Raw genomic sequence first — 144,179 nt, forward strand, 5'->3', positions numbered from 1 at the left:
GAAATCACTTGGACATTCAAATGAATGGACTGAAAGCAGAAATACTGAGGACATATTTTCAGCAAAAACGTCACATACTGAGATAACTGGGTCAAGAGTTAAATTTGTAGTATCACACAAAGACCGAGTGAAAAGAGGTTCTACTCAAAATGTCATACTATCACAAGATGCCGCTGGAAAAGAAGAAGAGACTGTTGATGAGACAGAGTCAATGACAGATGACACATTTACTGAATTTAAAGACAAAGACTTATCATCAGTTGGGTCAGGTGATGTGGCAATACCTGAAGAAAATGACTTTGTTAGGGTGTCAACAGAGGCTATAACATATCTTGGTGGAGAGCATGCCCAGAACAGACCACAAGTTCAGACAGCTCATAGTATGCTGGCTAGTTTGGCCACAGTACATACAAATCCAACAATCAACCCTTCACTCCAGACAAGCCCTTCTGCAACTGCACTACCTAATGAAAAGCCTGTATCCACTTCCAATGGGATGAGTCAATTGGACGGCAACAGGACTCGACTGGAAATAGGTATAGTACAGATGAAGTAATGCTACGTTCACCTGAATAACCGTAATTACAATGTTCTTTTACTTAGTTACTTGTTTCTATAGTAACATTCATAGTGAAATAGTTAATCATAGTTAGAGTATATTTCAAAAGTATGTTAAATGTTAAAATGTTAAACACACACACACACACACACACACACACACACACACACACACACACACACACACACACACACACACATATATATATATATATATATATATATACAGGGCTTGACATTAGCACCCGGGTGGGTGGATTTGGCGGGTGGATTTCAGCAGTGGCATGTAACGCAGTCACTCCTACTAGCCACTTTGGCTGCTAGAATTTTATAAGTTAAATATATATTTTTCATTTGTAGTCTTCAAATAATTGTTCTAATAAATAATGTAAAATTTCCAGTCTTGGTGAGCATTCACATAAACACTGTCAGCTATGTCTGAAGTGAACGTAAAGTTAAGAAAGAAAACGCATGTGTAACAGTATAATGAATCCGTGTGTCCAGTCTTGAAGTGACAGCAACCTAATATATGAGATAATATAAAACATATCGGTAACACTTTATAATAACGTTCAGTTGTAAGTCATCTATAAGTGGTTAGTTAATGATGAGTTAATCATTTACAGAACATTCATAAATGATTAGCAAGTGATATACTAACATTTTATGTATGTTTTGTAAATTCTGTTACAAGTCATTTACAAGTGATTAGTAAATGATTAACTATTTATTTACGAAACATGACTATGCGTTCATAAATGATTAATAAGTGATATGTTAATGATTGTATGTATGTTTTGTAGATTCAGTTATAAGTAATTTACAATTGATTAGTAAATGATTAACTAATCATTTACAAAACATGAATATGCGTTTCATAAATGTTTAATAAATAATGTTTTTTTTTTGTATGTATATAGCAATTAGAGAGTGCTGAAAGTGTTGTAAATGCCTTGAATAGATCATTTATAACAGGTAAGTGTCACACATTTACAAGTGATGAATAGTTTACACTTTAGATTAGGGGATGCAGAAAGTGTTATAAATCATTTACCTATTCATCACTTGTAAATGTGTTACATATACATTCGTAGATAACATTCGTTGATCTTATGCCTTTTTGATTCTTGAAGTGGTAATCTACGAATGAAGTGTAAGACATTTACAAGTGATGAATAGGTTACACTTTAGATTAGGGGATGCAGAAAGTGTTGTAAATGATTTATAACACTTTCTGCATCCCCTAATCTAAAGTGTAAACTATTCATCACTTGTAAATGTGTTACATATACATTCGTAGATAACATTCGTTGATCTTATGCCTTTTTGATTCTTGAAGTGGTTATCTACGAATGATGTAAAAGACATTTACAAGTGATGAATAGTTTACACTTTAGATTAGGGGATGCAGAAAGTGTTGTAAATGATTTATTCATGCATTTACACATCTATAACACGTCTTTAACCACTGTGCACCTGATGTGAGCAAAACATACAAAAAAATTTAACATCATTTATTAAACATTTATGAAACGGATAGTCATGATTTGTAAATGATTAGTTAATCATTAACTAATCAATTGTAAATGACTTATAACTGAATCTACAAAACATACATAAAATAATTAACATATCACTTATTAATCATTTATGAATGCATAGTCATGTTTCATAAATGATTATTTAATCATTTACTAATCACTTGTAAATGACTTGTAACTAAATTTACAAAACATACATAAAATGGTAGTATATCACTTACTAATCATTTATGAATGTTTTGTAAATGATTAGTTCATCATTAACTAAAGACTTATAAATGACTTACAACTGAACGTTATTATAAAGTGTTACCAAAATATCTATATGGCAGTTTTTTCCCATGGTATCGATGTCAAAATTGTGGCCAGTGAAAATGCTGAGTGGCTAGTAACTTTGGAGAACCACTAGCCACAGTGGCTGGTGAGCAAAAAAGTTAATGTCAAGCCCTGTATCTCTCTCTCTCTCTCTCTCTCTCTCTCTCTCTCTCTGTAGTATATATACTACATTTAAATTCATTGTATTTATATTAATGCTTTAACAAAAACTAGAGGAAAAACTGTTTGATGTTTTCTTTTGTTTATCAGGTAGTTTGGGGATAACCACTCCAGCTAAAATTCAGCCAAAAATACAGTTTACCACTTTACGATCATATATTGAAACCACCCCTCTTAGCACAAGCAAAACCAGTCTACAACTAGAGGCACCATCACCAGGAGTGGACATCGTTAGTTCCAACGATTCACAACCAAAAAGCACTTCACCGTCAACAAGGTCTTCAAAAATACCCTATGACCAGTTAAAGGAACCAGGAACTAAAAGAACAGTGACCGATATAAAGAACACTAAAGGTATGAATTATTTGTCTCAAGGATGGAACATTGGTGTTTTTAGTGTGGGTGTGGCCGCTTGTGAGACTGAGACAAGTGTTAAAGGCCCACTGAAAGTGGACAACAGGAAGCTAAGGCGGGACATATTGAATGGCTACTCCCCCTTTTCTGAATAATCATATATACAGTCACTAATAATATGATTTAACGGTTTATCACTTTCGACCAATAGGTGGCGCAGTTACGAAATTGATGTGATGTGGTCAGAGTGAGGTGACAATGACACATACAAAGTTTTAAGTAGGGCAGATCAATAATATTGTTGAATATTAAATGTCCAAGCATTAAAGCAAGCAAGCAAGCCAAAAGCCAAGGAAACAGTGGCAAGGAACCAAAACTCCATCAGGTGACAGAATAGAGAAAAAAAAAAACCTTGGGAGAACCCAGGCTCAGTCGGGGGCCAGTTCTCCTCTAGCCAATAACAGTGTATTATTATGATCCAGGTGGTGACTGAAGGCGGTGGTGGAAGGTGGAACAGTGTATGATTATGATCCATGGTGGTGACTGAAGGGGGTGACATTATGCAGGCTGTGTGCATTTTTCTGTGGATTGACTGTTTTGAAACATATAGTAGTTACATAGCCCCTAGACCTCTGCTATCATTTAATTTTTGACAATATGGGACCTTTAAATATCAATATACTGTATATCAATATATTATTCTTTTACATTTACATTTATTCATTTAGCAGATGTTTTTATCCAAAGCGATTTACAAATGAGAACAACAGAAGCAGTTTGTAATGATGCTGGAGAAAGCAGGCGGAAGCGAGGATCTATTTGCAGGATTTAATAGAGAAACACATAGTACATATAATAAAGAACACGAAGGACAAAAGAAACAAAACCACGAGCAGGACCGAACTAGAAGCACCCATACATGTACAACAACTGACCAAGTAACAAGTGAAACACAAGGGCTATAAATACACAGGGACCAACAAGCTAAACAAGATAACAAGGGGGTGTGGCTAATGAGAAACACCTGGGGATACTAATAAACTAGAAAAACTACAAAGGACTACAAAACTCAGCACAAGACAGGAAATGACAAAAGAACACACACAACAAGTGGAACACAAGACAAGAATCATGACAGAGCCCCCCCTTTAAGGAGTGGATTCCAGACACTCCACAAAAAATAAATAAATAAATGTCAAGGAGGGTGGTGGAGCAGAGGTGGAACGGGGGAGGGATGGAGGGCCAGGTCCGTGGAATGGCAGAGGACCTGGAGACTGCGGCAAGATGGGAGGCCAGGGCAGAGCAGGCAGTGCAGGCGCCCAGGGCAGAGCAGGCGACCAGGGCGGAGCAGGCAGTGCAGGCGACCAGGGCGGAGACGAACCTTCAGGCGGCCAGGGCTGAGACGAACCTTCGGGCGGCCAGGGCGGAGACGAACCTTCGGGCGGCCAGGGCGGAGACGAACCTTCGGGCGGCCACGGCGGAGACGAACCTTCGGGCGGCCAGGGCGGTGAGGACCCTTCGGGCGGCCACGGCGGTGAGGACCCTTCGGGCGGCCACGGCGGTGAGGACCCTTCAGGTGGCCATGGCGGTGAAGACCCTTCGGGTGGCCATGGCGGAGCCCTTTGGCCCCCCCCCAAAAAATACTTGGGGAAAGTCCCGGGCTCTGAGCTGGATGGGACCAGCGGTGAAGAGGGCTTTGAGCGGTGCGAGACAATCGGCGAAGAGGGCTCTGAACTGGGCGGAACCAGCGGCGAACAGGGTTCTGAACTGGGCGGAACCAGCGGCGAAGAGGGCTCTGAACTGGGCGGAACCAGCGGCGAAGAGGGCTCTGAGCTGGGCAGGACCAGCGGCGAAGAAGGCTCTGAGCTGGGCAGGACCAGCGGCGAAGAAGGCTCTGAGCTGGGCAGGACCAGCGGCGAAGAAGGCTCTGAGCTGGGCAGGACCAGCGGCGAAGAAGGCTCTGAGCTGGGCAGGACCAGCGGCGAAGAAGGCTCTGAGCTGGGCAGGACCAGCGGCGAGGAAGGCTCTGAGCTGGGCAGGACCAGCGGCGAAGAAGGCTCTGAGCTGGGCAGGACCAGCGGCGAAGAAGGCTCTGAGCTGGGCAGGACCAGCGGCGAAGAAGGCTCTGAGCTGGGCAGGACCAGCGGCGAAGAAGGCTCTGAGCTGGGCAGGACCAGCGGCGAAGAAGGCTCTGAGCTGGGCAGGACCAGCGGCGAAGAAGGCTCTGAGCTGGGCAGGACCAGCGGCGAAGAAGGCTCTGAGCTGGGCAGGACCAGCGGCGAAGAAGGCTCTGAGCTGGGCAGGACCAGCGGCGAAGAGGGCTCTGAACTGGACGGGACCAGCGGTGAAGAGGGCTCTGAACTGGACGGGACCAGCGGTGAAGACTCTGTATTGGCAGAAGTGACGTGAACCGTCTCTGGATCGGCAGAAGCAACGTGAACAGTCTCTGGATCAGCAGAAGCGACGTGAACAGTCTCTGGATCAGCAGAAGCGACGTGAACAGTCTCTTGATCAGCAGAAGCGACGTGAACAGTCTCTTGATCAGCAGAAGCGACGTGAACAGTCTCTGGATCAGCAGAAGCGACGTGAACAGTCTCTGGATCAGCAGAAGCGACGTGAACAGTCTCTGGATCAGCAGAAGCGACGTGAACAGTCTCTGGATCAGCAGAAGCGACGTGAGCAGTCTCTGGATCAGCAGAAGCGACGTGAACAGTCTCTGGATCAGCAGAAGCGACGTCCTCAGTCCCAGCTGACCTGACGGGTGCAGGTTCGGCTGGACTGGTGTGAAGTGCAGGCTCGGCGTGAAGTGTCTCCACCTCCCCTACAGTGAAGGAGGAACCACAAAACTGCAGGACAAAGTCAATGTACTGTACCAGGGTCCAGCTGGGGTCTTCCTCTGGCAAACTTAAGCTAATTTCCTGTTGTAGTCCACTCCAGAAACAGTCCTTTAGCATAGCATCGTCAGCAGGAACAAGGTGACTATAAAAAATGAACTCCTCCACATAATTCTCAATTCTGCGATCATACTGATAAATAGAACAAAGTTTGCTCAGTGGGTTCCCGATAAAACCTGCTAGATCCATAGTGGTCAGTTGTTCTGTAATGATGCTGGAGAAAGCAGGCGGAAGCGAGGATCTATTTGCAGGATTTAATAGAGAAACACATAGTACATATAATAAAGAACACGAAGGACAAAAGAAACAAAACCACGAGCAGGACCGAACTAGAAGCACCCATACATGTACAACAACTGACCAAGTAACAAGTGAAACACAAGGGCTATAAATACACAGGGACCAACAAGCTAAACAAGATAACAAGGGGGTGTGGCTAATGAGAAACACCTGGGGATACTAATAAACTAGAAAAACTACAAAGGACTACAAAACTCAGCACAAGACAGGAAATGACAAAAGAACACACACAACAAGTGGAACACAAGACAAGAATCATGACACAGTTAAACTAACAATAGGACAACAATATGCAAGTGCTATGACCCTTTCCAGTTGAATCTAACACAGTACCAGTTTAAAAAAAAAAAGTTTTTTAAAGATGATAGAAGATAAAGTTAAAGATAAAGAATAGAAGAGAAAGTGTTACAGCACAGTAGGGCTATTGCAAACAGAAGTCTACTACAGAGAAATTTCATGTCGGCACATTATTTGAGTGGACTTTGCTTTTCCAGTAAGTGTGATCGGTACATGAGTGGAGCGTTTGGGCTGTGAGGGACAGAGCAGAGCAAGCGTGCAGCGCAAACACGGAGCGGAACATTGAGCAGAGAGCAATGGTGTTGTCTGTACGTGGAAAACTCGTCAAAAAAACATATTGTTATGTACAATTAAGCATATCGTTGTCGTGTAAACGTACCCTCAGTTTTGGTTTCCCTGGTTACTGATTATCTCCTCGTTTGTTTCTATGCTTACGTATAATTTTGCATTTTTTGCTGTTTTGTTCAGTCCCTTGATTGGTTCTCATTCCAGTATATATATATATATATATATATATATATATATATATATATATATATATATATATATATATATATATATATATATATATATATATTATTTTTTATATATATATTTTTTTAATTATTATTATTATTTTATTTATTTTTTATACATTTTATGTAAACGTATATCCCTGTTACAGTTAATTTTCCTGGTTGAAAAAACATTTCATAAAAAGGAGAGGCCAAATACAATTTGATGTAAGTAATGTTCTATTTATTAAAACCAAGTATAAATTTAACCCTCATCCTTCCCTTTTGGGGACTTGAACCACGAATACACACACAAAAAAAGTAACAAATCCTTCCCTTGCGGGTCACTTTGACCCCCATAGGAATGAATGGAATGCGAGGAATGCTTCAGTACACATAGAAAAACCTAAAAATGCTCAAAATTCTAACTAAAAATGCTAAAACTTTACAATTTTTATTTATTTATTTATTTATCTGAATGCATACTGAAGAAACTAGGACCCAGCGGAACTATGGGGGTATTATTGTTGCATTATTCCAAATAAATAGATTCATATTCACAAAAAAATGTAAAGAGATTCACAAAAATGTATCGAATTCACAAATAAATAGATTAAGATCCATAAATAAATGTAAAGAGTTTAACAAAAAAATATAAAATGCACAAATAAAAAAATGAGATTTGCAAATAAATAAAATATTTACAAATGTTTTATAATTTTACAAACACAACTCTGTCTGGCATTTATTTGTGAATCGGTTCCTGTGCATTTGTAAATCACTGCACACATTTGTAAATCGCTGCACACATTTGTGAATCGGTTCCTGTGCATTTGTAAATCACTGCACACATTTGTGAATCGGTTCCTGTGCATTTGTAAATCCCCTCACGCATTTGTGGATTTTGAAACACTTCTAGCGTCGACGTGCAGACAAATCCACAAATACGTGGACTCCACCCACCGTGTACTCAAGCCAATCAGATAACGGCCACATCGAGCTGGCCAATCGTAGCACGTTCTCGCTTCAACCAATGACGTTTGGCTTTACACTGGGAGATCTTGCTCTGAAATAACTGCTCATTCATCTGCATTTGCTCAAATAGGAAGTGTACGTGTAAAGGCCCATAAAATATGTTTAAAATTTGGATTTTGTTAGAATTACACCATTAAACTGCTTGTCAAGCCAATAAGCCACAATTTTTATGAGCCTTGAAAAAAGCCAGAGAAACAGCACTTTGCATCTCTGTTATGAGAACAACGCGTTATGGACGCGTCACGTTATTCAAGATAGAACAGAAAAGCATCAAGTAGCAGACTAATGAATAACTGGGTTTAACCCATAAATAGCTACACGAGTTTTTAATTTGCATTGCAAGATTTTTGCAGCATCGACCCCAGTAGCCTACTACACGCTGATGCTGAGGCTCGTTCTGTTATTGGGTGGTCATTTGGGCTTATATATGGTATTCTACATGACATTTATTTATGTCCCATTGCTGGTATTTGTCACCGCGACTGTGCTTTAAAAGGCAAAATCGTATATGTTTTGTAATTTCTTGCATCGTGTCTATCCCGTGCGAGGCTGCCTATCTACACTGGGCAAACCGAATGTGCAAGTAGCCGCTACATCAGAAGAAGTGCGGGCATCCGTTTACTATCAATGAATGCCCCGCGTCCAGGACACTATCACGAAATATGATTTTTCAAGTTACCAGCACTAGTCAATAAGTAGGCTACGATCAGAGCCATTAAGAGTACGATTATGCAGACATGTCTGCAGCTAAGCAGACGTCTCATAGGGAACATGTGTTAACATTTCAAACATGCTAGTTTTACATTATTTTAAACTGCTACGGCAGCAGTGAATAGATAAGTGCCTATTTGCTTTTGACGCGCTGTGTCGCGCCTCTTGCCGGTGTAGAGACTGTTCATGATGCTCGGAATCTCTGATTATCATAAGTCCCTGAATGTATCCTGATGGAAATATAAAGAGGCCTTAAACTCCAACAATCTTTTGAAAATAGTGTTTTTAACACACAGACAGTTCAGCGCTACTACTGCTCCTTTCAAGGATGCAAGAATCAGCTCCCGCCCCCAGGTGAAAAGCCAAACGTGATTGGTTGAAGCGAGAACGTACTACGATTGGCCAGCTCGATGTGGCCGTTATCTGATTGGCTTGAGTACACGGTGGGTGGAGTCCACGTATTTGTGGATTTGTCTGCACGTCGACGCTAGAAGTGTTTCAAAATCCACAAATGCGTGAGGGGATTTACAAATGCACAGGAACCGATTCACAAATGTGTGCAGTGATTTACAAATGCACAGGAACCGATTCACAAATGTGTGCAGCGATTTACAAATGTGTGCAGTGATTTACAAATGCACAGGAACCGATTCACAAATAAATGCCAGACAGAGTTGTGTTTGTAAAATTATAAAACATTTGTAAATATTTTATTTATTTGCAAATCTCATTTTATTTATTTGTGTATTTTATATTTTTTTGTGAAACTCTTTACATTTATTTGTGGATCTTAATCTATTTATTTGTGAATTCGATACATTTTTGTGAATCTCTTTACATTTATTTGTGAATATGAATCTATTTATTTGGAATAATGCAACAATAATACCCCCATACGGAACAGCTCATTTGCTCCAAATAGAGCTATAAGGCATCTAGTGGCTAGAGTCATGAAATATCATGTATATATATATATATATATATATATATATATATATATATATATATATATATATATATATATATATATATATATATATATTATATATTTTTTTTTTTTTTTTTTTACAAGAGATCGGCAAAGACACCCAATGTAAAATATTTTGAGCTGAATTAAAAGGTTTATGCACAGGGGCGTGGGAAGTGGCGGTGCTGCAGCACCTTCTGTTTTCACAGGATTGTAAATGCAACGCAAATGTTTGTTCATTAACATTTATTCATTTTTAGCATTTAGTCATTTATTTGTAATAAACACTTTAAGTGGGCTATTTAAAAAGTGTTATTTATATGTTAAATTATGTTTTTAAAACATAATTTAAAAGTGTTACGTAATTAACAATATATTTTTCTCGCCACAAGTTATGTTGAGGGTACCACACCGGTCAGTACTGTCAGCCCGATCTCATCCCAAGGCGTCATATACTGACGCTTTTGACATTTCGTTTACATCCAACGCACATGGCACTCTTTAGCGTCAATATGAGACGCAGATAGATATGGGCCAGAAGGCGGCTCCTAACGGTCTAACCCTAACCCTACCCCAGACCTAAATGATGTTTTATTAACAAGGTTCGGGAGGAGCACGTTCAGATAATTAACACAAGTGGAAAGCACTCAGCAATCAATGGTGAGAGGTATAAATACTCAGCAGTCTCACCTCATTCCATTGACAGTTTTTGCAGCATCCCTCCACCACCCCTTCTCCACACTTCTAGTACTAAACACTTACATACGGGGGGAGTACTCTGGGTTCGGGCTAAACTCCAAGCTCGGAGCCCTCCCTCCGGACAGCACGCCATATACGCATTAAACTTACCCATTCAAATTATATGTAAGTGTGAACTCGTGAAACCTACCCATAACCGAACAAAGCTCTGTGCGTGTCATATTGACACTAAAGGGTGCCATGTGCGTTGGATGTAGACGAAATGTCAAAAGTGTCAGTATATGACGCCCTAGGATGAGAATGCGTTGGTACTGTACATATACAGCAGTGGAGATGAATGATGAAATAACATTTTACTTTGAATTAGGAATGTCATATAAAGGTATAGTGCGGTCTCTGGGATTAAGACATGGGTACATAAGTGAAAGACACCTGAAGCGCATTCTTAAGTTGAATGGGCTTTTTCGTCGGAAATTTGCTGGCTTGAGTGAAATACTCGGGTCATGAATAAAGTCCCGTTTAAGGCAATAAACAAAAACAAATTATGAGAAACGTAAATTAACAAATAACAAAGTAAATTATGACCGGGGTAAAAGGAGGAGCCCATATCGCGTATGAAGATTTGGTTCCCACATGTTATAAAACTGGTAGCCACTAGAAACGGATGTCGTTCCCTCAACATATTAAAGGTGCTCTAAGTGATGTTGGATGACGTCACTTCTTGTTGACGTTCGAAGTATTGTCAAATAAAACGGAGGCTAGCTAGACCCTCCCTCCTCCTCATCCGCGCACTAACCCACCAAACCCCACCCCCAAATCCTTCTTGTCGGTTATTGGCTGGAACAGTTTGTTATGTTTCGTTAGCCCAGTTTGTTTTTGTTGCCGTTTGTGGAGCCTGGGCTGTCTACAGAGACTGTTTTTTTTACAGTGTGTTCAGGGGACAGGTAGTTAGCGGATAGTGAGGAGATGTTTGCTGTATGTGACAAAAAATGTTTTGGCCTAAAAAACGCATGACATCGCTTAGAGCACCTTTAAGTTGTGGCCACGAGAAACGGATGCCGTTCCCTCAACATATTAAGCCGTGGCCACGAGAAACAGATGTTGTTCGCTCAACATACGATCTCGTACCCACGAGATATTATGACGTTCCCATGACTTAATATCACGTTCCCACCAGTTTATATGTTGTGGCCACGACAAAACCCAGTGAACCGAACATGTCCCCTCCTGGTCACCGTATGTTATATTGTGTGTGCGTAGAAAGAATTTGTCCGCAGCCGCTCAAAAAAAAAAACAAAAAAAAAAAATAAAAGCAGTATCAATAAAGTCAAAAATGTGATGTGCAGTCAGGTTCGAGCATGTGCGCTGTTTGAACGAGTGTTCTCACTGATACGTTTGTTGTGATTCAGTCTTGATATTGTTTCTTATTCAAAAGTGGTGACCTTTTTCAACCTAAAACCTCTTCCCGCACCCCTGTTTATGCATGGAATTGTGAGTTTGAAGAGAATGTGAGGAATGTGCTTAAATTACTAAATTACTATTTATTTATTATTTATTGATCAAATCTAGTAATTTAAAGGTAAATAAAATAATAACAAAAAAATATTATAAAATAAAAATAACAAAAAATATACCAATTTTTTAAATAAAAAAATAGAAAAAAATATTATCAAAATGAAATAAACTCTTTATGAAAAAAAAGAAGAAGATGCTTTCTTGGCTTCGGGTCGGATTTATTACAAAACGCGAGGGACATTATTCCAAAATAATCACTAAAGGCAGTAACAATTTTAACAACTTACTTTTTAACTAGTCTACTTTTTAACTATTGCCTCCTCTCACGTGACTTTCCTCCCATTCATTCTCAATTATCCCCCCATCAAACTCTCTGCGCTTTGGGGGGTCTGTTAAAAGTCAATGGGCTGAGAGGAGGCAAGCCTCCCGCTGTAACTTTACTTGCGGGTGTCGCTGTTGGACAGTGTTACTTTACAAAAACTAGTGACTTACACTTTTTAATGTCACATTGTGTAATATTTGCATTGTTGAGACGAAGATGGAGAGACTCAAGAAGTGACAACACGTAGAATGCAACAGGACGTCTCTGAATGGTTAGTTGACGATTTTATGTTGCTGATGTGGAGTTAACTATCTTTAATTAGCATATTCTGTCATGATTATCTATAAATCACTCGTATAGGAACTGTTGTGAGATGCACAGAGTGACTTTCTATTGCATGTGAAAAGACAGATGCTAGTTTGAGCTGACTCACAAATGTGCTTGATTACAACAACTCTTCCTCTTCTCAACATGGACTGTGTTCCTGGGGGTGGGGTTTATGTAAATTTTAGGGTTGGTGATGTCACTGACCTGTGAGGAATGTTGTGTTGTCCATACCAGCTGTTTCTTGTAGTCCTTAAAAAACGATGTCTTTAAAAGCAAATATCTCCCTTCATGCGCGTAATTTGCACGGGGGTTACGGGGGTTATGACCCCCCCAAAAATCTGATCCAGCTAATATAACCCCCCCCCCCCCCCCCATATTAAAATAAATATGAAATATTCCGAATGAATACTTTTGTTCGTTTTCTTTATTTCATTTGCCAGCAAGAAAGATAGTATCATATTTTAAATAATCTGTAATGTACTTCCCGCCCACCGCACCGCCGACTACTTGGTATTACCCAACCCGCTTTCTCTACCAAGTTTGTTCACTATATTGCGCAGTCGCTGGGATGAATGGTTGGAGAAAGCTGACGGTGCATGCTAACGGATGGAAAGATGAAAAAGGACACTGAAAGGCAGCCAGACAACGATTTTTCATTGTTGGTCGACACCATTTTTTACAGTCTATGGTCGACACCAGCCAAAAAGAGGAAAAATCCTGACCAAACGGAGGTGCGTTTCTCAAAGTGTGAGGCGCGGGCGCGTGCGCGGCCCACTGCTGGGGGGGAATAGAGACATGACAAATGGGGCGCGACAAACAGGTTTTGTGCCCATCTTTTTAATTCCTTTATTTATTGACCATACACTCAAAACAAAACAAAGACACATTTAAATGTAAGCCTTGCTGAACCTTTTTACACGTAAGTTTAAAAGTAGTAGCTAGGCTATCACTTTATGGTTCCCATGGAGACGCGTCATTCATTGCTTGTCACACCGCAGCCACAATAGCGCTGAATGAATGACTGATGATCTGCTTTTATTTCTTTTTATTCAAAATTTCACAAATTTGTTAGCTATAGCAGGATATATCTGATATTCCGATTGTCAAATATGTGCAAGTGGATGTGTTTTGTTGTTTAAACACCTTTATAACGATCGCGTTAGTTGTATGCGCAACGTATTTTAGGTAAGTTATCTTAAAATACCTAAAAACAAAAATACGTAAATTATTAGGAATTTACCACCTCCGGCTCAATTTGAGATTATTATCATTATTTTTATTTTTTTATAATTTTTTTGTTCTTTTTGCAGTTTGCAAAGTGACAAAATGAATCAAAGCACAACTAGTCCACACTTTCCCAGTTTCTGAATTTGATGTTATCAGAGGCTAAATGCAAACACAATTTTTTTTTATCTACTTTTGAGTCTTATTTCATGCAAAGTGATAATATAATTGCACTTTCATTTTCTCTCTTTGAAAGTTTTTAATGCTGTTATTTGATGTTAAGTTTTTAAAATGTGATGTTAATAAAATACATTTTAACAGATAAACTTAAAGATTTTGTTAGTGGATGGTGAGTTTTGGTGATGCCCACCAATATGTGAAATCTGTTCAGAATAAAGGTGCAAGCTGCACTCCAGTGTGCCACCCTATATTGTAATATTGAGAGTTGAATTGTGCATAATACATTTGCTGCATGTAGGTGCCAATACAGTGATGCAATTGATTAATCTTTAAGTTTTTTTTTTTTTTTTAGTTTTTTTTTTTATAAGATATTGAACACACAAAAAATCAATTAATTGGAAGCTGCCACTGCTGGCTAGTGCTTAAACACTGTGTCATTATGGCATAAATAGTCAAGTGAACAACTGCATTTACGTTAAGTAGCCTAAATCAGTAAAAGTATCACAATGTATTTCTAAAACAGGAACGGCAAATTACCTTTTACACAAGAAAATTATTCAATAAATAAATTAATAAATATGCAGCGAGTTTAACCCCCCCAATGGTAGACCCAAAGTTACGCCCTTGTCTCCCTTTGCTTTGAACTTTGAGCGTTGTAACTTTGCAGATGTTGTTTATGCTCAAACAGCAACATTACACACTAACTAAAGTAAGAAAAGTGAAATCATACTCAACCACCCCTTTAAAAGAATATTACCAGCTCAAGAATGCAGTGAATGTAAATTTTTCTTGATAACTTTTGAACTTGAATATGAAAACATAATCATATTTTAAAAGTTATGTAGTGTATTCCAGCTTTATTTTTATGAGCATTCATGTTAATTAGAGATCAGTTTGTTAAATGTACAAATTGCAAAAGGATTGTATATTGTTGAATGTGTTTTATGTAGTTACATGCTTTTCTATTGTTTGTTATTGTGTTTTGCCAGTTACCTCAATAATATTTCCTGTACCTCTTTTGATTTCCACAGGTATATCACCTTTTCTAAGTACAAGTACAACCTCCCCTCGCCCGACTGGACATGGCCATTTTGTATTCTCTGAAAATGATAGAAGAGTTACAGAGACGGACCAGTCAGTCTCACAGGGAATAGTTCCTTCATTGAAGCCAAACCCTGCCTCTCCAACCCATGCCCAACCCAAGGACCCTTGTGGCACTGTTGTGGGCCCCTGTGTTTTTTCCAAAGATCAAAACAATGCTGATATATATGGTGCAACAAATGGCAGCTTTTTAGTGTGGGCAGACTTAAAACGCACACTGTCATTTGCATGGGAGCTGCATGTATTTGGTTCTGCTGCCCTCTTCCTTCTGCTTACTGTTGGCTCTGTTCTTGGCTTAGCGTTAGCTCCCAGCTTGAATTGCCCCCACTGTGGTGAACTGATACTTGCCAATAGCCTCTTGCTAGTTGTGGGTGCGGTTAGAGCTGGCCACTTTTTGCTTGACCCATATGGGACACGGTTCCTCCTGCCGCCTCCTGTAATAATAGCTTTATATACGCTGCCATTACCACTGTTAATTTTGGCACAGGCTGCATTAGTGATGTTGGTACTAAAAAAGGCAGGAGTAACTTGGCTACCACCGACACTTCAGCGCCCCCCTCTTTTAGGAGTATTAGCTGTTTTACAATGCACTCTCCTACTTGCTGCAGACTTACTTTCCCCTGCACTTTCGCCTGCTGTTCCCATCGTCCTACAGAGCCTCACGCTGACTGCAGGCCTGACACTGTGTTTAGGCTACCTTTTCTTTGCACTGCCACGCCTCTCCCACACACATGCAGCTCGGGGAAGAAATAAGGGAATAGGTGAAGAAAAAGTGAGGGTTTTAGCATGGGTACTGGCAGTATGCGCTCTTCTTGGGGCACTGTGCTGTCTTTTGCATATTTATTCCTGCATGTGGCTATATGGACTACTAGGAGACTGGAGGCGCTTCCGTTGGGCATGGTGGCTCTGTCAGTTCTGGGTACGACTGTTGGAGCTTGTCTGGGCTTTCTGCCTGCTTTTGGTGTCTTCCTGGGTCTTCTGGAGACCCAATGGAGGCCACATATGTGGAGCACCAAGGCAGGAAGGGGCTGCCACAGAAAGCTTGCCCTCACCCTCTCAATCATCAGATTCTACCAGCAGACATACATGCTGGGCAAAGATTGTGCAGAGCCTCAAGGTAAGGCAACAAAGGAAATCTGAAAGCAATGGAATTGGAGGGTCCAGTAGTAGTGCAGCGGCTGGAGAGTTGCCCAATAACTGGGCAGGACAAGAGCGATCAGGGGCGGATATTAGCAAGAGCCTCATACGAAATCAGGATCCACTCAAAGACAGCAATCTGAAAAGCTTTGCAAGGGGCTCTGCTGGTTCATTGCTAAGGGTGCAGCCACGTGCTCATCCACCTCAGTGCTCTTCAAGTAGCAGTCTGGACAGGGACAAGGAGTCAGCCTTCTCACTCTGCGATTTTGACCTGCGCCCTCCAACCCCAATTGATCTTGGCCGCAGTATTGATGAGGCACTTCATCATGAGCATCTGTTAGGGGGCAAAAGTTTATTCTATCCACTGCGACCACTATCACCTCCTCCATTTCCAAACCTGTGGATGCGACGGAATAGTGACCCCCAAATAACACTGTCATCGAGCAGTGATGAACACACTTTGCTCACAGAGTCTTCCACAGGTCTGGATCGCTCCATTCCTAGTGCTGTGCCCAGCCGACAGGTCACAGCTCCCCCTACACCGACTCATCAGGGCTTCCGTTGGGTCTCTGAGGCACCAGTGCCTTCCTCTTTGTCCTGCCCGGTCTCACTGCACCCTTCCCCAAGCACAAGCCATACTCTTGTGCCCAGTCCAGAAAACACAAGGCTTTTTCTAACCCCTGACCTTGAAAGTTCACAATCAAATAGTAGAGGGGGGCATAGATATTTGAAAGTCACGCGAAATGATGACTCAGCCAGTGTTGGCAGTGACATTATTGACCTTTGAACATGGTGTGGCACACAACAACTCCAGGTTAAAATGCATTCGCATTCTCCAAAAATCAGAGATTACATATTTAATCATGACTTAAGTCAAATGTGAATAAGTGCAATCAACACTGAAAATATTTACTTCAAATTACTTGTTTACAGTTATGTACATACAATAGAAGTCTATGAGGCAAGGCATTCCAAAAGTGTGTATTTTGTTTTCACTATTATATATGTTTTTGTATAAAATGTTTTTTCTTATTTGGTCTGGAAAGTTATCATCATTGTCTTTTTAGTGGTAGGACCACTATTATAGGCTAATTAACTTCTAATAATGTGTTATTTGTGTAATTTCTGTTGGTGGGGTGTCTCCATGTAAAGGACTTCACAAAGAGTTACTAGTCTCCTGTCATTACTTGTAATATTTAGGTATTGTGGCTATACTTGTGCAGTAGTGTGTATGTTAATGTTTATGCGGTTGCAGTGCCTTGTCCCATAGACCAACCTAAGTGCTTCTAAGCATTGTGAAGACCTGAGTCTGGATAGTAATTTTTTTTCTTCCTTCTTTGCACTGCATTTAAACAGAATGTATACTGTATGTGTCAGAACATGTTGACTTTCTTGCCCATGCTTTGTACTTCCAGTTTATTCCTGCAATACAGCATACCGAAAACATACCAAACTATTCCCACAACTGGAGTTATGTGTAGTAAAATCATTGTTATATAAATGACTTGGCAACTGACAGAATAGCAGACCAAAACTTTGTTGGTGTATTCAACAGTGTAGCCAAATTTCAACACAGTTGGATGCTCAACTCATCATTACTTTATACAATACAGTAGAACTCATGTCTGAGCAATAAATGATAGAAAGCTGTGAGTATATCTAAAACAGAGTTTATTTTTGTTTGTAAATAATGGTGTATTGTGGTTACATGCAATGCATTTACTGTGAATGACAATCTTTCCCATTGCAAGAATATTAACTGATCATAAAAAAATACACTATTGTCAGTCAATGACAAATGCATAGACAAATGCATATTAACATTTGTATAGTTTTCCTTCTTTAAAAAGAGAAATCAGTGCCATAGTAGAAAATAAACTGCATCACATATTAGCCAGGCACTATATGTGCTTGTATTGTGCTGTGACATATTTTTTAATGAAATGATTATCTTTCATTTCAGCTTTAAAAAAGTCTGAATTAACTGTTTGCATGGTACTGACACCTGCTGTAATTTTATTGATCAAATGATGCTCAAATAAGAGCATTTTAACCAGGCCAAACCCCACACATGGTATACTGTCAAGCACACTTTCAGCATTTAAAGAGATGATTTATGAGGGTGGAGTAATGCTGTGCAGTCCCAGCTAATTATGCCAGAATGTGGTAGTCCCACGTATCTATATGTCTCTATGTATTTTTGTGGTCAAGTTTGCTTTTAAATAAAACAGAAAGTGTTATCACCAACATACTGTACTATTTAAAAGCCTTTTAATTGAAGGGTTTTCATGGTTAATCTGAGTTTAACTGAACTCAGTTTACCCACTGAGTTATCTTACTTCCCACATGACTTTCACAAACTTTAATAATTTAAACAAGCACTGCATTTGTGCTTGACATTCATTTAAGCTAAATTAATTAATATTAACATATTGGTAAAAGTATTATTTAAACAGAAAAAAAAAACAGAACTAAAAAAGATGTTATCATAAATGTGTTCTTTCATGAGGTATAAAAACATTACCAGTTTTTGAAGAAATCAGCCAATGAATGGTGTATTTACAGTATAGTTATCTTTGTTGCACATTTCATTTGGGAAAACATACTGTATCTTATAATTAGAAAAATTATCATTATAAAAAATATTCTGACAATTTATTTAGTGATAATTCTGGTGCAAGGTCCAGAACTCAAGTATTAAATCTCAGTGCGGAACTTGACAGTGGTATTCTTCATCTTCTGTTTGTAGACTTCATCAAACTGTTCATTTTTTGCCACAGTGAAGTGACCTTTCCAGTCTCCAACTTTACCTTTTGTAACACAAAGACAAGATTAAAGCAAATAATAGGACATAATTTAGAAGTCTAAATTAGATAAGTGGTTTATTAACCTTTCCGCATGAAGGGTGAGATCTTGAAGTCCATGACTGGGAGAGTGGAATAGTTAGTCATTTTGTTCTGTTTCATGGCATCAAACTGAACCCCTTTTGTTATTTTCTCCCTGTCTTCAACTGAAGTGGACGAACCCAAGAAGGAACACAAACGTTCCACCTCACGTCCAGTGTCCTGAGTAAGACATGTAAAAACACATTTAACTTTCATGTTGATTTTATGCTTCATAAAAAAATGTCACATTATGAACTGAACTTACTTCCACCAAATCTTCATAGAACAAGTAGAGTAAGTTAGAATATGTCTGTTTTTTCTCCCACCATCCACTGACATGGTCGAACCAAGGACCAAACACATCTAGGGAATATTAAAACAGTTCCTCAGTTGTAATCTTGATTTATGTAGGTCATGTAGATACATTTTACCTTTTAACTCTCCAAATGTTTTTGTAGTTATAAAAACATATTTTAATATAATAATATATAATAATTTAATATAATTTCCTGACACTAAAGTGGTTCTTTAGTTATTACCATTGTAATTGACTAATATGATTTAATTTCATTACTGTACAAATGAAATGACATTTTACTTACTCTTTCCTTCCATAAATTTCTGTAAGAAGGTGTTCCAGTCTCCTGGTTCAGGTTCTGCCATATTCATTCGATCAAAATGAAAATAGGAAACTGCATTGTCTTTTGCATTCCGAGCTACATACACAATCTGTAATGAGTGGACAAAAATTATGTCAAGAAACAAGATTTGCATTACATTCACTAAATTACACAGCTAAAGCTATCTTAAATAGAGGGAATGTAGCTTTCAATCCACAGGGTCCCTATGCTGAGTTCACTGCTCCCTACTAACTGAGTACACATCTGTTCAAGTTCACTTCACTTGACAAAACACGCTGCAGTGTTATCAAACACAGATGAAACTTAAGTCACTCATTTTAGAGAAGATTGAGATTTAATGGCCCTCATTTATCATTCTTGCGTAGAAACGGGCGTATATGTTAGCGTAAGATTATGCTTACACTCCTCTCACCACCTGATTTATGAAGCTGTGCGTACCTTTGAAATCCAGGTGTACGCAATACCTGCGCTTGATAAATGGCGCGGCTGAAAACGAGCGTCATTAGAATAACACGCCCCTATATATTCAAGTATCCGCTCCCTCCACGCCCTCATTTTACGCCATGGACACACGGAAGACGGCAAAGAAGAGAAACTTCTTTGAGAAAGAGAAAGAGAAACCAGGGAAGTGGAAAGAAACAAAATTGATTTCTAGATTTTTATTATTAATGACGCTTATTGTTATTTAGAAGAAGAATGTCGTTATTATTTGTATTATTATTATTATTATTATTATTATTATTATTTAAAAGAAGAAGAATGTCATTTTTATTATTTTGTCAGTCTGAATAATTTTTTGGTCATTGAAAAGCCTTTCATTATTAAACCCAGTCCGTGCACACCTGCCGGGCCTAACCCTGGCCTAACCATCGTTTTAAAGAATAGTACAACGGCGAGCGCGTCGAGTATAAACGCCACGGTCGTTTACTGCGGTGGTGCGCGCGCAGTCTGCGGAGACTCGCGCTGCGGTGCCAGGCGAAAGTATTTAAAGCAGCACTCAGTAGCTTCGGGATTTCTACGCTGTATTCTCGCTTTTTGCTCGCAGGTTTCTCTCTAGAGCTCCCCCCACAGCTTCGGAATAGATATTTGACAACACTGTTGTAAAAACTCGTTGGTGATTCTCAGACACCAGAGGCTAGTAGATCAACGACACCAAAGCAGATGGGACATTCTTTAAAACGTCTTCTTCATTCAGGTTCGGACAGCGTGAGGGAGTGCAATAATGACAGCATTTTAGCAGATTTCTTTTGGCCGTAAAGCAGTTGTTTACATCGCGAGACCTGATATCACGCGATACTTCCTGATGCGGCGGCCGGCGGCCCGCCGCCCCAAAGTTGCAAGTGCGTATTTTCCGCTCACGGGCACCAGGGGGGTGCGAAACGACCACCATTCAACCCGAAATAAGTATTATAACCATTCCAATGACTCCGAAGCTGTTCAGTTAAGGTAAAAAAGTTACTTAGTTCACCTTTAACAAGGCTTGAAACGTCAGGTAAAGCGCACAGGCTCGCAACTGAAGGAATACATATGCATCAAATGCTTTGGTAAAGTCACACAAAATTAAACATTGAAGTCCATGTTGCACAAAAATAAACACTGAAGTTTATAATTACTATGTTGTTGTTTTTTTTTACAGTGGGTAATAATATATCATATCTTTTAATTTGCCAGTGCGTTTTGTGGTGTTAGGAATTGTTTTTCTGCGCATTTCCGCACTAACTAACACTAACGTGCGTACACCACCTCCTGAGCTGGCGTAGGATTTGAGCGTGCCGTACGCCAACGTCCATATTGATAAATCTCAAAGTCACCGTGGTTTTGGGTGTACGCCAGGTGTACGCTGGAAATTTGGTGTACGCACTTTTGATAAATGAGGGCCAATGTGTTTTGCCCACCAGGTGAACAGCTTCACCTTGGCACTAATTCTGCAAGTCCCTGGAACTCTATTGGAGGGATAGAATATAATTTTTCCAAAAGATGTTTCCTAATTTCGATGGTGGTGATGGTGCTGTCCTAACATCAGTCTAAAATCTCCCATAGGTGTTCAGCTGGATTGAGATCTGGGGACTGGTTGAGATCATATGCCATTCACATTTTTTTCATTCTCATAAAAAGATTCAGTGAGCCCTCGTGTTATCTCGCGTTACCTCATTGTCATCCCGGAAAAGATCTTACACCAGGATAAAAAAAGTTTCATCATAGGATAAAGGTGATTACTCAACAATACTTTATTGATTTGAAGGGGACAAGTGGGTCAAAACCATGCCAGCAAAATGTATAAATCCACCAGATCTCCTGTATTTTATTTTTATTTTTCACCCATCTATGAATATTCCTTCATTTAAATCATGTTTCTAAGTTGTGCACTTAAGTTTGGTAGTATGAGATTCACATTATACTATGATAGATTGATTACATGTTGTCACCTACATCACATCACAGAGTGAAAGGAGCCCATATACTTTACCCTTGAGTTCTGCTCCCAGAAGGACTTGGGCACAAGCTGAACAGGCAAATGAGTTTTGATGAGGCGAGGAGAAGTAGGCAGATTATCAGCCAGCTCTGTCCCTGAAAGTAAATAAAACAAACAAACAAACAAACAAACACAATGTGGTTCCAATTTTAGTATCCTTCAGTATCCTAGTTGTCATTGTGGTTAAACCAAGATATACAGTAAATAAACAATACCATTCTAATTTGTTTATATAGGTAATGAACCTCACAGAACAAAACTATGCTGGGTATAAGAAATCACAATCCAGTTTACATCATGCACAAACGCTTATGGACAACTTGCACTGAGCTTTGTTACTTCTGTTTTCAAATATTGCAGTTCACTAGGTCCCTTTCAATATGGTTCACTCGCATTGCATCAGTTTCTGACTCTTATGGGGAAACTCAGTTTTCTCCGAATACCTCGGAAAATCAGGTCTGTGCTTTACACAGACAAATGGCTTTTCAGCCCGCTAGAAAGGGCAGGGCTGACTGCCTATTTAAGTTGCGCAAAAAGGCCATTTAGTCAGATTTCCCTCCTTCAGCGTGAAGACGCTGACTCTGAAGACGAAGAAGCCTTTCTACTCGCCGTCGATAACAGCCTCCTGCAGCGTACCAACGGCTTCTCTTCTGCAGCGACAACTTTCACAGTGCAAGCTGCGAAAAGAACAAATTTCACGGCGCAAGCCAATTAAAAAGAGCATATTTAATTTCTTAAAGAGCAAGTGCGTTTGTTGCAAAATGTCGTACCACGAATGTGGCTACATCCTTCGGACGAGCACTCTGAGAGTGTCAGCTGTCTGGGCCGCACCCATGCAGAGGCTGCACTCACAAAGACCAGCTGCTCGCACTGTGAGAGCATGAGTCTCACACAGCTGCGCTGGCAGATCGTTTCCTAGAAAAAAATAAGTGATCCTGCCTTGCACACTCTCCTGTTCTCTTCCCCTCTAGAGCCGAGACGGAAGAAACGGCGGAGCCGTGGTGTGGAGCAACAGGGCTGCAGCGAGATCATGCTGGCTCAGCGCCCACGTGCCTTGATAACTCCACCCACCCGCAGCTTAAAGAGTTGCGAAGCCTAGGCTCCGGAAGAGCCCACCCGCAGTCGCTTATATGAATGGTTCCTGCAGCCGGGGCGCCGCCAACAGGCCCCCGCCAGCGACCAGCCCCGTTCATCCCACAAGTTCATGAACGCACAATGTCTTGGTGCACCCCCTACTCAGCGTGCATTCATCTCTCCTCTTCAAGTCGCTATAGTTGGCAGTGCAGAGGAAAAGGGCTACACAAAGCTTCCCCCGCTAGAGGATGCCATCACCGCACATCTGTGTCCGCCCATGGCCCTCGGCTAGAAGAACAAAGCCTTCCAACCATCCAACCTCCACACGATGGCGGTCCTCCAAGTGTGTCAGGCTAAGCTCCCCCATGACATGGATGAGAACAGCCCAGACCCGGCGGCCTTCAAAGAGCTGCACAGCGCAACCGACCTTGCCCTGCACACCACTAAATCCACAGCCCATGCAATCAGGCTTGCTGTGGCCAATCTGGTGGTCCTTCAGAGATCAAGGACACTGACAAGACAGTCTTCCTCGACTCCCTGGTCTCTCCCTGGAGCTCATTTGGTCCTGCAGTGGATGGTTTCACAAGTGCTTCACAGCAGCTCAAAAAACATCACAGGCAATGCGTAATTTTCTGCCAAAGACAGCAGGCTCCTCAGCTGCTATTTGTCATCCCAGATCGACGCCAACTCAGCAAGCTGGTGACCAAGCCCACTCAGCCCCCGCAGAAGGAGGGTGTGAAGCAGCGCTTCCGCCCAGCAAAGCACTACCCATTTCCTAAGCACCAGGGCACCCTAGGCTAGAGCTGAACCTGAGCCGCCCAAGCAGTCCTGATGCTTCAGACTCAAGGAAGAGAAGGCTAAGTCCCACCGAGGCCAGACCACCACCAAAGTGTCCATCTGTGACAGAGGGGAGTTCGCGTCCTGAATTACCTCAACGATTGGCTGCTCTTAGCCATATCGAAGGACAAACTGTGTGCGCAAAGATCTCTGCTTCTCAGCCATCTAGAGAGCCTGAGGTTCAAAATCAACTCGAGTAAGAGCTCGCTGTCCCCCAGCCAACAAATCGCATTCTTGGTGGCAGTCCTCGACTCGTCCACAATGCGGGCATGGATTTCGCCGGATCATTCCCTGAAAATTCAGCAGTAAGCAACACCGTTCAGATCGAGGAGCAACCTCCCCTTGAAGAAATTCAGAAACTACTGGGCCTCATGTCAGCAGGCTCACCAGTAGTTCCCTGGGGCCTCTGCAACACTGTTTGAAGGCCTGCATCCCACCTCGAGCGTGGCGCGAGGGCCGTATTATTCTCAGGGTGAACCACGGCTGTACCAGAGCCCTGGCCCCCTGGAAATCGCCCCAGAAGGAAGGTAGTTGTATAAGACTCCTTGTAGCGATGCTACAATGTAAAACAAAAGAAACCCATATTTAATTAATAATGATATTAAATAACACCAAATGGAAACCTACACAACTTCATAACATTTATTAGAATTTGTACAAACGAAAAACTAAATATAGTAACGAAAAGAGATGGGGTTTGTGTGATTGAGAGGAAAAGAAAAGAGGAAGTAGAGAAGCGGAAGCGAGGGCCTGGTCGGGAAGTTTGGAATCAGCGTCTGGAAAAGCCAGGGGAAAACGAGGACGTTGTTTCAGCGTGTCGTGAAGGTACTCTGTGGGATTACTGTTCATGTGGAAAGTCCGAATTTCTGCGTTGAAATGATGGAGAAGGGACGCGCATGCACGGAGTAAGAGCGGAGTAGCTGAACGAGCTGAAATCTGCCTAAGAGAACTTTGACCCAGTGAAGTTGGAGAAGTTGCAGACCTGTGAGTGTTGGTTCCTTCTGAGACTCTTTTCCGACGTACAAGGTAACCCAACCCAAAAGGTAAAAAGAGCATTCAGTCTTCCCGAGCCCTCCTGGTTACCGATCTCTAAAACTCTGAACGATAACTTCAAATGTCCCATTGCATCCCTCATCGCAAAACAATTATTATTCTTTCTGTCCAGTACCTATTATTTTGTTTGAATTAATTTCGTTTTCATTATATACTTTTTCGTGTTTTGGGATGATTTTTGGATCTATTTGTGTTATTTATTTAAAAAGGCCTATTGTTGAACCATGATGGCCTGTGTGCAAACGCGCTGTATTTCATTTGTAAATAATCTTTTTGTTTGCTCATTTCTGAGGGCGTGTTTCTGGACACTAAGATACTGAATTATTTATTTATAATCTTTTGTTGTTGTTGCTATAAAACGTGAATGGACATTTCTGTTTCTTTCTTCTTCCCGTAAGGGTGGTTAACAGAAAATTATACATTTGTATGTCAGTTTTTTAAACTGTCTGGCACCCAAACTAAACAATTAAAAACTTGAAAAACCACTGTTAGAACCTTCAAGACTGGTTGCCAACGCACAACGTCCCAGCAGGCGCTCAAGGGGCACCATGTTCTAGTCCAATCAGACAACATGACAGTGGTAGCCTGTATAAATTACCATGGCGGTCTCAAGTGCAGTCTACTGAATAGACTGGCACACTGCCTCCTCCTGTGGGCACAGGACAATCTCCGCTCAGCATAAGCTTTACATGTGCCGCCCTCAGGGGAACGGAGTCTCCACCCCCAAACAGTCTGCATGATTTGGAGCTTTTTTGGCCAGGCAGTAGTGGATCTCTTCGCATCGAGAGAGAACACCCAATATTCTTTTCGAAGGAAAGGAACTCAGTGGCTCACAAGTGGCCCTCTCTGTGGCCGCCTTTATGCCTTCCCTCCGGTAGCACTGCTCCCTCAGGTCATCAGATGAATCAGGGAGGACAGATGCTCAGTCCTGCTTGTAGCACCACTCTGGCAGAACCAGCCGTGGTTTCCAGGAATGGTCCAGCTGCTATCTGCAGCACCCTGGCCAATCCCGCTGAGAAGTGACCTCCCCTCCCAAGTGGAGACTTCCTGCCTCGAGTTTGGCAGAGATCCTGCCAGACGACAGCAAAGGTGTTCTTAAACCCAGGCGTGGCTATGTGCTTAAATGTGCTCTCCACGCCCTTTAGGGCACAAGTTATCTCACTTTCTGCTCTCCCCTCTGCTGAGAAAGAGCAGACAGCACACCCACTCTGCCCAGTGAGGGCCTTTAGGGTGTACATTGAGCGCTCTAGCCAATTCAGGCAGATGGAGCAGCTGTTTGTTTGCTTCGGAGGCCACTCGAAGGTTCTGTCAGTTATGAAGCAGAGACTGTCCCACTGGATAGTGGATGTGATAGCGCTAGCCTACAAATATCTGGAATTGCAGTGCAGCATTGGGGTGAGGGCCCACTCCTACAGAGGAATGGCTTCCTCCTGGGCATGGTCTTGTGGGATATCCATGGCTGACATCTGTGCGGCGGCCGGCTGGTCCTCGCCGTCCACCTTTATCAGGTTCTACAACCTGGACATCCCAGGCACGGGTTCTGTCTGCCTAGATCGGCCCCTGCCCTCAGGTGGTCTTCTAGGGTGATCATACCTTCAATCTCCGGTCTCTGAACCGGAGTCTGCATTTCTGGAAATTCTAAGTCCTTAATCTCTTGTAGCCTCTCTTAGGCGTTCCCCAGGTCTACGGCCCCGGGCTACGGCCTCACAGGACGGCTTCTGTTCTGCGCTGGTAGCACAGCGTTTTGCAGTCCGTTCCCCATTAGTGTCAGAAATTTACACAATGCGAGTGAACTGTATTGAAAGGGAATGCTCCGGTTTACTAATGTAACCTTGGTTTTCCTGAGATAACGGGAACAAGCATTGCGTAGCTTGCCATGCTACTGCGTGTATACATGAGGCGACGTTTCCGCTGTTCATTAGAGAAAATCTGATTAAATGGCCTTTTTGAGCAACTTAAATAGGCAGTCGGCCCCGCCCTTTTTGGCGGGCTGAAAAGCCATTTGTCTGTGAAAAGCTTAGACGTGAACAAATCAGGCTTAAGTAATCTGAGAAAATGGAGTTCCCCATAAGCATCTGAAACTGACGCAATGCTTTTTTTATTTTTTATTTTTTTATTTTTTTATTTAGAGAAATAGGGACAGCGTACAATAAACATTAACCTCAAGGGGAGGGATGCATAGTACCAGGTTTTAGCTCAAGAGCTAATTTCCACCCGTAGTCCCTGGGCAGGCTGATGTTATAATAAAATACATAATACATCATACATACATGAATATTGGAATTTACATTGACCAAATAAATAATAATAAAAAATCAAGTCTTCACATGCACAACATCGGTCACATGTGGGTGCAAATTTGATTTGACAAAAGCCATTTCTTTGCCAGACGTGAGAACGTGTAAGAGTTTGTGCTTCTTATCAGCTCTATAGGCAACATATTCCACTGACGAGCGGCCACACAAGAAAAAGCAGTTTCCAAATGCTGTCCTGCGTTTAGGGATCCTGCATTCGCCTCGCACTGTAGATCTAGTGGCTCGAGCTGTTGTTTCAGAGCCCAAAGATATGAACTCTTTTAGTGGAGGAGCAGCGGTGTCATGGAGGATCTTATACATCAAACACAGATTAGTGTGGATTATCAGATTTTCAAAGCTGAGAAATTTGTATTTTACGAGGATATGACAGTGATGAAATTGTCTGCCTTTCTTATCGTGAATCTTTAGAGAACTTTTATATAATGACTCAAGTGGCCTGAGGGCAGATTTACAAGCCTGTGACCAACTTGTCATACAATAAAGAAAGTGTGGAACGATCATTGCATTTAGATAGGCTCCTGAGGCCTCGATATTAAGGGAATTTCGAATGTGTCTGAACTGTGCCATATTAAATTTGATTGTATTTGATAACTTTTTTATGTGCTTTTTAAAGCCTAAATTTGGTTCCAATTTTGCTTGTTCCCGTTATATCAGGAAACCAAGATTACGTTAGTGTTATGTGTGTTTTCAAGGTGCTGTAGTCACCAAGTTCCCTAAACGGCACTTAAAATGAGTGTACGTAAGAAACAAGGGAGAAGAGATATTCTGAACATTATTGTGTACACAGCATTTGTTATATTACAAATTCAGTGGAACATGATGTTTAAAAAAAAAAAAAAAATCAGGTCAGAAGGGGTTAAGAACGAAATAAATTGTACAGTTTTGTGAACTATCTTTAACACAAGTAGCACATTCTTTCAAATGTTTTATTGTGTTGTGTGATTTTAAAAGGCTGGAATAAGAGCAGCAAAACACACGTGCACACTCACACACACATGTTGTGTTTTCATGTTTTATGGGGACTTTCCATGGACAAAATGATTTTTATACTGTACAAACTGTATATTCTATCCCACTACACAAACCCTTCCCCTAAACCTACCCAAAACTTTCTGCATTTTTACATTTTCAAAAAACATCACTTAGAATGTTTTATAAGCTGTTTTCCTCATGGGGACCAAACATTTCCCCACAAGGACAAGGATTTCGGATAGTGCCATCTTTGTGGGGACATTTTGTCCCCCATAATGTAGGGTTCACACACACACACACACACACACACGCCATTTCTTTATTGCAGCTTTTCAAAGTCATTCATAAATAGAAAGTCAACAGGTATAGATTATGTGGGAAAAAAAAACCCTTAATAAGAAGACCAGCACTGGATGTCCCACAGAATGCGTTTCCCGGAACTGCCTGATTCGTACTATGTAGAACACGGAAGAAGTTGTGCAAACAGTCCACTGGATTTTAAATACAGTTTTGAAAAAATAAATTAAAATGGGAATATTTTTGTCTTGATGCTTAATTATCACAATTAATATAGTAAGATATGATCGGTGCTACAGATTCATATATTTACAGTAACAGCAGCAGTAGCATGTGTACAGCAAAGTAAGCAGAGGACCTCAGCATGTGTTCAGGGAACCTCTGTCTTATTTCTGGAGGAATACAGAGAACTGGCTCTGATTTTCGAAACACAGAGATAATAATACGCATTTTACCTTTGCTGAGTAAAAAGCAGATGATTTAAATCAATCTGTCACAGTATATAAATTACAGAATATGTGGCACACAGAATCCATGATGCATGACTTTAAAATTTGGAATATGGAATAGCAAGAAGTAAATGAGCATTAAAATGAGACAGTGATAAAAATTGACAAACAACATCAACAACAACATAAAAAAAAAAAAAAAAAAAACATTATTAATTAAGTGAACACTCATTATTCTGTGGTCTCTGACCTGATTGTATCACTTGAAAACATGACTCCAGAAATGGCACTCTCATATAGATAGGCTGGGAAGTCTGGCGCTCTGGAGCATCCTTACCAAAATAAAGAAGGTCAAGAATATATGAAACCCAGGTGGTACCTAGAGGAACATGAGTATAAAAACCTTTTCTTAGAAACATAACAATGGTAACAAGATAAGAACTGGCATACATAAAATTATATCAGTAGTACTGAATTGTTTTAAATGTCAGTTTGAAGAGAAAAAACATTTTATATTACCATATCAAAGCCCTATTTTCAAACAGGTGAAACTCGAAAAATTTGAATATCATGCAAAAGTTTATTTCAGTAATTCAACTTAAAAGGTGAAACTAATATATTATATAGACTCATTACATGCAAAGTGAGATATTTCAAGCCTTTATTTGTTATAATTTTAATGATTATGGCTTACAGCTTATGAAAACCCCAAATTCAAAATCTCAAAAAAATTGAATATTACATGAAATCAATAAAAAAGGATTTTACATACAGAAATGTCAGCCCTCTGAAAAGTATAATCATGCATATGTACTCAGTACTTGGTTTGGACCCCTTTTGCATGAATTACTGCCTCAGTGCGGAGTGGCATGGATGTTATTAGCCTGTGGCACTGCTGAGGTGTTATGGAAGACCAGGATGCTTCAATAGCGGCCTTCAGCTCTTCTGCATTGTTCTGACTCATGTCTCTCATCTTTCTCTTAGCAATGCCCCATAGATTCTCTCTGGGGTTAAGGTCAGGCGAGTTTGCTGGCCAAATCAAGCACAGTAATCCTATGGTCATTGAACCAGGTTTTGGTTCTTTTGGCAGTGTGGGCAGGTGCCAAGTCCTGCTGGAAAATAAAGTCAGCATCTCCATAAAGCTTGTCTGCTGAAGGAAGCATGAAGTGCTCTAAAATGTCCTGGTAGACGGTTGCGTTGACTCTGGACATGTTCATGTTCATGTTCATGTTCTTGATTTTTGGAGTTTTCATGCCATGCCATGTTTTTGTTTCATGTTTGGTTTTGTTTATAATAAATGGCACTTGGGTTCTCATTTACACTTGCCTCCAGTGGATCCTTTACAGAATACTTGACCTCCAACAATGAACCCAGCGGTTGCCCTCCTGAACTTACACAAAGGGAATCATCCCCTGGAAAAATATGTGGAGAAATTTTGTGGACTGTGCTGCCAGGTATAATTGAATGATGTGGCTCTTAAAGACATTTTTCGTTTTGGCCTGAACGATCCGGTGCGGTCCCACTTGCCAGGGGGAAAAATTCATTTTTCCCTGGCCCAGTATATTGACTATGCCCTTTTATTAAGTGGCTCAACTTTTACTGTGGGTTTGGTGGATGAGGAGCCCCGCAACCCTACAGTACCCGCCAAGTCTGAGTTTCTTCACATCAGGCCTGCCAAGCCTGAACTTCACGTCATGCCTGCCGAGCCCGAGCCATAGTACCATAGTCCCTTGATAGTGCCATGGAGGCCGCGCCACTGTTTCCATGTCTGTCATGTGATTCCCTGTTTGTCATGTGATCCTGCCATGTGTCTTGTCATTGGTTAATTGTCTGATCATTGTTCACAGGTGTCCCTTGTCTTGTCATTAGTCTGTGTATTTAAGCCCTCATATTTGCCATGTGTCTTTGTCAAGTATTGTTTCCTGTAGACCACTGTTTGTCCATGTCCATGTCCATGTCCATGTCCATGATTTTTTAGTTTTCATGCCACACCATGTTTTTGTTTTATGTTTAGTTTTGTTTATAATAAACTGCACTTGGGTTCTCATTTACACTTGCCTCCAGTGGATCCTTTACAGGGTCATATGATGAGGAATCAATTTTGGGACTTGTAGCCAAATTAGCTGAATGGGCATTTGGGCATCCGGTGCAATTGTGTAGTCTACATTTAATTTAATTTGTTTTTAAAATGTAAAATGAGTGGTGTAAGACTGGGGGAAGTTTTTACACTGGTTTATTTAATTTGTGGGCCAAATTACTGCAGCAGAAGTAGGGGAAGCTCATGTTTGAACTATTTTCTTTTATTCGGCAGGCAAAACTGGCTATATGGTTGTCACGGAAAAAATATTTTGAGTGGTGATGGGTCAACTGATGTGTTGTCTATTTTAAAGGGATGACTAAAATCTTGTATTAAAATTGAGTTTACTTACTACAAACTGGTCAATGACATGTGGAAATGTTAAAATACAAATGGGGAGGAAATCAATGTATTTGTGATGTTGATTATGATGGCTGTTTGCAAATCTATATTTAAGTGTAATTTTGTTTGAAAAGGGTTTTTCCCCTCCTTTTCTTTTTAATGTTACCGTTTTTTTTTTTTTTTTTTTTACTTTTTGTAAATAAACAGACTTTTAAAAGTCAAGTCTCTCTCTCTCTCTCTCTCTCTCTCTCTCTCTACCATTAGTTAACGTTAGTAATATGTGCCTTGTTTTACTTTCTTTGCAATTAACAAATCTGAACAAACTGCTCTTGCACAGTTTGCAGCTAGAAAGTCTTGGATGTGGCTTTATAAAGTGCATAAAGTGGTCATTTATGTAGGCTACCACTGTCATGCTGTCCGATCAGACAAGGACATGGTGCCCCCTGAGCTCTGACCGAAATCTCTGAAGGCCAGAAGCTGATCTCTATGCAGTTGATGTACCAGTTTGTTTGTCATTGGCTCCATCCAGAAGCCGAACGCCAGCCTACCGTCGCATAGGGCCCCCCATCCTGTCTTGGAGGCGTCTGTCACGACTACTTTCTGATACAGCTGATAAAAATAATACGATTTCCAGGGGACCAGGGACCACCTCTTTCGATTGTGTAAGAGCAGCCAATCGTCTAAGTAATTCAGGATGCGTACTCTAATCTGTTTCAGGGGAGAGAGGGCCACATCCATGCATTTCGTAACCATGCGCGCTCTGCGACAGTCAAAATGGTAGGACTGTAGTGGTAAGCCACCCACTCGAACGTGAATCTCAAGAATGGTCTGTGATGCCTGGCTCTGGGCAGAGATGGGTTGAAGGGGTTGAAGGGGTTGAGGGGTTGCCCACTGTGGCGGGGCTGATGCCTGAGATAGGATAATGATGTGGAGGAATGCTCTATCCGTGAGTGTGTATGCTTTTCATTTGGATCACAATGAAAGTGGAAGGAAGTCTCAGAGCACATACCACTGAGGGGCCAGACCCAGTACCAACAACAAACACATTTGTCTTGTCACATTGTCTTGTCTCCAATGGCTGAAACTTAACAGGGGGTTGGGTGAATACATGGTCGCTTTGGGAGTGGTCCAGCCTCGACGGGACTCAACCTCCTCTGCTTTATGCCAGAAACATCAGGGCTGCTTAGGCTGCTCAGGATCCAGCTCTGGCCTAGGGCTGGGTCCCTGACGTCTGGGAAACGAGTAGCATTTCTGGTTCGCCTCTGGTTCTGCCTTGGATTGGGGCTGAGTGGGCGCGGGAGCCGGCTTGGGGTGACTCAAGGCAGTGGAATAACTGGTCCGCTTTGTCAGGAAGTGGCACATCGCTTGCGACGACTTCTGGGCTGCTGTAACATGCTCAGCGAATCCGTCCACTGCCGAACCAAATAGGCCAGAGGGAGAGACTGGTTTGTTAAGGAGGGCCATCTTGTTGGCGTCCTTGATCTCAGTCAAATTCAACCAAAGGTGGACATTGAGGACCACCAGGTTAGCCATGGCACAACTGATCGATTGGTTGCACTGTGCAGCTCCTTAAAAGGCCACTGGGTCAGGGCCAGTCTCATTCATGGCACGGAGAAGATTGGACTGGTATACCTGGAGGACCGCCATAGTATGAAGGGCAGATCTAGATTGGCCAATGTGGTTGCGCCGTTAATCCGCTGCTTGAGGCTTGTTCTACGGTGAGCAGAAGGCTTCTTTCTTCTATTTGGAGTCAGTGAGATTTTCTTTGCGCTTGAAGGAGAAATATTCGGACTAAAATGGTCTTTCAGCATGACTTAAATAGGCAATCGGCCCGCCTGTTTTGGCATGCTGAAATTTTGTCTGCGCAGGTGCACATACGTGAACCAGTCAGGCTTCAGTATTCAGTTTTCCCCATAAGCGTTAGAAAATGTTGACGCAATGCGAGTGAACCGTATTGAAAGGGAACTCAGGAAACAGAATAATACAACCACGCAAAACACTGACGAGAGAGGACAAAAGACTAAACAAAACAGGAAGAATATATATCAGACTAAACGAGGGAACTAAAGAGATAATTAAGTGAATGACAGGTGAACTGAATGATTAATCAAGGGAACAAAGTGGAAACTAGGTCAAATGACAGGGAAAACAGGCAAACAGGAACCTATGAATTTAATTAAATTAAGCCAAAAGAGAACTCGGCCAAATATTGTCCTAACATACCATAATCATACACCAATGGAAAGCGTATTTATTCAGCTTTCATGTGATGTATAAATCACAATTTCAAAAAATTGACCCATGTTTTGTGGTCCAGGGTCACATATTACATGTAGCTACTATAGCAATTACTTTAAATTATGCATACTTACATGCAACTAACCTTAAACACAACCTAATCCTAACCCTCTTGTAAGTACATGTAATTAATTATTATTACTCACTACTAAAATGTATAATTACACAATAACACAGACACCTTAAAAAAGAGTAACCTAACTCTTTATATATAAGCTAATTAAACAATAAGTTATTCATTACAGTGACAATGAATGAACTCGTTTGTATATAGTCTATTAATGTATTAACCACAGTTTATAAACATTTAATTAACTATAAACTAATAGTTTGAAAATGATTTGTAAATACTTTATTACTGTATACTAATTATAAAAGTGTAACCCATTTCTTATTATTATCACAGTAGACAGTTTGAAACAGAAATATTTTGTAACATTGTCTTTGCCATCACTTATGATCAGTTTAATGCATCTTTGCTGAATAAAATTAAAATCTATAGCACAGTGGCTATTTTTCTTTAAACCTGTAAAAGTTCATGCAGCACCCTCACCTGCTTTGGGGTAAGTGGCGATAAGAATGTCATCAGGTCTTGCTTGAAAGTTTTTCACCTTTTCCCAGTTGTCAGTGAAGTAGTGGATCATAGAAACACCCTCAAAATCAAACAACTCAGGTCGACTAGGTAGTTTCATCTGTAGTATTAAAAAGTGTCAGTTTAATGCTGAAGCTTTATGCATGGTCATTATTAGATAATCATCACTGGCCATCAATGTCAAAACCTGTTAACAAGCAAGATTTCAGTAACAAAATCAATTAATAGAGTAATAATAATAATGGAGAAAACAATCATGCTTTTAATTGTCCTAACTTGGTACCTTAAGGATACATGAATAACTATGTATTAATACCTGAATCAATACTTTCTTCAACATGAACTAATGAGTAGAGAACGCACAAACTAATCAAGAATAAATGAAGAGCTAACCTTACCTATGATTGGATTTATGCATGAATAACGACAACCTTAACTTCATTGTTAGTACATGTTTGATAGTTAATGCATTAATTAACATTTAGGGGAAAACTAAACCAAACATACTTTATAAGAATATATGAGAAGTACTCTAACTTTGAATTAAACTTCTATAATTGGTTACACTTTATTTTAAGGTAGCGTAGCAACATTGTACTTAACTCAAATAAGTACTGAGTAATATTAATTAACAACATGTACTTACTGTAGAGTTACGGTTAGGCTTAGGGTTTGGTTCAGGGTCAGTTACTTGTAATTATGCATAATTTACTGTTATTACTATAGTAAGTAGATGTAGTAACGTGTAAGTGTTACAGAGTAATTTAGTATTGTCATAATGTAAAATTGTGCCATCTGCAGCTTCGTCATGAACTTCACTGGATAGTAAATTAGTTCACCATTATTTACATAGATCCTTATCAAATGTATAACAGGCTAAATACACTAATAACATCAATAATTTGACAGTCTTTTTTGCATGATTATTTCCATTCAAACTCACCCTACTGTGGCTTATACACAGCTATACAAAAGCCCAAAATTTAAAATAAAATAAAATAAAATAAAATAAAATAAAATAAAATAAAATAAAATAAAATAAAATAAAATAAAATAAAATAAAATAAAATAAAATAAAATAAAATAAAGGGGTTGCAGGTTCCCAAAAGAACTAACCAAACATTAATCATATACACTACAGTTAGGGGAATGTTTGCTTGGTACCACTTTCAGTTCACAGACCATGAACCATACTGTATCTCTGCTCTGTGACTTTTTGAAAAGCCACCAAATGACACTGCTTAACATCACTGACCTGGGCTGAGTACTATGTGTACTATTGCATGTGTATTTGATGGTAAGTTCATATTTAGTCATGACCTGATTTTAGTAAGTTATTAACAGTGAGTCAACTATGATGTGTCCCCTCAATTACAGTCATCATGACACAATAATGCATTGACAAGGCATGGGCTGATATTAGTGTATGGGTAATTAATGAGTTAGTAATGACGTGCCCCCTCAAGTAAAGTCATGACACATTCATGGATTTACAACACACAAGCTGATATAAGTGCATGAATAGTGTAGCAAAGGTCGTTGTTATAGGAAGAAGGAGGTGGGAATCGGCGAACATTTATAGACTTTAATAACAAAATAAAACAAACACAAAACCAAAGTAAAGACAGCAGCCCCTCACGGACGACTGCTGTCACATATAATAAAACAGAACATAAAACCCAGTCCTGGCCTCTCTCGTCCTTCACTGTCGTCGCTCCTTCTTTTATGCTTCCGCTCCTCCATGAGAGATATGATGGATCCACAGGCGCAGACGAAGAGCTGAGGAAATCGAGCGACATTGCTGGCACTGGAGGCCAAGGCGATGCCGTGCCGAAGAACGTCAAAAGCGAAGCCAGAGAACCCGAGGGCTGAGGTGGAGCCGGTGTGATGGAGGACAGAGGCAACACAGAGGGGAAGGAGGAACCCGCTGCAGCCGTAGGGGTGGAGGAATGGAGTGCAGCAGATGGCCCGCAAGTCCGTGGCGGAAGTGGTATGACGACTGAACAAGGGGGAGCCGGCAGGATGAGGAAATACGGTGGAGCCGCAACGACAGGTCGATGGGCTGAGATGGAGTGAAGAGATCCGAGGCCGGAGACGAAGTGGCAGGATCCTCTCGCACTGTCGATGCTGGTGGTAACAGGACCTGCGGCTCGACGTCATAGCAGAGCTTCCACGGAGATGGCGCAGTGCTGTAAACATCCGGCAGCGGCAGGGCTGGAGGACTGGCTAAATTTCGCGGTGATGGTGACAAAAAAATCTTGACAGAATCACAGTCCATGCAGGTTGATGAAAATTAGTCATAGTTCATGGTGCTGTCTAGAAACAGTGATGATGAAGGTACCGGGTGGGAGTCGCTAGCTCCTCACTGGAGTTTATCAGCCTGTCCATAGTCACTTCTCCCTCGTCCACTAATGTTGTGGGCTCACACCCCTGGTCAGACTCATAGTGGAGCTCCACTTCCGGGGCGAGGGTCGGCTCTGTCCTCTTTCCAGTCCATTCCGGTGGTGTCTGGGAGGTCAGCGGGGTGATGGTAATTAGCCCCTATCCAGAACAGTGACTTCAGGGTCTCATCATCGAAAGGGCAGGTGACAGCGATACGGTACAGCTCCTCAGAAAAGGATAAAAAATCGTGGCTCTTCTGAGCAACGGCTGCAAACTTTGCTGCGTAATCCGTTGGTCCGATATTCTGTAATGCTGATATCCACAGAAGATGAAGATGATAATAATCCAAGGTTTATTAAATAATAACTAATAAGAGAGCCAATATGCGAGACAGTGTCGAACACAAACAATACCGGACAATGATCAAAACGAAGGGTACTGTAACTATCTGAGGCTGTAAATCGATAGTCTATGCATTTGTTAAAGTCATCTATTTCCATTATTTCAACATATTTTAAAGAATACTTCTATTTTTATTATACTTACATTTATTCTAATTATATTTTACTTACATTTTATTTATAATAGTCTACTGATTGGTCTATTGATTATTTTATAATTATTTTTAACACTTTATCATTTAACAATTATTTTATAAAAAATAAACCACTTCTGGCATTTACATTTACATTTAAACTGACACCTGCCATGGTGTTTCTTATTTGTCATCTCTAAATTTAGATGTGTGTCCTCAGCCAATGCTGAGGTGCTTTAAAGGTGAAGCATGTAGTGCCCACCTAGCGAATTTACAAAAATACAGCATATTTTGTTCCTTTCGCGCTTCACGCCTGACTCGACTCAAACACATCTCAACAGGTTTTACGGGTGCTTGTGAAGGTATCAACAGGTAAATGTAGGCTACTTTCAATAAAATGTCAAACATATTAGGAAAACTTTAGCTGTGTTTCTATGTGTCATGAGAATAAGCAAATAAGCAGCTAACATTCTGTATAGAGTGAACGCGAAACCCATCCAAAGTATTTGCACCAGGTGCATTTTTATCATAACGCGCACCCAGCATACCTGGTTAAAAAAGTCACTGCTCACCACTGCTGTATAGCCTACAGTAATAACAACTTTTTAAAAACATTTTCACGTGTTTTATGTTTTTTTTTATTTATGTTTTTATAAAACATGTTTTATTTTATGTTTGTGCTTTTAAGGTGCATTTTGCATTATAGGCTAATTAGTATGTTCTTTCTGCGAATGTAATTGTTGCAAGAGTAATAGGTTACTTGATTTTTTCTTTCTTTTTCATATCGTTGTGTACGTTCACCCACAATGGTATATTTAAGAATTAACTGGGAATTATCACGTTGTGACGGCAGAACTTTTTGCGAACGTGTGCAAAACAGTCCCACACCCTCTTTAGGCCCTGTTATATAGTACATACAAACATTATTACTTTAATTTAACATGAGTAGTTAATACGTGACGATAACTTTGTCTCTTTCATAATTATGACCACCGCTAGCATAGCTAGCGAAAGCGGTCATATAGGGATTGTCAAAGTTTTTTTTTTTTTTTTTTTTTTTTGTCAATCTACTGAATTTTCCGTCAACGATACCAGGGACACCGAAACACCGGGGAACATGAAATTTGGTGAGCATGTAGCCCCACTAGACTTTTACGGAAAAATTTCGTTTGGTCCCCGGGGGCCACTCCCCCCCCGCGCTGGGCCCCCCCAAACCCAAAAAATGCAGTTTTTCCTAAATAACTACCTGAACCGTGGCACCGAGGATGAAGAAATTTGCAAAGTATGTTGGTCTTAAGGGCCCACATCAACCTAGCCCATAATCGATTGTCAAAAGTTTTTTAGTTTTTTTTTCCCGTCAATCTACTGAATTTTCCGTCAACGATACCAGGGACTCCGAAACACCGGGGAACATGAAATTTGGTGGGCATGTAGCCCCACTAGACTTTTACGGAAAAATTTCGTTTGGTCCCCGGGGGCCACTCCCCCCCCGCGCTGGGCCCCCCCAAACCCAAAAAATGCAGTTTTTCCTAAATAACTACTTGAACCGTGGAACCGAGGATGAAGAAATTTTTATGGTATGTTGGTCTTAAGGGCCCACATCAACCTAGCCCATAATCACTCATTTGTGATTTGCGCCCCTCCCATAAAAAATGAAAATGCAATATTATTCTGCTTTAATCGCCCCTATCTTCAGTGGAGATGTTCAGAACTGCACCATATTTCATGTGTATGATTAACTTGACATCCTCTGGGGGTATGCTAAGTTTCGTAGAATTTCATCCATGGGGGGGTATAAAATAAATTCATTTATGTGCACATTTAGTGACTGTACACTCATCGGCCTGTAGATGGTGCTGTTGAGCGAAGGGTTGCTGGTTTAGGATGATACTGTCACACACACACATGCAGGAATACAAACAAACGCAAGCATGCACACACACTGACATCCACACGCACAGACACACACCCATACACACACATACAAATCCACATGCACAGACACACACACACACACAAACACACATGCGCACACACAAACACACACACATACACACACACACAGACAGACATGCACATACTACTACTTTTTTTAGGTATATACATAAACACGCAATACAGCCAAATTGCTCCACGTCATTTATTTTTGTGGAAAGCCAGTGCAGGCCTGAGCGGCGGTCATATTTTGTACCACCATGCGGTACATCTAGTTAATAACAGTGCTTGCTCATATCTTGTCAAAAGTTCTTCATACCATGATCTGAGGCCATATTCACAAAACATCTTAAGGCTAAACGTAGCTCCTAACTTGCTGATTTAGGAGAAACTCTTAGAAATAATGGGCGTGTTAGTCCTAATTTTAGACTCCTAAATTGTTGTCTTAAAAGTTTTTCACAAAGCATTTTAGCACTAAACCCAGCTCCTAAATCTGTGAACAGTTAGGGGTAGTCAAGAGGACTCCTAAAGGCAAAAACACCCCAAAAAATCTTTGAAATAAAATATATATATATATATATATGTAGCGTAAAATAAGTGTATTTGGCGTGCTGTCCGAGGGGAGGGCTCCGAGCTCGGAATTTAGCCCAAACCCAGAGTACTTCCCCCGTAGAGTGAGGAGTCGGGGTGGCGGAGGGATGCAGAAGTCGAGGTAACTTGGTGAGTCGGCTGTATATGCCTCCTCTCGAGCTGATTAGATAGACCATTTGAATGTGCTCCCCATGAACTTTGTTTATAAAACATAATTTTTCACTTGAATTCTGCAATCTCTCGAGATGCAGACATAAGAGGCTGACAATTAGCTGAACATATACTTGTTTAATTAGTGACACTTAGCCTACATTTATTTTAAAACCTTTATTTGAATATGGCAACATGATACCTTGTTCTACAATATTTCTATGATTAAATCACTGACAGATATCCCTCCCCTATCAGCCAAATACTGTGTGCATAGTTAGTAAGTGTTATATATTACTATGTATTTATAGTTATAATAACATAGTGGCTAAAAGAGAATTGTTTGAGAAACATGGTAATCTGGTTAACAAATGGAAAATAATTTATAAATCAGAAATTGTGGGCTTTAATACTTTAATAAGACTTTAATAGCCCCTGATTCATGGTTAGACCTGAAACACCAAAGAAGTTCACATTCTGTGTATAATGATGCTATATAATTTGTGTACAACAACATATGTGATTGACTACTGGAGGGTATCTAACCCAAACAGTATTTAACACACATGGTTTAACCCCTAAGGAAACCGACAATGTTCGAGACTAGATTATTGGATTATTTCTAGTGAATTATGTAATGATGTCTCAGATTGTATAATTTCAGTTTCCCCACTTACCCATTGGTTACTCTGTCCTTATCAATTTATATGAAACCTCAGATCTCTCCTAATTTTGGGAAATTCAATAATGACTTAAAGAATGATAGATTTTATCAACATGTGATATCTCTCATTGAGGAGATTTAAAAGGTAGATATGTCTAACAATCTAACTGATTGGGAAAATAAATTCATTGGCTGTTAATACACAAGAATCAACAGGAAACACAGCAAAACGTGTCAGGTTACGTCTGTAACCATGGTTCCCTGAAAAGGGAACGAGATGCTGCATTGGAAGTTTAGGACACTATGGGAATGCGTCTGCGTGATTGACTTTTGAAGCACGTGTGAAATCAGTCCAGTCCAGATGGAATGACATAGGCGGGTGACGTCATGACCAAACAATGTCAGCTTCTGATAGGTTTCCGTCGGTCACAGGCACGCAGGAAGTACGGTAGGGCAATGCAGCGTCTCGTTCCCTATTCAGGTCCAAAAGTGTTTGAACTTTGAGGGAGTTCCATCTGCTTTTCGGATGCTAGTGAGAAAGGTTATGGCATTATATCCTATTTACTTCTGCATAATGATTAACAACTTGCACATTCCTTTCTTCTGATGAGTAAAGTGACACATTAAGATCTATTACTATCCTTATCCAGAGCTCACAGCTGCCACACTTGCTAGTCATATGGACAGGTTGTGGAAGAAGGAACTAAAGACGCAATTTCAAGATTCTGTTTTATTGGACTGACAGCACCTCAGTGCTTAAATACATTCAGAATGAGACTTCAAGATTCAAATGCTTTGTGGCAAAAGGAGTTGCTGAAATTTTATAGGTGTCTGAAGTCACACAATGGAGGAATGCAAATTCATCTATTAAATCAGCTGATTTAGTATCCAGAGGTTTAAAGATGGATTCATTTTTGAAAAGCCTAAAATGGATTTCTAGTTCTTCATTTCTTGTTCGACCACAAGAGGAATGGCCAATGGATACTTATATTGGAGTATCCTTGTGACCCAGAGATAAAAGGGAGTTTGAGTTCATCAAGAGTTTGATGGTTTGTTAATCACTACTCTTCTTTGATGCAATTGAGGAAAGCTGTAGCTTGGATCATTCGACTGAGAAAGATTCTAACTGACCTCTGAGAAAAAACTGATCTGACTGTTCTGATATGAATAAGTCACAAAAAGAGATGACGTTAACAAGAAAATGCATAAGTTCAGATCCAGTGTGCCTTCAAATGAGTTGTCTTTGGAGGAAATGACAAAGGCTAAATTGGAAATCATTCTTTTTTGCCTCCCAAAAATATGGCTAGTTTATGAAAAGAATAAGTACAGAGTAGTCCCCTCTATAGACTCAACCCAGCACTCCACTCAGGTGTCATCAGAGTTGGTGGACATTTTGACAAAGAGTGTAGTATGCAGGTGTCTCCATAGAACTACAGGTCATTAGCAGATGGCAGATTTGCCACAAGACAGAGTTACTTCTGACCACCGTTCACACATGTGGGAGTGGATTGCTTTGGTCCCTTTGAGATAAAGTTGGGAATAAGCATTATTAAACATTATGGAGTAATCTTCACATGTTTGACGATTAGGGGTGTTCACCTTGAAATATCAGCATCTCTCATTAATTCGTGCATTAAGCCGCTTTATCACACGTCGAAGAAAAAAATATGAGATTCGTTCGGGTAATGGAACTGACTTTGTTGAGGCTCAGAGTGAACAACAGGATGCAATGAGAAATTGGAACCACGATCAGATCAACACATTTCTGCTTAAGAAAGGGATCCTGCATGGTTCGCACTTTGGAGGAATATGGGACAGATTTATAAGATCAGTAAGTAAGATTTTGAGTTGTATTCTTGGCAGAGAAAGTTTGGATGCAGATGGTCTCTATACACTCTTTTGTGAAGTTGAGTTAATTTCTAGTAATCGTCCTATATCCGGAGCATCTATGGATATAAATGATTAGGAAGCGCTTACTAAACGATTTGTATTCTTGTATTCATGGATTATGGGAAGGATTATTCACACCATACAAGATAAAAGAGGGTTAACATGACAAGTGAGACTCAAGACCAAGAATACATACTTGAACAGGCCCATCTCTAAAATTTGCCTTCTTGAAGCGGAGGACTCTAAAAACAGATTCATGACTGACTTATGAGAGCTCTCAAATGACTTACTGACATTTTGACAGATTTGCTTGACTAAAGATTTTGACTAGAGACAGTTTATTTGACATATTGACTTTCTTCTGTTGATTATGGACATTGCTCACACATTGAAGAATTGGACATTTGCACACATACACATTTGTGTATACATACAGTATGTATTTGTGAAAATAAGATGCAATATATGCATCTATGAATGTAAACGTGATTTATTTGGATTGTTTTGGTGTGATTGTGTTGTGATGGTGATTATTACAGTTTTGAATGTAATAATTAGGGGCTGGAATGTAAGTGCATGAAAGGTTTAATGTCTCTTATTTTGAAAATGTGTCACTTCTGGTTAGTTGACATGATACATGGGCATAGGTGAGTATTTTCTTGACAGTTTCCTGTGTAGAGGCACATAGGTAGGGAGTGAGTAGTTATTTTTTTCAAATTGTGTTTTTTTTTTTTTTCTTCTAATTTTGATTAGATAAAATAATCATTAATCATCCAATCCAGTGTAGGTCATAAAGCTGCAGGTGGCAAACATTTAACTTAGGACAATATTATTCACGTGATATTCAATAATTATTATAATTATATAATTACAATTTTTTACATTTTATTCAAAGTCAGAGTACTTGTTGTTGATTATTATAGAGCCTATTTGATTTACTTTACCCCTAAATGTTAATTAATGCATTAACTATCATTTAATGAAGGTTGCATTTATACACGCATGAATCCATATGACTCCAGACGTAGTTGAGGTTAGCTTATTCATTCTTTTTTTAATACTTTATTTATTGGCATTCATAACAAATATACAGAAAATCCACTATGTAACAAGAAAAAGGGAAAAGGAAGGAACATTCTTAACCCACTCCCACAATATTTCCCCCTTCCCCTTATAGCCCTTTACTCATTCTTGATTAGCTCATGCATTCACTACTTATTAGTTCATGTTGAAGTATTAGTTCAAGTAATTAGCACATAATTATGATTATGTACACTTATTGTACCCATAACTTTTATAAATAAAAATATATTTCACAATTATTTCATAATTATATTTCTAATGTTGATTAATGGCAGAAATATCCATATGATAAAGTTGATAAATGAGACTACACCATTTAAAGTATACGCTACTGAAAGTACACTACTTTCTATAGTGCCTTTAAACTGCAATCATGTTATTTCCTTTATTTCCAAATCATATGTTGTCAATGATTTCTCATTTCTCAACTCACCCATCCTCATTCCCAAATTTTCAAACCCAACAGTGAATGAAACAGCTTTTGATTTATACATCAGGTAAGGTATTTCTCCAGTTATTTCCTAAAATAAATTCAAGAAATGTATTTACTCACTGAGGACAAGTCTGGGATTTCCATTATGTTGAAAAAGTGTTGTTCCTGTAAATCTCTTGATCCTTTTTGTTTGCTCCTCTCTTCTGCGCTCCTCAAATGTTTCATGCAGCTCTTCCGTGTTAAATTATATGACGTGGTGTAATAATGCAGTGCTTATCCTCTCTCTGCACTTTACACTCAACCTCAAACAACAAGTTATGTAAGTTCAGACAGCCTTTCCTCTATTAACTTTTCCACAATGATTATCACAGAAATCTGAGTCTCTCTCTCTCTCTCTCTCTCTCTCTCTCTCTCTCTCTCTCTCTCTCTCTCTCTCTCTCTCTCTCTCTCTCTCTCTCTCTCTCTCTCTCTCTCTCTCTCTCTCTCTCTCACCCCACCCCCATCCCACACACACACTTACACATAGGGGGTGTGGCCTGAAGTCTGGATATCCACCACAATATAAGAACTTTGGTCTTCATAGGATACCCAATTTAGTTGTGGTCAAACACAAACACACACACACACACACACACACACACACACACACACACACACACACACACACACACACACACACACACACACACACACACACTTTTTTTGAACTTTCCATGCACTTGTATTGTTCTTATTTCCTCATGGAGATTGTTGGCTGGCCCCCAGAATGTAGGTGAATATTCTTTTGTTACATAATATCCTACTTTATCCACAAATTCTTTCTCCTTAAAAGCTTTTTAAGTAGAGCACTGCTATACCTTTTAGAAAACAAACAAACACACAAACAAACAAACAAACAAACACTTTGTTAAAAGAAATTTGATTTAATTTATTTATGATGTTATGACAATAAGACTCTTCCCAGGGCCAGTGGAGCCCCTCAAATACTAGTTTTTGGTTGGTACAGGAGATTAGTGTTTTTCTTGGAGACTTGAAGCACCCCCCCACACCCCCCTTCCCCCTTCCCCCAGTGGTTCCAGATTAGTTCCTGTTAGGCTGTGTTTTCTTTCTGAAATCCTGGAACTCTGTGCAGAAAAATCTTAGGAATGTATTTCAACCTCTCTTTCAGCTCCTGTAATTATCATTGGCTGCCTGTCAAGTGTCAAGTGACTGACAGTTTCAGAAGACTGACTGATAGCATAGCAGCTAAAAAGCTGGAGCGAAACTGCAGGGGCAAGCTCATCAATGACATTACAATTCAATCAGCTTGATCTAAAGAAAAGGAAAAGGAAGAATGATTTAAAGGGTCACAACATGTATTTTTTTTTCTATTTGAAAATTCCTTTAGGTTAATTTATAATGTTAATTAAGGGTTTTCCACAGAAAGAAAGTACCCATATATTTACTAAAATTGTTATTTTCAACCATCAGTCTGACCATCTGTTTGAAATGATCAGTTTTAAGGGGGATTCTCCTATAAGGATTGCCAGTAAATGGCCATATATGGTTGGCTAACATCATTAGATATAAAGAAAATATCAACATCCCCTTGTTATTGCACTTGACTAGTGTCTGAAAACATTATCCATATAAAACCACCATTAAGACAAAGCATTGTGAAATTGTTTACTTACGGTTTGTGAAGTGAACATGCCAGGGCCTTTCACATGGAACACAAGTGTTTAGTTCATTTTCAATGGGAGACATGCGGAAATCGGCAAAACACAGCTGGTTTCACTGGCAAGTGTGGGGGCGGTGCGAAAGCGATGCGAAAGCGATGCTTGTGCATCCAAAATCTTGCCACTTCCACAAGCACGTTGTCACAGAGTCAGCCACACCGTCACAGCCCCAATCATCACTCAATCACCAGGACCCGCCCACTCGTTCACAATCACCAAAGTACTGACTCGATGCACCTGCACTCCCTCATCAACACACCCTTTATATGCCCCGTTCACCTTTCACTCCTTGTCTGGTCTCGTTGCAGTATACACTGCTTTATGTCAGACTCCTTACCTACTCAACTGAGATCGTCTCGTCCTGCAGTCTCCTGTCCGTCTTCCGTCCGTCATTCTGATCCAGATTTCCTGTCTTCGTGTTCACTGCACAGAGAATCCACTTCAGTCATCGCCAGCTAAGTCACCATCATCATTCAACAAGTCACCATCCTCTCACCATCATCTGGTTCCCGTTGTTCCACCACCACTCTGCTTTTAATAAACACTGTGTGCACCAAAACCTGTCTGTCTCCTCCTGTGTTTGTGACACACGGCTTTAACCAATTATTGAACAGATTATTATTGTTTACTTACGGTTTGTGAAAAGAACATGCCAGGGCCTTTCACCCGGAACAGGGCAGTCACGAGTGTTTAGTTCATTTTCAATGGTAGACATGCGTAAATCAGCAAAACACAGCTGGTTTCACTGGCGGAATGGTGGCGGTGTGAAAGCCGTGCTTGTGCATCGAAAATCTTGCCGCTTCCACAAGCACGGCTTTAACCAATTATTGAACAGATTATTAAAAAACAATAAAACATTTCACTGAGCTCATATCAGAGTGTTGAAAACATGGAGAAGATTGTTTTAAATGTAATGGACCCTTTCTGGGGTTCTCAAAAGTGGAAGTCATCATAGTTGGGTTAACGTCTATAGTGATGAAAGGAAGACGACGGCAATATTTTTGTATTCCACATTGCTCCAATAGCAAAAGATAAAAATCATGATAGCGTTTCCCAAAAAAGGAAAAAATATACAGAGATTAATTACGTTGGTCAAAAGAGAGAAAGATGTCAAATATGCCATCACTCCTTCAGCCGTTGTTTTAGAAACACACCCAGTAACACACACAGTGTTATAAATGTGTATTAAAATTGTTAAAAAACTTTGGTAAAAGTTTAGGGTCCAATTCTCACTATTAGCTAGGTGCTTATTAGCATGCATATTACTAGGATATTGGCTGTGTATTGGTACTTATAAAGCACATATTAATGCCTTATTCTGCATGACCTTATTCTACATCATTAATCCCAATTCCTACCCAGTACCTAAACTTAACTATCTTACTAACTATTAATAAGCAGCAAAAAATCATAGTTAATAGTTAGTTAATAGTGGTTATTTGACCCTAATCTTGTCACGGGAAGTCAAAAGGTGAGACGAGGATTCAAGTGCAAAAAGGAATTTTAATGAATAAACAACAAAACAGACCAAAAACCAAAACTCCCTCGTGGGGGAAAAACAAGACAGGCAAATACTCAACAAGACAGGCAAATACTCAAAACATAACACGGGGGGAAACAGAGACAACGATCCACACAGACTGCAAACAAGAGGGAACTAATAAAGGGAAACTAATCAGGGGGAACAGGTGGGAGAACTCAAACAATAATCAGATAACAAGTAGGGCGGGGCTAACAATGACACAAGCACAAGGCACAACATAACAAACACCCAAGTGCAGAACAAGACAAGACAGACATGTGACATAACCCCCTCCTAAAGGAGTGGCTTCCAGACACTCCACTAGAACGGGGGGGACAGACCAGGGCGGGACGGAGGGACAGGCCAGGGCGGGACGGGAGGGACAGAACAGGGCAGGACTGGAGGAACCGACCAGGGCGGGACGGGAGGAACAGACCAGGGCGGGACGGGAGGGACAGAACAGGGCGGGACGGAAGACACAAACAGTCCATCAGGCGGCCAGGGCGGAGATTTCCCCTCGGGTGGCCAGTGCGGAGACTTTCCCTCGGGCGGCCAGGGTGGAGAAGACCCCTCGGGCGGCCACGGTGGTGAAGAGCCCTCGGGCGGCCACGGCGGTGAAGACCCCTCGGGCGGCCAGGACGGTGAAGACCCCTCGGGCGGCCACGGTGGTGAAGACCCCTCGGGCGGCCAGGGCGGTGAAGACCCCTCGGGCGGCCACGGCGGTGAAGACCCCTCGGGCGGCCACGGCGGTGAAGACCCCTCGGGCGGCCACGGCGGTGAAGACCCCTCGGGCGGCCACGGCGGTGAAGACCCCTCGGGCGGCCACGGCGGTGAAGACCCCTCGGGCGGCCACGGCGGTGAAGACCCCTCGGGCGGCCAGGGCGGTGAAGACCCCTCGGGCGGCCAGGGCGGAGAAGACCCCTCGGGCGACCAGGGCGCAGGAACTGGAACAAACACCACCGGCTCAGGCACTGGGACTGGCACCACCGGCTCAGGCCCTGGAACTGGCACCACCGGCTCAGGCACTGGAATAGGCACCACCGGCTCAGACACTGGAATAGGCCCCACCGACTCAGGAACAGACACTGGAACAGACACTGGAACAGACACTGGAACAGACACTGGAACAGACACTGGAACAGACACTGAAACAGACACTGGAACAGACACTGGAACAGACACTGGAACAAACACTGGAACAAACACTGAAACAAACACTGGAACAAACACTGGAACAGACACTGGAACAGACACTGGAACAGACACTGGAACAGACACTGGAACAGACACTGGAACAGACACTGGCTCCTGTTCAGGAACAGACACTGGCTCCGGCTCGGGGACCGACACGGGCTCCGGCTCAGGGACAGACACGGGCTCCGGCTCAGGGACAGACACGGGCTCCGGCTCAGGGACAGACACGGGCTCCGGCTCAGGGACAGACACGGGCTCCGGCTCAGGGACAGACACGGGCTCCGGCTCAGGGACAGACACGGGCTCCGGCTCAGGGACAGACACGGGCTCCGGCTCAGGGACAGACACTGGCTCTGGCTCAGGAACAGACACGGGCTCCGACTCAGGGACTGACACGGGCTCCGGGACATACACTGGCTCTGGCTCAGGAACAGACACTGGCTCCGACTCAGGAACAGGAACAGACATCACCGGCTCAGGAACAGACACCACCGGCTCAGGAACAGACACCACCGGCTCAAGTGTGTGTGTAGCCCACACACACCACATGGCTGTGGCCATAATGGCCAGTGTCGCGGTCACTGAGGGCTCAGGCTCAGGAACAGACACGGGCTCCGACTCAGGGACAGACACGGGCTCCGGGACATACACTGGCTCTGGCTCAGGAACAGACACTGGCTCCGACTCAGGAACAGGAACAGACATCACCGGCTCAGGAACAGACACCACCGGCTCAGACACAGGCTCGACGGCGGCCATCTTGTCCGAAGACCCAGTCTTGGTAGTGACCTTCTTGTCCGAAGACACAGGCTCGACAGGCGTAACGTGAACAGGTTCAGTGGTGGCCATCTTGTCCGAAGACATAGGCTTGGCAGACGTGACGGGAACACTCTCGGCGGCGGCCATCTTGTCCGAAGACACAGGCTCGACAGGCGCAACGTGAACAGGTTCAGCGGTGGCCATCTTGTCCGAAGACACAGGCTCAGCAGATGTGACGGGAACACCCTCGGTGGCGGCCATCCTGTCCGAAGACACCGGCTCGGCAGACTTGACATGAATAGTCTCTGACTGGGCAGACGTGACTGGAACAGTCTCTGACTGGGCAGACGTGACGTGAACAGTCTCTGACTGGGCAGACGTGACTTGAACAGTCTCTGGCTGGGCAGACGTGACGTGAACAGTCTCTGGCTCCTCCGCAACGGAATCCTCCGGGACATTGAGGAGGCCGGAGGTCTTCCTCCTCCTCCGCCGTCTTCGATGGTGAGGTGCAGGTTCAGGTCTGGACGGAGTTAATGGTGGATGGAACTCTGGGCTGGGCAGCAGCGATGCGTTCTCTGGGCTGAGCAGCGGCGATGCATTCTCTGGGCTGGGCAGCGGCGATGCATTCTCTGGGCTGGGCAGCGACGATGCATTCTCTGGGCTGGGCAGCGGCGATGCATTCTCTGGGCTGGGCAGCGGCGATGCATTCTCTGGGCTGGGCAGCGGCGATGCATTCTCTGGGCTGGGCAGCGGCGATGCATTCTCTGGGCTGGGCAGCGGCGATGCATTCTCTGAGCTGGGCAGCGGCGATGCATTCTCTGGGCTGTGCAGCGGCGATGCATTCTCTGGGCTGGGCAGCGGCGATGCATTCTCTGGGCTGGGCAGCGGCGATGCATTCTCTGGGCTGGGCAGCGGCGATGCATTCTCTGGGCTGGGCAGCGGCGATGCATTCTCTGGGCTGGGCAGCGGGGATGCAGGCGGGTCCGATGTATCCCACCGAGCACGATGGTGGAGATACATAGCGAAACCCGGGAAGTCTAAAATTTCCAACCCCTTCATCTCCCACTGAGGCAAGGGAACATCCAAACAAAGATTAAATACCTCTTTGAGGACTATATCCCCAAGCCCGAGTCCCTCTGCAGCCGAGCTGAATTTCCGGGCGAAATCCTTCACCCTGGTCCCCTGCTGTCGGAGGGAGACCAACCCGTTAAGTTTCAGGATTCGCTCCAGGTGAGGGCAGGAATCCTTTTGCTGAATCCTCATTGTTGGTGGATCGTTCTGTCACGGGAAGTCAAAAGGTGAGACGAGGATTCAAGTGCAAAAAGGAATTTTAATGAATAAACAACAAAACAGACCAAAAACCAAAACTCCCTCGTGGGGGAAAAACAAGACAGGCAAATACTCAACAAGACAGGCAAATACTCAAAACATAACACGGGGGGAAACAGAGACAACGATCCACACAGACTGCAAACAAGAGGGAACTAATAAAGGGAAACTAATCAGGGGGAACAGGTGGGAGAACTCAAACAATAATCAGATAACAAGTAGGGCGGGGCTAACAATGACACAAGCACAAGGCACAACATAACAAACACCCAAGTGCAGAACAAGACAAGACAGACATGTGACAAATCTAAAGTGTGACCAAAATGCTACTAGATTTGTGATGTTGATATCTGTGGAAAAAGTGTCATCATGTTCTGTGAAAAGGGTCCATGGAATTCCCAGAGTTGTATGACCCATCATAATCTCATACAGTGATGTAAATAAATAAAAATCCAGAGTGTGAGCACACAAGTTGCTTTGCCAGGTAAAAATACAAATACATGCAAAATGTCATAGTTAATTGTGTCTGAAATGAAAACTACGCTAGTCATATTATCATGAAATTATAAACAACGAATAACAAAAACACACATTTTCAATTATGTTTTATTTATTTAGTTGTTTGTAAATACAACTGTGGCCTTGTTGATTGTAACAAAGGTTGCATTGTGTAATTTTTGGGCCACTACTGGCACCATAATGACATGTTTCTGACATTTCCCCCCAAACAGACTGGCAATAAGACTAAAAAGAAACATCACTGGTTTTTCACAGAAATCAACTTATGAATGGCTTACTTAGATAATGTATTTAATAACTGGACACATTTCTATAATTGGAATATAATTCTGTCAGACACTTGATCATTTATTGATCATTTGATCACTTGATCATTTACCCTGGGACCAGTTGCATAAACCACTAAGACTAGTCTTAAAAGTTAGACATCTTATTTTGTCTTTAAGACTGTTCATAACTTTTTTTTACAGTTTGTGACATAAACAGACAACAGTTACATAAAAAACATAGATTGGCCTAATTTGACACTGAAAAGTTAATTTGATTAAAAAAAAGTTACCTTGATTAACTGCTAGTGGGTCATACTAGATTTTAAGACACTGTCTTAACATAATGGTAAAGTTTATGCTACTGGCCCCTGGAGAAAGACTGAGAACTCAAGTCTAAAGTTTAATCTCAGTGCGGAACTTGACAGTGGTATTCTTCATCTTCTGTTTGTAGACTTCATCAAACTGTTCATTTTGTGCCACAGTGAAGTGATTTTTCCAGTCTCCAACTTTGCCTTTTGGAAAGAAAAGATTAAAGCAAGTTAAAGGACGGAATTCAGAGGGACTAAATTAGATGATTGAGTAGTTTATTAACCTTTCCGCATGAAGGGTGAGATCTTGAAGTCCATGACTGGGATTGTGGAATAGTTGGTCATCTTGTTCTGTTTCATGGTATCAAATTGAACCCCCTTTGTTATGTTCTCTCTCTCTTCTACTGAGGTGGACAAACCCAAGAAGGAACACAAACGTTCCACCTCACGTCCTGTGTCCTGAAAAATACCGAAAAATATACACCTTAGACACATTTAAGATACTGATTTTACGCTTGATAAAAAAGAAAAGAAAAAAGAACTTACTTCAACCAAATCCTCATAGAACAAGTATAGTAGGTTAGAATAAGTCTGTTTCTTCTCCCACCATCCACTGACATGGTCGTACCAAGGACCAAACACATCTAAGAGGACATGGCTGGTGTTAAATCATGTTTCTCAGTGACAGATTTATTAATGTTTTTGTAGTTTATAATATTATATTTATATTTATATTTGTTTTATTTATTTATTTCCCCCAGATATTAAAATGGTTCTTTAAAAAGTTTCAAATCGTAACTGACAAAAAATAAATAAATATATTATTAGACTTAAACAAGAATTGTCCTTACTCTTTCCTTCCATAAATTTCTGTAAGAAGGTGTTCCAGTCTCCTGGTTCAGGCTGTACCATGTTCATTCGATCAAAATGAAAATATGAAACTGCATTGTCTTTTGCATTCCGAGCTACATACACAATCTAGAATGAGTGAACAAAAATTATAACATGAAATTAAGTAACTTTATTTAAAGATTATTTATATAGAGTGCTGTAACAGGTATATTTTTGCATGAGAAAAAAATAATAATAATGATGAAGAAATGGTTGTGTCACAGCTAAAAAGTAAAACCACACCTAAAAGTAAAAAATAATTTTGCTGTTTAAATTTTTGAATTACTTGAAATAATCAGTACCTAATTATTCTAAGTAAAAGCAACATTTTAGACACGACAATGTCCTAATATTACCACCATTTTTTGTAGGTTAAATAGTTCCAGTTGTATTTTTTTTTTTTTTTTTTTTTTTTTTTACAAACAGTTTTAATAGCAATTAGCACAAATGCTAAACATTTCATTTCAATAAAACTGCAATTCAATGATGCAGTTTCTAGGTCATTCAAATGAGTCTTTAAATTAGTCTTTAAAATGAGTCTTTAAAACACAAATACACAGTACAGACCCTTTCCAAAAAATTTGAATATCATGGAAAAGTTTATTTATTTCCATAATTCCAGGTGCAGGTGCAAATCCTGCTGGAAAATGAAGGAAGCATGAAGTGCTCTGAAAATGTCCTGCTAGACGGCTGCGTTGACTCTGGATTTAATAAAGCACAGTGGACCAAAGTCCTCTTTTCTGATGAGAGCAGATTTTGCATCTCATTTGGAAACCAAGGTCCCAGAGTCACACAATCCAAGATGCTTGAAGTCCAGTGTGAAGTTTCCACAGTCTGTGTTGGTTTGGGGAGCCATGTCATCGGCTGGTGTTGGTCCACTGTGCTGTCCACTCAACGCAGCCGTCTACCAGGACATTTTCAGAGCACTTCATGCTTCCTTCAGCAGACAAGCTTTATGGAGATGCTGACTTCATTTTCCAGCAGGATTTGCACCTGCCCACACTGCCAAAAGAACCAAAACCTGGTTCAATGACCATGGTATCACTGTGTAATTACTGTGTGATTTCATGTAATATTCAAAAAAATTTAAATCCTGTTTTCGTGGGTTTTATGAGCTGGAAGCCCAAATTATGTACAAATAAACAACTAAATACTTGAAATCGTTTAAGTTGTGGGCCCTGAATCTATAATCTATGGAAGTTTAACGTTTTGAATGGAATTATGGAAATAAATAAACTTTTCCATGATATTCTAATTTTTTGGAAAGGGTCTGTATATAAATATCATAAAATTATAAATATCATAAAATTAAATAAAATCAAGATAGAACATAATTTTACTCAAATCACTTTATAAGATTATCATAAAATGAGTTTCACATCATCATCATCATCATGACTTATGGCAGATTAATGACATGTTGTCACATTCAGGTATGTTTATTATATTTTTATTGTTTGTCATGTCATAGAGTGAAAAAAACAAAACAAAAAAACAAATCCCCTACCTTTGAGTTCTGCTCCCAGAAGGACTTGGGCACAAGCTGAACAGGTAAGTGAGTTTTGATGAGACGAGGCGACGTGATCAGATTATCAGCCAGTTCCGTTCCTGAAAAAGTTAGTGAACAATGTGGTTCTAAATTTAATCCCAGTCTCACTCAGCCAAGACATGATCTACTTAAGATAGACTGTGACACTATTTTCTTCTGGAAACAAACTTTGCTGCATTATTTTCCTGTTATCTCTGTAAAGCTGCTTTGAAACAATCTGTATTGTAAAAAGCTCTATATAAATAAATGTGACTTGACTACAAAATAAGAGCTATACTGTATGTGAATACATACATTGAACAGGGAAAGATTAGAAATGTGTGTAAAAAATAAAATAAAAAACACATTCCCTTGGTTCTTAATGTAGGCTCTTGAAGAGATGGGCAACTCTTATAATGATGAGGGCCAGGGTAATTGATATGCCAATGGAGATGATGACCTCCCCAGATCCCTTGGGCTGGACAGCCATCTAAGACCGCTTCCAAGCCCATTTCTAAGCCCGTACGGAAAGCGTCTGTCGTTAGCATCTTGCGATGAAAACACACGCCTAGCGTGGGAACCAAGGTGAGGAACCGGGGCGTGTAAGCCTGTGGCACGTAACCCTTATTTGTCTTTAGGGTTTGGCCCTTGGATGAAAACCCCTGGCTTTGAGACACAACTGAAATGGTCTCATGTGCAGAAGGCCCATAGGTATCACCATGGACTCAGCTGCCATAAGACCTAGACTTATTTGAAAGTGGTGAAAAGTAATTTCCTGACCAAACATGATATTGCTCAGGGTGTGATGGTCTCGATATGTGCGGGAGACAGTTGTGCCCGCATGATGACTGAGTGCCATACAACCCCTAAGTAAGTTATCCTCTGGGCAGGCAAGGGAACGCTTTTCTTGGCGCTGAGTCTTAACCCCAGAGATACAAGATGAGCGAGGACAACATCCTGATGCTGGAGCGCAAGCTCTTGAGACTGGGCCAGGATCAGCCAGTTGTCTATGTAATTCAAAATGCAGATGCTCTAGAGTCACAGCGGAGACAGAGCTACATCCATGCATTGTGTGCGGGGTGACAAGGCTAGGAAGAATGGAAGAACCCGATATTTTTAAGCTTTGCCCCAGAAAGCGAACCTCAGGAACTTCCCGTGTTGTGGCAAAATTTCTATATGAAAATATGCATCCTTGAGGTCGACTGTGACAAACCAATTTTTGTGTTGAATTTGAGACACAATCATCTTGTATGTTCTGAGAGAACGGTTCAGACCGAGAAGATCTAAAATTGGACGCAACCCCCCATATTTTTTGGGAACCAGAAAGTACCGACTGTAGTAGCCCGACTCTCTCTCTGGGAGGGGAACATGTTCTATGGCCCCTTTGCCCAGAAGAGAATGCAGCTCTTGTGACAGCAAATGTTTTATGGTAGTGGAGACCACGCTGTTGAAACATGGAGGGCAGTGCGCAAATTGTATTCTGTAACCTTTTTCTACTGTCTTTAGGACCCAAGGAGAGATACTTGGCAGTAGTTTGCATGCTGCCAACTTCTCTGAAAGGGGTTATTGTCCTGGGAGACAGCAGGAAGCAACAGAACATTCAACATTTCGCGGTAAACACATTTTAAACACATAAAAACATTTTGCGGTTGCCCCCGAAACACAGAAGGTGGCGAGGATGGAACAGTGGTGTCATAAGGGAGTAGAGAAGGAGCTGCTTGATGTATTTTTACGCACCCCGTCCTGGGGGCCACAGGATGTTTCTGAGAATTTCCAGAAATTCAGGATTGTTCAGTCTTTCCATGGCTTTTCAACCCCTGGTTTCACAGAGAAGGCTTCAGCCTAGTCCTAGACTAAAATGCATGTTTGAGCTGTTTTAACTGAAAGCAACTTGCACTGACACTTTAAGGCTTGTTTATAAAAGCTACTTAAATGCCCTAATTGAACTAAGGCCTAATTCTGGCTCAGTCTAAGCCCTGTCTGTGAAACCAGGCCCAAATGTTTTAAAATGTATAATCATAGTATAAAAAAATAATATACAGCGGGGGAAATAAGTATTGAACACGTCATCATTTTTCTCAGTAGATATATTTCCAAAGGTGCTATTGACATGAAATTTTCACCAGATGTTGGTAACAACCCAAGTAAGCCATACATACAAAGAAACAAACAAAAATAAGTTCAGAAATTAAGTTATGTGTAATAATGTGAAATGACACAGGGAAAAATTTGAACACATGAAGAAAGGGAGGCGCAAAAAGGCATGGAAAGCCAAGACAACTGCTGAAACCTTACAGTAATTAAAAAGCAATCCAGCCCCCTGTCAGTGGAAATTAATAACAGCTGGTTCAGTCCCAAATCATGGCCTACAAAAAGGTCTCATTGCCAAGGTGTCACACAAGACACATCTCATGATGGGTAAAAGCAAAGAGCTGTCTCAAGACCTTCGCAACCTAATTGTTGCAAAACATAATGATGGCATTGGATAGGCGCCATTCTAAGCTTCTGAATGGTCCAGTGAGCACTTTTGGGGCCATAATACGGAAGTGGAAAGACAATAATTTCACCATAAATTTGCCTCGACCAGTGCTCCTCGCAAGACTTCTGATAGAGGAGTGAAAAGAATAATCAGAAGAGTTGTCCAAGAGCCAACACCAAGTTGTATGGTGTTTTTAGGGTAATGTGCACTGCCATTTCTCCTCCAAATAGACCCCTTCACGGTTGACGTCACAGGAAAATTCGAAGTTCGCAGTGCGCATGTCGGGGTCAGAAAGTTCATTCCATCCCATTGAATTGTGTGTTAACCAGAGAATTTCTCGTCAAGAAAAAAAATGCCTACTTGTTGCGTCGTGGACTGAAAATCACACCAGTTGTGGAGTCGGATCTCATCCGTTAAAAAAAAAAAAAGACGACATCTGTTCAGATCTATTTTTTTACAGTCTATGGTTCAGATAGATACTGCTATCTGCTAAGTAGGCTAGCATGACACAGGTCACAAAAATGCCAGATATCGAACTTCACCTATTAAACCAGTCTACAGTTTACAGAAAACATTTGTTTACTTACCAGGGCTTAACTCTACCGTTGTTGTCACAATAATTGTCATATAACACAATAACACTACAAACACGAGCATTGATCATAGCATTGTCCCAGTCTGCCCGTTTATAAAAAAAAAAATAAAAAAAACACATACTTAACACTGTTAAATTTGAAAAAAATACTGTTCGATAGAACTGTTTGGTTTGTTACCACAGTTATCTGTGCTTCCTCAGCGATGAAGATCCACATTTGCGGCTATCCATTCACGAAAATGCATGCAGCAAATAAGCCGTTCACATTATTTTCTTCAGATAACTCCAAATTTCTCCCACACACTGGACTTGATTTTTGATGACTGTCGACAACTTTACAATCTCCACTAGCTTTTCTTTTCTTCAACTCCTTAGCATCCATCTCGACGACTGCAAGCAGATAGGCTAGTAAGCCTATAGGTAACGTTATAGATCCTGGGAGGGCGTGGCGCGTGGGCAAAAATAAACTGATGTGGATTTTAAATTATTTTATCAACTTGAAATACAGGCATATTATGTGTTCCTAAAAATATGCATATATTTTTACGTTTGCATGTGATTGTTTTAAACCCGTTTAGACCCGTGTTTCTGACCCGACCCGCACCGCACCCGACACAGTTGGATATTTTTCACCCGTTTGAGCAAAATTTGCAGGTCACCCGTCCGACCCCGTGCAGGACTCTAATCAGACAATACCATTAGCTAAAACAAGTTTATTATGGTTCTGTTCCCGTTCCTGTGATGACAAAAACAGTGCATACCCTTGACACAATATGCCGGTCTATTAGCCGCACCATTTTTCTGACCCCATGCTGCGCACCCAACCTAGGCGTTCGATGTTTACAAACATTGAAGGGGTCTATATGGTGTGTATTATGGCATCCAAACAGTTCAATTTTGCTCTCATGTGACCACACTATATTCTCCCAGTATTTCACTGGCTTTTCCAAATGTTGTGCAGCAAACTTTAAATGAGCTTCAACATGCTTTTTTTTTAGTAATGGAGTCTTGCGTGGTGAGCGTGCATACAGGCCATGGCGGTGGAGTGTGGTCCACAAGTGATCCTTGGCTCTTGGACAACTCTTCTGATTATTCTTTTCACTCCTCTATCAGAAATCTTGCGAGGAGCACTGGTCGAGGCAAATTTATGGTGAAATTATTGTCTTTCCACTTCCGTATTATGGCCCCAAAAGTGCTCACTGGACCATTCAGAAGCTTAGAATGGCGCCTATAACCAATGCCATCATTATGTTTTGCAACAATTAGGTTGCGAAGGTCTTGAGACAGCTCTTCGCTTTTACCCATCATGAGATGTGTCTTGTGTGACACCTTGGCAATGAAACCTTTTTGTAGGCCATCATTTGGGACTGAACCAGCTGTTATTAATTTCCACTGACTGGATTGCTTTTTAATTACTGTAAGTTTTCAGCAGTTGTCTTGGCTTTCCATGCCTTTTTGCGCCTCCCTTTCTTCATGTGTTCAAAACTTTTTCCCTGTGTCATTTCACATTATTACACATAACTTAATTTCTGAACTTATTTTTATTTTTTGCTTTTTTATTGTTTGTTTCTTTGTATGTATGGCTTACTTGGGTTGTTACCAACATCTGGTGAAAATTTCATGTCAATAGCACCTTTGGAAATATATTTACTGAGAAAAATGATGACGTGTTCAATACTTATTTCCCCCGCTGTAAAAAAAATAAATAAATAAAATAAAATACATACAAGTTAGAAAACAGAATACATGCAGGACTTTAAAATAGTGTGGAATAGCAACACTAAATCTGTTAATAACTTGTGATCTTGGTTCAGTTCATAATTCAAAAGTATATAATGGACTTGTAAGACATTGTAATATTTTTTTACGGTGAAAATGTTAAACAAAGTTTAATAGTAAACATGAAACACTAACAAATTCAGTGGACATCCATTATACTGTGATCTCTGACCTGATGGTATAATTTGAAAACTTGACTCCAGGAATGGCACTCTCATATGGATAGGCTGGGAAGTCTGGCGCTCTGGATCATCCTTACCAAAATACAGAAGGTCTAGAATATAAGAAACCCATGTGGTACCTAGAAGAAGAATGGCGATAGAATTCTGCATGATTAAAATCCTCTATTAGAGGGTTATTTTTAAATCACTTTATGTGTCTGAAATCGGTAATGTGTACATCTCAGGTGACATCTAGAGCAATTGCGGGTTTGGAATCAAACTTTGAATTTGAATTATAAGAAATGTTTTAAATAGCAGTTTATACTGCTACAATGTAATATAGGCCTAAACACTTTCAGAACTCAAACAAGACCAAAGAGAAGTCCTAAAAGAGCATTTATTGAAAATTATCAGGGAGAGATTAGCAATGAGCATTGAGGCACATGCCTGGGGCACTACATCTAGGGAGGATCATATGAATATTTTCAAAGGTTATACTCTCATGCTTGCATAATGATCACTCAGAATGAGTCCACTAAACTAGTGCTTCTCAAACCACTGCATATTTTGTATGTCTCCCTTCAACTTGCAATTTCTACTAATGAGCTGATGTGTTGAATCAGGTGTGTTAAAAGGGGGAAGACATCCAAAAATGTGGTCCCCAGGACTGGTTTGAGAAGCACTGCACTAAACCAAAAACTACACACTCTCCTGCCCCCCCTCCTGATGACTGATTTTACTAAATCAACCCTCCTTCTCTCCCTCCCTCCCTCCCTCTCACCCTCCCACCCTCCCTCCCTCCCTCCCTCCCTCTCTCTCTCCCTCCCTCTCTCTCTCCCTCCCTCCTTCTCTCCCTCCCTCAGTCAGAGGGCAGGGTGGCCTGCATACCTAGTGACCCTGAAACAAAACTTCTAAAATTTTGAGATGTCAGATGAAAACATCTACATGTAGGCAACGCTTATTCAGTATTCAGAAACTTGTCAGTCCAGATAAGCCGGGACACACTTAACGACTGCAAGGCAGATTATGAATGTGATTTGATACTTACAACTGATCATGCTCAAACATGCAGAGTCAGAGACAGTTGCGTTCAGTCAGTGTTTAAAATCTGCTCCAGACATTGGAAAGTGTGTAAGTGTGTTCAGTCTTAGAATGTTTCGGCTAGTTGTTAAGTGCATTACCGTGAAGAGAGCAGTATAAATACTAGTATTTCGAAACATGAAATATGCTGATTTGCTGCTCAAGGATTTCTTATCCAAATAGAAAACAGCTTTTTTAAATGATATTTATTATTATTATTATTATATACAATATTATGATATTTTACAATATTACTGTTTTTACTGTAATTTTGATCCAATAAATGAAGCCAGGGTGAGCATAAGAGAAGTCTTTCAAAAACATAAAAAATATTACTGACCCAAAACTTTTAAACGTATGGCATGTATGTATACTGTATATAGATCTGTGGTCACATCACATGCTGGCTAAATTTATTAATCATGCAGTACCCTCACCTGCTTTGGGGTAAGTGGCGATCAGAATGTCATCAGGTCTTGCTTGAAAGTTTTTCACCTTTTCCCAGTTGTCAGTGAAGTAGTGGATCATAGAAACACCCTCAAAATCAAACAGTTCAGGCCGACCAGGTAGTTTCATCTAAAGTATAAAAAGTCTCAAGTTATTGCTGTGGTTTCACTGCATTAATCCCTGCGTAGGAATAATCAGGTTTTTCAGGTTTGAGAGGAAGAAAGGAAAAATGCAAAACATACACAAAGAAATAGATTTTTAAATACAGCATTTACAAACCTTTTAAGACAGACCTTTTATGAGCTCTGATGATAAGAGACTTAACTTCGATAAGATACCTTGAAAAGTATCAATATTCTATACCATTTTCGATACCACGGGGAATAACCACTATATACTATCATTTATTTTTAATATTATCACATTTTTTGTCCATCCATTGAAAGTATAGGGCTTCGCAATCAATAATTTCCTCTGAATTAACAAAAATATTAACACAAATATATGGGAATATACTGCAAAATATAATGTGATATATTAAATAATCCATTTCCATATATGGGAAACTAGTGCTTATATTTTTCAATATACATATGCATTGATCATGTATGTGTTAGGTTTCTGGTGTGTTCTAGTCACACTACACACAAAGAAGTGCTGATACAAAGTCGGTTGATCTGTTAGTGTTTAATGTTCTATTATTTTGGAATGTAAAAGGTTTTATGGTATGTGTGAGTTTTTAGGGTTACCATTGTGCTGAAGATTAGAGCCTGTGGTGAGGTTGACTATATTTTAAAAGTAATGGCTGTGTACTCCTCAGCAGTGATAGTCTCTTGGCTAAATACTTTAGTGCATGCAGATGTGCTTGTGTGTTTGTTAACTAGCTTGAAAATACAAAATATTTATAATGTAGTAATTAAGAAATATATTACATTTATGTTGCATGAGTAAATATATCTCCAATATATTACACATGCAGCAGAATATCTGATCACATATACATATGAAGTGTATTATAAAATTACATACATTATGATATATTAGTAAACATGTTGTCACATATTTTCTCAATATATGAAAAGCGGCAATTCCTTTGTGAAAAATGTATTATTCGATATATTGTAATATATTAATACAATATATTATTCTGTATATTTTCAAATATACTGTTAAACCTAATATATTGATCATTCATATAGGGAAATCTATTTTCTTTTCATAAGAACATTGTTTCCAGGAAACATGTCGTTCAACCCGGAAACCGTAGCAAAACGTTGTGCACCGGTTTGAGCTTGAACATGCTCCTGAGCATGACACAAAAACCAAAACAACCTGTGAAATATATACATTGCTCAATTGCCATTATAACTATCTTATCTAAATATTTGCTCACTCAATGTATTTGTGTTTTTATAATGGGGTAATTTTGTTGCAGTAGCACAAGATAGCTTGATTTCAAACTTTGAATTGAATTTAAAAAAAGACAAGTCAACAGTCAGTAATAAAATAAGAACAAATTTTAAAAAAAAATCACTAACAATAGCACAAATAAACAAACTGGAACAAAGACACAAATGACATAAATTGCTTCTAGGAAAAGTTTTTCAGGTAGGTCTAACAGTAGTAGGGCTATTCGGGTAAGAAATACTACAGAACTGAACAACTTAATTAAATGTAAAATGATCTTGTATCATTTTCATTGTAAAAATTATAAACAGATGAATCAAATAAAGTTACAAAAGTTATTCAGTGAGTGATTTTCTCTTTGCCTGTTGTTATTTGATTAACAACTTGATTAAGAGCAACAAGCCGCGAAAAAGAAATCTATTTGGCCCTTGCAAGCTGTTTGAGAGGCAGCGTGTGTGCACACTTTGGATGTGAGCACAGGAATAAAAATTATGTACAATCCCAAGCCGAAATTCAGACCAACCCTTCTTATGATGTGCATTTTTATTAGGAATGTGTGTGTTATTTGTTGTTTTTTTGATACATCAGAGATTGATGGCATATAATAATTTTTATTTATTTATTTACATTTTTTACAATTTTTACCAATTAAAAAAATTTGTAAGGATTTTTTACACATCACCGCTGCTCTTGCCAGACGGCACACACGGTTGGGAAACACTATAAAGTATATTGCACTTTAGTTATTTTCACACTGATATCATGTGATTTTCTTATTTATTTTCATACTTTCTGAACTGTGTATTTCCATTTCAATTCCATTACTGTCACAGGTTGCTGCAAGGAGGCTCGCAACACATAACATTTGGTGAAATAAATGGAATTTAAAAATATTATCATGGAGAAAACTGTCACGATCACCAGCTGGAGTGCCCTTGATAACCGCGCACTCCACCCCAGACTATTGCCACTCAATCAGCAACTACACTTTCCATAACCCATTGCCTGGATTCATTATTGTTTGATCACTTCCACCTGTGTGTCATTACCCTTGATAACTGACTAAATATACCTGGTTTATTCAATCATCTCTGTGAAGTCTTGTCTAGTGTCTTACTGCAATTCTGAGCATTGTCCTGGTTTCTTGTAACTTTTGCCTGTGTCCCTTTGACCCTGTTATTGTTTGGATGGTTTACCCTGTGTTTTGATCTATTCCCTGTCTTTGGATTACATTTTTGGACAGCAGACTTCGCCACTCATGGATCTGACATCGCTAGCTTTTATCTAAATCGTTATCGCTAGCACAACACGCTAGTATCTCGCTAGCCTGTTAACCTGCCATCCGTGCTTGCCGGCTCGCGTCTTTTATGAGTCCATCAAACAACTGTGGTGAGTAGGATCAGTCAACAAACATTGTGAGTAATGTCTTCTCTTGTTATTGTCACTTGCATTTCGTGTCGCATGTATAGCCTTCTCTGGTAGCGGTGAGGACTTTAAATAATGTGATGAATGTGCAGTGATAAATGCAGGGAGATAGTCAGGCTGAAGGAGAAGATTTCAGAACTAGAGACACGCATCCAAACTTTAATCGAGGATAGTAAGAAGGGCTTTAGATACTGCTTTGGATGCGACTAGCTTAGTGAATTCTGTACATTGTTCGGTTCTGGCTGTAGAGCCCGTGCAGCAGGGCAACAGGGTGATCGTGAGACGCTGTAGTCGCAGGACAAAACACTCTTCCGTTCTGATTACAACATTAAACAGGTTCTCCCCACTCAGTGTAACACCCACTGAGAATCCTGCTGAATCTGTCCTAGTTATTGGTGATTCTATTACATGGAACCTGAAAATAGAGACACCCGCCACCATAGTCACATGTTTGCCGGGAGCCAGAGCACCTGACATCAAAGCAAATTTAAAAATGCTGCTAATGCTAATCATTTATTATAAAGATTATTATTCACATCGGCACTAATGATGTTCGACTTCGCCAGTTTGAGATCACTAAAATTAATGTTAAAGAGGTGTGTGAGCTCGCAAGTATGATGTCAGGAACTGTAATTTGCTCTGTCCCCCTTCCTGTTCGTCGGGGTGATGAGATACTTATTAGACTGTCCTCACTCAATGGCTGGATGTCTAAGTGGTGTCCGCAAAATAATATAGAATTCATAGACAATTGGAAAAGTTTTTGGGGCAGACCTGACCTGTTGAAAAGAGATGGTATTCATCCCTCCTGGGATGGTGCCACTCTTCTCTCTAGTAATATGGGACATAGTCTTAGAGTTCAAACATGAATTGGGGCTCAGGTCAGGAATCAGACAGACTGGCTAAACTGACCGTCTGCTAGCTGTCTCAAGTCACTGAGGTCAGATAAATCCCATCACATAGAGACTCTTTCACCTATATATCATCATTCCCCGAATTAGGAAATGCAAAAAACTCAAATCCAAACCCATTTAAGGGTAAAAATGTAATCGATGTTCAACAAATAAAAAATAGATATAATACAGATGAACAAATGATAAAGCTCGGGCTGCTGAATATTCGATCCCTAATTACTTCAAAAGAACTTATTGTTAATGATATGATTAAAGATTATAACCTAGACGTGTTGTGTCTGACAGAAACCTGGCTAAAACCAGACAATTACATTACTTTAAATGAGTCCACCCCCCAAGATTACTGTTATAAAAACGAGCCACGTATGAAAGGAAAAGGGGGTGGTGTTGCTGTAATCTATAGTAATATCTTCAGAATTACTGAGAAGTCTAGTTTCAAATATAATTATTTTGAAGTGTTGGTGCTTAATGTAACACTATCTAGTGTAAATGATAAATTGCGCTTTACATTTGTGCTAGCTACTGAATACAGGCCACCAGGGAACTATACAGACTTTATCAAAGAATTTGTTGATTTTTTTTTATCAGAGTTAGTACTGGCTGCAGATAAAGTCCTAATTGTGATTTTAATATACATGTAGAGAACGAAAAAGACGCATTGGGATTGGCATTTAGAGACATTCTGAACTCTTTTGGAGTTAGACAACACGTGTCAGGACCCACTCATTGTCATTATCATACTTTAAATCTAATATTGTCACATGGAATCAATGTTAATGCCGTTGAAATTCTGCAGCAGAGCGATGGCATCTCAGATCATTATCTAGTCTCGTGTATACTCCATTTAGCTAAGGTTGCAAAGCCGACTCCGTGTTACAAATATGTTAGAACTATCACTTCTGCCACTAAACATTGCTTTATTAATAATATTCATGATCAGTTTCATCTCCTCAGCATCCCAGATAACTTAGAAGAACTCAATATTGTGACAGAAACTTTTGGCTCTCTCTTTTCCAGCACTTTAGACACAGTTGCTCCTTTGCGCTTAAAGAAATAGTCCAACGCCGTGGTACAATAAGCACACTTGGGCCCTCAAGAGAGCAGACAGAAAAATGGAGCGCAACTGGAAGAAAACAAAACTAGACGTTTTTCGAATTTCGTGGAGAGAGAGGACAATTGCATACAGAAAAGAATCATAAGAAGAATGGCATCTACGCTAATGTTAGTCTTTCTGCTTATTCCGAGGTTTACTGTAATTAGCTGGATCCAGGCTGGATCCTGGCCGTATACAGATCAGATGGTGGACCTGCACCTAGACACGACCACAACACATGATGTAGTCAGCCAGGTTTGGGCCGTATCCAGATCAGATGGTGGACCTGCGCCTAGACACGGCCACAACGCATGATGTAGTCAGCTGGATCCGGGCTGTATCCAGACCAGATGGAGGACCTGCACCTAGACATGACCACAACGCATCCCTGAAGTGTCAGCAGAGATTGTGTCAACTAGACTATCCCCTGTGAAGGCCTCATCGACACGACAGCCATTGGCACTGATCCTCATCAAACCCATCTCCATACCGGTGTGACTCCGATCTTCAACCAGTTGGAACTGGATAATATTCTGATTGTTCCAAACCAATCTGATTTCTGACCTGTAATATTGCCTGAATCATAATCATACACTGTTCATTCATTGGCTAGAGGAGAACTGGCCCACCGACTGAGCCTGGGTTCTCCCAAGGTTTTTTTCTCCATACTGCCACCTGATGGAGTTTTGGTTCCTTGCCACTGTCCTTGCCTTTTTCCACCTTTGTTGCCACTGGCTTGGCTTGCTTAGTTGGGGACATTAAATTTAATATTTAATTTAATATTCAACAATAATATAATATAATTGACACTATTATACAAGAACTGAACTGAGCTGGACGATGACATCACGGTTTACTCCAGAGCGGCTATATATATATATAAATGAACTAAATGAATAACTTTTTTTTTAAACAAAAATGAAACATCACTGAACTTACTTAAGCTGGACTGTGACGCTATTTTCTTCTGGAAACAAACTTTTTTGCATTATTTTCCTGTTATCTCTGTAAAGCTGCTTTAAAACAATCTGTATTGTAAAAATCGCTATATAAATGTGACTTGACTGTCAGGGAAGTAGAAGAGGATGCTTCTCCTATAAATTTTTTTAGGGGAGGAGAGTATGCATCAAGCTCCGGTGGCCACGGAGCTTGGCCCATCACCGTCCCCAGCACTTCTAGCTCTGATGGTGGCAAGTCCAGTGCTCTCAGCTCTTTCCAGTCCGGGGTTCCCAAGACCAGAGCCTCTTAACAAGATGACGAGAGCCTCTTCACAAGATAGCCACCGCACCAGAACCTCCAGGCATCATGGTTGTTTCGCCAGAGCCTTCAGCTGTCATGGACAGTGTTACCGGTCGACATGAATGTTACACATGAAGCCATTAAGGCAACCCCTAGGCATTTGAGACTGGCTTCAAGTCTACGAGACACAACTCTGATGTCGATTTCTGCAGTGGCATCAAGTCTGGGTGTCTCAGAAGTGGTCCCACTGACAATTGCACTCCCTGTTACAGCGATGGCCATTTAGTGTGTTTGGGCCGTGCACTTCGCTTCAGTTCAAGAGCCCGCTCCAAAGTCTACTCCAGCCCATCCGCTCCAGAGTTCGCTCCTGTCCCAGAGCCCAGCCTCATGAACTATGAACTTCCTGTTAGCCCCATCACAACCGCAGAGGTCATACCTAAACTTCCTGTCTACCTCAACACGACCACAGAGGTTGTATTTTAACTTTCTTCCTGTCTGCCTCGACCGCAGAGGTCATATCTGAACTTCCTGTCTGCCTTGGTGGGGCCGCAGATGTTGTATCTGAACTTTTTGTCTGCCTCGACGTGACTGCAAAGGTCGTATCTGAACTTCCTGTCCAGCCTACTCTGCTCTGGGCGCCTGCCCGGCCTGCTCCACCCTGATCTAAAAATGTCCTTGTGTGGTCTTCGAGGCTTTGTTCTTCCTGCTCAAGGCAGAGCAGTTGGACAACTGGTAAGTCCATAGTGAAGGGGGAAAAAGAAAAAATAATCTATTCTATGTTCCGGATTCTGTCACAGGTTGCTGCAAGGAGGCGAACAACTCAGGAGATTTGTTGAAATAAACTGATTTTATAATATAATCACTGAGAATACTCAGAAGAACACAAACAATTAAACATTGATGATACGGAACAATGAACAGACAGAACTCAGGGTTTAAATACACAGAGAATGTAATCAAATAGAAACAGAACAGGTGTGTGGAAATTAGGGACTGTGGAAACTAATTAACAAACAGGGAAACTAGGACCTCAGGAAAGCAGGAACAGAGTGAAAACGAAACTAAAATAGAACATACACATTACAATTACATTGCAGTTGTTTTTTTCATTTATACCTTGCTAATTCCCATTCCCAATTTTTTCACCTCCAAGGGTGAATGAAACAGCTTTTGATTTATTTAATGCGATTTTCTTCAACATACTTAAAATATTTATTTACTCACTGAGGACGATTCATGGATTTCCATTATGGTGAAAAGGTGTTCCTTTATAACCGTTTTCTCAATCTTTTATTTTCCCTTTTTCTTTTGTTCTTCTCTTTTGCTCTCCTCAAATGTTTCTTGAAGCTCTTCTGTGTTCAATTACATTATGTGCTGTCAGTCTTGTACTCCCTCACTCCCTCCCTCCCTCCCTCCCTCACTGACGTTCAAGTTCAAGTTCACGTTCAACTCTCTCTCTCTCTCTCTGCACTTTGCACTCAACATGAAACAACAGGTTTTGCAAGTTCAGAAAGTCCACACTCAATAAACTTTTCCACAATCATAATGACAGATGTAGTCAGTCTCTCTCTCTCTCTCTCTCTCTCTCTCTCTCTCTCTTAATATATTTTTTTTATTGTTTTGTTGGTGATTTAAATTTAGGTTTTGCTTTATTAATTTAGTTGGGAGGGTAAGGAGGTGTATAATATTCTAGGGTGTCTGCTCCCAGTTTTGTTCTGGGGGTGCCCCAGGTAGCGGGAGTTTAGATTTTTTTTGACGCGCCATCAAGGTGTAAAAATAGACTCTGCGGTCAGTATAGAAGAGTGTAGCCTGGCTGTAGGAGAAGTGATTGGGCCTAAGAACATTCTGTCTGTGTCTCACATGAACAGCATCTTGCTTGTGTTTGTGAAGACAAACTGGTTCTTCAAGACAAACTGGGCGAATTAGATCTGTCTTTAAAATTTCCTCATGACGAGTTTTATAATGTCATTTTTATCTGCGCTTGTCCAGGCAAATTGAATAAGACTGATAAAAATCATCCACTGATGATGGTGAGAAAAATGATGATGAGGAAATGCAGAATGTTACTGCTGCATTACCTACTGTTGCTGAGGTCACTGAAACAAGTATGGCTCAAAAATTGGTACCAATAGCAGACGCTGAAAGAGTAACAGAAGTTCTGCTGGCAGATAAGCTTTGCCAGATCCTACTGAAGTGAAGAGTGGGTGCCACTGAGGCGGAGAAAAATAAAGTATCCGCGGTGAGTGATCAGTTTGCAGGTCAGGTGAACGAGTTGCAAAGTAGCAAGCCGTAGCAGTTGAGAAACTTTCAGCCGGTTTAGATGGGAATCAGTGTTCTGTGATTGATTCAGAAGATTGTGCCTTTAAAACACCTCAAAAGAGAAGACTAAAGCAACGTCATATTGGTAAACAGGGCGAAAAGAATGGGTGATTGTGACTTTAGTCCGACTGATACAGAGAGTGAAAGCGATTCCTCTGAATGTAGCGTTTCATGTAATTTACCTCAGAGTGGATTTTCCAGCCGGTCTTACAGTGTGGAGGATATAAAGTCCTTTCTCAAAAATGCAAGAAAAGTTTGTGAAGTTGAAGAATATTTCCCCTATGTGTTACAGTTTATTGAAAAAGCAAAGGCTTTTAGGAACCAGGAAGTGAATTGTCTAAAGAAAATTCTTGCAAAACTTAATGCACAACCTAGACTGTATATGTTAGTAATGATAATTGTGGAAGAAATTGTATCTTTAAGATGTGTGTGACCATCATATGACAGTAAAAGAGCACACACAAACCTTATTCTAATATGGAATTGTATTGGAATAGTAAAGAGTGTGGGTACGTGACAGGAGGACCTCCACTCAAGGATACAATATGATGAACAAGTCTAAGAATGTTGCACGTATGGTTGAAAATACCATTATTGGCCTTGAAAAACAACATTCTGGGAGTCAAAACTATAAAGGAGGAAGGATGCCCTCTCTTCACTGTCACACTCTACAGCCACTCTGTGTGACTGTATGACTGCTGTCCTTTTCTTGCAAGAAAATAAACCTCAAAGACAACTGGAAATGTTTGTCTCTTATTCAGTGATAGAATTTTGTTTGCCTCCACAATTTGGCGTAGTCGACAGGATTCCTTGGATGTGCCTCTTGGACCCAAGAACGGACGGTGTTTGGCCACCTGGACTGAGCAGTTCTCAAGAGAGACACCACTGGAATCATAAAAAGAACTGAAGTAGCATCTCAACAGTATCTTTTGGCTGCTGTTGAGTTGGTTTGCGTCTGTAAGCTTTGTATATCTTTATGTTTTGTATCATTATTTACTATCATTCCTTGTTGGAATCCCTTGTACTGTTAAATATAACTTACTCAACATCACACATTAACCTGACATCGCTAGCTTCAATCTAAATCGTTATTGCTAGCACAACACGCTAGTAATTTGCTTGCCTGTTAGCATGCCATCCATGCGCACTTTATTTAAAAAATTTTCTCTCTCGTGCCTTTTACACGTTCATCAAACAAACTGTGGTGAGTAGGATCAGTCAACAAACATGGTGGGTCATGTCATCTTCTCCTCTTATTGTCACTTGCACTTCATGTAACAAGTCTAGCATAGCCTTCTCTGTCAGCACAGGATTTACATGTGATAAATGCAGGGAGATAGTCAGGCTGACGGAGAAGATTTCAGAACTAGAGACACGCATACAAACTTTAATTCAAGGTTAAATTGCAAGAGTGCAAGGGCTTTAGATACTGCTTTGGATGCGACTAGCTTATTGAACTACATTGTTCGGTTCTGGCTGTAGAGCCTGTGCAGCAGGGCAGTTGGGTGACGGTGAGACGCTGTAGTCACGGGACAAAACACCACTCTTCCGTTCCGATTACAACATCAAACAGATTCTCCCCACTCAGTGAAACACCCACTGTGAATCCTGTTGAATGTGCCCTAGTTATTAGTGATTCTATTATACGGAACGTGAAAATAGAAACACCAGCCACCATAGTCACATGTTTGTCGGGAGCCAGAGCACCTGACATCAAAGCAAATTTAAAAGTGCTGGTTAATGCCAATCGTAAATTCTCTAAGATTATTATTCACGTTGGCACTTATGATGTTTGACTCCGCCAGTCGGAGATCACTAAAATTAACGTTAAAGAGGTGTGTGAACTCGCAAGTATGATGTCAGGAACTGTAATTTACTCTAGCCCCCTTCCTGTTCGCCGGGGTGATGAGATACTTAGTAGACTGTCCTTACTCAATGGCTGGCTGTCTAAGTGGTGTCCGCAAAATAATATAGAATTCATAGACAATTGGAAAAGTTTTTGGGGCAGACCGTTGAAAAGAGATGATATTCATCCCTCCTGGGATGGTGCTGCTCTTCTCTCTTCCCCCATATTACTATATAGGACATAGTCTTAGAGCTCAAACATGAATTGGGGCTCAGGTCAGGAAGCAGACAGACTGGCTAAACCGACCGTCTGCTAGCTGTCTCACGTCACTGAGGTCAGATAAATCCCATCACATAGAGACTCTTTCAACTAGATATCATTATATAGAGACTGTGTCTGTTCCCTGAATTAGGAAGTACAAAAAACTTCCAAACCCATCTAAAGGTAAAAATTGTATTGATGTTCAACAAATAAAAATGAGCAAATGATAAAGCTTGGGTTGCTGAATATTCAATCCCTTACTTCAAAAGCACTTATTGTTAATGATATGATTACAGATTATAACCTATGTGCTGTGTTTGACAGAAACCTGGCTAAAACCAAATGATTACATTACTTTAAATGAGTCCACCCCCCAGGATTACGGTTATAAACATGAACCTCGTCTGAAAGGCAAAGGGGGAGGTGTTGCTGTAATTTATAGTCATATTTTCAGAATTACTAAGAAGTCTGGTAACACTTTATAATAACTGCACACTATTAATAATTAATTAAGCATTAGTAAACAATTCATAATTTATAAAGCATTCATAGACATTAATAAGTAGTTTAGAAATACAGTTATAAATGCTTTACTCTTGATTTAAAAGCATATCTATAATGTGTTTAATAATTGTATTTTCATACTTTATTAATGATCAATTTATCATTTCTAAATGAAGTATTGCATTATTTACAACCCAGTTATTTAAGAGTTGTCAGTGGTTCATAAGATCACTTAGAAAGTGTAAGTAAATAATTAATAAACTTTTTAAATGTACATTCATACATCTTATTATTCAGACATATAGTAATAGTTACTTAGTGTGTTAATAAATGCTTTATTAACATGTATTTCTACTGTAATTCAGGGTTAATTCAGTTAGTTAACTATTTTTGTGAGCTCATCTAAATGAGGACTATTTATGCCTTGTAAAGCATTTACAAAGGAGCTTTATAACTACCTGAATTTACTGCATTTACTTACACTTTCTAAGTGATCTTATGAATCAATGACAACACCTAAATAACTGGTTTGTAAATAGTCAAGTCAAGTCAAGTCATCTTCATTTATATAGCGCTTTTAACAATGTAGATTGTTTCAAAGCAGCTTTACAGAGATAAATGTATAATTTAAGGTAATAGAGTTTGTTTTGGCTTTATAGTGGTTCTTTAATAAAGTTATTTTCCAGCTAAAGTTAGTTTTGATTGATTCGCTTCCGTCGCAACGATCATTTGTTATTAAATTAGGGGCCGCTAAGACGACACCATTCTCTCTACACAGACTTTAAACGCGAACCTGTGATAAACGCTGATGGCGTTCACATACGCATTAAGAATTGGTTCTATAGTTATGTGCCTTTGAATATATGTGCGAAGTTTTTAATTCCCTACAAACCAAGCCTAAACAAAGTACTGGTCTTATCTTATAAATTTTGATACAGAATTTAATTTAATTTTGTCACTTCGGGGTAGGTACGCGAAACGGATTTTCCCGACAACGCTTTATCTGTATAGTGGTAAAAGGATCCTCCATAGGGAGAGACTAGTTGGCACTTCAGCACTGCGTTGTCAACGGGTCCAGGCGAAGGTCCTTCGTCAGATCTGGATACGGCCTGGATCCGGCAGGCTGCGGGAAAACCTCGGGATAAACAAAGACACTAAAATTAGCGTAGATGCCATTCTTCTTATGATGTAACGAGTACATCAGGATTTATGGGAAGTGTTCCCGGTTCCGGCTGACCTAATCTATGCAGCCTAACATTGAATTATACACTCACCTAAAGGATTATTAGGAACACCATACTAATACTGTTTTTGACCCCCTTTCGCCTTCAGAACTGCCTTAATTCTACGTGGCATTGATTCAACAAGGTGCTGAAAGCATTCTTTAGAAATGTTGGCCCATATTGATAGGATAGCATCTTGCAGTTGATGGAGATTTGTGGGATGCACATCCAGGGCACGAAGCTCCCGTTCCACCACATCCCAAAGATGCTCTATTGGGTTGAGATCTGGTGACTGTGGGGGCCATTTTAGTACAGTGAACTCATTGTCATGTTCAAGAAACCAATTTGAAATTATTCGAGCTTTGTGACATGGTGCATTATCCTGCTGGAAGTAGCCATCAGAGGTACATGGTGGTCATAAAGGGATGGACATGGTCAGAAACAATGCTCAGGTAGCCTGCACAGTGGCAACAAGCCATGATGGATCCATGTTCTCATTCTGTTTACGCCAAATTCTGACTCTACCATCTGAATGTCTCAACAGAAATTGAGAGTCGAGGTTGTGCGTGTTGTGGCTTCACAAATGCTTTGCTGCATACCTCGGTTGTAACGAGTGGTTATTTCAGTCAGAGTTGCTCTTCTATCAGCTTGAATCAGTCGGCCCATTCTCCTCTGACCTCTAGCATCAACAAGGCATTTTCGCCCACAGGACTGCCGCATACTGGATGTTTTTCCCTTTTCACACCATTCTTTGTAAACCCTAGAAATGGTTGTGCGTGAAAATCCCAGTAACTGAGCAGATTGTGAAATACTCAGACCGGCCCGTCTGGCACCAACAACCATGCCACGCTCAAAATTGCTTAAATCACCTTTCTTTCCCATTCTGACATTCAGTTTGGAGTTCAGGAGTTTGTCTTGACCAGGACCACACCCCTAAATGCATTGAAGCAACTGCCATGTGATTGGTTGATTAGATAATTGCATTAATGAGAAATTGAACAGGTGTTCCTAATAATCCTTTAGGTGAGTGTAGAAGTCTATAATGTATTATGTGAATGCTAGGTCAAAGAGATGTGTCTTTAATCTATCTTTGAACTGACAGAGTGTGTCTGCTTCCCGGACAATGTTAGGAAGACTGTTCCAAAGTTTTGGTGCTAAATAGGAAAAGGATCTACCGCCAGCAGTCGATTTTGATATTCTAGGTATTATTAACTGGCCGGAATTTTGAGATCGCAATAGACGTGAAAGACTATAATGCGTTAAGAGCTCGCTTAAGTACTGCAGAACTAAACCATTTAGTGCTTTCTAAGTAATGTAAGGGTAAATGCCTCTGGGTTAATGCGAATTAGCTCAAGGATATAGGGAATTTTAGAGATATCAAATATTATAACTCATGGTCATAATTCATAAATCGCAAATGCATTTACTTTATCAATTATAGGAAATGCCTCGTTCTGTAACTGGTTTCGTCATCAGTTATTCGTCCCGCGAATAAATGTAAGACTATCACAGTTAAGAAGAAGTATTCCTGTTTACAAAACTCCAAGAAAGTTTATCTTCTGGCCACGAAGATAAAACCTCTTTGGGTTTATAAATTAAAACTACTCAAAGTAGTTTTATAATATAGAGCCTGTAGCTTTATAGATCTTTTGTTTCATTGACTTTATAAAAAGTGGGTTTTCAAACACAGAGACAGTTAAAAGTATAAATGGGTTTATTAATAAAATGGCACACGCTAGAGATTATAAGCTACAAATATAAACGTACGTAAAATGCAAACAATAAAACAAACAAACATTTAAACAAACATGACGTGATCGGAATGAATGAAAGAAAGAAAGAAAGAAAGAAAGAAAGAAAGAAAGAAAGAAAGAAAGAAAGAAAGAAAGAAAGAGTTAAGAGATAGAAGGTAACTTAATTCACAGACCTACAAGCTAAACACCAGGAATCAGCTGTTAGAGAGAAAGATACTTGCGAGATGTGGTACTCTTTCAGTGTGATGCTGAAAAGGGGATGCGCGCGTGCGCGTGTCCGGCTGGTTTGCGTCTAGCTTCGTCTTCTGGGTCGTTTCGCAAAACGATGTAAAGGCTCACTTGAATTTAACGTTACCGAGAAAGTTCAGTCGTTTCCCTTGTCGAGGGGAAAGGTGATAGGAACTTAGTTGCAAAGAACGGCAGCTACGACTCGAACATGTGTTGGTCCGAGGAGAAGGCCTGAGCCTTTCAGATGTTTCTTGAAGCCGGGGAGAAGAGGAGGAGTTCAGGGATGAGAGAGGCCGGAGAAGAGAAGAGAGAGAGAAGTGGGGGTCTCTTCCTTTTAACAGACATCTGTTTACACCCTGTTTTGTGACAGAGCGAATCAGCTCTCCTGATATGAAGCGGGAAAAAGTTCTTTGTGTGAAGAAGAAGACGCCTACTTTGACTTTGTCATGTGAGAGATAGAATTCGTATTTCCTCTTTCAGACAAGATACTACCCGTAAGAATACATTTCATTGTAATCTCATACATATATGTAATTCCGTGAGATCACTACGATTAGAATGATACCAGACATGGTGTACAGAACATGGGAATACAGATATGCATTTCTAATGTAGGATTCTGAGCATTTTAAGAGTCAATTGATTTCTTATGATAGAACATAGAAAATCTCAATCTACCATGGAAATTATACACACATAAAAATACATATCAAAAACATGGTTCTTGGATTGCCTGTGTGGAAGTGTATGGAATGTGGGCTTGCAGGAAAAGGATGAGCTGCAGCTTTGGAGCCATAAAAGTTTATGACCAGGTCGAGGTCGTGTTACAAGACACTATTGAGTGATTTTCTTTCAATGAACCTTCAGAATTAAAGATTTTACTCTTAGCAACCCACACCTCTATTATAAATTTGTAATGAATGGTAAAATGAAATTTTACTATGTGGAAGTCCATATATGGCAATGTGCCTCAGTTGCATCTCGTGGTGGGTTTCTGGTTGGAAGTCCATGAGTGTGTGTGTGTGTGTGTGTGTGTGTGTGTGTGTGTGTGTGTAATGTCACGAGGTCGTAAAGTTGGGGAGAAGGTCACATGGGTGCTGGTAAATTGGTCCTCGTGGGGCAATTATTAACCAGCGCTGTCTTCCTGAGGACAAAGACGATGTGTTCGCCATCACATGATTCACTTAATCTGAAAAGTAGATGCCATTGTTGTTACATATTCCCCCTTTTTGTTAGATGAAGTCCGGGATGGACTTTATCGAACAACAAATAGGCACAATGAATGGCAGGTGGATTATGATGGTCAAAGAGCAGGTGGTTGCTAGGCTGATGACTCAGCTCAAATGAGGTTGAGGTGGTCGATGGTGTGGGACCCCCTTTTTTTTTTCAGGGTTCGTAGGAAATCGCCAGACACGGCTTTGTGAGCTTGGCTGTGGATGCTCACGTCTCGTTGAGTCTGGTACAGGATGAAAGCCAAGACGAGTGTCAGGGCGTGGTCGGTGACCGTGGAGATGCCCATCACCGTGTTAGACTTTCTGAGTGTGAGTCCTGCCTTGGTGATCAGGAGTCGGGGGTGTTCTTCTCTTAATGCGATGCCGGATGCCGGACCTGGTGATTTCCGATTGTGGCTGCTTTCTCGCGAACCACCACAGCATCCTGTTAGAGGCAAAAGAGAGAGAGAGAGGAAGGGAGGAACATTTTCAGCGAAGGTTGTCCTTGGTTGTCAGGACGGTCCTTTTGCTTCGCTGAGGTTGGTATAGGAAAGGTCTGTTCATCAGAGGCCCGCATGACCTTTCTTTGTACACAGCGGAGGTGGCGTAAGCGGCTCTGAGGCGTGCAGTGTAGTTGGTAAAGTTTGTTTGTGCTGTGTAGTCACTGCAATCGTGATGGTGGTATGTATGTGGCGCAGACATTGGTCTGGTTACTCCAGGTCAGGTCAGTGATGACCTTGAAGCAGTAGGTGTCAGTGTTCGTTTTCTGTGTTGGTGTCAGACGCGGCTGCACTGTCTTCATCTGTTGTGTAAGAAGATTCGGGCTCACCAGTGTTCTGGAGAGAGTGGTTGCTGGTTCGACGGTCTGGGCTTGGAGTTCTGGACGGCAGGTGATGCTGGTTCCAGAATCTTTCTGAGCGCTCGGTCCGACGCTTTGGATGAGCACCGTCACAGTCGTGCTGCCACCTGCTGTCTGGCTCTGAGCAGTGCTCAGAGACGGAGTAAATTGTGTGTGTTCTGACAGTCTTTTCATCCATAGCCCTTTGCTTGGTGTAAGCCTTGTGGGCTAAGTCTCTGAGTTTTCGAGTAGACATGGTTCGTGGGCAGACGAGCACATCAAGATGTTTACTCACGGTGCTATGTAGATTTCGCAGAAACAAAGTTCTAAAGGTTACATCTTCTTCCATATGTGGGGTGTTGGTTGCTCCGAAGTACGTTTGTCGGAGTCGGCCATAGTAGGAGTGTGGGTGTTCAAGTCGGGCCTGTTTGACGTCAAAGGCCGTGATAAACCCTTGGTCTGATTCTGGATCAGAGAATTCACGGATCAAAGCTTGTCGCAGTTGCTTGTAATCTGCTTTGACCGCCTCTGGTTGGCGATCCAGGAAGCTACGCACTTCTCTATTTGCGGTGATTCGTAACAAGTACAACTTGTCCCAAGCTGTCACGTTAGCGACAGTTTGCAGGTGAAAGTCAATGTCTTGAAGGTACGCATGAACACTACAACCTCCTGCAGAATCTGGATCGAACATAGGAATGTTTCGAGCTAGCTTGTCAAGTTCTCGGGGAGGAGAGCTGTTGCTGGGGGTCCAATCCGTCTGGAGAGGATTCTGACCCTTTACAGCTCCGCCCCCTTCAGCTTTTGTTGTTTGGCTGACAGGCGTGGACTCGCTGGAAGGGGGAAATGGTGTGAGATGTTCTTCCCCTTCCCGGTCACTGTTAAGTCTGTAAGAATGTCTCAAGTCTCTGCGAACAATGTTGAGTTCATCTCTGAGATCGTGTTTCTGCTGAGCGAGCAGATGGATCTCAGTCTTTGCTCTCTCAAGGAGAGCTTCAGCCCGTTGGAGCCTTTCGTTGAGTTCCTTCCGGGTGAGTTCCTCCGACTGCTGTCTTTGGTCTGTGTGCCGATGAAGATCATCTAGGGCATTTTGAAGTCTTTCACCTTCCTGTTGTTGCGTTGTGTCCGTCTCGTCCTCTTCCTCGGTCAGGAAAAGCAGCTGTTCTAGACGGCTCTGTGTGTGTGCTCTGTCCTTCAGGGCCTCTGTGGCTTGGAGCTGTAGTGCGGCTGCCTTCTGCTCCAGGTCGAGGTTGGTCCTTTCGCTTGTCCGGGCCTTGGTGACGAGGCTGAGTGCGAGTTTTCCGTAGATTTTGGCCAGCTGCTCATGGTCGTACTTCTGGGTTGGATCATAGATCTCAAACTGGTCCAGGTACTGTGGGTCAGCGGCGTCCTGGGGAACAGCTGTGGTCATTTCTCGCAGCCATGTCTCGAGGTCGTGCCAGCGGACTGCGGGACTGGGTGAGCTCGACATCTTGGCTTACTGGGGTGAGAGAAGCACAACACACACAAAAAGAGACACAATGCAAGTTTGTTTTAGGGTTAATGAGCTATACTCATACGGGCTATGCCGTTTATGAGAATTTAGGGGCTAACTGATGCCGACAGTTAGCGGAGCCAATTTCGTGGGTATGGGAAAAACCCACGCTAAAGATTTTGACAGGCAGCCTGGTGGTCGTCTATCGACGCCGGCTTTGATCGTTACTCTGTTATTCAGCTTTCCAGGGGTCTCTCTTAGGTTCTGTCTCAAAGTGAAATGAGAGAAACAAATCACAACGGAATGGAGAAAAAGACAAAGTTGAAGATAGGGAAGATCAAAGGAAAACACAACACAAGGAAGTGAATTGGTCTGCAATGAAATGTCACAAACAATAACACGGGGAGCGTTATTTAAAATAAAGGGGCCTAAGCCTATTAAAACTGCTAGAGTTCCTGATAGGACCAGGAGATGCGTGGATTATCGGGACAGGACCTCAGAAGAAGGTGTGTCTTAGAGAGAAAAAAGGTGGGCCAAACACCTAAAATATACCTGGGGGAATATCTAGTATTCTGTGGTTCATAATAAGTGGATGGGTTCTATCACATTTTAGTTTACCTGGGGTGAATAGAGGTCATCCAGGTGTAAACCAGCGGGCGCGGTCAGACCCTCCAACACCCGACGGAGCGCAGTGTCAGTAACGCCGGATAGATGATCCCCGCCCACTGGAAACCACCAGTGATGACGTCTCAATCACCACAGTGCACTGACTGAGTCCTGCCAATAGATACACAATAAGGGATTAAGAGGTTAGACTTAAAGTAGATTAAGGCTTTCTGGTTTCATCAAATTGAGTAAATATGTATGCAGGAGTCAGAGGCAAAGGCTTTACTAAAATAATGATACAACGGAAGGGAATTATGATAATTGATGGTAATTATCGGAATAACCTACCCCCCCCCCCCCCCTTGGAGAGACTGGAGAAAGAGGGAAGAGAAAAAAAAATGTATCAATGAAATAAAATTTGAATAAACAACACAGGTTTGAGACGCAGGCAGAGGAAAAATGCCCCGGCAGTGGGTTTGTGCCAAAGGTGAGGGGCGTGTTTCCTCTGAGTGGTCCACCTGGTTGAGTAGACACAATTTGAATTAAAATGCAACTTGTTTAAATTAAAATTCAAACAAGCATGCAAGGAGAGGTCCAAAATAAGTATAATAAGGAAGGAAAGAAAATTAGAATGATAACAGGGGAGTATCAATACTAAAAATAATCAAAACTGAAATTCAGAATGACTTCCTGTAATCCTTACAATAACACTGAAGTTATTAGTATTGATTATAAAATAATCAAACGAGAAGGGTAGCAATGTTGAGACACTTCAATGAGACTTGGGGGTGAAACAGATATTGATGAGTCGACCCACGATGGCCACACGGTGGCGTGCTTCTTCCTGGGGGACTATCAATGAACTGAGTGAATAAAATCTAAGCTTTAATTCGAAAAAGTTTTTTTTTTGAACTTCACTTAAAGTGTGACAGTCAAAAATAGAAAAGAGAATTGTCTAACTCCAAATAATATCAGCATAAGCTAAGCTTTGGATGCAGGTAATTATTTGAGAGCTAGAGCATTTATTCTATAATCGGGGAAAAAGAAGAGAGAATTAATGCAGGAGAGACAAAACTGAAAGCAGGTATTATCTGAAACGCCCACCAGATGGCGTAATTGCGCTCGTGCAGGCTGACGTCAGTGGGAGGCGGCGCTCACGCAGGGTGACGTCAGTGGGGGCGCGTAATTTGAGAACTGCCACACACACCTAAAGGCTGTTGGTCAGTGTTTGTTGCATGCGGAAAATTACACAAGTTTCATAACATGTGACTAATAGGAATTACACATCTATTTAATTACACATTATATATGAAACGGTTTAAATAAAACAGGAATTAGCATCTGTTTATTACATTATACACAAAATGGTTTACATAAACACAGGTATTAAAACTTCTTGTTTTAATTAATAGAAACTGTGAGCAAACCGATATTAGACTTCGGTTTACTTAAGCTGTGAGCACACAGGCATTATACTTCTGTGAACAGGTATTATCTTCTGTTTTATTAGGCTACTACAGCTATGAACAGGTATTATCTTCTGTTCATTACAGGAACAGGAATTATTCTTCTGTTCACCTCCCATAAACATTACTCAAAATAGCACTTTATGATAATGCGTAGGTTTGCAAAATTGGTTCGCGAGGCAAATTTCTGACCAGGAGTTTTTATCGTTAACGTATTGTATATAATAAGGCCTATTACGACTGAAAACTGAAGCACTGTTCAGATCAGATTTACGTCTTCGTACTAAAAGAGATTCCTTCGTCTTTATTTAGTCGGTTTAAATCATATTACATGTACTAACTGTAAAGAGTTTTGCTTCGTCTTTACAGAGACAAATGTAATGTCATGAACTGCAGTTTTAGCACTTAACAGTGGTAACAAAATGCTTAGACATTTTTGAAACTGTTAATTGAAGAGCTGAGCTGGCTTTGTGCCTAACGTCAGCTGAGTGAGTTCGCTTTAGCGACTTACCTCACAATTCAAAACGCGCGTATAGCCTACAATTATTAATACCAATAATACACATTCAACTGAAACTGAATTTGTTCCACCACAATAATGAAGTTTGAAACTGCCCGCATTCTCCACCAAAAATGTAAGGGTAAATGCCTCTGGGTTAATGCGAATTAGCTCAAGGATATAGGGAATTTTAGAGATATCAAATATTATAACTCATGGTCATAATTCATAAATCGCATATGCATTTACTTTATCAATTATAGGAAATGCCTCGTTCTGTAACTGGTTTCGTCATCAGTTATTCGTCCCGCGAATAAATGTAAGACTATCACAGTTAAGAAGAAGTATTCCTGTTTACAAAACTCCAAGAAAGTTTATCTTCTGGCAACGAAGATAAAACCTCTTTGGGTTTATAAATTAAAACTACTCAAAGTAGTTTTATAATATAGAGCCTGTAGCTTTATAGATCTTTTGTTTCATTGACTTTATAAAAAGTGGGTTTTCAAACACAGAGACAGTTAAAAGTATAAATGGGTTTATTAATAAAATGGCACACGCTACAGATTATAAGCTACAAATATAAACGTACGTAAAATGCAAACAATAAAACAAACAAACATTTAAACAAACATGACGTGATCGGAATGAATGACATGAAAGAAAGAAAGAAAGAAAGAAAGAAAGAAAGAAAGAAAGAAAGAAAGAAAGAAAGAAAGAAAGAAAGAGTTAAGAGATAGAGGGTAACTTAATTCACAGACCTACAAGCTAAACACCAGGAATCAGCTGTTAGAGAGAAAGATACTTGCGAGATGTGGTACTCTTTCAGTGTGATGCTGAAAAGGGGACGCGCGCGTGCGCGTGTCCGGCTGGTTTGCGTCTAGCTTCGTCTTCTGGGTCGTTTCGCAAAACGATGTAAAGGCTCACTTGAATTTAACGTTACCGAGAAAGTTCAGTCGTTTCCCTTGTCGAGGGGAAAGGCGATAGGAACTTAGTTGCAAAGAACGGCAGCTACGACTCGAACATGTGTTGGTCCGAGGAGAAGGCCTGAGCCTTTCAGATGTTTCTTGAAGCCGGGGAGAAGAGGAGGAGTTCAGGGATGAGAGAGGCCGGAGAAGAGAAGAGAGAGAGAAGTGGGGGTCTCTTCCTTTTAACAGACATCTGTTTACGCCCTGTTTTGTGACAGAGCGAATCAGCTCTCCTGATATGAAGCGGGAAAAAGTTATTTGTGTGAAGAAGAAGACGCCTACTTTGACTTTGTCATGTGAGAGATAGAATTCGTATTTCCTCTTTCAGACAAGATACTACCCGTAAGAATACATTTCATTGTAATCTCATACATATATGTAATTCCGTGAGATCACTACGATTAGAATGATACCAGACATGGTGTACAGAACATGGGAATACAGATATGCATTTCTAATGTAGGATTCTGAGCATTTTAAGAGTCAATTGATTTCTTATGATAGAACATAGAAAATCTCAATCTACCATGGAAATTATACACACATAAAAATACATATCAAAAACATGGTTCTTGGATTGCCTGTGTGGAAGTGTATGGAATGTGGGCTTGCAGGAAAAGGATGAGCTGCAGCTTTGGAGCCATAAAAGTTTATGACCAGGTCGAGGTCGTGTTACAAGACACTATTGAGTGATTTTCTTTCAATGAACCTTCAGAATTAAAGATTTTACTCTTAGCAACCCACACCTCTATTATAAATTTGTAATGAATGGTAAAATGAAATTTTACTATGTGGAAGTCCATATATGGCAATGTGCCTCAGTTGCATCTCGTGGTGGGTTTCTGGTTGGAAGTCCACGAGTGTGTGTGTGTGTGTGTGTGTGTGTGTGTGTAATGTCACGAGGTCGTAAAGTTGGGGAGAAGGTCACATGGGTGCTGGTAAATTGGTCCTCGTGGGGCAATTATTAACCAGCGCTGTCTTCCTGAGGACAAAGACGATGTGTTCGCCATCACATGATTCACTTAATCTTAAAAAAAGCAGATGCCATTGTTGTTACAGTAATCAGCAATATTTAAAAATGTATGCAATATTTAATAGGCAGCCAATGTAGTGTTGACAGACCGGGCTGATATGGTCATACTTCTTGGTTCTGGTAAGAACTCGAGCTGCTGCGTTTTGAACTAGCTGTAGTTTGTTTATTAAGCATGCAGGGCAACCACCCAGTAGATCTAGCCTTGAGATCATGAATGCATGAACTAACCGTTCCGCATTTGTCAATGAGAGCATATGGCATAATTTCGATATATTTTTAAGATGGAAAAATGCGGTTTTACAGATACTAGACACGTGACTTTCAAATGAAAGATTGGTATCAAAGAGCACACCCAGGTTCCTAACCGACGACGAAGACTTGACAGAGCAGCCATCAAGTGTTAGACAGTATTCTAGATTATTACGTGTGGAAGTTTTTTGTCCAATAATTAGAATCTCAGTTTTTTTTCAGAATTTAGAAGTAGGAAATTACTAGTCATCCAATTTTTTATATCAGCTATGCATTCCGTTAATTTTGTGAATTTGTAAGTTTCGTTACGTTTTGAAGAAATATACAGCTGAGTATCGTCAGCATAACAGTGAAAACTAATGCCATGCTTCCTAATAATATTTCCTAAGGGTAGCATGTACAGAGTGAACAGCAACGGTCCTGAGCCTTGTGGTACGCCATACTGAACTTGTGATTGATAAGACATCTCTTCATTTACTGCTACAAACTGATAACGGTCAGATAAGTATGATTTAAACCATGCTAGTGCAATTCCACTAATGCCAACATAGTTTTCTAGTCTATTTAAAAGAATGTTGTGGTCAATGGTGTCAAATGCAGCACTAAGATCAAGTAACACTAATAGAGAGATACAACCACGATTGGATGATAAGAGCAAATCATTTGTGACTCTAACGAGAGCTGTCTCGGTACTATGGTACGGTCTATATCCGGACCGAAAATCCTTGCAGATATAATTTCTTTCAAGAAAGGAACACAGTTGTGAGGATACCGCCTTTTCTAGAATCTTTGACAGAAAGGGTAGATTCGAGATCGGCCTGTAATTGACTAATTCTGTAGGATCAAGTTGCGTTTTTTTTAACAAGCGGTTTAATCATAGCCAGCTTAAAGGTTTTTGGTACGTATCCTAGAGACAAAGATGAATTAATGATATTAAGAAGAGGATCTATGACCTCTGGGAGCATCCCTTTCAGTAGCTTAGTCGGTATAGGGTCTAACATACATGTCGATTTAGATGAATTAACGAGTTTGCAAAATTCTTCCTCTCCTATAGCAATAAATGAATCAAATTTTTCCTCAGGGAGACTAAAATGCACTGCCTGATGCGATACTGTAGTAGACGGTTGCATAGATAATTTTGTCCCTGATATTATCAATCTTATAAGTGATGAAGTTCATAAAGTCATTACTGCTGTGCTGCTTGGAAACTTCTGGGTTTGAAGTGTGATAGAAATTTTACATTTAGATGTGTTTTTTTACTTTTAGATGTGTTTTTTTACTTTCAGATGTGTGCAACTTGTGTTAACGTTGATCATTTATTTTTACTCATAAGCATTTAAAGAAATATATTCATATAAGCTAAAGCACGTTATTAAAGATATGTAATCAAGTGTTTAGAAAAGCATAAGTTAAGACAAGCTTGCAAGAAACAAAATGTTTTGGGTAGCAAAGAGACTATGTGTATTCAAAGTGACCTAATGTTGGACTTCGAGTGTGAAAAGTATGTGTGCAGCGTTGATCGAAAATAGAGATAGACAAAAGGTGTGAATTTTGAGCAGCAGCTGAAAACAGGAACTTGTATGTAGGCATGGTATTGTTCTGTCTAGATAGAATTTATGCCAGACAAGAGATGTTTCCTTTTAAGGTAAACGAATGATGAAGCCTAACCAGGATGTGTTTTGTGTATATAAGCTGGGCAAAAAGCAGAAGTCGGGGCCTTCTCATATCAGATGCGCTCTGTATGTGAATGTCTATTTCTTGCAAGAAATAAAGCTGATCTTTGTTAACCTTTGAGATATCCTACTGTCTTACAATTATTGATTTGAAGTTGAGAAAAGAATTTCCACGACAAATGGCGACGAGGATGGATTCGCAAAGCTGATGACCTCCGTGGACGAAGCAATTGATTGAACATCCCAAAGACAAGAAGTCTCTGGCTCCGATACCCCAACGCTAAACTGCAAGGGATGGGAGAATTGTAGACACCACGGCAGGCCTAGGTGGACGCGATCCCGAATAAAAGAACCAAGCTGCAAAAAGCACGGTGAGAGAAAATTATTTACGTGGTAAATAAGAAAATTATTTGCGTATTGAATATTTTTCCTAAAAGGGTCAGGATTTTTGGAATAAGCCTGAAAGTAATTTCCAAAAGGATTTTGAGAATAAGCCTGAAAGTAACTTCTTAAAAAGCCAGTGTTAATCGTTTTCCCAGAAGGGCCAGAATTTTGAGAATAAGCCTGAAAGTAACCTTCTCAAAAGTCTAGACAAGGTGCGGTTGGGAATAAGCCTGAAAGTAACTTCCAAACATTTAACAAGGCACTTGTCTGGGAAAAAGACCTAGCATCGACGGATGTGGGCATTTTTGAAAGTCCTAGATCGACGGATTTAGGCAGGCGTGGTGGCCACGCTGGGGGAAAGAATTAACACAGTAAATATAGTGCGTGGTGACCACGCGGGGAAAAAATTTAAATACGCAAATATAAATACTGAAGAATTTAAATACGCAAATATAAATACTGTTGAGTAAAATTAGTGCAAAAATGGGTAATGTTAATGATAAAGAGTTGGAGACAGTGGATTTCTCAAAAGGGAATTATTGTTCCATGACCAAGAAAAATGGAACGGGGTGGCATCATAGGATACCACAGTTAATTAATGTGTGTTTAATGTAAGCATAAGTGTTTAATGTCTGAGTGTAAGCCATCTGCAAAAGACAAAGGAAAATTGGACAAAAACAAGTCCAAAAAGAAAGGAAGAAAAATATAATTATGACTTTGATGGTCGAATTATAGATGTATGGTTAAATGAGGCAATTACCAGACAAAGAAGACAGATAAATGCAGCATTAGCACCATTAGAGAGTGCAAATAGTAGAGAGACAAAGGCAGAGGAAGCCAGGAAAAAAAATCTTTACTAAACTCTGTTTCTAATTCTTCCGAGGAAATGAGATGCATGAAAACCCGCCTGGGTGAGGACGACCGCTGTCGGGCTCCCTACTCCCCCTACCAACCACCACCAGCAGTGGCCCTCCACGAACCACAAAGACAACCAGGAGCAATGGGAGGTCAAGATCTAGAGGAAGACAAAGAAGAAGAGGGAACGAGTCTGCAAGCAAGACCACCAAGACACCCTGAACATCGAAGCTTGCTAGGTTCGACTACCCTGCCCTCTGCTCCTCCAGACTACACTCCTCCATCTCCAAAATTCGTAAATGTTCACCAACCCAAAGAAAAGCACAGGCCAGACAATCAAAGATAAGTACGTATGAAAAATATCTGAAAACTGTTTTTTTTCTGGACGGTCTGGACCCTGAAATAGGGAAAAAGGTCAAAACGTCTTGTGTGGGGCACCACCAAGCGCGGCTGGAAGAAATCCGGCGACACGCAACGCATCAACAACAGCTGCTGAGAGACCAAGCCAAGAACAACAGAAAAAGACTGACAAAGACACTCAACTGGCTCTGCTGAAGATGGGGTGGAAGAGGACGTGGAATGGGTGACCAACCCGCAATGGACCCTGAAGCTTGTTATAATTGTGGGCGAAAAGGACACTGGAGAAATGACTGTCCGGATCCTCCAAAGAAGAAAGGATTCCAACAGCCACCAGAGCCACAAGGAAATTGAAAGAGGGAGGGGGAGGGGAGCGACGGTGAAGGGTCTGACTCCCAGGTGGTAAATATGTCTAATCTTATCTCTTTTTCTGCTCCTTGCAATGAAGAAAATATGCTTGCTGTTTCTTGCAATGAAGAAAATTCGCTTGCTGACACTGAACTTTTGGTATAAAGCATTTGCAAAATTACCAATGATTGACATTAGTGTCGAGGGAAAGAAAGTTAAGTTCTAAATTAACAGTGGAGTGAAGAACTCAGTAATTAAAAATGAACAATTGCCTGATTTAACTGTATTATCTGGAAAATGGACAACCTCCAGAAGTGCCACAGGGCATCTGGTAAAGGAACCATATACAGCAGATTTGTCTTGTCAGATTGGTGATCACTCATTTTCTCATGCTTTTCTTGTGACTAATACCTGTCCTTGTAATCTTCTGGGAAGATATTTGATGTGTAAACTGAAGCTGAACTTGTATTGTGATGACAGTGGCCTCACTGCTGATATGAGCATGGTGGCGAATGCCATGTTTGTTTTTGAATGGAGCACTCCTCGGTGTGGTCTGCAAAACAAAGCCACAGATAGGATGTCTCCTGACCATGATTTCATGGAAGAAAGTGATTTGCATTGCACATGTCATGTTAGCAGTGAGCAAGATGAAATTTTTGCTGAAAAATGGTCTGAACTAGAGATTGAGGAACTGAAAACCTCAGAGTTAATTTGGTCAGATAAATGGTGTGCTGTGAAGGTTGAATTGACTGATAGCCAAGCATCACTGTATGATGTTGAGGGGGAAGTCCCTCACATCTTTTTAGCTAAACCACAGACTGCAGAGTGGAGAGAAGTGGGGCTTTTTGTGAAACAATGTGACTCACTAAAAGATTGGTGGCTGACAAAATGTGTGGCCATCTGAGAGCACAGGGTTTTACAAACAGTCACTAAGAGAAAATATTAAGGGAATCAGAACTGTTAAAGTGATGAATAAATAGTACTATATGAATTGCACGTGTTTTAAATATTATACTTTTTATATGAAGGCGTCTAGAATTTGTATCCCGTTATCCCTGGGAGACAGTGAGGAAAAATGGTTTTGATTTATGAGATTCTAAGAGTCAATGGTTTACTGTATGTTTATACTAAGATACTTTTTTGTGCATTGTGCATATGGGAATGAGATTGGGTGACCAACTTTAAATATAAATTGTGGGTTGACAAAAATATTGGTCACTCCATTTCATTTAAAAGGTCATTTTCTAGATTCAATAGAAACAATGTTTTCTAATTATAAACATTTGAAATCACATGCTGTCATCATCAGCGAGATAGAAATGTTTTTTATTTTTGTCCATGGATCAAAGATTGTGTGAAGATTTTCAAATCTTCTTTTAAATAGCTTATGAGCAACAACAAAAAGTTGGAAAATTGAAATTGTGCGAAGAATGACAAATTGCATTTGGGAAATTAAAACGGATTCTCTCAACTGCAATTGTATGTCTATACGATTTCTATTTAAAGTGTTTAATCTATTTGATTTTGAAAAGTTAGGTTTACGTTCACGGTGTTAAACTCAAACACATGACGACTGCATCGGACAACTGAGAATTGATATCGTAACGTTCAGACACTGTCGCAAGGGGAATGCCACAGTGTGTCTACGTTCAGTAGTTTGTCGTCGTCGAACTTTGTTACCGTTCATATTTGGTGGTATTCCACTCCTAATATATGTTCCTCATTCAGTTCATAAACTGCTAAGGCAGACAAAAATTAATGAATGAATGAATGAATGAATGAATCTCTGGCCAGAGAGGTGTGTGTGGAGTGTGTGAAAGTGAGTGTGTGAATTATGGTGTTCAGAGACATAAATGATGTCAATCAAAACAGCTGTATCTAAACAGGGAAGAAAATATTCCCAATAAAATAACGACCATGAATGATTTTGGCTAACTATCGTGGTATGGGTTATTGTTGTGGCAGAAATAAACAATGCCACACGCACAGAGTATAACTTTGGGAAGGCAGAGAGCAAGCAAGCTTGCCCTGTCCACCCCATACTTAACTTTTTACTTTTTACAGGATGTCATGATGGATCTCATCGAACAGAACTGATTCTGTTTCAAATGTATAAAAGATTGTCTTGTTACTGTTTAACATGAAATTTCACAGGTCTCATCAAAAAAGGACGACCGGCCAGACAAGCAGATGAGTCTGGCGACATGATACATGTTGTCACTAACAAAAATACTTAAGGTCTCCATTCACAGGTTGTTCTTGTGGTTCACTCCACAAACAAGGTCCAGTGGACTGCGGTTGTGTTCTGAGGAAAAATCTTGCAACTATCAGCAAGGTTGCAGTGTGTGACACCTCCGTCCAAGCATATCGACTTAAACTACACCAACCAGCCTGAGCCAAACGCCAATCAGCCCTCAGCAACCCCAAACGCAGACACCAACGACAACGCACAGCGTAAAGTGAGGGACAAAGGAAGTGCTAGTAACTTTTCCTCCCTTGCCAGCGCGGGAAAGCCCATTTGCAATGATTCGCAAAGAATCACCCTGGTGAAGATGGAACGTCCATGGGGCAACGAGATGATCAACACATCTGGAGGAAGATGTGGACCAACTAATGGTTTAAGCTTAGCATAATAATTAATTGTGTGCAGAGGTGGAAGTAACGAATTACAACTACTCACGTTACTGTAATTAAGTAGTTTTTTTGGGTACTTGTACTTTTTTGAGTATATTTTTAAATCTGTAATTTTACTTGTACTCAAGTACATATTAAGCTAAGTAATCTCCTTCGCTACTTGTAAAATCACATTTCGTTACTGAGTACAATTTGAATTGATATTCAAATCTTTGAATGGCATTTCGGTAGCCAATAAAAATATTCGATCGTAAACGGACCAATAAAACCCCTGATATTTGGACTGAATGAAAGCCGCCGCAGTCGCAGCAGGTTTTGAAGAGCTGATCATGAAGGAGGCGAGGAGTGATTAATGGCTGGACTGAAAGTTTGGAACAACAAACTACATAGTAGTATTGTCAAAATATCTATATTTTACCAGCTGCGCGTTCTCATTCTCTCATCTCAACGACAGCGAGTTTGACACACCCGCCTCCTCTAAGCGCGGGATTGCAGGTAGGCCTATTACGCATAATTTTATTAATACCTGCAAGTTTCTATGGCATATTTTAATGGCAAATGTCACGAACAATATTATAACGCGAGGGCACATTCATGTAATCGCAGAAAACTGGACGCGAGCTCTCAAATATACGAATGAACTGGACTCGGATATTGAGTGTGCGCTCTCGGACTGTGTGTCATATCATGTGTAATCGCGAAAAAAGTGGTTCTCACTGCAGACTCAAATGACGTCCAGCTCCAATCTCTCCATGCTCTTGAATTAAACGCTGTCAAAAGTTATGAAAAATCTAGTCTTTTTGCAAATTAAATTCAGTTTGAATTGAAATCAAGCTTCCTTGTGCTGTGTGTGAGCTATTGCAACAGTTCACGTTACCCTATTGTAAAGACAAATACACTGAGTGAGTAAATATTAGATTATTGTAATGGTTATTGATCAATGTTTAAATATGTAAACAAAAGCCTAAATTAAAATCTCACCTTATAAAGTGGACGTGTCTCTTCAGAAGACTTGAATTAAACTTTTCCATTCAAATAGATTACTGTTACAATGAGTGTTGTGCTTTTCAATGCTTGAAAATAATGATTGCCTTGACAAAATGGATGGACAAAAATGTATATTAAAATATTTAGTATGTAGTAGTTTTCCCGATGGTATTAAAAATTATAGGCTAGGCCTACTGAATATTGACATATTTCAAGGTGTCATATTGAAGTTAGAAATTCCAGTATCCACTAATTAATGTCCTTCGACAATAAGGTAAAAATGTGTTATTTGTAGCTATTTTCTACGTGTTATTAGTAGCTATTTTCTACATAAATCTATGATTTTGTTGAATATTTTTATTGGTAATGCATTAACTATCGCCAGCTAAAAAGTAATTAGTAACTAGTACTCTGAGTAGTTTTTGAGAAGAGTAATTTGTACTTTTACTTAATTACTTTTTTGACACCAGTACTTTTACTTGTAATTGAGTATTATTTCAGCAATGTAACGGTACTTGTACTTGAGTACAAATTTTCAGTACTCTTTCCACCTCTGATTGTGTGTTATGTCAATTGATGTTTTTATTCAGTTCAATCAAACTGTGCGACTGAGAATTGATATAGATCTCATGATTTGAACAATTACTAATGAATAGGTACATTCAGGTACTCGTAAATGAAGAAGAGGAAAATGTCTTAATTCTGTAGAGTATAAGGACTCTAAATAGGTACATTACTATAAAAAAAAAAATCTAGGGACTATTTTTGAAGAAACTTTAAGGGTTTTAGAACCCTAATTCAGATATCATAGATGCTAAAAAAAAGGAAAAAAAAATGTATAGTTGTTCTCTAATAAGAGAGGATAAGTTACTATGCTGGACTAGGTCCGAGTAGATAATTGGGTAAACTTCTATAGCGATTAATTAATGACTACATTAAATATTTTTTAGGTGTTTCCATTTGTTAAAATAGCAAAAGAAGAACTTTCAAAAGGAGATTGATTTTGGGAAACATATTTAATTTCTGGATTATTATTGGTTAAGGAAGTTACCAGTGTGATTATGGAAATGTTCCTTTCATGTATTGTCTAATGTCTGTATTTGATATCTGAGAGGTGACTGCAGGTCTAGTCTATCTAGGAATACAGTAACAGTGCTTGCTAATTTAGCCAGGTTTCCATAAATGAAATATGGACTTGTTTTGTTGAGAAAGGTCTTCAACGAATTAAAAATAATTATGTAGGGGGCACAAAGTTAAAACCTAGACCAAGAACAATGTAACTCAAACATGTTAAATTTAAACTGAAATGAATCTAAACAGTTAAGACATTTCAGTGAAATAGAATATTTGCTCTTAATTCAAAATGAAGTTACAGATTTAATGATCTGGATCAATGGATCCATTATGAACTATTCCGCATTACAAACAAATAGAGGCAGGACATGTTATGTCCATCGGTTAATTCTGGAAAAATAGGATTTTAGGATAGGTGATTAATGATTAAATGGCACATGAGCAGCTAAAGCTATTCTCATGGCAACAGCTGGGTGAGATAATTTTAAAATTAATGACATTGTTTGAAACAAGATAATACAATTATTGATATTTGTGTTAAGGATAAAAATGAAAGTATTTTAGAACTTTTTGGTTAGATTTTATTACACAGATCCTTAAATAGATCTGACTAAGTAAAACAATCGCCTACTTGAAATAAAAGCTAGCAAAATAAGGTTAAGAAAAATGGTTAATCAGCAGTATCAGCCTGTTAAAGGCCTAATAGATCAATATGATTCAAAATTTAGCTTGATTCAAAGTTAAAAGGCAATGTACTATGGTATGATTAGTTTTTTTTTAAAATAGAATTAGATTGCTAGAATTAGAATGTTGGGAAGAAGATGAAGTTGAGGTTACAGTGCCTGAAGATGAGGTATACGAGAACAAGAGCGAACATGAGTTTGACTAAGAAGCTAAGAAAATTTACCTGTTGTAAATTACTATGATTATGGAGAAGTAAATGTCAAATTGTGTGTATGTTCTTTGAATGAACAAATGGGGGAATGTGATAGAAATTTTACATTTAGATGTGTTTTTTTACTTTTAGATGTGTTTTTTTACTTTCAGATGTGTGCAACTTGTGTTAACGTTGAACATTTATTTTTACTCATAAGCATTTAAAGAAATATATTCATATAAGCTAAAGCACGTTATTAAAGATATGTAATCAAGTGTTTAGAAAAGCATAAGTTAAGACAAGCTTGCAGGAACAAAATGTTTTGGGTAGCAAAGAGACTATGTGTATTCAAAGTGACCTATTGTTGGACTTCAAGTGTGAAAAGTATGTGTGCAGCGTTGATCGAAAATAGAGATAGACAAAAGGTGTGAATTTTGAGCAGCAGCTGAAAACAGGAACTTGTATGTAGGCATGGTATTGTTCTGTCTAGATAGAATTTATGCCAGACAAGAGATGTTTCCTTTTAAGGTAAACGAATGATGAAGCCTAACCAGGATGTGTTTTGTGTATATAAGCTGGGCAAAAAGCAGAACTCGGGGCCTTCTCATATCAGATGTATGTGAATGTCTATTTCTTGCAAGAAATAAAGCTGATCTTTGTTAACCTTTGAGATATCCTACTGTCTTACAATTATTGATTTGAAGTTGAGAAAAGAATTTCCACGACAGAAGCTTTCTTTTTTCGTTAGTTTAGCCACTGTTTCAAATAAATACCTAGGATTATGTTTATTTTCTTCTAATAGGGTTGAAAAATAAGCAGATCTAGCAGCTTTTAAAGCCTCTCTGTACGTAATCGAGCTCTCTTTCCATGAAATCTGAAATACCTCTAGTTTTGTTTCCTTCCAGTTGCGCTCCATTTTTCTGGCTGCTCTCTTAAGGGCCCGAGTGTGCTCGTTGTACCACGGCGTTGGACTATTTTCTTTAATCTTCTTCAAGCGCAACGGAGCGACTGTGTCTAAAGTGCTGGAAAAGAGAGAGTTAAAAGTTTCTGTTGCAATATCGAGTTCTTCTAAGATATCCGGGATGCTGAGATGATGAAACTGATTAGGAAGATTATTGATAAAGCAATCTTTAGTGGCAGAAGTGATAGGTCTAACATATTTATAACACGGAGTCGGCTTTGCAGCCTTGGCTAAATATAATTTACATGAGACTAGATAATGATCTGAGATGTCATCGCTCTGCTGCAGAATTTCAACGGCATCAACATCTATTCCATGTGATAATATTAGATCTAGAGTATGATTACGACAATGAGTAGGTCCTGACACGTGTTGTCTAACTCCAATAGAGTTTAAAATGTCTTTAAATGCCAATCCCAATTTTTCATTATCTATGTGTAAATTAAAATCACCAACAATTAGTACTTTATCTGCAGTCAATATTAATTCTGATAGAAAGTCCGCAAATTCTTTGATAAAATCTTTATGGTGCCCTGGTGGCCTGTATACAGTAGCCAGCACAAATCTCAAACGTGATTTATCGTTTACACTATATATTTTTACATTAAGCAACAACACTTCAAAAGAAGTATATTTAAAACTTGATTTCTTAGTGGTTTTGAAAATATTACTATAAATTACAGCAACACCTCCCCCTTTGCGTTTCAGACGAGGTTCATGTTTATAACAGTAATCTTGCGGGGTGGACTCATTTAAAGTAATGTAATCGTTTGGTTTTAGCCAGGTTTCTGTCAAACACAGCACATCTAGGTTATTATCTGAAATCATATCATTAACAATGAATGCTTTTGGAGTAAGTGATCGAATATTCAGCAACCCAAGCTTTAGCATTTGCTCATCTGTATTATATCTGTTTTTTATTTGTTGAACATCAATTAAATTTTTAACCTTAGATGGGTTTGGACGTTTTTTGGATTTCCAAATTTGGGGAACAGACACAGTCTCTATATGATGATATCTAGGTGAAAGAGGCTCTATGTGATGGGATTTATCTGACCTTGGTGACTACTAGAGAGAAGAGCAGCACCATCTCAGGACGGATGAATACCATCTCTTTTCAACAGGTCAGGTTTGCCCCAAAAACTTTTCCAATTGTCTATGAATTCTATATTATTAAGCGGACACCACCTCGACAGCCAGCCATTGAGTGAACACAATCTACTAACTATCTCATCACTCCTGCGAATAGGATAATGCAATACTTCATTTAAAAATTATAAAGTGATCATTAATAAATTATGAAAATACAATTATTAAACACATTATAGATATGCTTAAAAATCAAGATTAAAGCATTTATAGCCATATTTATAAACTGCTTATTAATGTCTATTAATGCTTTATAAATGATAAATTAACTGTTTCTAATGCTTAACTAATGATTAATAGTGTGCAGTTATTATAAAGTGTTACCAGGGGGGGTACACTTTTCTCTATTCCTTAGTAACATTTGTTCTCAGCAGCTTTGTGATTACGTTTTAAGAAGGAATTCTTACTGCTATTTAAGAGAAATCTTAGTGGTAAGATAAATTGTTTCGTGAATACGGCCCCTGATGTGCAGAAAAAGACTGTAGAGCTTCACAAAATAGAAAGAGTTTTTTTTTTTTTATTATTATTATTTATCCCATTTCCACCATTAGAGCAATAATTAAGAAGTTCCAATCAACAGGAAATGTTACAAATCTGCCTGGTGATATGTGTCTATCAACACGGTCTCACCCCTATTCGTCACATACTGCCGTTTGGTCATTTCCCCCTCACGTCCAAAAGCCGACGTTGAGGGTACCCCCTATTCGTCGCTTGACAACGGAGAGGGTCGTCCGATAGATTTGAGTGCAAATCCCTCATCTTTGAATTCTGACGAAATGGGGTTACACATCCAGTGGTTTGCCTGCGCTGGAAAGAATGGTTTTAGGCGACTGATTTTATGCTGCAAATGTGTATTTTGCAGTAGCGTGCAGCGCATATTGTTACAATCATTCATTGGTGCGGTGAGCATACATTTTCGTGAGGCAGAAACCCTTGTCTGAATGGGTATCACGACCTTTTCCTTTCTCTTTTTTTATATCATTTTGGGCTACATTAAAATTACATATTTACAGGACTTTATATTTGCTGTATGCTTAACACATGCCTTAATTTAGATGGGATATTTTATAATTTTAGATCACATAGTTTGATCATTTCCCCCTCACGTCCAAATGCCGACGTTGAGGGTACCCCCTATTCGTCGCTTGACAACGGAGAGGGTCGTCCGATATTTGAATGCAAATCCCTCATCTTTGGATTTTGACGAAATGGGGGTTATCCATCCAGCTGGAAAGTATGGTTTCAGGTGATTAATTATGCTGAAAATGTGTATTTCACAGTAGCGTGTGGCGCATAGGCTACTGTACAATAATTGGCGCGGTGACCATACATTTTCGTGGGGCAGAAATCCTTGACTAAATCGGTATCACGACTTTTTCTATCTCTCTATCCTTTTTATTTATTTATTTTTTTAAATATAATTTTAGGCTACATTAAAACGACATAATTGCAGGACTGCATATTTGCTGTAGGCTTAAAACATGCCTTAATTTAGGTGGGATTTTGCCGATGGTATTTCAATTTGCAATTGCTTATACTATAGTGATCCTATAGCCTACAACTTTGCTTTTTATGCGACAAAAAAAAAAAAAAAAAAAAAAAAAACCTTAGCCTACTTTTATAGAACTTTCTTCTCATTACTGATTATGATGTTGTAATAAATTAAACAGCCTACTGCAGAAATGTTTTTATTGCTTAATATGGACATATCCTTTGGCAAAGTGATGGATGCATTCTGGGAAGTTGTGTGTTTAAATGTAATATACCCGTGTTTCCTTCACTTAGACATTTATGCTGACCCCTTTAAAATTATATAAAAAAATATTATAAAAAAATATTAAGACTGTGCTTTTTAATTATGCTTGATATTTTGGCGCAATTTTGTGCAACACGTCACTGTGTGCGACCATCGCAGAAACCATTGCCCAGCGCGATTCCACCACGGTAAGTCGCTTACAATAGTCTCATAAGAAAGAGAAATAAATACAACAGTCTCATAAGAAAGAGAAATGAGTAAGCATTTACACGGCCAAAATTAATAAAATTACGAGTTTATAGGCTAGCCTATATGCCTACAACATGTTTTTTTTATAAACTCGTAATTGTATTAATATTACATATAATATATAATATGACGAGTTCAGATGCAAAAGCCTTTAAGTGCCATCTGAAATTTTCTTCTAGAATTCTAGAATTTTCTTATTTTTTATAAACTCGTAATTTTATTATATATATATATATATATATATATATATATATATATATATATATATATATGACGAGTTCAGATGCAAAAGCCTTTAAGTGCCATCTGAAATTTTCTTCTAGAATGGTCATTTTTATCATGCTTGTATATTTAAGTTTAATAATTTCACTTAAATGCAATGCAAATTACCTATTAATTGTCATTTAAGTGAAATTACTCAACTTAAAAATACAAGCTTTATATACTGTAAATGATCATTCTAGAAGAAAATTTCAGTTGGCACTTAGAGGCTTTTGCATCTGAACTCTTCATATATACAATGTGTGTATATATACACACACATATATATATATATATACCGGTAGGCTATACATATACACAACATTTTTTTTGTGTGGAAATAAACTCAATTTTATTTTGGACGTGTAAATGATTATTGGGGGAAAGGTTATTGGGGATATATAGAATTAAAGCAGAACAAGGATGTGTTCAAAATACTTCTGAATAATGAATAGCCATTCATTTTTTATGATATTGTGATTGCATGAATGAACAAGAGCAGGATTTGCTTAACTTCTTAGTCTAGTAGTTATTCATATTGTAATATGTAGTTTGGTGATCTATTCTTTTTTGATTTGTTCTTCTCTTTCTCTACAGGTTCCTTAACCATCTGAGTGGTGGTAGCTTTTTAGAGGGACGGAGGACCTGGGTTGCTGCCTCTTCTTCACTCACTGTAATCAACTGAAAGTGTAAAGGTCGGGATCAGAGAATATAGATTAATTTGTTGGTGTTGTTTTAAGTACATCATTTACCAATTTAATGAATATAGACTGGCATAATACCTGGTTATTGCACCAAATTAAATTTGCAGGAGTCTGCACAATATAGGCCAACCTTTAAAATAAAGATTGCTGTTGGCATGAGGTACTGTAAATCAAACTTAAGTTTTGTGAGGAATGTCAGTACTCAAAGATGGTTTATGACTACAGGAAAGCAAATAGCTCGCTTGGCGACTTTGTTTCACACCTTTTCTGCACTTAAATAATTTGCCAGCTTGCAAGCATCCAGATATTGCCTTTGATAATGTTAGAAAAGTGATACGTTAAGCATAGCCTACTGCTGTATGACACGTGCTAATAGATTGACTAGCTCTGTCTTTCTTGTACTTACTGTATGTGTGTTTGGATCCCTGTATGATATTTAATATTTATATTTTTTGTATGTGTGTACATTTTAGAATGACAAAGCCAAAATTCAGGCCTTGCCCAAGCTGCCAGGTCTGTCAGCAGGCCAACCGCAAAACCTGCAGTGCTTGTTTTGCCACACTGCCAAGCAAGCGGTTATTCAAAAAAATTAATGATGACTGGGGCCAGAGGGTCATCAAAAACAAAAATGCATCTCGGGTGGTGGCCTCTGCCCAAATAGCTGTAAGTAAAAATGCTTATGCTTCATTAATTGAGTGGTAATCAATATTAAGCCCAAAGTACATACAGTATTTGGTATCATGTTTGTTGATGGACAGAAGACATAGCAGCCATGCTGTGTGCTGTGTACCAGGATTCACATTCGTGCCTGGATGTTGGAAGTTGGCACATCTTGTCAGTATGAAATTTGAGTATGAACAGCATGAACAGACAATCGTTTAAAAACCACACCATACTGTACATCCCTATTAAATTGCTTTGGCAGCACACATGATGCTCAAGTGATAAATGTACATCACATACAAGTTGCTCTGATAAACAGTTTGTCAAAAAGCTCTCCTTACACAATATGTAAAGATACTTTCATTTTATGCAGGTGTACTTCTGTTGTGAAAAAAAAAATCTTGAAAATACATTGGTGTATGTACATAAGATGGAAATATTCTAGACTACACTTATCTTTAAAATACTTGTGTAACTGATGGCAGGGATAGCAGGGATAGGGATGAACTATGAATCAAATAGTAGCTAGTTTTATACACCAAGTAAACTGCCCTCTGTTTCTGATTCAAAGTCAGTGTGGAGTAGACGCCATCTTCATTACTGTAACAACATCTGATTAATTATCTTCAAACAAAATCGAGCACTGACAGTTGCAATTTAAGAAATACTCATGAATTAATATTTCTGTGTATTAATTTTACAACATGTCTTTAATAATACTTAACACTTGTTGAAAGTGTGAACAAATATTTTTTGCCAGATTAGGTCTTTAAATTGTAGACGGACTGCCATATATGTAGTAATGTAGCAATATAATATATTGGAAATGTGTTAATTATTTTGTTTCATTTCAGGTCCAAAAACTTTCTGCCTTGGGCTATATGCCCATATTATTTATAAGCCAGAGGCGCAAGGGCACAGGCAAGTTGATGGCAGATGTAGTCACGCATCTGCCACCAATGCAAAAACACACGCCTTTCTTAACCAGCATGAAGAGGGCATATGACTTCATAATCAAACTGAATGGTAAGATAATTTTATGTATAGTTCATTAGTGTTTGTTGTTGATTTCCTTGACAATGTGTACTGAATTTATATTTTTGCAAACTTCACAACAGATGTGCCCCAGCCCCAGCAAGACCAGCCCCAGCAAGACCAGCCCCTGCACCTAGACCAGCCCCAGCAAGACCAGCCCCTGCACCTAGACCAGCCCCAGCAAGACCAGCCCCAGCCCCTCCATCCCCAGCAAGACCAGCCCCTGCCCCTCCAGCCCCAGCAAGACCAGCCCCTCCACCAAGACCAGCCCCAGCAAGACCAGCCCCAGCAAGACCAGGCCCTGCCCCTCCAGCCCCAGCAAGACCAGCCCCTCCACCAAGACCAGCCCCAGCAAGACCAGCCCCAGCAAGACCAGCCCCTGCACCTAGACCAGCCCCAGCAAGACCAGCCCCTGCACCTAGACCAGCCCCAGCAAGACCAGCCCCAGCCCCTCCATCCCCAGCAAGACCAGCCCCTGCCCCTCCAGCCCCAGCAAGACCAGCCCCTCCACCAAGACCAGCCCCAGCAAGACCAGCCCCAGCAAGACCAGCCCCAGCAAGACCAGGCCCTGCCCCTCCAGCCCCAGCAAGACCAGCCCCTCCAGCAAGACCAGCCCCTGCCCATAGACCAGCTAATCCCACAAGACCAGCAAATTATTACACTTGAACTGTTTACGATCGACTCTCAGGCTCAGCAGCCTGTGGAGCCTCTACCACCCAGGAACAGACAAAGTAAGTAATCTTGCATTGCACCACATCTGTAAATTTATCCTATGTTTTTTTTTTTGCAATCTGCATAATATAAAACAAGTTACACAGGGGGAATTTCACCTCTTTTAATTAATTAAGCCACTCCTCCAAGATACTGAATATAAAATGCTTAACCTTTTTCCCTTGCACCTTAAGCCCCACTATCCAAACCAAGCCAAGGCAGACGAGCCCCACCATCCATTCAACGTCAACTAAAGAAAAGACAAAGTAAGTAATCTTGCCTTGCACCGCATCTGTAAATAGGCTCCATGGTTTTGTAATCATTGTATTAATATAAAGTTAACCAATGTGAATTTCACCCCCTTCTATTAATTAAGCAACTTCCCCAAGATACTGAATATATAATTCTTAATCTTTTCCCCTTGCACCCCTAAGCCACAGGTACAGGAGCCACACAAGCCCCACCCGCTACCCTGGCCAAAAAGAAGAAAACAAAAAGCAAGTAGACATTCTTATATTTGTTAAGTGTTGTGTATATTTGTTTCTATTCTTTGCACCCCATGTGTATATCAGCAGCCATGTGTTGGGTGTAAAGGTGTTTTTGCATGTAGCCCCCTTTAATTGGACCAAACTCAGGGTGTATTCACACTTGGTCTCTTTCAGCCCTCAAAGTGAACTAAGAACAGTGACTCAGTGATATATGAACACCTCAAGCAAACTCAGACCCATTTGAAGTGAACCAAACTTTTTTTTGCCTTTGTCATTTAAGGTTGCAAATGCAGTCGACAGACAATGTATCTATACGATAAGATATTGGAAAGACGGATGAATGGGGTAAGATGTAGAACCACATTTTTCATTAGGCTGTCTGATTATCTCTTGACTCATGTCTGTCTCATCTTTCAATCCACATGAGACAAAACGGTAACACTGAGCAGTAGTTATCAACCCTCTCACAAGTGCTACCCCTTACGAAAAAGAAGTATACTTCAAGTTAATTTTATGAAGTATACTTAAGTAATGTTCAAGTATATTTGTAAGTATACTTTATGTAGTAAGTATACTAATATCAATGTGTACTTGTAGTAGATTTGTAAGTGTACTATTTCAATACTGCTTGGGACTAAATTGGCCCACTTTTAGTATATAAAAGTATACGTTTAAGTGTACTACAAGTGTAAACTAAGTACACAACTAGGTTTCTTATTTTTAATGCATCTTTACTACAAGTGAATTTATAAGTATACTAGTAGTTTACTATTTTAATACCAGCAGTACATTTTTTAGTTAATGAAAGTACGCACTGAAGTGTACTCTCAGTAAACTACTAGTTTAGCAGTTTATACTGCAAGTATACTTGTACGTTTTCTTTAAGTGAAGATAACATTATACTATTTATATATTATTTTGCACTTGCAGTATACTACTATGTTCAAATGTAGATATTTTTTATACTTGAAAAATACATTTAACTGTACTTCATGCTTTCTTTTTTATCAACACTTGAATGTCGGTAAGTTTCATAAAGGCAACATTTTAAACAAAGAATTTGAGAAAATCACATTTTTGTTAAAGACTGCGCCTTAATCAGATTCAGAATGATGATCAAAACAGGAAAACACAAATGGAGTAGATCGAGTCCAACAACCCCAAAGCTTCACAGTCATGTGTTACGCTTCATTTCATTTGGTAATATTAAGCAGTTTTGATTTACAAGCTTTTTAATGTTTGATGATCACGTTATTTTACATTTGAGTGAATAATCTACTATCACTTGGTTCAGCTTCTTCTTCTCCTGTGTTTTGATCCAGAGTTTCTGTATTAGAAGATGTGTCATAGCACATTCTACCGTATAACAGTCCTATCCTAACATGGATAGCTGGAAAATTCAGTCAATGGTGGTGAAAGAGTAAAGTAGAATTAAAGTAAATTCCGATGTACCGATGCCAGTGGACTAGCCAACACAAAATTTCAGATATGCAGAATTAGAAACATATGGTTTATGTCAATATTCTAAACAATATTTTCGCAAGTTTCATAAGACTATATATGAAAACTATGTTAAAAAAAAGTTTGTTTATTTATTAGGCTACTCGATCAAAACTGTTAACAAAACTACAAGCCAAGTATACTTTGAATACTTAATTATACTTTTAAGTATATCTCGATAAAAAGATAGAGTACAAATACAGGCCAAATATAATTGGACTTTTCTCTCAGTATAAGTCAAGTGCACCTAAGTGTAATTAAGTGTATTTCTACGAAGTACATAAAGTGTATTTATAATTATATAAAATTTAGACTAAAAGTATACTTTCTTATTGTTTAAGGGACATACTGTAAATCCTAAACAAAAACAACAATGCAAATGGAATGCGACAACAGATTCTTATTTTTTATTGAGCTTACAAAAAATACATAAGTACTCTTGTTAACTAAACGATGTTCCAAGTAAGAACGCCAGTATAGAGAGCTAAGTACAACATCATTATTTGAATGATAAAATCATTACAGTAACTTCACTGAACTGATTTTGTGTGTGTGTGTGTGTGTGTGTGTGTGTGTGTGTGTGTGTGTGTGTGTGTGTGTGTGTGTGTGTGTGTGTGTGTGTGTGTGTGTGTGTGTGTGTGTGTGTGTGTGTGTGTGTGTGTGTGTGTGTGTGTGTGTGTGTGTGTGTGTGTGTGTGTGTGTGTGTGTGTGTGTGTGTGTGTGTGTTTTTCTGCAGGGGAAGGCAGCAGAGGTCAAAGTGCGCTGGCTACCTTGCTCTTCCTGGTAAGTGATGGCTGATGTCACTTAATCCATAACCACACACGGTATTAGTGTTTTAAAATCTGGTCCCTTTCAGCCTTCAAATTGAACTTTGAAGTGAAAGTGGGACTGATAATTGTTTTGGGCCCAAGGAACTATCTAAGCATACTCGGATCCCTTTTAAAGTAAACTGAACTGAGACCACATGAGAACATGTGCACACCAGCCTTCAAGTAGTCATCTGGCTCAAGTTTGGTCATATGACATCTGAAACAAATGCATTCTAACCTGTTTGCCCTATACATTTGCTAATTCTATTTTGTTTATTTGGGTTGTTTTATACGGTGTTTGCCAAACAGCAGTTATATTTTCCATTACGAACCAAATGTAGTCCAATTAAAATGGCCTGTGAGGTCAAATGAACCAAGAACATTTGTGTTCTTTGTGTTCACATTATGAGTTCACTTAAAGATGATGCAGATCACTTTCTAGTCCACTTCAGCTCTGATGGGGTCTTAAGCCCAATTCATAGTTACATGTAGATGTGACGCAGATGCCTTTGTGGTGCCATTGCGTCTTTGCTGACCCCCTCTGCGACCAACATAGAGACCTTTAACCACATAATTTCTGATGTGGTTAACCCGATGCAGAACTTCAAAGGGTTGATTGTAGGGATGACTGTGTCCAAGCGTCTGAGTCCAGTAGTTTTCACTTGGAACGAAATGACTGCTGTTTGACAAACGCCATTTAAAATAAACCAAAATAAATTATCCAACAGAAAAAGGGTAAACCTTTATTTTTCAGCTTCAGATGACATTTCTTCCAACTTGAGCCTGAAGACTAGTTGTGAGCTGTAGGCTGTACTGTATGCTGTGTGTAAGATGACTTGTGGACTATTTACAGTGGCAGAGTCTGGGAGGACACCTGGGAGCCGGCCAGCAAATTCGCCTGATGACCTGTACTATTACTAATACTATTACTACTACTTATACTGTTGTACTATTTGTTTTGTATATATTTGTCGATAATTAAATTCACAATTGTTACATTTTATGATTGGTCTGTCCAGTTCATTGACTGCACTGAATAATTAATGTGTCATGACTTTGTACTGCATTTGATGGGAAAAGTAAGATAGTGGAAAGTTGCATGTAGTGACAGTCAAGTCAAGTCACCTTTATTTATATAGCACTTTTTACAATACAGATTGTATCAAAGCAGCTTCACATTGATAACATGAAAATAATACAACAAAGTTTCTTTCTAAAAGAAAATTACGTCCTCGTCCACCTTAAGGCAGATTAGCAAGCCAAAAGCCAATGGCCTAAGGCAACCAGAACAAGTACCACATTGACATTATACTAACTGATCATGTACATTTTAGTCAGTATTTATGGTAATTTTGGAGCAAAGTAAATGGGCTCCTATCCCTGGTGATAGATGCCTCCGTCATCAGGATGTATTACTGAAAGACTGCATCCTTTTTTACCTCTGATCGCTTGCACACAGTACTGTTTTTTTTTATCATGGTTGTCTGTTCAGAACAATTATGAGAGTTATTAAGACATTTCAAACATTCCCAATGAAGAGAAGAGGCACATTTATCAATTTTCATCAATGGTACATGGGTCAGCAATGATTTTTCAGGTCAAGAAAGAACTATGACAATTAATATGAAAATGAATTGAAATCACACAAATATTTTTTTTCCTCCTCTTTGTCATCAATCAACATACATTATGTGCATGACATAAGGTACATCTGAAGTCTGATGTGCATAAGGACATCAGACTTCAGAGACCAGAAAGACTGGAGACATGAGCCTGAGAAATCGTTAAAGCCAGGAACATTTCCAGCTTGGCCATCAATATAATTTTAAAGTCTAATGTTTTCTTGTCATAAAAACCAGGGAGAGGTAGGTTTCCTATGTTTCCCTGACAATATGGAACGTGCCAGGACACTGAGGACATCAATCTGGTCACCCTGGAGTGACTTGACTGTGGGCGGTTTGTAGGCCTATGACAGTGGTAGGAAATCTAAGGCCTGGCTGTGCAAGGTGGGCCACATGTGGACTGATGTGCTGTTTAATCTGGCCTATGTCTTCATGATCAAAGGCCTCTGGTCTTAATTCTCAGGAAAATGTTGCATTATTCATGAAATACCCTCAGTCCCCACTTATTCTAACCTTAACCAGAGGTGGACAGTACCAAAGTACATTTACTTGAGTACTGTACTTAAGTACACTTTTTGAGTATCTGTACTTTACTTGATTATTATTTTTTTCTGGAAACTTTTTACTTTAACTTCACTACATTTGAAAAACAAATATCATACTTTTTACTCCACTACAATTCTGTCAAGGTCCATGAGTAGAAAGTAACATAAGTCAGTGGATGATTTTGGTTGCAGGGGTTGCATTGTGGTTGGAAATGAAAGTCGGGTTGACTGATGTTGGTTTCTGACGTGAACCTGATTTTCATTTTCAACCACAATACAACGTCTTTCCAACGTTGGAGATCAACGTCAATCTTACATTGGATTCTGACATAAATTTTAATTTTCAACGTTGGGTTTGGTCTTCTAAATGTGACTTTTGTCACTTTTTTGGAGCACACTAGCTTATAGATAACAGTAAGGTTAACATATTCATACTAAAAGCCAAAAAAATGTAAATAGGGCAATATTTGAGGGAACAGCCATTTGGGTGTCTGAAACCATTGTGGACGTTGAGTGCACTTATCCAATCTTACATTCAATCCCACTACTGGAACTGTGTTCAAGAAATAAATGTGATATTGGTATGAGGGTAGGCAGACGTAGATTCAGAGGCATACAGTACTTTAAGTATTACATACAACAATAATAAAACAATGCATTGACATTTACTTTTTACTTTTGATACTTAGGTATTTTTAAAAACGAGTACTTCTGTACTTTTAAAAATAGGTCTTTACAACTTTTACTTGTAACAGAGTAATATTTGACCAGTAGTATCTATACTTTCACTCAAGTAAGGAAGTTGTGTATTTCATCCACCACCAAGTATGAGCTCTTATCCTTAGGCATAAGATATAGGGGATCCCAATGTAAACTAAATATTTCTAAACTATAGGCCTAATTTAAACCTACCTCAACTACAAATTTTAATAATGTTGCTTGAGGCTGCAGCAGTTGTGCAATAGCTTCATGATATAATGCATATAGGGTGTGTAGGTTGTGGATAGGTTGAAAGATGAGCAATAGACTGTGGCTTTGATGTGCTTCAGTCTGGCTACATATCACTTTGTTTATGTTTTTTTTATTGTAAGTATATGTCAGATGTATGATAAAATAATATGTTAAGTTTTATGTGTGAAGTATGTGAACTCAAGGCAAATATCCCTCTGGGGACAATAAAGGAGGCTATCGCCTGCAAAATGGGCTTCATGATATGTAAAAATGTAAACGTTGTCGTAAGACTATAGCAAGCACATCATTGGAAAGGTCTCAAACCTCAACAGTAACATATGTCAGTCTGAAGAGGATACATTACTCCTGATTTGAATTATTGACCTCTGCTCTGAACCTTGAACCCAGTACATGTTTGTGCAGGCTTGTCATTTAGCAACAGTATGTGCTGCACACATAGGACCAGCTGTTATAGAAAGCTCTGGACCTTAGCTGTCATGCAGATATGGTCTCCAATGTTTAATCACTGTCAAATATGGTAATAAGCTAGTTTGACCTATTTAACAATTCAATTTTTAAAATCTGATGAGACCAGTGTGTTCCCCATCCCCCCCAAAATTCTACACTGCCAACTTCTACTTATGAGAAATATACCAATATATTTCAAAACTACAACTTCACACAGAACAAAGTTACAACGCTAGTGTTACTTGTAGTTCTTCCGGGCTGGGTGGTTGGACTTGTTCGACGACTGTTTTTCTGCTGTCTGCTGTGAATGGGCTCCAACTACACTCGAAAAGATTAAAACTGAGCAAAGTGTTGTTGCTGGTGATAAAACCACTGATTAAATATGTACATTGAAGCTATACTGGTGTTAAAAAAACCCTGACCTGCATTGAGGGATATGGGATTCATAGAGTATGTGACCCGCTCAGCCCACATTGTAGTGTTCTGTCTTACAGCATACTGTAATGTTTCACCAATAATAATACTGGAATGACATTATTAAAATAATGTAATGAATACCATGATAACATCTAAATAAATGTTGATAAATGTAGCATTATAGTTTTAAAAATATCAATAATCAAATCAATCCAGCTTCCCTGGCAATAAGACAGAAATAATAACATTAAAAGAAATACATATAAACCATATGATCTCATGAATAAATGTTATCTATGTATCCATGTAAGATGTATCTAGGAGATGGAGGAAACTGTCATGATGAAATGTCTTCCCCCTAGTATAAACACTGTACTTAAGACGACACACCACATTTTAGGCTTTTATTAGCTTATACAACCACAAAACAACACACATAGCTCAGACACATAACAAAAATCACAAATGCAAAAAGTGAAGAGCATGTCAAGTGATTACAAAGGCCTGGTAGGGACTGACCCTGTGATACATGATGGGCAGCTATGGAGTGATTTGCAGTGGTGGTAGTGCAAAAGTAAACATTGCAGGGATTTAATCAGTGCAAAGCTGTTTAATATTACTAAGGAAAAAAAGAGTGTAATAGTATTGCTTAACAAAAGCAATACAAAGAAGATCAAATAAATAGAACAACAGAAACTTAGGCTACGTTTACACGGAAACGATCTGAAGAGAAAACGCAAAAGTGATCACTTTTTATTCTGCGTTTAGACGAGCGTTATGAGGGGGAAATCTGCGTGCATACGGTGACGCAAAAGTGTGTGAAATTCAATGTAGTATGCACTCCAGGCGGCTAGGTGGCAATGTGAAGCACTGATCGGTGCCTTCACTGTCTAGCAGACTTTTGCATTTTTACCGTTTAGACGGAAACGCGACGGTGGAGCATTTTAAGATTTCCACTCTGGAGGGTGGTTTCACTTTTTTGCGTTTTTAAGCCCCAAAAACGCCATCGCCGTCTAAACGAAAGGCACATCTGATAAAATATTTTTACGTTTTCACCCGCGAGCGTTCTCGTGTAAACAGGGCCCTAAATATATTTATAAAAAAGAAAAAAAGATTATACAAGCCAACAGGGGTAAATGTTGGGACCACGGCCCAGAATGTGTGGAGGGGCAAATGTAGCCTGTAAGACAGTGAAATGGATAGTGGATACTAGACAATAGAGAAAGTGATGTGATGGCTGGCGCAGGGTGAGACTCATGCTGAAAAGTCCATTTCTCCCCTAACCTTTTCTGTGACATTGAGTTGCTGGTTTGCCCTGGGGACAAATGACCTCCTCGTTGTTGAGCATGACAGAAGACTGCTACTGCAAATTATCCTCAGTTTGTTAAATGATTAACCTCAGCTCCATGCCAAACACAGAGCCAGCTTTCCTTACCAACCTGTCCCAGCTGCCCTCTTCTTAATGCTGCCTCCCCAGCACACAACAGCATAAAAATAGGACTCTGGCCATGTTTAGTCTTGCTCAGAGTCACTGCTGGAATGGTACTCCTCAGAATCACTTTCAAAGTTAATTTCGGTTTCAGTCAGAACTTGAACATAACATTTCTTCGCATGCTTTGCCAGGCTGTTGCTTGCTTCTTTGTTCTTCATTGTCAAGCTCTGTAGACCTCGGATACCATCTTGAAGCAGACCCCACGTCTTACCTTACGTTAAAACACATTGAGCCTTTATTAATTAGAAACATTCAGAAACATTGTAATGTATGCCAAGTATAACAAATACATACCTGATGTCACATTAGAAAGCTGGGATGACATCTGCTTCAGGGTGTCTGCACGGGTGCAAAGAGACTTCCAATGTTTGTTCATCTCAGCTATAAGAATCCTCTTCTCCTCCTCAAGTCTCCTTACTGCCATCACAATGTCGAACGCTTTCCTCTTTGTCCTTAGATCTACAGAGTCTGAAATACATAGATGAAACATAAGTCAGTTGTAATTAAGATTAGCATTTCAATATTTTCTGGGGTTACAATCGAGCCATGACAGATTTTGTCCTACTATGTGACTATTTCACAAAGTCAATGGAATTGTGTACATACCACCGTGTGTAAGCTGCCATGGCCAAACAATCTCGTCAGAAAGAATGGTGTCCAATGTCAGTTGTTCTGCATTAGGAACCAAGGTGTTGTACTTTTCCACTACAGAAGTTAAGATTTTTTTTTCCTCCCTGATCTTTCGGCGGATTCGGGCACGTCCTTTGCATCCGTCACTATCCTTATAAAGACGCTGGGACCTCCTCTTAACACTTGCCACCAGCTCCTCTATGCGGTTGGCAACAGCGGCAACATCAGCATCATTTGGGGATGTTGTTGCTGAGAGGAAGAAATTAAGAGATAAGAAATATGCTTCTTGATTCCATGAAAAAATATTTTTGGTGTATGAGCAAAATAAAGCCTCAACAATCTTTTCATATTTCTCTGTAACTGAGAGGCTACACTTGTAGCTAAGTTTGAGTATAGTTAGGTTAGCTAGGTTCTTTATTGTCCCCATGGGGATAATCTTGTCCACACGTCATCAGCAATCAGAGTATGTGCTCTTTGACTACGATTACAATGAGCCTTTTGGAATTGCAGCCAAGCTTAGTCAGAAGTGATACATCAAGCACCATATCAAACAGTATAAAACAGTATATCCTACCTTCTGCCCACTCATTGACATCAAAGATCCACTTCTCCAGTTGACTGTCTGAGATGTCCATTACCGTTTTCATGGCCTCCAGGTTATACAACTGGCCTTGCAGGGCTATTTTGGCCTTCAAACATAAATGACAATGAGGGAAACGCCTACAACTTTGACAATTGTTTATAAGGATTGTGAAGTACCTTCACTATTAGAAAACCACATACAATACTAATTAAATATACAGTATATTCGTATATATGTGGACTATGAATATATGTGGTATGAACATTTAATATTTTATTTTACAATATCGCTATGCATTTTGCATAAGGGAAAACTGGTGTCTTTACCTTCCGATATCGGCGGGCAAGGGTAGAAGCCAAGTTGTCAAACTTTTGTTGGTTCCAGCGCATGGCCATGATCGTCAGCATGTCTATGCGTCCTGCAAAAATAAAAAAATATGAGATTATCACCTTTCTTTCCAGTAGCAGTAGGAGAAGAAACTGTGCAGACAATAATAACTTACAGTACTTTGGAACTATTAATCTGCTGTCTTGTGCCAGTTGATTACTGTCCCATGAAAGGGTTGCACAGGATAGTGAAGAAATAGCATGAAACAGTGGCGCAGGACAGTAGTCAAATGGCTTAGAGCACTATGGCAGGACAGTAGGTGAATGGTACTCTGATGTGTATTTTTTATATCGCACTGCCCTTCCTTATTATCCTCACGTCAAATAAAATAGGATGATGGTATTGTAATCGATCCATCCATTTATGTTGAATATTCTGAGCTTTATATTTTCAGAGTCAGCATATATGCATGAGCTCAAAGTGGCTCACCATTGTCATCAGGATAAAAATTTACTGGTTACCTTACCTGCTTTTGACATGTGCTTTGTCGTAACAGCAATCCTTGAGAGGAAGGCGTTACACTGCTCCACCTCTTCCCCAAGAGTCGAACCAGCCCCCTCCTGATATGCTCCACTCCATTTTACCTTTAAAAAAAAAAAAAAAAAAAAAACTAAGTGGCAACAATATTATGCAGGAATTCAGGGAAAGAAAATGTCATGGACAATCATTTTTTCTTACCTCACATTTGAAATCATGAGCTTTGGCATGAAAAACAGAAAGAAATGGCCTCATGGTGAGGAGATCCTGAAGCTCAGGGCATTTCTCTGCCACTCTCTGGAGGTAAGGCCAGTACTTGCATGCCACATCCATTGCAAAAAATGTAACTGGTTTACAGGCCATTTGCTTTTGGAGGTACAGGGGGTAGGCAAAAATCTCCCCCCTGAACATATTAAGGGGAAAGAAGCAGAACCCCATAACGACATACAACGAGTTCCAGGCCCTCCTCGTCTGTTTTTCCTGAGGACTTCTGAGACGTTTCACGCGCCGCTGACCATTGCCCTCCACAGACACCTCTTCCAGAGACCTAAAACATGGAAGATGGTTAACAGTCCAAACTTGTTCAAACAAAGTCCTCTGTAGGACGTGGTGTTTTATAGGTAAATATAGTGAAGTTGTGCAAGTTTACATGACTGGTTGAGGTATGGACATAGTCCACGAATTTTGCAACGTCATCATCATTCGCGATGAACACGCCATCAAAGATGGCTTTTTCCTCCGATCTAAATAAAAGAGATACATATTAACTTTAAATATTCATATGATTTTGAATTCACAGCAGTTACTTTCAAAGTAATGGACCGTCAATGCACACACAGTACCTTGCTGCACTCTTGAATCTGTAGTGCTTACGGTTTCCATCAACGGATACTGCAAGCATGTCTGGGCTGCACGCTGGGCAGTCAAAGTGGTCCTCCTGGCATAATTTTTCCACTTCGAATCGGACAGCTTCCCACTGCAAGAAGCTTTTCCGGAAGCTGTCTGCTGTGATGTTTCCGCTCTGTTTCAAAGAAGAGTTTAGTAAAAGAGAACAAAAGACAACAGTAAAACGGATCAAATTAAACAATATACTCACTTAAAGGGATACTTCACCTCTGGGAAGATGAATGTGTATTTAAAATAGGTCATTTAAGTAGAAGAAATGTGGAGAAATTTTTGAATTTGGAGCTTTCTAGACTGAGAAAAGCCAGAAAATGTATTTTTGGCTTATGTGGATGAAAGACAACAACTCCCAGAATGCACTTGCTTCGCTGCCTTAGGAGGCCACGCCTACCGGTTAGAGAGCACAGTTGAAAACAACAAGGCTAGCCTAAGTAAGTGATGAGTTTGCCAGGGATTTAGAGACCCAAAATGTCCGGGATTCGGCTTTTGCGTTCTACAGTCGCCATTCATCATGTTTACTGTGGCGAGCAGGACGAGGCTGACGGCCGCGGGAGAACGGCGCGAGGCCGGTGGCTTCATTACTGAGACGCGCCGGGTCTCGCATATCTCACGGAGGAGCGGGAATTTTCTTAGCAATGTTAAAACGCACATCAACCAACCAATCACTTGTTTAGCGTTCATGTAAACACTACAGTCAGATTCACCGATCGGAATTAATTCAGTTAGATTGAAACGAGAGGTGTGCATGTAAACAATGAATGGCGACCGCAGAACGCAAAAGCCGAATCCCGGACATTTTTAACAGTCTCGCCCGCCGGACAAGTCCGGGAAAAGGAAGATGGTAACCCCTACTTACTCAGCTTTCTCCTATTATTCAGCTTTCTCCACAGAACAAGAGCATGCTAGCTTAGCTTCCAAAGAAAGACGGCTGATACTGTGTACATTCTGTGAGTGAGATCCCACCCTCTATGGGCGGGCTGAAAACATGCGGAACAACGCCATCTACTGGCTGTAGTCTTTAGCCTCTGGACAGAAAATCCTCCGATGACGCAAAATGACGATTTTTGCGTCATCGGAGGATTTTTTCCAGACAAAAAATACATAAATCTCTCCTCTCAGGGGGATATGAGGGGGGAAAGCATGGTAATTCGAAAATACTACAGGTTTTCTACTAATACAAAGCTTAATGCTAAATCCTGAAGTAACCCTTTAAGTAAAATGTTCTAAATGGATGCATTTTGGGATGTTTGTACAAACTTTGTTACCACTCCTTAGAATACATATCGAAGGAAATAAACAATGTGTAAACTTCACTCATACACTATACACTGGTGTATTTGGGGGACCTGGCCATTAAACATACAGGATAGTTTGACATTCAGTCTAAATCTAAACGCAAAGAGGGCTACAACGGCTTCCATACTGTTTAGAAGTAAGCCTGTGCAATGTTTAGCCCATTAATCCAAGGGAACACTTCTGGGATCAGGAAATGATATTGGGGAGAAGATGTCAAAGTCAGTAGCCATTGGAGTTGAATTTGAGATCTTCAGAATGACCTGTTTTTTCATAAATGTCTCAGTGCAAACTGCTGATGAGAGAACATGAGTTTATGGTTGTCTATAAAGGGTCTAATGGCTCTTTTCATGTGTGCTATCATCATCATCATGCCCTCATAGTTTTATATATGGAGTTACGAAATTATTACCACAAATACTTACACGGCCAAAGCGAACAGTGCGTTGATCCAGCATTCTAAGAAATGCTTGGCTAGACATCCCTGGTGCAGCCATCTTCAGCTCTTCAAAAGAAAAAAGAAAAAATCCTGCGATGACACTGGACGATACTTGTAGACAACCGCATATTGTCTCTGGCATCTCCAAAGGAACAAGACGCTCTTTAAAAAAAAAAAAACACATGGATGAGAATTAAACAATAACATTTATTTACTGGAAACTATTTTAAACAAGATGCACTTGACGGCTTCATCGACCTATCAGAAAACAGCATTTCAGTCTAAGAATTTGACTTAAAAACTACAACTTACCACACTGGGTTAGAACCCTCTCCACAACACAAGTTGTGGGAGGCAATGGATGAAAAAATGCACGTGTCATCGTATCCCTGTTGTGGAACACTTGACCTTGGTGGACCCTGACATCACACTGGCCACAGAGGAATGGGTGTGGTCGGCAGTCACAACAATGGATAACGGCTGGACCATTTCCACAATGTTGACAGATCCGAGTTGCTGCATGTTGTCGAGCCACCATGGTGTTGACCAGTCGGGGTCTCTCTTTCTCCCACCACCCTGATATGAGGCTCTTTCGAGTCGACCAGTCTGCTGAGGCTTGAAGTGCCGTTTCATCTTCATATATGTCCTCCTCACCCAGTGAGCGTTTAAGCTCTTGAAGGAAGGACTCTGTTAAAACAATGCACAATATTTAAAAACAGTAGTTTATTATAACAAAAGAGAATAGCATTGAACAATTTTATAATAAATGAACATACTGTTTTGAACCAGTGAAGTCAAAATAAATAACACACCTGCAGTAACGGAAGGAAAGTCACTGGTCATTTCCGCACTGGTTTCCGGAGCCCTGACATGAGAGACACCAGTCTTTCGACTCTGGCTTTGACTGGGACCTACTGTAGCAAAAAAACAAAAAACAAAGCTGTTGCTTTTTACACTCAATGACACAAACTTTACCTGATGCTAGGCACAGGTACGTAATAATAACCTCAGATATATTCTAATTCAGACCCATGACTTGTGATTATGCTGTATACCTTTCCAAGTCACAAAACTAGATCTGGAGTCTACATTTTAATAAACATTAATGTAAAAAAAATCGTACCTGCTTGTTTCCGGGATGATCTGGGCCTGCCGTAAATAATGTTTCCATCACTGTCCCTCTTAATCCACCTAACATCTTGCTTGCTGTTTGATGGCCGGCTGGTGGACGGATTACTGGTGGAAGGCTGACTGGTGGATGGTTCTGCTTCCTGCATGCCAATGAGCTGTTGGAGGTGAGCTTGATGTTCAGCCTGATCAACAAGGTCACTCATCTCATTCAGGAGACGGTCCATCTCATTATCAGACATGGCACAAAATATAAACACACAGGGACAAAAACAAAACAAAAAAACAACAACAAATAGAGAGACGGGGGGGGGGGGGGGGGTAAGACAGCAAGAGAGAGAGAGAACACAATACAACAGTAAAGAGAGGAACAAGATACAAGACAAATGTGGCTCTTAAAAGTGCCTTTTTTTTCTCGATGTAATGAGGTGCTGTTTTTTTTTAAAGGACAGGGATTAAGGAACCTGCAGAGAAAGAGAAGAACAAATCAAAAAATAATAGATCACCAAACTACATATTACAATATGAATAACTACTAGACTAAGAAGTTAAGCAAATGCTGCTCTTGTTTATTCATGCAATCACAATATCATAAAAAATGAATGGCTTCAAAAAGAAGTATTTTGAACACATCCTTGTTCTGCTTTAATTCTATATATCCCCAATAACCTTTCCCCCAATAATCATTTACACGTCCAAAATAAAATTGCGTTTATTTCCACACAAAAAAAATGTTGTGTATAGCCTACCATATATATATATATATATATATATATATATATATATATATATATATATATATATATATATATATATATATACACACACACTGTATATATGAAGAGCAGTGGCGGCTGGTGCTAAAAAATTTTGGGGGGGCACAACAAACTGAATTTTTAATTCAGGACTGAATGTAGGCTTATTGTTAAATAACAATTTAACAGTGATAATAATGTAGCTATCATTAGCCTAAAGTTTAGCTAAAACTTCAGCCGGTAGGGTTGGGAAATAGCCAATTGCCAAATAAATCTGAATTTTTGGGCTAAATGGCGATGTATGGTATAATCTGAGTATTTAATTATTATTTTTCTATTTGAATAAAAAAAACCTGTATTTAATTTTTTTTTTAAATATTTAATATCCTGATCGATATTGTCCTACAAACAATGTTTATATTGAAGGTTATAAAAACATAGTGTAACCTTGCTGTCTATCTGCAGTCTATCCAAAAAAGGGGTCAAATCACATTACATTCTAACATTGCAACATTACAATCTAAAAACAAAGTAATGCTTTTTAAAGAAGTAGTTAAATTTACTAAACCAAAAAAAAAAAGCTAATATCATAAAAATACACATGTAGGTTTGAAATTCTCTAGCACATTTATGTTCACCAACAACAACAAATATTCAACAACAAATGTTTTAGCTAAATATATTTATAATTTAGTGCTAATGTATATTTTAGTCAGAATAATTGCGCTCCTATTCTATTGCACTCCGTCTGTTCGGCGCACATGCACGCGGGGGCGCTCGTTCACGGAAGTATAGCTTGCAGAAAGCTCGCCCACTCATGACAGCAAACTGGACTTTCTAACATTTGCAGATGGAGAATATGTCCGTGAAATGTAAGTTATGCACTGAGGAAATTATTGGATGTCACTTCAGCTTATGGCTAAATACTAATAGAGGTACATTTGTTTCCACCAATCGCTGCACAAGTTAAGGTTACGTATGATGACGAAAGCACGTTAGTGCGAGCCCTCCCGGAACCCATAGACTTGAGAATGCATTGCAGTGCCTGCAGTTCGAAAAAAAAAATCTTTGAATATAAGTCTATGGGAAGACTCTGGGCGATTCTCAGCCAGAGTGAAATCGCCCAAAAAGAGGCGGTACTCCACAGAACGTGACTCGGCGCTGATTGGACTATATCCAGAGGCAGAACAACAGTGAGTGACTGCTAGCATAACTCTGTGGTTGAATGAGATAGTGATTGAATGAAAGTCCCTTTCACACTTTGGTGGTGCATCGCCCGATCGCCCTAATGAAGAAACCGCCGCTGATGAAGAGTTCAGATGCAAAAGCCTCTAAGTGCCAACTGAAATTTTCTTCTAGAATGATCATTTACAGTATATAAAGCTTGTATATTTAAGTTCAGTAATTTCACTTAAATGACAATTAATAGGTAATTTGCATTGCATTTAAGTGAAATTATATATTATATTATATATTATATGTAATATTAATACAATTACGAGTTTATAAAAAAAACATGTTGTAGGCATATAGGCTAGCCTATAAACTCGTAATTTTATTAATTTTGGCCGTGTAAATGCTTATTCATTTCTCTTTCTTATGAGACTGTTGTATTTATTTCTCTTTCTTATGAGACTATTGTAAGCGACTTACCGTGGTGGAATCGCGCTGGGCAATGGTTTCTGCGATGGTCGCACACAGTGACGTGTTGCACAAAATTGCGCCAAAATATCAAGCATAATTAAAAAGCACAGTCTTAATATTTTTTTATAAAAATTTTTATATAATTTTAAAGGGGTCAGCATAAATGTCTAAGTGAAGGAAACACGGGTATATTACATTTAAACGCACAACTTCCCAGAATGCATCCATCACTTTGCCAAAGGATATGTCCATATTAAGCAATAAAAACATTTCTGCAGTAGGCTGTTTAATTTATTACAACATCATAATCAGTAATGAGAAGAAAGTTCTATAAAAGTAGGCTAAGGTTTTTTTTTGTTTGTTTTTTTTTTTGTCGCATAAAAAGCAAAGTTGTAGGCTATAGGATCACTATAGTATAAGCAATTGCAAATTGAAATACCATCGGCAAAATCCCACCTAAATTAAGGCATGTTTTAAGCCTACAGCAAATATGCAGTCCTGCAATTATGTCGTTTTAATGTAGCCTAAAATTATATTTAAAAAAAAAAAAAATAAAAAGGATAGAGAGATAGAAAAAGTCGTGATACCGATTTAGTCAAGGATTTCTGCCCCACGAAAATGTATGGTCACCGCGCCAATTATTGTACAGTAGCCTATGCGCCACACGCTACTGTGAAATACACATTTTCAGCATAATTAATCACCTGAAACCATACTTTCCAGCTGGATGGATAACCCCCATTTCGTCAAAATCCAAAGATGAGGGATTTGCATTCAAATATCGGACGACCCTCTCCGTTGTCAAGCGACGAATAGGGGGTACCCTCAACGTCGGCATTTGGACGTGAGGGGGAAATGATCAAACTATGTGATCTAAAATTATAAAATATCCCATCTAAATTAAGGCATGTGTTAAGCATACAGCAAATATAAAGTCCTGTAAATATGTAATTTTAATGTAGCCCAAAATGATATAAAAAAGAGAAAGGAAAAGGTCGTGATACCCATTCAGACAAGGGTTTCTGCCTCACGAAAATGTATGCTCACCGCACCAATGAATGATTGTAACAATATGCGCTGCACGCTACTGCAAAATACACATTTGCAGCATAAAATCAGTCGCCTAAAACCATTCTTTCCAGCGCAGGCAAACCACTGGATGTGTAACCCCATTTCGTCAGAATTCAAAGATGAGGGATTTGCACTCAAATCTATCGGACGACCCTCTCCGTTGTCAAGCGACGAATAGGGGGTACCCTCAACGTCGGCATATGGACGTGAGGGGGAAATGATCAAACTATGTGATCTAAAATTATAAAATATCCCACCTAAATTAAGGCATGTGTTAAGCATACAGCAAATATAAAGTCCTGTAATTATGTAATTTTAAAGTAGCCCAAAATGATATAAAACAGAGAAAAGAAAAGGTCGTGATACCCATTCAGACAAGGGTTTCTGACCACGAAAATGTATGCTCACCGCACCAATGAATGATTGTAACAATATGCGCTGCACGCTACTGCAAAATACACATTTGCAGCATAAAATCAGTCGCCTAAAACCATTCTTTCCAGCGCAGGCAAACCACTGGATGTGTAACCCCATTTCGTCAGAATTCAAAGATGAGGGATTTGCACTCAAATCTATCGGACGACCCTCTCCGTTGTCAAGCGACGAATAGGGGGTACCCTCAACGTCGGCTTTTGGACGTGAGGGGGAAATGACCAAACGGCAGTATGTGACGAATAGGGGTGAGACCGTGTTGTGTCTATATAGCAGTAAGACAATAATATTGTCTTATTGCAAGATGAGGAGGATAGTTTGAGTGGCCAAAGACTCTCCAAGGATCACAGATTTTCATTGCAGAAAATGGTTGAGTCTTGGGGTCAGAAAGTATCACAAACCCCCCCAAACACTACATCACCACAAGTTGTTTGGGAGGGTTTCAAGAAAAAAAATCCTCTGCTCGATCCAAAAAGAAACTCCAGTATATTCAGTTGCCAGACACTACTGGTGCTTTAAACAGGACTGGGTTGAGAACTGCGGCAAAGAGTGGTGAGCAGAGAGAGAGAGAGAGAGCGATGGAGAGAGACAACTGTTAGTACATTGCATATTTTTTCGCGGATGCTTTAAGGTCATATAGCCTACAGCCCTTTGATTGAGGAAAGCTCTGAACTGTGGTTGTCATGCCGCCGAAAGGAAGAAGTGGAGATGACGATTATGTGTCTCAAACCCAGGTGCGTGAGCTGATGGAACAGCAGAAAATATTTTATAGAGAGCTGCTGGAGCAGCAGGAGCGAAGCTACAAGAACTTTCTATCAATAATGATTGAGGGACATAACAAGAGACTTGATGAACTTTCCAGGGAAATAAGTGGATTGCGTGAAAGCCTCCACTACACGCAAAAAGAGGTGGATGAGCTAAGTGCTAAAAATAAGCAATTCTCCTCGAAGCTCTCAAATCTTGTTTCAGATATATCAATGACTCGTGAAAATATCAACTCAGCTTTGCCCAGGATGGACAACTTGGAAGGTCAGTCCCGACGAAACAACATAGTGATTGACGGGATCCAAGAGTCTGGGTATGAGAGCTGGGCTGACTCAGAAGCTAAGGTACGGAAGCTACTCTCTGAGAAGCTCAATATCACGGGGATTGAGCTGGAACGGGTGCATCGAACTGGGCGATCAGTGGGAGAGAGAGCCAGGCCGATTGTCGCAAAGTTCCTTAGATTTAAAGATAAAGTTAGGGTTATGGAGAAAGCAAAAGATCTAAAAGGAACGAATGTGTATATTAACGAGGACTATTCAGATGCCGTTCGGAAAAAACGCAAAGAACTCATCCCAGCTATGAAGGCCGCAAGAGAGCGAGGGGAGATAGCATTCTTACGATACGACAAACTTATCATTCAGCCTACCTCCCAAAGACAGAGGACGGACTGAAAAGACTAAAGAAGTGAGTCAATAATTCAATGTTGACTACCTGGGTACCCATTGTCAATAACAATGAAAAATTCTGAAGAAAATATAAAAGGTGGGAGTAATGTAGATGTTGAGTATAATTGTTCTGATCGGGTTTTCAATCCATACCAGCTAAATGAATTTAAGTACATGGATAATATTGATTCATGTGACCCAGATACGCATTTTTACTTAAATTATGCACACAATAAATCTCGTTCCTGTAATTATTATAGTGAAAATGAGTTCAGCAGTTTATCTGGTAATTTCACAAGTAAGTCTGAAATTTTTTCTACATTTCACCTTAATATACGTAGTTTACCTAAAAATAACGATCAGTTAATTCATTTTTTGTCTGTTTTAAATCACACATTTTCTGTTATTGCTTTATCAGAAACATGGGTCAAGGATGATATAATAGATTTTTACAACATGTCTCAATATAATTCTGTTCATTCATGTAGAAAGGAAAAGGTGGGAGGTGGAGTTGTTATTTTTGTGCACAGTGATTTTCAGTTTATATTAAGGAAGGATCTTACGCTAAACTCTGACGAAAGTAATGTTGAATCTGTGTTCTTGGAAATACTCTCTTGCTCTCAGTTTGGCGGAAGAAATGTTATTATTGGATGTATATACCGCCCACCTGACAGTAATGTTAATTGTTTCAATGTTGCACTTTCTGCTGCTTTGGATGTTATTAATGATGAAGGTAAACTATGTTTTCTACTTGGTGATTTTAATATCAATCTTTTTCAAAGTGAAAGCCATGCTTCAGCAGCTGATTTTTTAAATGTATTGTTTTCATCCTATTTTCATCCTCTTATATGTAAACCAACCAGGGTGACAAACAAAACTGCCACCCTGATTGATAATATTTTTACAAACTCTTTTGATTACGAATCTAATTCAGGAATATTGTATACGGACATTTCAGACCACTTCCCCATATTTAATTTGAATTTAGGAATTAGTGGTAGCTCAAGAATGTCTGCAGATAAACCAAGCTATCGAAAATTTAGTGAAATGAATATAGATCGTTTTAAATCCATGATTGAGCGCACAACATGGGATGACATTTATATTCAACATGATGCTGAATTGGCTTACCAGTTATTTTTTCAAACATTTAATTCTATATTTCATGAGTGTTTTCCGCTAGTTAAGTATAAAGGCAAGTCAAACAAAACTAAACCATGGTTCTCTTCAGGATTATTGAAGTCCTCAATAAAGAAAAACAAATTATATAGAAAATTTCTTAAAAATCCAACTCCATATAATTGTGATACATATAAACAATATAAAAATAAATTTACTCACCTACTTCGTATAGCTAAGAAAAATTACTATTCATATAAACTTAAAGAGTCTGCTAGTAATATAAAATCTACATGGAATATCATTAATGAATTACTTAATAAAAAAAAAGGCTCTGTTAAAATTCCAACTAATTTTACTAAAGATGGTATTTCTTTTGTCAACCCTTTTGATATAGCAAATGGATTTAATGATTACTTTGCTAATGTTGGTAGGCATCTTGCTGAAAAAATCGTTTATACAGATGGTTGTCCGACCGACCCAATTATAGGTTGCTTTCCTGCAATAGGTCATTTTGATCCTCCGACATCTAGAGAAGTGTTTGATATTATAAAAAACCTGAATGACACTGCAGCAGGTCATGATGAAATTAAAGCAAAACTTTTTAAAAAAGTGGCATTAACAATTAGTGAACCATTAACTCATGTACTTATGCTTTCTCTAAAAAGTCGGGTAGTCCCAAAAGATTTGAAGATTGGAAAGGTTATACCTTTATTTAAGGCAGGGGATCCTAGCCTTTTCAATAACTATAGGCCGATCTCCATTTTACCTTGCTTCTCTAAAGTTTTGGAAAAGCTGGTATATGTAAGAATGCTAAAACATCTGAATAGCAATGAGATCCTATATAAACATCAATATGGATTTCGACAACAACACTCAACATATATGGCTCTGTTACAACTCATAGACAAAATTTCTGTAGCACTGGATAACAACATGTTTGCAGTTGGTATATTTTTAGACTTGTCAAAGGCTTTTGATACAGTGGATTATGAAATTCTGATTTCCAAACTTTACCGTTATGGGTTTCGGGATGTTGTACTCAAATGGCTTAAGGATTATTTGATTAATAGAGAGCAATATGTATTTATAAATGGCAGTACCTCCAGGAGAATTAAGTTATGTTGTGGTGTACCTCAGGGATCTATTCTTGGGCCACTCCTGTTTCTCATTTATATAAATGACCTAGCTTGGATGTGTGAATCTGCATTGCCCATTCTATTTGCAGATGATACTACTGTTGTTATATCACATGCAAACTTTGATTCCTTGATGAATGAAGCTAATGATGTTCTACTGTATATCGCAAAGTGGTTTCAGATGAACAAACTTTCATTAAATATAGAAAAATCTAATTATATAGTTTTCAGGAATAAAAATAAAAGGTATTTAAAAGAAGATGCTAAATTATTTATTAATAACGTTGAAATCAACCAAGTTACAGTAATAAAATTTTTAGGGGTATTATTAGATGAAAAACTTTCATGGAAAAACCACATTGATTATGTGTGTGTAAAAATCATGAAGTCACTTGGCATCATTAGAAAAGTTTGTTCATTGGTAAATCAATCCTGTCTTTTAACTCTTTATTATAGTCTATTATATCCTTACATCTCTTACTGTAACATTGTTTGGGCCAGTAATTACCCTTCTTCTCTTCAAAAAATCCTTTTGATCCAAAAAAAGTTTGTTAGATTGGCAACAGCATCAAATTGGTGTGAACCATCGGCTCCTCTGTTTAAGCAATTAAATATTTTATCTATTTTCAGCATAAATATCTATCAAACATGTATCTTTATGTATAAATATATGGCTCAAAATCAAAGCCTCCCAAAAGTGTTTAAAAATTATTTTTTAATTAACTATGATGTGCATTCATATTCAACACGACAAGCAATGAATGTTCACCTTCCCTATTATCATACAACTCTTGGTCAATTTTTCTTAAAATATAGAGGACCGTCACTTTGGAATACTATTCCCGGTTTTATTAAAACCAGCTCATCATTGTCAGTATTTAAGTCAAGAATGAAAAGACACTTGTGTGATTGTTAAAATTTTCTGTATGTGTGGTGTCTTAAATTGTTTGTCATTATTGTGATGATTGTTGTTATTTATTATAATAATTTGGTGTGGTATTAACTGGAAAAACCAGAGGGGAGGTCTCATTATAAGCCCTTGGGGGTTTCGTACCTCTCCTGCACAATCCATATGAATTGTTTTAACAGTTATTTGTTTTATTCTTTTCTGTTCTTGTTTGTGCTAAATAAATAAATAAAAATAAATAAAATGGGTTATATGGTCAGATTAAACTAAAAAAATTTGCTGTTTTGCAGCAAACACAAAAAAAAATAAAAAATAATAATGTTTACAATTAAATATACTGCGGCATCAGGCATTATAGTAGAAGACACAGAGATGTTATCTTGGCAAAATGAGGTTTCAAAAAGTACTGAATAAAAGGGTGCCATTAATTGTGGCCAATGTGTATTAGAGAAAAACATTTATTTCAAAATGATATTTTACTTCAATGAACGTTTTTGTGAATTATTTTAATAAAAGATCAAATGGTACAATGCAGATTTATTTTCACAGGCCTCTTTGTTCATATTTACCAAGGGTGCCAATAAATTCTGACCAGGTCTGTTATAATACAATATAATATAAATATTTAATATAATATAATATCTATAATATAATATAATATTTAATAATATAATATAATATTTTCTGTTATAATATAATACAATACAGTACATTATAATACATAATGGAAAATCTGGTTCTAATATAATGCAGTTCTATTATACTTTCTTAGAAGTCTGTGTCAGTAAGTGACACTGATGGTGTAATGTTACACTTGTTGGATGACAAATCTGGTTTATAGTCATATGCAAAAGTATTTAAATTTATGCAGGAACTGGGTTAAGCAAATTTATTGTAAATGTAAAATTTATGTGAATAACCTTCCTGATTTAAGGTCAGCTGTTTTATATCTATATCTATATCTCTATCTATCTCTATCTATCTATCTATCTATCTATCTATCTATCTATCTATATATATATATATATATATATATATATATATATATATATATATATATATTCAAATTGTGATGGAACAACACAGTAATCCCCTCAACAGAAGCTGCATAAAATCTCAGAATGTATACATCATCACAGAGTAATTTGTTTGTATTTCCTCTCCACCTCTAAACTGGGAAACCTGACTCTATTCCACCTGTAAAACCCCTGCTAAGAGGTAAGATGGGTACAGTCTGTGTTGAGGCTAATCTTGTTAAAACCTTCTTTAACCCGTTGAGGTCAGCGGAGGAGTCTCTCCCGATTCACATATCCACAAAGCACGCACGGAGATGCAGTCATAACCAAAGCCGCGGTTTATTGATCATAATCTCCGGTTTACTTTCAAATAAAAATATTAAATTAAACTTTCCAAGAAAACTAAATATTGCTGTGAGCATCGATACCATACCATACCATAGCATGCGATTGAAGAAAACTGTTGCTCTCCACACTCTAACCTGTCTACCAAACAATTCTAATCCACATTTAAGACCTGCACATTCGCGCCGTAATGACGTGTCAAGGACGAGGAGCAAGTCCATTCACTTGAATAGGTTAGTCCAAATATTAAACATAAAAGAAAAATATAAAATAAGTGAATTAAACAAATCTCAATTTTGGTAGTACACAAAATTCTAAATATGGCTCCTACAGTTTGTTTCACAAGAATTTAATTGGTAAATGTATTTATGAGGAGACGTTTGTGGTGTAATGCTCTACTTAATAACTGATTGACACAAGCTTTGTGAGTTTAGATATGGAAATAGGCATTTGTATCATTGAATATAGTGGTATAAGCAAATAGAAGTGTGTTTTAAGCAAATTAAATGTAGTATATCAGCCTGATTTCTCTCAAACGGCCAGCCACTACACAGCCTTGTTTCAAGATTAACGGTCCATCTTAAACTATGCTTCACAATAGCTTGTACGTTTTCCTTTTGGGCTTCAGTAATTGTTTATTTTTCAAAGTTTCTTGGTCAACATCTGAGTTCAGCTTGGAAGGAGATTACTTATTGGGTGGCCTTTTTGCTTTACATGAAATTGATCATGTAACACCCATTATCACCCCAGAGACCACCGAATGTTTCAGGTAAGCAATGACCTTTTATCAGTCTGGAATTATCATTAAGCGATACTGCAAAACAGCATTTCACATTTCTTAACTGAATTTTCAATGACATGCTATTAACTTCTTAACTGATGTTTTCAAGGCACAGTTCCTCAATATCTGGCTATCAGATGTTGCAAGTGATGAGGTTTGCTGTTGAAGAAATTAATAATTCCACCACTCTTCTGCCCAATGTATCTCTGGGCTATGAAATTTTTGACCATTGTTCTAATACAAAGAATTTCCGTTCAGTCTTAAGTTTTATCTCAAATAATGGATCAGTAAAACCTAAAGAAAAACTCAACAACTATCAGCCTAAAGTTATTGCTTTAACAGGGCCATATGGAAGCACAAGAACTATTACAATTGCCCCACTGATCACAATGGACCTTATGCCATTGGTAAATTTTACCAATTTTACATTACAATTTTAACAGTTTACATTAACTACATTAACTTACATTAACTTACATTAATTACATTACATTACATTAGTTAGCGATTGAAGTTTTCTTCAATCGCTGATAAAAACGTATACACGTTCTAGTCTTTGTTTAGAACAACCAGGTTATAATATGCTGAATTAATTGTTTATAATAATAGTGTTTCTTCTCTTTCAAAGGTGAATTATGGAGCTTCCAGCTATGCATTAAGCAATAAACTTCAGTATCCATCTTTTGTAAGAACAGTGCCCAGCAACAAAGATCTGATAGAGATGATTATTCACATCATACGATGGTTTGGATGGAACTGGGTTGCCTTTCTTGGTAGCCAAGACAATTACAGTTCAGACGGACTAAAGCTGTTTAACAAGTACATCAACAACACTGGCATTTGTTTGGCCTATCAAGAGGCTTTAAGCTTAAATGCAAACTACAGTCTAACACTTAAAAAGATTGGTATGCTTAACATCAATGTAATTGTGGTTTTCGCTGTACCACAATATGCAATCAACATAATCAAAACAGCCATATTAGAGAACATACGAGACAAAGTATGGATTGCAAGTGAAACATGGTCTATGAATCAACAACTTCCAAGAGAGCCAGGAATTAGGAATATTGGTACAGTCATTGGCATTACAGAGAGATTGTTGTCATTACCTGGATTTGATAAATTCATCTATAAAGACAGGGGAACAACTAATGTTAATTATAAACCTGAGAGTGAAGTCAAGAGTAATAGTAAGACATGTAATCAAATTTGTGATTACTGCACATTGTTGACCGCAGAGGAGATTATAAATGAGAATCCCTCATTTTCCTTTGCTATTTATGCCGCTATATATACCGTAGCTCATGCATTACATAAGGTTCTGCAGTGTGACATGAATAAATGCCACAAAAACACAATGGCTAAGCCATACATGGTAAGTGAATTTATTTGAATCCATGAACATACCAATAATTGTAACTACATTCAATATTCATTATTTTAATAGCAATATTTTAATTAATTAAATAATTAACAATGTTTATATTTTAAGGAAATTGCATATTATGTCAATAATGTCATAGTAATATTATTATCAATTAGTTTTCTTGTTTATTTGAACATACTTAACAACAGCTTCTGGGAGAAATGAAAAAGATGGATTTTCCACTCAATGGCCGTCAGGTGAAATACGATAATAATTATGATCCAACCATCAGTTACGCAGTTGTGCTTTGGCACACTGATGTAAATTCTCCACAGTTTGAGTTGGTGGGCACATATGATACATATCCAGAAATTACTTTTACCATTGACAACTCTCGTTTACCCTGGAGTAATAATGATTCTGTAAGCCTTATTTATTTATTTATTTATTTATTTATTATTTGTCTGTTTGTTTGTTGGTGATCCTTCTCTAAATATTTAGCTGTGTAGATTGAAAAAAATTCTCAATCAGTTATACATATTTCTCCAAACAAAGGTCAATATGCTAAAACAAATACCAGAGCAATCTAGCAAATTCACAGAAAAATAAAATAAAATTGTCATTGAAAAACACATGAAAAGCAAATACTTATGTTACCTACTGAACTGTTCTCTATTAATTGCATACTTATACACAAGTATAGGCCTACAATTGAAAAAGTTAATTTAGAATGACACAATGGAGATATTTTTCCAATTGTTTATCTTGAGCTATGGATCTAAAGAAAGGACAGTGTGAATTCACTTGAATTCATGTCTGGCAGATATATGCCTCAATATCTCTGCAGGCTGCTTGGAGGTTACTTTGTCATAGAGGTTGTGGTTGAACATCCTCTATCTCCAGGAGATATCTAACAAATGGAATCAGAAATAAAGAATATAGCGGATGCAGCATCATCACGAAATGTAGGTGATTTTCTAACCCACAATGAATGGTGGATTTGGATATTGCCTAACCCTAAGACAAACACTGACCAATGACATTCCTTCTTTTTTGTTTTCGTTGACTACAGAATAGAACCCATGATTCATCTATTAGAGTGGCTCTCATCTCATCTTGCCGAATCTTGAACAAGTTTTGGAAATCTTCCCCTTTCCTCTTCACCTATTCCACCCTTACTCTTCCTCAGATCAGTCTACCTATTCTCATGCACTATTTTTGCCATTTGCCATTTATTTGTTTGCTCTGTTTTCACAGATGGTCTCTTATGTAAGGCAAAGTCATGATAAGGGAATTACATTATTTGTATTCTGTAATTTGCAGTCCATATATAGACAAACATAGCGTTAGGCTGTATTCATTGTTTGAGAACACTGGTCTTATTTTGGAGAAATGTGTAAAATTGATTGTGAAAATTTGTAACTTTAATAACACGTTTTCCCATTCCTTAAAGGTTCCTTTCTCAAACTGCTCTGTTGAGTGTAAGGAGGGATTTTCAAGGCAACTTGAAGGTTTTCATAGTTGCTGTTTTACATGTAAAAAATGCCCCCGTAACAGCTATGTGGATTATTCTCGTAAGTATACTATAGGTGTCTGTCAGTAACACCTTTGTGTTTAAGCTTCTTCAGTCCATTCTATCACCACAATGCTTTTGGAATATAGGAAACTGTGTGATTTGAAGACAATATTTTCCTACATCCAGTTACTATTATTATGGCTTTTGGCAAAATGGTATTACTAAACATTCATATTATTTTACTGTTTCTCAGGGGACCCCTATACCTGTTTTCCATGTGCAGAGAGTGAATGGTCTGATGAGGGCAGCGCGACATGTAAGACACGTTCTGTTGTCTATCTTCAGTTCACAGAAATCTCCTCCATCGCTGTCATGGTTTCTGCCACATGCCTAATTATTCTCCTTTTTGCCATATTTTGCCTTTTCACCTATAATTACAACACACCAGTGGTGAGGTCTGCTGGTGGTAGCATGTGTCTTCTTATGTTGATATGTTTGATTATGTCTTCCATTAGTGTATACTTTTTTTTTGGACAACCCACATTTGTACATTGCCACCTGAGAAATGCCATTTTTGCATTTTTCTTCACTGTCTGTCTTTCGTGTTTGACTGTCCGTTCCTTTCAAATCATTTGTGTTTTTAAAATGGCTGCTCAGTTCCCTAGGGTGCACAGCCTTTGGGTAAAGCACAATGGACAGTGGCTCTTCATTGCATTTTCTTCTGCCATTCATTTAATTTCTTGTGTGATATGGATGACTGTCTCTCCTGACAAACCCATCGCTGACTCATGGACTTTTAAAGATCAAATTATGCTCATCTGTGAAATGGGGAACACTATAACCTTTACCATAGTTGTGTTTATAAGTTGGTTTCTTGGTTTCCTGTGTCTCCTGTTTTCTTACATGGGAAGAGATCTGCCGAAAAATTACAATGAGGCCAAATCAATAACTTTCAGTCTCATTTTGTACTATCTGAGCTGGATTGTGTACTTCACAGCATACCTCTCTGTCAAAAGCAAGTACATCATGCTTTTGAATGCAATGGCCCAGATATCTAGTATATATGGAATTCTCTTAAGCTATTTCATAACAAAATCTTTCATTATAATATTCCAACCTCAAAAGAACACTCCCGCATACTTTCAAACATCTATTCAGAATTACACCCAAACCATTAGTAGGACTTAGACCACAATGCAAAGATGCAGATTCACAAGGGAATTGCAGTTGCCATTAGTTATAGATATATAAACAAAAACTCCTCTACTTGGGAGTAAACCTTGTTAAGCTGTTAACATTAGATCCTTCACTATTATGTTACCACAATCTTAAAGAGCAACTTGCAGGTTAGAAGACCCAACAAGTCAATGTATAGAAAAATAATGTAGGAACTAGATTTTCTTTTAAAAAAAATTATAAATATGCTACAGTGGCTTCTGGAGTCGTTTTTGTGAGAAAATTTTACTTCCGCATCTGAAAATGGGCGTGACGGGCGAGAGTCGTGACGTAGCACGAGGGAGAGCGGTCGATTCACACAACAGGGAAATATGGATTGCAATGACATTTCGGACGCTGAGGAAATTGTTTACGGACCACAGCCATACAATTATGAGCCTGCTAGGCTGCCAAGAGAGCAGGGACAGGCCAGGATTAATGTTAGACAGAACATATTGGAACTTACAATAACAGAAACTAAGCTTTGATCAGGCGTTTGTCATGCTCATTAATATCCGCCCAGACTAACGTTACGTGATATAACTTAGCAGTTTCTCATGGAGAGACAGAGAGATATTTATTCATGATACATTTTTTGTTCCATAGGTGCTTGTGTGGGAAATGCGAGGCAATGTTTACAGCTGAGGAAAGTCAGTGTTACAGGGAGGTGGATGCATACTGGGCCTTAGTGGAAAATGCCAAACTTCCATGGTTGCAGTTAGTGTTACTACAGTAAAGCCATGGTGAATGTTGCTGATCTGTGGACACTGGATAGTTCGTTCATTCATTGCACAATGTTTATTCCTGGTTTTCATGTCAGCGCTGTTTGATTCGTTAATAACGGAGAAATGTGAATATTTCTCACTAGATCTCGCAGCGATGTTATTACTTCAGTGGCGAACTCTTTATTTACCTCGCAGTTAGGCTACAGTGTTGCTTGATCAGGCTCGCGCTGCACTGGTCCAAACTGATAAACGGTCCACACAAACACAATAACGAGTAACTGTTAGCTCAGTTTCGTTCCGCTTACATTGCGTTTGCCAGTTGATGTTGTGCTCGCGCCTACATCCAGCGGGAGAACCCGAAGATGCGTACACTGAAGGAACCGCACTAGCTCTGAGTCTCACCCGGTTCTTACTTCGGTATCCCATGTTGAACTCCTTCATATCGCCGGGACGATAATCATCCGATCTGAAGTGAACGCTACACACGACCGCGTTTTCCGAAGCCGACGCGGAAGAGAAATCCCGTCTCTTCACCTGCACAACCCGCACCCAGGCACGAAAGATAGCACCGTCCTTTTTCCTGTTAGGAAACCGGTGGACTCGATGTCCTGACAGGCTGGAGTTTTTGCAAGCTCCACAAACACATACATTTACCATGACGATGATAAATTGAAATACAAAAACTACTGAAAACACACTGTCTCACGACCGCTCTTACTGAATACCACCCTATCTGCACTGAGCTGCGGCAGAGCACAGCACACGTCTCCCTCGTGTGACGTAAAATGACACGATGTTGAAAAAAAAGCGGCTTGTACGAGCAGTCAAAGAAACGCTCACTTTATCTACTAAATTGGTGTCATTATGTCGTTTTAAAACATTTTAAATCCTGCATTATCTTTTCATATGGTATTTTCATACACGGTTATATATTCATTTAGATTTTTTTTTTACCTGCAAGTTGCTCTTTAAATACAAGGTAAAAGTAGAGAAGGAAGAAACATTCTGGGGTTTATTCTGCATTTTAGCACATGTGATTTATGAAAAAGAGTCATTTAAATATTTCTACAGCTGTTCTTCACATACTAGCATTTACACTTAAGTGTTAATGTAAACACAAATGCTTGCTTTTTACATGTAATAAAGAACATTTTCAACTTCCACAACTCTAAGCAATCAATATAGATTTGTGAGGTTTGGATTATCAGTTTTGTATCTTTGATGTTGTCATCGCTGGTTGCAGCAGATATGAAACAGGATCTAAGTGCAGCAGTCTTTATTTAAAAATCAACTCAAATTGTTATAACAAGGTCTTGACAGTGGCTAGGCAGGCAGCAAGAAAATCAACAACTCTTAAGACTCTTGAACTGGCTTTAAAGGCACACTATGGAAGATTTGTACCTTAATATAACAGCTTCGAAATCATTTCGATGGTAAACCAACTCTTAGGGCAAAACCATCAAAAAAAAAAAAAGTTTGAGAGGTGGTGCCCCGACAAACCTCGCAAGAATCACGACTTGCTTTACGGCACGACATATGAACATATGAAGCAACCTCTATGGAAGACACTAGTGTGGCGCGCTAGGGCACGGCAAAAGGAGAATAATTTAAAGGGTTTTTCTTATAATACTTTCTGCAACAAACCAGCAATACTGTTGGTATTAACCCCAATTAAATAAAAGTAACCGACTACACCTAGGTTGTTTTAATGGAACCCAGGACCCAAGTTCACCCAAGTCAACTACTCACTGAGAGCTGGACAGTATTGCCACTCAACCAGTAGATTAAATTACAAAAATATTTTATTAGCATAAAATCAGAATGATCTAAATCTAAATGTAAATATAAAAGCTAAAGGAATGCAGTCTTTAGCACAGTCTGGTATGATGTCCTTAAAGGTGCTGTATGTAGGATCCAGCGACCTCTAGCGGTGATGTTTCAGATTGCAACAACAGCGCTCGTGCTCGTGAAAAGCAATAAAGTTACAACTGTAGTCTTTCACATCAGATAACGTTAGCAAATGGTCGGCGTTAGCTGGCGAACTAATGATGTCTAACTTGAGCCAACTAAAGCACAAAATCACAATATATTTTACATGCTTTGAAGTATTGTTAGCTTACCTGTCCAAAAGGATGAAAGCCAACTCAGGGTCTGTTTTTATACCTAAAACAAAGCGGAGGTCTCTCCATAATTCAAACGCTCTGCCAATGTTGATCCGTGTTTTCGTCCTGAGTCGATCCGATTGACGTTTGGCCTGACGAGCTTCAGCAGATACATTTTTTTTTTTTTTTTTTGAGTTTGTGTTGGAGTCTGTGTTGTGCTGGAGGCAGGTCGTTTTTTGGTGTTATCAGACTCCATGTCGTTAGCTGCAGTGCCGTCGCAATAGACTGTAATATAAAACGGAGAGGCTCGGGAGCGCGCATGCACGTCACATCCGGTGGATTTCGCAGAAAATCCGACCCGGAGACTTCACATAAAAATAGGAATACTGGCCTTCAGAGGTAATAGCAAAACGCGAAAAGTGGATCATTGTAATGTGTGATTACAACCCCTTCACAGATGGGCAATAAAAAAAGGATTCATTTTATAAAAAAAGTTACATACAGCACCTTTAAAGCAGAACTTGGTAACTTTTTTAACTTAATAAAACTGTCTAGAAATCATTTGGATGGTTAAACAACCTGTTCTGGTGATATTGGTGACTTTCCCCGCTCCCCCCAGCGTTCCCAGGCGGAAAACCAACCTTGCAACTTGGGGACTACCGTCCCGGACGGCAAGATAGAAATTGGAAGTCTCGTGAGAAGCGAGAACGAGAACGAGAACGAGCGCGAAACACGAATTGCTTTACGGAAATTCGACATAAACACACACGTGTATTACCAGATTACCCACCTCGGTAGACATAGCTCCACACGATACAGTTGGCTTGCTCCGATCAAAACAAACGCACATGAGCAGCGGTAGAGAGGGGGAGGAGGCCGCCGCAAGTGAGTTTTTTACGACCGTGTTGTGAAATATACGCCCCCCCCCCCCCACAGCTGTAGGGGGAGCTCGTGGGGAAAACATGCGACAACAAAAGGGAAAACCAGCAAAGAAGTGACTAGAGTTCGCTAGAGTTGCCGAGTTCTCCTTTAATCAATGAATGAATGTCCTGGGTTGGTCCCACCGCACGTAGGTCTCCACAGCTCCAGACAGTAGTGTACTGGAAAGAAATAAGAAACAACTACCAGTATCTCCAGTCCAAAGCAAATAAAAACTAACTACCACTCTCACTTGTGCACGCAAATACCCACACCATGCAATACACACTGCAACCCAAATAAATCACACCACCGCAAAAGGAAAACAAGAGCTACGGATAGCAAGTTATACTGGCAATTAGTTCTTCTCTATTATGAATTAGATGCCATAAAAATGGTCACAACAATATCCATCAGACGATCTTCAACTGGGTTGTACTCACAATATGACCGCCGATCGTGCAGCAATTCCCACTACCCAGTCTATGACGAGTGGATAGTGCCACGGATAACCTACCGAAGTCGACAGTCGTGTACTTTTACGTGACAGAAGGGGTATGCCGCACCACAGACGCGTGACCAGGGACGTGCACAGGGGGGTTGCTCAGGTTGCCCGGGCAACTGCCCATATGCCCTTCTCGACTCACGTTGCCCTTCCGAGGGGGAAAAAAATAAATAAATAAAAAGTACAATGGATGCAGAATTTCACGTAGGCCTAGATTAAAAAAAATCGCAAAGCCTCATTCAATTCCATTCGGGCACCGAAAGTGAAAGTCACTAGGGGAAGGGCAAACTCTGTTTACGTGGCTGCAGCCATAGGCGTCGATTTCGGGGGGGACGTGTACCCACCAGTTTTCCTCATGAGTCATTTTGTACCCACCACTTTTAACTTCCGTCCATATTAATTTGACTTTTGGTTCGATTTTTTGACAGTTTTCAGTGGTTGTGAGGAGCATGAGAGAGAAATTTGGTAATCATTGTCTGACCCAACAAAAAAACATTATAATATTCGTTTTATTTTATTTTCCATGTTCGCATTTATGAGGGAAAAAAGTTTACGGTTACGGAGTAAAGCGGTCTGAAAGCGGCACTAAAAGACTGCTTTAAAAGTTTCACAGACACCTCAAACAGAACAGCTGCCTTTCTTTAAAGTGAATTTCGTTTTGTATTAATTATATCTTAATTTTAATCAGTGTTTCGTGAACCAATTGCCTGGATTTAATAGCCTGTATAGCTAAAAAGTAAATGTAGCAGAATCATACGGTGACGCATTGCTGCCACATATTATTTTTTCACCTCAATTATGTCTAATAACGAAATCTTATGTCGTTTTAAAATAACGATGCATTTTAATTGTTTATTAATGAGCTAGTCTTTTCTAAATCAGTGTAGGCTGCCTGCATACATATCTCCACATCTCCGCTGTAATGTAGCCAAGATGCGCCTTTTATACGGACAGGATTACATAATCAGATGGTTGCTACCGTATTTGCTTTCGATTGGATTTCGATTTTCGTTGGTGGACATTTTTTTTATTAACTTTATTGTTATATTTCTCATGTCTGTGCGGCGTGACACCAACGTGTGATTCCAACGTCGCGCCACAGACACGTGACACCAACGTGTGACTCCTTTGTTATCTTTCTAATCAATCATTCTTTTCTTGTGTTCTGATGACATTGAAAATATCATTGATACAAATTTTGTATTGTATACAAAGTTGTGTATGTCATTAATGTCATCTCTGAATGGTTTACGAACATAATATTTTTAACAAAAAATAATTCACTCACTTTCTACTGGATATGAGGACTATGCAAATTATACACCATCAAAGTCACAACTTTTTGCACAATTATTAACAACAACTTTAAGTTGAACAGATCAATTCATTAATTGTAATCTATAAACATAATATTCTGTAATGTGTCATTCTGAGTTTTTACTTTTGAAGGTGGTAATAATTTTAATTAACACAGGTGACCATAATGGGCGAATACATGAAACTATTCACGATATTGTTTACAGGAGAAGGTGACAAGAAAGTATTTTAATAGCCTATTATTTTCAAGAAATCAACAATGAAAAAATATAAGACAGGGAAATAGTCTTTTAGTCACAAAATGTAAAACAATGTAGGTTCATGTTCAAATGTTCAAAACTAGGGCTGTCAGTGTCGACTATTTTATTTATATATTTTTTGGTCATAAAGATACATCTGAAGTGAACAATAGCCTTTAGTATGACTTAAATACATATTACGAATGAGGCAATATAATTGGTTCAAATAAAGTATTAAAAGTAATTAATTATTTTATTTGATTTAACAACACTATTAAAATACATGAAGAAATATATAAACAATGAACATATGTATATTATGTACAAATGCCAACAGAGGGCGCAAGAGGGCTGACGATAATTGTTAGGCCTACACTTTACATCAAGAGCAGCACTATGGTGACGCATTGCTGCCACATACATATTATTTTTTCCCCTCAATTATGTCATAATAACGAGATCTTATGTCGTTTTAACGTCATCTTTTCTCGTAATAACGAGATCTTATGTTGTTAAAATGACATCTTTTCTCGTTATAACGTGATCTTATGTCGTTAAAACGACATCTTGTTTTTGCCTTTATAAGGACATGTGTAGTCATGTACAAAATATGCCTTTATCCACATAAAATTGACAGCCTATAGCGCCTTTATCACACTTCTATGTTCAAAAAGCTTAAGCAAATAGTAGCAGCCCCCAATCAGGCAAAATGAATCAATGAGGCCCTTTTTTAAAATATATTTTATATAGGCCTATACGTTTTTTTTTATACATTATAAATAGCCTAAGATTTATTTTTGTTAATAGGCTATATCTTCATTACCTAGAGATATAATTAAACAAAAAGTAGTCAAAACACATCTAACAGAACATAGCCTAAGTTGTTTATTTTTTACAACATTGTGTTCTTATTTTGTTTAATTAACGGAATGTCAATCTTCATCTTTATAACAGAAGATACAATACAAAAATCTTCAAGATACAGCCATATACAATCTGAACATGTATAACGGATTGTCACCTTATAAACAGTCCTTTGTGGAATAAGCAATGCTATATAGAAATATATGGTTACCGGTAGTATCTTAATTTAAACTTTATATTATTATTTTATTTGTTCATTAACTAATTATGCTAACTCAACTAATTTAATGTAAAGAGCTGGATACTAATTACTAATTAAATAATGTCAAATATTAAATGTAGGCTATTGATTAGAGTTGCCATAGACTAAAGGATTTTTCTAGACTAGTCATTCATTTAAGCAATTAGGACTAATCGCACGTTTATATTCAATCCTGGGTGTATGGCTATAGCCTATATTCCGCGCTCAAGCGCATTCATAAAACTTGCCGCAAAGCACCGGCAAAAGTAGGCTAATGATAATAAATGTGTCTGAAAAAAAGAATGAAGCATTTTAATTGTTTATTAATGAACTAGTCTTTTCTAAATCAGTGTAGGCTGCCTGCAAACATATCTCCATACATCTCCGCTGTAATGTAGATGCGCCTTTCATACGGACAGGATCACATAATCAGATGGTACCGTATTTGCTTTCGATTGGATTTTTTTTCGTTGGTGGACATTTTTTTTAATAAACTTTATATAGATAGTTATATTTCTCATGTCTGTGAGGCTTGTCTATACACTGTTTTTCAGTTCATTTTTGAGACGCGCTCCAATTCACAGAGATCATGAAAGCGCGCCCTGTTCGTTTTATTTTATTTTACAAAAGCACAACGTTTTCTTGTTGTTGAGTTTACACAAATAAAAGTAGTTGCGACTGATGTATTATTCGTTTCTGTATGACCAGAAATGATGGAGTATTTTAAGTTGTTTAGTGGAAACAGTGGGTTGATAGGAAAATGCGAGTGATGGCACCGGCGCGTCCATGTCATGCAGTGCGCGCTCCACACTCCGCACAAACACTCGGATATGCGCTTAATAATAGCGAACATTTATCTAGGTTAACGTTAGAGCGAGCGGCCATGCCAGACTGATAAGTCCTCTTCATGTTTAACAAATCAAATTCTGTTGCATTTTATTGCGCCAGTTTGAAAAGGACGGCTGAAACGCCTATACAGATAAACGCCCAACGCTGGTGTTTTTCTTTAAACAAATTCGTTTAGTCTTTAAAATAAACATAGTTTCTGGGCTAATTAATGCCACAATAATTTGTTTATTTTATTGGCTACTTTTATTTTTCATTTTTGTTTTGCATTGAATAGGCTACCATTTAAAGGATTTGCTGTGCACCGCAATGCCATCCTCCCATAGAAAGACACGTTAAGAGCCACCTTTATTTTCTTTCTATCGGAAAACGCTTAAGGTATAATTAAATGCATTGCGTTCATATTCTGGGCTCATCTGCTTTTCTGTAGGATAGTATGGTTTATTAATAAGGTGTGTAGGCCTACAGCATTTGATATTTATCACTGAAGTAGCCTATTAAGCCACATTAAGCTTTTTCTTTATTATTTATAAGGGTTTTCTATGGGAGGAAAACGCATAGCCTAATGTGCAATTAAACACAATGTTCGTATTCTGGGCTCATCTGCTATTAACAAGGTGTGTACAGAATTTGATCTTTAAACATGAATGTCCGTTGGGGGCTGCTATTTCTTCAGCTTTTTGAACGTATGATAAAGACATGATTGGCTATCAATTTTATGTAGATAAAGGCATATTTTGTACATGACTACATGTCCTTATAAGGCCAAGAAAATATGTTGTTTTAACGACATAAGATCTCGTTATTACGACATAATTGAGTGGAAAAAAAATATATGTATGTGGCAGCAATGTGTCACCGTAGTTTTTCATAAACTTCTATTTATGAATAAAGAATTTTCCAAGCAAAATTATTAAGTTGACTATAGCCTATATTGTACAGAGAAGTTTGAGTCAGAAAAGTAAAAGAAGATATCAAAATTAGATAAATGTATGTTTGAGCCAAGTTGTCCATTAATGAAACATTGTATATCATTACACAGAGAAGAGCTATGTGAACAACTATAGAATAAATGGTCTAACGTTTCCGTTTCCATAAAGCAAAAGCTGCATTTTTCGTCTACGGTATAAATTTAGAGATAATCTTGTTACAGGGGTAATAATGGTGAACAATTTTAAATGATATTTCTTTTACTTTGTTTGTAATTAAAAATGTATGTGGGTTACTCCATGCTCTATTCCAATTAATATTTTCATACAAGGGGGGCCATTTGTAGGCTATCTGGAGGCAGGGATAGATTTTGCACATAAAAGATTTTTTATTACTTTGTTGTTAACTTTTCTGTCTAGAAAAGATAGACCATTTATTGAAACACTGCTGTAGAAAGACCAACAAGTTAGAGCCTGTTTATGGAATATTCGCTTCTTTTTTATTAAATCCATGCAATTGGTTGATGACAAATTGCTTAAAATTAAGATACAATTAAACAAAATTCACTTTAAAGAAAGGCTTCCTGCAAAACAAAACTTAAGTCGTCAAAATCATGTCTCCCGATATAGCCTATTGCAAATCCAATCTTACTCATGCTATTCACTTTTCATTATCAACATGGGAAAAATAACATTATAATATTGGGACGACATGTGTATCAGGCGTCTTATTAGGCGACGTACTGAGGGACGACGTGTGTATCAGGCGTCTTATTAGGCGACGTGCCTGGTTCAGACGTTATGATTTTTTATACATTTCTCACGTACGCCGTCGCCACGTCGCCGTAAGGTATACGTTACTACTGTGACGTCGCCGTGACATCGCCGCCAGTCTGTCGTCTGACGTCTCTATCAATCCCATTAAAAAATAGACACGGACTGACGGCGACGGAAGGGTAGACTGCTCCTTCTCCTTCTTCAGGGTAGTCTTTGAAACGGCACTATCAACTCGTCATACTCAGTCTAGTCAATTTCCAGCGTTGTGCAAACCTCCGTCGCCGTCTCACCAACCGCTGTCTCACTCGTCTCAGAACAGTTCGTTGATTCGCTCGTCTCCAAACAGCAACCGCTGATACACGACTCCGAACACACGCTGACTCACTCGTCTCCACAGCTGTGCAACGTGATTACTCTGCTAGCCGCCATCGTGCTCACCACCCGCTGTTGCCTCATCTCCGAACGATCGCTGACTCACTCGTCTCCAAACAGCTGCGCCCGTGATTGCTCTGCGTCGCCGTCGTCACAATACTTCGACTCATTCATTCCCGCACAGCCGTAAAATGTCCGGTTATCACTGCTCGGTGTTCCTTCTCAGACGCCAGCACCTGTTTACAACACTCAACCGGATGTCGACTTCCACGTAAATGACGCAGTCCAAACGACACACACCTCTCAGTCTCAAGCACATGGTCTTAAAGGGTAACAGTCTCCACCCTTTTCCTAACCAGCCTATGACACTAGGTCACTGATTAGTCTATCAACAGAGGTGTTAGGAAAATGAGCAATATAAAAAAAACTTGATCAATGAGTCAATCATATAACATTAAAATGTGTATCAAAAATGCATTCTCAATTCACTCCCATTACACTAGCACGCATTTCAGACGTGAATCATGGCAGAGTTGACGAATAAAACAAAGAGAGTGCGGTCGGATGAGTGCAGAGACGGCTCTGCATGAGTGGTATTTACGACAGTAACGTTAAATACAAGTACTCCACAGCGACTCTAGGCGTTGCTATTTTAGAAAAATGGAAACTGCATAGTGTGCCTTTAATTCAAGTCAATTCAAGGCATGGTCCAAAAAAATGGTTAATAGGGACCATGGTCATCCAACACAGGATATAAAAAGTTGGCTACAGGCCCAACAAACACCTTCTTTGTTCCCTTCATCTTCTTCTTCTTCTTCTAAGGTTTAACGGCAGCTTGCATCCATTAGCGTTGCACTACTGCCATCTTATGGATTTATTTTCCTGTCATGTCCATTTACATCATAATCTTCTCATCAGACCTGTTCTACCAGAAAGACTCGGGAGATAAAATGATATAACAAGAGTAAATTTATTAATAGCTCAGCAAGCATAGTCTTTGGCGTAGGCCCCGTCCTTAGCAAGCAATGCGAGGGTAACGGAATCTGCAAATCCCGCCTGAAGATGAAGGCAGGGGCGCAGCCGACCCCCTGGAGGTAAAGGAAGGGACCATCCTGGTGGTGGTGGGGAGGATGGAGGGAAAGGACCATCTTGGAGGTGGATGGGGAGGATGGAGGTAATTGGCGCCGTCAGTAGCTGCGTCCCAAAGTTGAAGGTTGCATCCTTCGAAGGACGCAGACGTCCTCTGAAGGACGCACCATGTAGCCTTCCTAGGATTTCCTAATTGTGCAACCAGGTGTTCCCGATCACCGCTCCTGGCGCCAAGCAACGGTGCGAGAGGACAGCTGCTATGATCATTCATTTTGATAACTGAGTAAACAGCTATGGAGCCAGAATTGGCTATTGTCATTTTTATGTTTTATATTTTACTGGAGGACATGGTGTGCCCCGGCGCTGCCGGATCATGTAGTTTCGGTTTAGCCCTGTTTGAATACAAAACTCAATTTAAAATAAAAAGTCCAGTATTTCTCGCGCTCGTCATCTGCAGCTGTCACGGTTGCCAGGCGACAAGAACAATCCTTCGTAGGCTAGACCGGTCCGAGCGCTTCAGATGCGCCCTTTGATATGGGACGCTGCTGTAGTTAGCAACAATTTGTTAATATTGTGACAATAAGCCTACATTTTGTTACTTTAATTTTCGGAACTGCATATTTCGTTAAGTATTCACTTACAAATGTGAAGTAACCTGAAGTACTTTTTTCCCTCACATCACAATGTGATTACATTACACTACACAAAAGTATATAATGTAACAACCAGATATTACTGTATATTGAAAATATACAGAAGTAAAATGCAACATAGCCTACGCAGTAGTAGCCTAATATAAATGCAGTAGTTATTAAAAGTACTTTTTTCAGAAAGCCGTCGATTGAATCAGCCCTGCAAACCTGTTGGTAGACAACTTAGTGGATAGTGGAAATATGCACTCAAACGCTCTGGAGACCATCCCAGATGATGTCCCACCAGCAGGAGGCCTTACCAGGGGCAGCCCATCCCGGTCCAGTAGCTCAGCTCAATAGAGTCTACATCATTTTTTTCTTATTTTATGTATTGTAAAATTAAATGTTTATGTTGATTTTGATATGTTTAACGTATTTTGTAAATAGTTGGAAAAAGTACTTTAATGTAGCCTGAAGAACAAATGATTTTCATTTACCAATTTTATTTGAAAAAATAAAAAGGTATAGAATTTGTTTCATGCAGAAAGTATTACTGTCATTACAAAAATAAACAATGTCCAGAACAATTCATTCTCTTTTATTTACACAATTAAAGTTGCATAAAAATAAATGTACATAATTTTTCTTTTAAAAAATAAAACTGAAAAAAGTTAAACAAGAATATGTAGAAAATATATATATTTTTCAATCATTCTCTCAAGAAGAGAGAACAGCCTGTCCATCCTCTCCCTTCTTTCCTGTGCACTCCTCGCCTCTGCCTCCCTCTGTAGTTGCATTTCTTCTCTGATCAAGTCCAAAAACTCGTCCTGTCTCGCCGCCTTTGTGCTGGTGCTGCTGCCCCTGGCTCCTGCTCACCGTGGGCATCCACTACTGAACTCGGCCCTGGTGTGTCCTCAGGGATTGAGGCGATGAGGACAGGGGGGTTGGTGCAATGCCTCTGTCCCAACATCTCATCCATGAGGACAAACCAGGGCCAAGTTGCAGCAGTGGGTTTCCCACTCACACCCTCTCCTTTCCCAGGACACTTGCAATCCTAAAGGCAGAGCAAATTAACCATGGCTTGTTAACAACAACAGGACAATACATTTCAGCAAAGATGTGTGTATTACTTGTTTTCTTTAATATCTTTAATATATATATATATAGTGCATTGTTAACACTGCAAAATATGACACATCAAGACATGCATACAAAATACTTAAGAAATCATATTTCTGTATAGGCCTACTAAAATTTGGTTAAAACCACATAGCTTGCATGACAGCACTACAAAAACACATAAAAGTGAAACCCCATTGCCTTATCTACTGCTTTTCTTATTGTTTTGGGCTTTATTGGGTGAGTGATATTTCTTATAATACACAAGTGCAAATATTACAAATAGGTCGTTAAACTAATAACGTTATTACCACAAGTTTTGCCAAAAACTACCTGACAAATGAAGCCACGCAATGGTGACGAAGGAGTTAAGAAGAATCCACTAAGAAAATGTAACTCTGGTTTCGCTAGCTATTTGAGTAAATGAAAACATAATACTTACATTTAAATGTGAATTTGCTGTCCACCACCGATCTCTAGTCTCGGCCGCCTTTAAAAATAAATAAATAAATGCTGTCGTCAACGGCGCGCAATGAATTATGGGGTAAAATAGGCCGTTAAGTGTCCATTTATGTATCCTTTTCACGGGGAAACGAAGGGTGCATTTGGCGTCGCTTTTGAATCAGGGAAGCCTTCGTCGCGGCGCGATGACGCAACCGGCCTTCGAATACGGCCTTCAAAGGATGGAGAATTGAATTGGGACAGCCTTCATCGTGCCGCGGTGACGCAATCGGCCTTCAAATGCGACCTTCCAAGGATGCAGCCTTTGAATTGGGACGTCCTTCGTCGCGCCGCGGTGACGCAATCGGCCTTCAAATACGGCCATCCGGCCTTCAAATACGGCCTTCGAAGGACGCAGCCTTCACTTTGGGACACAGCTAGTATCTGCGAACTCAGACGGATGTAAGTACCATTCTTTTATACTGAGAGTGTTAACACATGATTGGTTAGAAGTGAGTTAATTCATGACGCGCTGATTGAGTCTTCCTGGCAGAACTTAACGCTAAGCTTACATTTCTACCAGAAAGACTCGGGAGATAAAATGATATAACAAGAGTAAATTTATTAATAGCTCAGCAAGCATAGTCTTTGGCGTAGGCCCCGTCCTTAGCAAGCAATGCGAGGGTAACGGAATCTGCAAATCCCGCCTGAAGATGAAGGCAGGGGCGCAGCCGACCCCCAAAGATAGGTGGAGGAACACCTCCACCGGGACGGAGGAGACGGAGGAACACCTCCGCCGGGACGGAGGAACTCCGGGACGGAGGAACACCTCCGCCGGGACGGAGGAACACCTCCGCCGGGACGGAGGAACGCCTCCGCCGGGACGGAGGAACGGAACACCTCCGCCGGGACGGAGGAACACCTCCGCCGGGACGGAACCCACCCCCAAAGATAGGTGGAGGAATACCTCCGCCGGGACGGAGCCCACCCCCGAAGAACTGTAAGTAAGAGTACCCACCAGTCGTGGACAAGGTCACGATAGACCATACATGAAAGCCATAATATTGCTTGATTATGATGACCACTTAGACAAGGCCTCAATGGACCATAATACCAAATTTGCTGTGCATAGACATGATGTGATAGACAACATAAAGACAAGGTCCAAAGACCACACATAATAGCTATAAAGCACGAGGTCGTGATGACCACATAGAGACGAAGCAGCGATGGACCACTTGACCCTGATAGGCTGCACATAAAAGCCATTGAGGCGCCAGGTCATGATAGACCACATAAACAAGGTCAAGCTTGACCACAAGGCCACGATGGACCGCACATAAACACGAGGTCATGCTTGACCACAAGGCTACGATGGACCGCACATAAATACGAGGTCATGCTTGACCACAAGGCCGGCTCGATCACACATAACGAGGCAATGGGCATATGTAGACAAGCCATGCAGGCTACATGGCCATGATAGACCACATATAGCTGGCCATGATGGCCATTAGACACAAAAGACCACAAACGAGACAGGCCACGATAGACCGGACGGCCATTGGACCACATAAAACCAAGGCCTCGATGAGCCGTGAGGCCATAATAGCCACATATAGGACAAGGCCACGGTAGGCCACACGGCCATGGGAGACCACATAGACGAGACCGCTTAGGAGCCACAACGGCCGCTAATACAACAGAGAGACAAGCCTATAAGACAAGGCAACTAAGCCACACAAAACCGAGGCCTCGATGGACCACGATGGGCCACACACAGGACAAGGCCACGATAGGCCACACGGCCATGATAGACCACACAAAACGAAGGCCGCGATGGACCACAGACCACGAATGGCCACACATAGGACAAGGCCGCAATAAGCTACAAAGCCACTAAAGGCCACACATAAACAGGCCAAACATAAACACGGCCATAAAGCCACATGAAACCACGACCTCTAGAGGTCACTAGACCTCGATGGGCCTTGCAGGACAAGGCCACGATAGGCCACACGGCCATGGGAGACCACAGAGACGAGACCGCTTAGGAGCCACAACGGCCGCTAATGCCACACAAAAGACAAGTTTCACAAGACAAGGCCGCTAGGCCACACAAAACCAAGGCCACGATGGACCACAAGACCACGATGGGCCATAAGGACAAGGCCATGATAGGCTACACGGCCATAATCGACCACACAGAACACGGCTATGATAGCCACTCAGGACATGTCCACAAACGGCCACAAGGCCGTGATGGACCACA

At 39.6% G+C, this 144,179-nt stretch overlaps 4 protein-coding genes across 4 annotated transcripts; 2 read left to right on the plus strand and 2 right to left on the minus strand.

The window, feature by feature from the left end:
- Positions 1-245: 245 nt before the first annotated feature.
- LOC308681173 (uncharacterized protein) lies at positions 246-17,811 on the plus strand. The gene is made up of 3 exons (XM_081349830.1): positions 246-536; positions 2,685-2,948; positions 14,945-17,811. The coding sequence occupies exons 1-3, from the start codon at positions 383-385 to the stop codon at positions 16,936-16,938; spliced, it is 2,412 nt and encodes an 803-aa protein (XP_081205956.1). The 5' UTR covers positions 246-382; the 3' UTR covers positions 16,939-17,811.
- LOC308681174 (cytosolic sulfotransferase 3) lies at positions 17,807-44,547 on the minus strand. The gene is made up of 8 exons (XM_081349831.1): positions 44,240-44,547; positions 34,418-34,556; positions 29,398-29,526; positions 22,145-22,245; positions 19,639-19,765; positions 19,302-19,399; positions 19,042-19,216; positions 17,807-18,961 (listed from the first exon to the last, which is right to left on the minus strand). The coding sequence occupies exons 1-8, from the start codon at positions 44,342-44,344 to the stop codon at positions 18,849-18,851; spliced, it is 987 nt and encodes a 328-aa protein (XP_081205957.1). The 5' UTR covers positions 44,345-44,547; the 3' UTR covers positions 17,807-18,848.
- Positions 44,548-51,409: 6,862 nt separating this feature from the next.
- Positions 51,410-68,120, minus strand: sult1st3 (sulfotransferase family 1, cytosolic sulfotransferase 3). The gene is made up of 8 exons (XM_081348455.1): positions 67,997-68,120; positions 60,688-60,826; positions 59,182-59,310; positions 54,136-54,236; positions 52,589-52,715; positions 52,284-52,381; positions 52,022-52,196; positions 51,410-51,941 (listed from the first exon to the last, which is right to left on the minus strand). The coding sequence occupies exons 1-8, from the start codon at positions 68,018-68,020 to the stop codon at positions 51,823-51,825; spliced, it is 912 nt and encodes a 303-aa protein (XP_081204581.1). The 5' UTR covers positions 68,021-68,120; the 3' UTR covers positions 51,410-51,822.
- Positions 68,121-124,500: 56,380 nt separating this feature from the next.
- On the plus strand, positions 124,501-128,764 carry tas1r2.1 (taste receptor, type 1, member 2, tandem duplicate 1; the record flags this gene model as incomplete). Its single annotated transcript, XM_081349037.1, has 6 exons — positions 124,501-124,682; positions 124,804-125,101; positions 125,323-126,069; positions 126,270-126,482; positions 127,514-127,634; positions 127,830-128,764. 6 exons carry the CDS (start codon positions 124,501-124,503, stop codon positions 128,762-128,764), a joined length of 2,496 nt encoding a protein of 831 aa, XP_081205163.1.
- Between the last annotated feature and the right edge of the window lie 15,415 nt (positions 128,765-144,179).

Source organism: Scardinius erythrophthalmus (assembly GCF_964197995.2).
Source record: "Scardinius erythrophthalmus genome assembly, chromosome: 20".
Classification (NCBI taxonomy): Eukaryota; Metazoa; Chordata; class Actinopteri; order Cypriniformes; family Leuciscidae; genus Scardinius; species Scardinius erythrophthalmus.

Bases quoted from the DNA above. Each gene is read 5' to 3' on its own strand.
- LOC308681173 (XM_081349830.1), top strand. From the start codon at position 383: ATGCTGGCTAGTTTGGCCACAGTACATACAAATCCAACAATCAACCCT. The intron at 537-2,684 runs GTATAGTACAGA...TTTGTTTATCAG, and splicing joins CAGGACTCGACTGGAAATAG to GTAGTTTGGGGATAACCACT. The intron at 2,949-14,944 runs GTATGAATTATT...TGATTTCCACAG, and splicing joins CGATATAAAGAACACTAAAG to GTATATCACCTTTTCTAAGT.
- LOC308681174 (XM_081349831.1), bottom strand. From the start codon at position 44,344: ATGAAACATTTGAGGAGCGCAGAAGAGAGGAGCAAACAAAAAGGATCA. The intron at 19,766-22,144 runs GTAAAGTATATG...CACTCATTACAG, and splicing joins TCTGGGAGCAGAACTCAAGG to ATTGTGTATGTAGCTCGGAA. The intron at 19,217-19,301 runs GTAAGTTCAGTT...TGTCTTACTCAG, and splicing joins TCTATGAAGATTTGGTGGAA to GACACTGGACGTGAGGTGGA.
- sult1st3 (XM_081348455.1), bottom strand. From the start codon at position 68,020: ATGGAAATCCATGAATCGTCCTCA. The intron at 54,237-59,181 runs GTCAGAGATCAC...TAACTTTTTCAG, and splicing joins TTTTCAAATTATACCATCAG to GAACGGAACTGGCTGATAAT. The intron at 52,716-54,135 runs GTAGGGGATTTG...CACTCATTCTAG, and splicing joins TCTGGGAGCAGAACTCAAAG to ATTGTGTATGTAGCTCGGAA.